We start from the raw sequence: 144,179 nt of genomic DNA, 5'->3' as shown, positions 1-144,179 counted from the left end.
CATGGTAAGGAATCTTCCAGACAACTTCAATGAAGCTAAGTTAATTACTTTCAGCATGTTGATCTTCTGTGCCGTGTGGATAGCCTTCATACCAGCATATATCAGCTCTCCAGGCAAATATGCAGATGTAGTGGAGGTGTTTGCTATTTTAGCATCTAGTTTGGGCATTTTGGTGGCTCTGTTTGGACCAAAGTGTTATCTAATCATTTTGAAACCTGAGAGAAACACTAAGAAGTCCATCATGGGTCATGCCACCAAGACGTAGAATCAGACATTTTTAAATTCACATTATGTGTATTTTTTACAATACGTGTATTGGATATATATATATATATAGCTGATAACCTTTTGTTTTCTACCATATTAAACTACATCTAGTCAGAGATACAAACATCTATTATCTGTGATAAAGGAGAAGTTGATTACCCTCCCTCAAAGACTGTTTGTTGACATTAGAGCTATATTGACAATAAACCATGTGCACCTCTCCATTATCTGTGGGTCAAAATAGAAAATACTATATAGTAAGAGGCAAATTATGTATCGGTAGCATTACTTTGTGAAGGCCTCTGGTTTCAATGGGTTAAAGCTGCTTTGATTAATATTTTCAAAAACCTATTTCAAAACATACAAGAGATATTATTATAATAAAAAAGTAAAGACGGTTTGGACATACACGGTTTCCACCCGGCAGTGTGTATATGTAGAATGTGTTGGTTGTCATGTGGTCTTTAAGGCTCAGTCCTTGTACAGCCGGCCCGCTTTTACCATGCCCCCAGAGTGGCTGGCCAACATTAAAGCCATGCTTACCCTTATGGCCAAAGCTGGAACTTCAGGACGTTCATGGAGGTGGATGGACGTTCAGTGACGTCATGACGCAAAAGTTTAAATCAAATCTCATCAAATCATATCAAACTTTATTTCTAGAGCACATTTACAAAGACCTGAAGGTCAACCGAAGTGCTTTACACGATCATAAAACAGGCATACAATCAACACAAACAGCATAGTAAAACAACATCAAAGCAACAGAAATATTACACAGGTTAATTAGGTCAAACATCATTGAAAGCCAGGGAGAAGAGATGGGTTTTAAGTAAAGACGTAAAGGCCTCTAAGGAGCGGGCAGATTTATAGGGGATTCACTGAGATGGACTCATTGGAACCGTTTCCGAATACGGTTGCCTGGTCCCCGATGGCCATGATTCACATTGCCCGAGATTCAACAGCGCACCTGGGTACACTTGCATAACACACTTAGATCCTCCAGGTGGCGGTGTGCTTGATGGCTGGCGCGCACGGACACTGACCATCAACTCTGTGACATTGTCTGCAATAAATCCCGACACACTGCATTGCATTGCATTGCCTCTTTGGCTCTTTGCCGTTATACTACTTCACTGTCAACCTGGCTGCTATTCACCGTGTCAGTCAGTTCTGTGCTCCAGTGTCGTGTTTGATATTAGTTTGCTATGCTACTTTAGCATTATTATTATTTTGTTTTACTTTGGAAACTATGCCAAGCAAAGCCCAAGAGCCACGTGTAGTCCGCAGAATAAGATCAGCACGCACTGCGGTGCTGCGCTATACGCGTACAGTGCGCTATACGTATACAGTGTAGGCACTCACGCACGCATGCACGCACGCACACACATCCAAATTTGTATTAATTTCCTACTGTAGCCTACTGTGTACTGAGGCTGTACACATATCCGCCACACATCACATCAACTGTTGATAGTCGGTACATGTGTTGTTATGGCCATATATCTGGTCATTGATTTAAATATTTAATACCAAGCATACATTATGCACTGATTTGGAAATTTTTCAACATGGAAACAATTGATGATTATGCAAAGATGATTGTGATTATCTTAAATAATTGCGATTAGGTGATTATTTAATTAATTAATGTGAAGATTGAACATTGATCATAGGTGATTTTTGTTTACGTTTTTCATTAATTTAATTTGTGCTTTGTAATGACATTGACATGACTCACATGCTGATGCCGTTTAGCTATAATGACTTAATAAATCATAGTGTATAGAACAAGTACTTGTCTTGCTTTTTATTGTGTTTATATTCTATTACTTAGCCATTGAGTTCTCACAGATGTGTACCCAGATAGTGTATGCTATTTTATACAAGCTGTAATCCTTGTTGATAATCATGAGCTGTGGGCAGTTCAGAAACCCGTCCACCAGTGACATCATCGATGGGGAATCCAAGCTAATAGAAACTGCAGGCTTTCTAATCGAGAAAAGTTGCAATGTGAAAATGGAAGCCATCGTTCTCACGATAATAATAATCAAAAGTATTGTTTAAAAAAAGAATCTGCCTAACAAAGATGTCAATGGTTCAAAGTTAACTATGGAATTGTGCGTTTTTTGTCTGTCAGTGTACTCAAAATCCCCATACATGGGGAAATCCTCCATATATTCTGCCCAGGTCTCGTGACATCACTATGACATCATCAGGTATGATAGTAAATCAGGATCATATAGTAAATACGACCTGCTGTCGCAAATAAGCCCATATATGGAGATCCCTGATGTCATCAATATTAATATATGGATATATGTCAGAACCTGACATTCAATATGTTGATCCTTGACCATCCGTCCTTCCTCTTCGATGTCTGCCTTTTGACTGATACCTGTCCATTTAAACTCTAGAAGGGCCTGCCCCAAATGAATTAGTGCAGCCGGCAGCCGGTGAAAACTAGAGTTCTAAACAGGTCCAAAAATGAAGTCCCGGCCCTTTAAACTGTCCCTCCCCTCATCAAACCCTGTACCCTGTACACACCTGTACTCCCTCAGGTGTCTTACTGGTACTGTATAGGCCTATTAACACACCTGTACTCCCTCAGGTGTCTTACTGGTACTGTATAGACCTATTAACACACCTGTACGCCCTCAGGTGTCTTTCTGGTACTGTATAGGCCTACTAACACACCTGTACACCCTCAGGTGTCGTACTGGTACTGTATAGGCCTATTAACAATATTTACAATGTGAAGTTACCATTTCAGTGTTCTGTTCTGTCCGTTCTGTTCTCAATTCAAATCAATTCAGGGCTTTATTGGCAGCATGAGAAAACATTGCGAGTCAAAAGGCAACCGAATGAAGTGCGGTGGCGCCACCTAGTGGCTATCTTCTTTTTGAGTGGTTGCCACTCTAACGTTATTGGATAAAATACATATAGTCAATTAGACAAGCCTAAAAAATACAGTATGTCCGTGTCCTTTTTATGGACTTCTCCTCTGCTTTGAATACGGTCCATCCCCGTCTTCTCCTAAAACGCCTGTGTGACCTGAACGTCAGTAGTAATGTCATTCTGTGTGACCTGAACGTCAGTAGTAATGTCATTCTGTGGATTAGGGAGTTTCTGAGAGAGAGACCCCAACGAGTCTGTATTAATAACACTCTGTCTGACTGCCTTACACTGGCGTTCCACAGGAGTGCGTTTTATCACCTCTGTTATTTTCCCTATACACAAATTAGTTGAAATACACCAACAAAGAGTTCTCTATCATAACGTACGCTGATGACATGGCCTTGGTTGGACGTTTCCAGTCCCTCCTACTCCCAGCACACCGACCGTATTGCCACCTGGTTTGACCTTAATGTCCCTAAGACCAAGGAGCTGTGTTTGGGAGGGGGGGCAGGAGCAGAGGGTCCAGGGTCCATCTTTACCTGTCCTATGAGTGGGGAGGAAGTGGAGCAGGTCAGTGACTTTAAATATCTGGGAACGACCATAGACAATAAATTCACCTTTCAGACCAATGCAGATAACATCTACAACTAGATAAAGTGCCCATCGGCAAAGGTCTCCACCAGGGCAGGTCAGGTTGTGGCCTCCTGGTGGCGCTATAATAGGCCAATGTGAAAAGGGTGCCATTTCTTCTTGCCTTGGATGGCAATTGGATGATTTGAGGCTTTTTGTTCAAAACGGGCCAATCCTGCATACGTTTAAAGCCAATGTTAGCCAATTAGGATGGAAAATGATATATCGGACAGATCCGTCTTGAACACATGACTATGAAGATAGTGTGTAAGCCAATCAGTGTAGAATCTGAGAAATCCAACAGACTCGTCTTGATCACATGACTACAGAGATCATGTGGACCGATTTGCGTGAGATTTGGATGAAATCTGTGGGACTAGCAATGTGTTTTACAGAAATCAGCTTCATGGTGGCCCTATAACCGGCAGATGTGGAGGGATGCAGGGACAATGTTTTTCCATGGCCTCTAGGGAGTGCGCATACATAAGTTGTATACAGATCGATGCAGTTATAGCTAAAAACAGGAATAGGCCTGTTATAGCGCCACCGTGAGGCTGATTTGGGGGGGAACATCGTCCTCGGCCTAGTGGAAATGTGCATGTATAATTTCACAGAAATTGCACACTGTGTTTGTGATTTGTGGCATTTTTTCTAAACGGACCAATTGTGTGAGCTTTGGAAGCCAATCTTAGCCAATCAGGATGGAAGATGGGAAATGGTGCCGCTCCGTGTTGATCAAATGACTATGGAGATAGTGTATACCGAATTGTGTGATGTATGGATAAAATGTGTACGAGTAATCTACAGAAATGTGTTTTGCCTAAATTGGCCTCATGGTGGCGCTATAACAGGCCGTTGAGGAGTATTTGGGGCAGAGGTTCGTCGTTGGCATCCAGGGAGTGTGCAAAGTTTGGCATAGATCGGGCCAACGGTGCCGGAGATTAGCTGATAACGGAAGGACGGACGGACGGACGGACGGACGGACGGACGGACGGACGGACGGACGGACGGACGGAAGGACACACACACACGGACCGAGTGCAAAACATACTCTCCCCCCATGCCTTCGGCCTGGTGGAGACAAAAAGGCAAGGCAGCGGCTTTATCTTCTCAGGAAACTGATACGTTTTAATGCTAGTAAACACACGCTGACCATGGTCTATAGATCACTCACTTTTAACATTGTGGTTTGGGAATCTCTCAGTTAGAGATAAAAACAAGCTCACCCAGGTAGTCAACCAAGCAAGTAAGATCATTGGAGACTAACCGTTGCAACTTCAGGACATATACAACCGCTCCATAACCAAATTCAGATTTACAATGACTCTACCCACCCTCTTCACTCTGAATTTGACTTGTCATCATCGGGCAGGCCGGCTTAGGGCCAAATTAGCTAAAAAGAAGGGTTTACAAAACTTTGTTTGTGCAAACTGCTGTGGACATTATAAATAAGAAAATGTTTAAATAGTTCACCTAATCCCCACTGTTGATGATCACTGTTGCTGTGTTTATGTGAATGCATTTTATGTAGTATTATAATGCATCTGTGTAATTTATGTAATGTATGCACACACGCATGCATGCATGCACGCACGCACGCACACACACACACACACACACACACACACACACACACACACACACACACACACACACACACACACACACACACACACACACACACACACTGCAGGTCACATAACCTAGCCTAGTGACTGCACAAACACACACTATAGCCACACAAACACTCTTCATGTCACATCATTGTAGAAAGGGATACTGGACATCAGCATTAAAGGCATTAAACAATAAACGATAAGATCAGCTAACTTGCTAAGGCATTGAACCATGTGATATTTAATTGGTGTTATTGCAATGTTTCAACCTTGTGTTATTAAAATTTGCCTCTAAGGCCTGGGTTAATTAATGTGTGTGTGTGTGTGTGTGTGTGTGTGTGTGTGTGTGTGTGTGTGTGTGTATGTTTGTGTGTGTGTGTGTGTGTGTGTGTGTGTGTGTGTGTGTGTGTGTGTGTGTGTGTGTGTGTGTGTGTGTGTGTGTGCCTGCATGCATGACATCACTCAACTAAGGGACTGTCATTTGGGACACAACTAGTGAGTTGAAGATCCCTTGGGCTTTACTCTTGTTTTCCCTCACACTTTGGTAATCAGGAGTGGCCACCTGAGAAGTGGGGGGAGGACTGACCACTGCTCTGATTAACAACTTCAGAGCTGAACAGTTGTTATGGTGCCCAAATTGTCCAGGTGCCACTGACCGGCAACCTGCCTCTCTCTCTAGGTCTTCCTCAGAGTCAGACGGGCCCTCCATCGTTTCTTCCAGTCAGCCCGGTTTTCCATACATCTGGCCAGCTCGTTGTTGTTGCACATGTTAATGTGGGACGTTGTCGTGACCGGTGCCCGTGTGTTGGTTCCCACAGCACTAGTTTACTGGCTGGCAGCTCTTGGTGTCTTTGGCAGTGTCCTGCTAAAGTCTCATTCTCCTGGATGCTATTTTCTGGCTCACCCTTAGCATTCCATCATACAGATTCTTGTTGGTAACATGTGTGCTCTTACTGATGTTAAATGAGCATTTGCGCCTGTCGTAGACATGCGCAGAGCAAGTTCAGTCAGGGAACCTCAGTCAGCGCACCGGCCGTTAATTGGGCCACCGCAGCATCAGGCTCTCATCCACATGATTCACTCAGCCAATCACACGCTCACCCAATCTCATACCGGCTACTTTAACCGAAGGTTTTCCATTCATCCTCCTGCTTGCTTGCTTGCTTGCTGCTGCTTTATTGTATACTGTGCGCTGCTGTATACAAACCTGCTGCTAATGTCACCAGTCTCGCCACTGCTACAAGTGGCGTCTGGGCGATTATGCACTAAACGTTTCTTTCACGGTTTTCATACAATCCTGGTAAGTCAGTGAGTTTAATTGTTTGGAAGAACGTGCACTGCTTTTGTTCACCGACGGAAATAACCTAGATCAAGTTGAAGCTGCTGCTTAAATGTTCTCTTCTGTTGCCATTTTATCGTTGTGCCTCGATCACACCGAGATCGCATTTGTTAGCCAATGAATTTCACGTCGGGTCCTGTCCTGCTCACAACAATAGTCAAGGAAATAGCTTACCTGCCGTCTGCTCTGCTTTCCGCCGTTCTTCACATGTAAATCCAGGCCAAAGTTTATAATCAGTTTTATGACAGTGGTCACGCTTGGTGCGCATTCTTGTCTTGGCTGCGTAGTAGTAGGCTACTAGTCAATATGTGGACGTAATATAGATTCAAGGCAGCAGGATTAAAAGTATACACTGCGACTAGTTTGTCCACAGTGTAGAGTAGGAGAGTGGTGACACGCTTTGTATAGTTCCAAACATTGTTCCTTTGGCTGGAACTATCCCATTGAGATAGAACGAGCACTTCCGCATTCCATTGTTTCCAAGGGAGTCAACACTAGTGTCGCCACTATTACTAAATTACTCTGAGTATGTCCGCATCGTCTGTCAGGCATGTTGCCACGTCTGCACATTATAAGCGTCTTGGGCTTGTTTTATTTAAGTCACTTGCCGGGTGAACGTTGTTGTTTAAACCCGCGGTTCATTTGAAGCACCCTCAGTTTAATATGATGATAAACTTATTTGACGTTGTTGGATTGTTTTCATAATGATTCAAGATAGATTTTGCGGCTTGTTTTCGCGGACCTGGCTGCTTGTCTCTTCCAATATGGCAACACAAGTTCTCTGATCAGAATGAAACGTCCAATGCAGCATCAGTCAGACGTAAATGGAGTTGACCAGAGCAACTGAGGGAGCAGTGAGGTTGCTCTTGGTTGCATAGGCCCACATGGCACCTGGGTCCCAAGGAATATTTCAGTGTGAATCGTACCGTATCATGCGCCTAGTGTTGGGCAGAGCCATGCTGGATATTTTTTATTTTTATTTTTGGCTGGAGGAATCAATATCATGCCAATTGATTCATGCTAACTATCTATAAACTAATTGATCCTGCTATTTAAGTAAATGATTTACCTGGCTATAAGGTGGATGCTTGCACATTCAGGAATCTCAATAATTATTTTTAATTAGTAGGCCTATTATGAGGTATTCAGGAGGCTAATTGATAGGGAAATTAATTATCTGGAATATGTATTGCAACTATTACCAGTTGTCAAGCACAGTTCAATGTAAGCGTTCTGCAGCTAGAGGATTAAGAAATTCCCAGAAATCACTTTGGCTCAGTTACATTGGGGTCCTCCTTTTCAATTAATCAGATGCAGAAGTGCTCACGATGGTTAGAATGTGCTCGTGCTCATGAATGGAGAAACAGTCTATGGTACGGACGCACGGGATATAGGCCCTATGCGGGCGCGTAAGTTCTTAGAACGATAGTGGGTGCCCCCCGCCCCGCCCCCAGTGCGGGAGCACACTCGTCCATTTGTTTGCATTGCACAGTGCGCTCAGTGCGCTATTTCCGAACGCGCCCATTGTGTCAGTGGGTGCTTCAGGCCTCAAGCTCCCCCGACTCGATGCCTATGCCTATGCTTGGAGAAATGGCGGCATAGGTTACAGCAGAGCCATTTAACACTACGAAGTCTGAAAAAAAATCACTACTACTCAGTCGGCTGAACGGTCAAGGGGACCGTGTTTTTGGTGCGATTTGATTGGCCACTCTCTCCCCCACACGTCCCTCTCCAGCTGGAGAAGACATTGTTCAAGCCTGCATCCCATTTCCAACGAATCAAATCATAATATGTTTCTTAACACATGTTTTCACTCCTAAAATGTATAAAACTAATAATACATGTGAAAAATATATATTTTGCCGTTGCCCGTTAGTACTATATTGCAACATAGCCATGGAAGAGTGTCACGTTGCTGCCTTTTGTTGTTTTGTTTTTCCTTCCAAAAGAGCAAGATCACTTGTCTTTTCTTGTGTGTTATCGATGTAATTAATATATGTGACCCCACGCGATGTACAGACTGCTTGACTAGGCATGTAAACATGACATAATTGTATTAATGTTTAAGTGTAATGATGTTATTGACCGGATTGTCCGTAGTCCTCCAGCCGTTAGCTTACAGTTGCTAATATTATAAGCTAACCGCATTACTAAAGCCAATGTATTGCATTAAATGCGGCCTGTCCGCGGTAAATTACTTATACAAGTGAGTCGCGTTATATTTACCTAAATTACCAGCCAAAGTACATTCCAAATAAACAATTATTAGCCACGTTATGTTGTTATATCAGTTTAATTAATAAAAAAACATCGTTCATAATACGGCCGTTAGCACTGTGAATTCAACATCCGGTGAGGAGAGGATACGGTTCGTGTATGTGTTGTGTATGGAAGTCAGCGCATACAGTGGCTTACCGGATGTAAGCCTTGCACTGAGAGTGCACTGCTTCCCTGAGAGGGAGAGAGAGAGAAAAAGTTTACAGATAAAGAAGGACGGACAGGCTGAACTCTTTTGACTGACAAAGAGCTGGCGATATTGAGCCTATATGCCAGAACAAATTAATCCACAGCAGCATGCCTACATAAGTTCCACGTCGCTTGCAGAAAGAACTGTTCTTTTGACTGACAAAACATTTAGCGGTTCGGGAGGTCTATCTGGTTGGAATTATTCAAACACTTTTTATTTTGTATCGCGCATCGGCAAGCGTTCTCGCTTCATGGAAAGTAAATGTCGGGTCGAGTCTAACCGAGCATTCAATAATAATAATAATAATAATAATAATAACAATGATAATAATCATTGTATTCATATTCCTATTATCTTATCAAAATAATAAACAAATTCCAAGTTAATTAACCAGCCAAACGTATATGATTTAATTCGTTGGACATGGAATGCAGCAACAACAACAACAATGTCTTCTCCAGCTGTCCGTTTGTGTGTTCTTTTTTTTTCTCCACCCCTACCACCATAACCACCATAACTCGCTCATTTTTTGCTCATTCTACGAAACGATATCAAGTGAAAAGGAAATGTCGGGGAATCACCATTAACACCATTATCAAGCAGCGCAAACAAAAGACGAGAGGGGGAGAAAGGGTGACGTCGGTCGATTGGGCCGATTATAGTCAGACTGAGTAAGAGATATATGCCTAAAATCATATTTACAAAATGTTTCAAATGGAAAAAAAAACAGAGATGATTTCAACCGAATATTTAGACAAAGTCATGCAAGGGGAACTTTCTCTGGACTCCATGGGCTAAGAAAATAAACGTTGAAATTTCAAATTCGGTCAGAACGGCTGCTCAGACTTCCTAGTGTTAATAGAAGAGTTACGATGAGCGAGCAGAAACCGAGCACTGTTCATGCAGCCTGAAAGGCGGACAAGTGGAGTTTTGAATACATTGTTTTCAACGAGGGCGGTGGAAATAAGCTATTTAGGCATGTGTGCAACATGACAATGTTTTAAAATTATTCAGGACGACTAAAGTCTCTGTAATGTGTTTGTTGTACGATTACTACAAACAATCTAAAATAAGGGATTTAAGAATACTAAAGCTGGGCTGTTGCCTGGGTCCATGCAGTTCTGCCTACTTCTGTCCTTCTACCCATTTGTAGAAGAAGAGCCGCGCCATTGAACTGGCCCCATGAAGTTAACGGAGTTTTCGTGACTCTGTCTTACTCTATGGGTCTGTTTTACAGGTAAGTACATATGGTGCGCCAGGGAAGTGTTTAACATAAAATAAAACGCACAGTCTGTCTTAAAGACAGGAATTGGCTCATTGCTAACATTTCTGCTATGCTTAGCCCAGGAACAGAGGCGTAGTGTTTTTCCTATGCTCGGCCCAGGAAAAGAGGTATGGCGTTACCGCGTTGCTAACACTGCTGCTAAATGATTGATTTGAATTATATCAGCGTTACGGCTTAGATGACACTACACTCTGTGACTGAAGCTAACTTGCTTTAACGTCAACTTTAGCTATATCCATGTCATTTTAAAGCGATTCATAGCCTGTTCTCATACTGCTTCTGTTTCCATTTCCTGAGCGACAGCCCTTTATACTGATGAGATGAACCTTGGATGCTGGGAAGGTCCTCCCTGTGGGTTGCCGCATACAGTCTTCATCGCAGCTGCAGCCATTATCGGATAGGCTCACATTGGTGGTATACATGGATCTGCTGCTACTGAAACCATGAGGCAGGTCATCAGTTAATCAATCTGCATCTTCACCTAGGCTGCATTGGTTCTATTAATTCTATATTCACATGCAGTCGCTCAGCCACTTAAGTAGTGTTTCGGTTGAAACATCTGTATCCTTGATATGTTGACATGGACGCAGCTCCTTCTACGGTCTTGGGGGAAGAGTACGAAGGGAGATGGGTTGCAGATAAATGGCTGAATTTAATACTTGCCGGCAGATGTAAGTCTTCCGTGTTATTTGAGCTACAGTACCTTATACGCAGCGGTGGCATGCTTTTGGTCGGATAAAACCTGGAATGGGAAACAGATCAGTCATAATGAAGGGATCTGCATCACCCATCAATAAGGACACTCCTCTGTTCTAATTCCAGGTTCGTCAACGTAGAGATGCTTGTCCTGTTTAATTTCATGTTCTAGCTCAGAGGCCATGCTGATAGTTTCAAGCTGCCTGGTAAACTTCAATCAAACCATGGTAAATGATTCCTGCCTTTTCTTAATTGCAGCTGCAAGCTCATGAGGTTACAGTATGTTTGCCAAATCGTCATAAAACCTACGACTCTGCAGGGTCATATTCATCTTTCCAAGTTGCTTTCTGGGTATCCTATCATAGTAGTGCTTTTAGTTAATTGTTTTAAATCTCAAAGGCATTATAACTGGCGTTCAGCTTTACTCCAGATACTTCAGTGAGTAATCTACTGGCAATCCTATAATAGTTTTGTTATTAGTTTTTTTTTTTTTTTTACTTTTTATGTGGTGAATCCTATGCATGATATTTCCACTTCTGACTTTGCTTGGATGCCCACCATTAAATCACTCAAAACAACTAATTTCATTAAGGTCTGTGACAGCAACTAACACTGGTCTTTGTCCTTTCTCTTCCATGCCTCGTTTTCTGCCATGCTGTCCATCCGCAATGTCATGAGCCCCATTCATGATGGATTCCGGGAAGCCATGGCCGGTCCTGCAAAAGCTGCTTCTTCTGTGTCAAGGCTGTGGGCTGCCTCCTAATCGCTACACGTCACACAATTTAGGATCGGCACAGCAGCACCAAAAGTTCCAAATGCTACACTCTACAAGCTTTGGGCTGGTGGTCTTCTGCAGCTGATGAAAGCTATGCTCTGCTAAACTCGAATGCATTTTTCAGGCTCAGAACTAATGAGCTCTGAATTATGTTGGTTACGTTGCTGCTGCTACATGTATATTCATTATTTTGCTCCTTTTGCTGCAGGATATTATTAATACTCTTAAAACTGTTTTTCTGCATGATCTTTCTGTTTCTTAGGCCGGTGGTCCTCTGCTGCTTACGAAAGCTATGCATGCAGTGTTACCGCATCATGATCATGCATGCGATCATGTTGCAAGCTAAAATGTGCAGCTCCAGGTGGTAGACTACGGGGTACTGATTTCAGATATTTATGATAATGATAGAATGTCCCTTTCGGTGATCCTGGTTGGGTTGGGTTATTTATGCAGTGGGTCATGTTGGCTTTGCAGCGCGCAGTGAACCAGGACACCGTTTAGGACTCCTGAATTTCAGGGATCAACAGGCGCTGTACTGTTGAACACATTGACCTAGTCATCACATAATGATAGAACAGGCGCTGTACTGTTGAACAGGCGCTGTACTGTTGAACACATTGACTAGTCATCACATAATGCTAGAACTGGTGCTCTGTTGAACACATGTATAGCTTAGGGTTGGTGATGATCTGCTTTTTGGGATGTTTTGCGCTGTTGGGGGATTCAGAGTCCCTATGGTCGGGACTGATGCGCTTGACCTGAGTACCTAAAAAGCAGATCCAATACATCGCCAAACCATGATAAATATATTGCATTGATTATCTTATATTCAATAAATATATATATTACATCCTCCTTGAGTTGTCTGACTGAAGTACTGCACGCAGCATTCTGGTGTAGCACCCGTCTAGAGACTTCTGCAGAGTTGGCTTCAGGCTTCAGGGTCCAGCACTCACTGCCGTATAGGAGAACAGACTACCGTTGTGTAGAAAAAGCTGAGTTTGGTTTGACACTGACCACCAACCTGCCACTGACCACCAACCTGCCGCTAACCACTACTGACCACCAACCTGTCACTGACCACCAACCTGCCACTGACCACCAACCTGCCACTGACCACCAACCTGCCACTGACCACCAACATTCCACTGACCACCAACCTGCCACTAACCACCACTGAACACCAACCTGCCACTAACCACCAACCTGCCACTAACCACCACTGACCAACCTGCCACTGACCACCAACCTGCCACTAACCACCACTGACCACCAACCTGCCACTGACCACCAACCTGCCACTGACCACCAACCTGCCACTAACCACCACTGACCACCAACCTGCCACTAACCACCAACCTGCCACTAACCACCAACCTGCCACTGACCACCAACCTGCCACTGACCACCAACCTGCCAACCTGCCACTGACCACCACCAACCTGCCACTGACCACCAACCTGCCACTGACCACCAGCTTGCCACTGACCACCAACCTGCCACTAACCACCACTGACCACCAACCTGCCACTGACCACCAACCTGCCACTAACCACCACTGACCACCAACATGCCACTGACCACCAACCTGCCACTGACCACCAACCTGCCACTAACCACCACTGACCACCAACCTGCCACTGACCACCACTGACCACCAACCTGCCACTGGCCACCAACCTGCCACTGACCACCATCCTGCCACTAACCACCACTGACCACCAACCTGCCACTGACCACCAACCTGCCACTGACCACCAACTTGCCACTAACCACCACTGACCACCAACCTGCCACTGACCACCAACCTGCCACTAACCACCACTGACCACCAACCTGACACTGACCACCAACCTGCCACTGACCACCAACCTGGCACTGACCACCAACCTGCCACTGACCACCAGCTTGCCACTGACCACCAACCTGCCACTAACCACCACTGACCACCAACCTGCCACTGACCACCAACCTGCCACTGACCACCAACCTGCCACTGACCACCAACCTGCCACTAACCACCACTGACCACCAACCTGACACTGACCACCAACCTGCCACTGACCACCAACCTGGCACTGACCACCAACCTGGCACTGACCACCAACCTGCCACTGACCACCAGCTTGCCACTGACCACCAACTTGCCACTAACCACCACTGACCACCAACCTGCCACTGACCACCAACCTGCCACTCACCACCACTGACCACCAACCTGACACTGACCACCAACCTGCCACTGACCACCAACCTGGCACTGACCACCAACCTGCCACTGACCACCAGCTTGCCACTGACCACCAACCTGCCACTAACCACCACTGACCACCAACCTGCCACTGACCACCAACCTGCCACTGACCACCAACCTGCCACTAACCACCACTGACCACCAACCTGACACTGACCACCAACCTGGCACTGACCACCAACCTGGCACTGACCACCAACCTGGCACTGACCACCAACCTGCCACTGACCACCAGCTTGCCACTGACCACCAACCTGCCACTGACCACCAACCTGCCACTGACAACCAACCTGCCACTGACCACCAACCTGCCACTGACCACCAACCTGCCACTAACCACCATTGACCACCAACCTGCCACTGACCACCAACCTGCCACTGACCACCAACCTGCCACTAACCACCACTGACCACCAACCTGCCACTAACCACCAACCTGCCACTAACCACCACTGACCAACCTGCCACTGACCACCAACCTGCCACTAACCACCACTGACCACCAACCTGCCACTGACCACCAACCTGCCACTAACCACCACTGACCACCAACCTGCCACTGACCACCAACCTGCCACTGACCACCAACCTGCCACTAACCACCAACCTGCCACTAACCACCAACCTGCCACTGACCACCAACTTGCCACTGACCACCAACCTGCCAACCTGCCACTGACCACCACCAACCTGCCACTGACCACCAACCTGCCACTAACCACCAACCTGCCACTGACCACCAACCTGGCACTGACCACCAACCTGCCACTGACCACCAGCTTGCCACTGACCACCAACCTGGCACTAACCACCAATGACCACCAACCTGCCACTGACCACCAACCTGCCACTGACCACCAACCTGCCACTGACCACCAACCTGCCACTAACCACCACTGACCACCAACCTGCCACTGACCACCAACCTGCCACTGACCACCAACCTGCCACTGACCACCAACCTGCCACTGACAACCAACCTGCCACTGACCACCAACCTGCCACTGACCACCAACCTGCCACTAACCACCACTGACCACCAACCTGCCGCTGACCACCAACCTGCCACTGACCACCAACCTGCCACTGACCACCAACCTGCCACTAACCACCACTGACCACCAACCTGCCACTAACCACCAACCTGCCACTAACCACCAACCTGCCACTGACCACCAACCTGCCACTGACCACCAACCTGCCAACCTGCCACTGACCACCACCAACCTGCCACTGACCACCAACCTGCCACTGACCACCAACCTGCCACTGACCACCACTAACCACCAACCTGCCACTAACCACCAACCTGCCACTGACCACCAACCTGCCACTGACCACCACTGACCACCAACCTGCCACTGGCCACCAACCTGCCACTGACCACCATCCTGCCACTAACCACCACTGACCACCAACCTGCCACTGACCACCAACTTGCCACTAACCACCACTGACCACCAACCTGCCACTGACCACCACTGACCACCAACCTGCCACTGGCCACCAACCTGCCACTGACCACCATCCTGCCACTAACCACCACTGACCACCAACCTGCCACTGACCACCAGCTTGCCACTGACCACCAACCTGCCACTAACCACCACTGACCACCAACCTGCCACTGACCACCAACCTGCCACTGACCACCAACCTGCCACTGACCACCAACCTGCCACTAACCACCACTGACCACCAACCTGACACTGACCACCAACCTGCCACTGACCACCAACCTGCCACTGACCACCAACCTGCCACTGACAACCAACCTGCCACTGACCACCAACCTGCCACTGACCACCAACCTGCCACTAACCACCACTGACCACCAACCTGCCGCTGACCACCAACCTGCCACTGACCACCAACCTGCCACTGACCACCAACCTGCCACTAACCACCACTGACCACCAACCTGCCACTAACCACCAACCTGCCACTAACCACCAACCTGCCACTGACCACCAACCTGCCACTGACCACCAACCTGCCAACCTGCCACTGACCACCACCAACCTGCCACTGACCACCAACCTGCCACTGACCACCAACCTGCCACTAACCACCACTGACCACCAACCTGCCACTGACCACCAACCTGCCACTGACCACCAACCTGCCACTAACCACCACTGACCACCAACCTGCCACTGATCACCACTGACCACCAACCTGCCACTGACCACCACTGACCACCAACCTGCCACTGGCCACCAACCTGCCACTGACCACCATCCTGCCACTAACCACCACTGACCACCAACCTGCCACTGACCACCAACTTGCCACTAACCACCACTGACCACCAACCTGCCACTGACCACCACTGACCACCAACCTGCCACTGGCCACCAACCTGCCACTGACCACCATCCTGCCACTAACCACCACTGACCACCAACCTGCCACTGACCACCAACCTGCCACTGACCACCAACTTGCCACTAACCACCACTGACCACCAACCTGCCACTGACCACCAACCTGCCACTAACCACCACTGACCACCAACCTGACACTGACCACCAACCTGCCACTGACCACCAACCTGGCACTGACCACCAACCTGCCACTGACCACCAGCTTGCCACTGACCACCAACCTGCCACTAACCACCACTGACCACCAACCTGCCACTGACCACCAACCTGCCACTGACCACCAACCTGCCACTAACCACCACTGACCACCAACCTGACACTGACCACCAACCTGCCACTGACCACCAACCTGGCACTGACCACCAACCTGCCACTGACCACCAGCTTGCCACTGACCACCAACTTGCCACTAACCACCACTGACCACCAACCTGCCACTGACCACCAACCTGCCACTAACCACCACTGACCACCAACCTGACACTGACCACCAACCTGCCACTGACCACCAACCTGGCACTGACCACCAACCTGCCACTGACCACCAGCTTGCCACTGACCACCAACCTGCCACTAACCACCACTGACCACCAACCTGCCACTGACCACCAACCTGCCACTGACCACCAACCTGCCACTAACCACCACTGACCACCAACCTGACACTGACCACCAACCTGGCACTGACCACCAACCTGGCACTGACCACCAACCTGGCACTGACCACCAACCTGCCACTGACCACCAGCTTGCCACTGACCACCAACCTGCCACTGACCACCAACCTGCCACTGACCACCAACCTGCCACTGACCACCAACCTGCCACTAACCACCATTGACCACCAACCTGCCACTGACCACCAACCTGCCACTGACCACCAACCTGCCACTAACCACCACTGACCACCAACCTGCCACTAACCACCAACCTGCCACTAACCACCACTGACCAACCTGCCACTGACCACCAACCTGCCACTAACCACCACTGACCACCAACCTGCCACTGACCACCAACCTGCCACTAACCACCACTGACCACCAACCTGCCACTGACCACCAACCTGCCACTGACCACCAACCTGCCACTAACCACCAACCTGCCACTAACCACCAACCTGCCACTGACCACCAACTTGCCACTGACCACCAACCTGCCAACCTGCCACTGACCACCACCAACCTGCCACTGACCACCAACCTGCCACTAACCACCAACCTGCCACTGACCACCAACCTGGCACTGACCACCAACCTGCCACTGACCACCAGCTTGCCACTGACCACCAACCTGGCACTAACCACCAATGACCACCAACCTGCCACTGACCACCAACCTGCCACTGACCACCAACCTGCCACTGACCACCAACCTGCCACTAACCACCACTGACCACCAACCTGCCACTGACCACCAACCTGCCACTGACCACCAACCTGCCACTGACAACCAACCTGCCACTGACCACCAACCTGCCACTGACCACCAACCTGCCACTAACCACCACTGACCACCAACCTGCCGCTGACCACCAACCTGCCACTGACCACCAACCTGCCACTGACCACCAACCTGCCACTAACCACCACTGACCACCAACCTGCCACTAACCACCAACCTGCCACTAACCACCAACCTGCCACTGACCACCAACCTGCCACTGACCACCAACCTGCCAACCTGCCACTGACCACCACCAACCTGCCACTGACCACCAACCTGCCACTGACCACCAACCTGCCACTAACCACCACTGACCACCAACCTGCCACTGACCACCAACCTGCCACTGACCACCAACCTGCCACTAACCACCACTGACCACCAACCTGCCACTGATCACCACTGACCACCAACCTGCCACTGACCACCACTGACCACCAACCTGCCACTGGCCACCAACCTGCCACTGACCACCATCCTGCCACTAACCACCACTGACCACCAACCTGCCACTGACCACCAACTTGCCACTAACCACCACTGACCACCAACCTGCCACTGACCACCACTGACCACCAACCTGCCACTGGCCACCAACCTGCCACTGACCACCATCCTGCCACTAACCACCACTGACCACCAACCTGCCACTGACCACCAGCTTGCCACTGACCACCAACCTGCCACTAACCACCACTGACCACCAACCTGCCACTGACCACCAACCTGCCACTGACCACCAACCTGCCACTGACCACCAACCTGCCACTAACCAACACTGACCACCAACCTGCCACTGACCACCAACCTGCCACTGACAACCAACCTGCCACTGACCACCAACCTGCCACTGACCACCAACCTGCCACTAACCACCATTGACCACCAACCTGCCACTAACCACCAACCTGCCACTAACCACCAACCTGCCACTGACCACCAACCTGCCACTGACCACCAACCTGCCAACCTGCCACTGACCACCACCAACCTGCCACTGACCACCAACCTGCCACTAACCACCACTGACCACCAACCTGCCACTGACCACCAACCTGCCACTGACCACCAACCTGCCACTGACCACCAACCTGCCACTAACCACCACTGACCACCAACCTGCCACTGATCACCACTGACCACCAACCTGCCACTGACCACCACTGACCACCAACCTGCCACTGGCCACCAACCTGCCACTGACCACCATCCTGCCACTAACCACCACTGACCACCAACCTGCCACTGACCACCAACTTGCCACTAACCACCACTGACCACCAACCTGCCACTGACCACCACTGACCACCAACCTGCCACTGGCCACCAACCTGCCACTGACCACCATCCTGCCACTAACCACCACTGACCACCAACCTGCCACTGACCACCAGCTTGCCACTGACCACCAACCTGCCACTAACCACCACTGACCACCAACCTGCCACTGACCACCAACCTGCCACTGACCACCAACCTGCCACTGACCACCAACCTGCCACTAACCACCACTGACCACCAACCTGACACTGACCACCAACCTGCCACTGACCACCAACCTGGCACTGACCACCAACCTGCCACTGACCACCAGCTTGCCACTGACCACCAACCTGCCACTAACCACCACTGACCACCAACCTGCCACTGACCACCAACCTGCCACTGACCACCAACCTGCCACTGACCACCAACCTGCCACTAACCAACACTGACCACCAACCTGCCACTGACAACCAACCTGCCACTGACCACCAACCTGCCACTGACCACCAACCTGTCACTAACCACCATTGACCACCAACCTGCCACTGACCACCAACCTGCCACTGACCACCAACCTGCCACTAACCACCACTGACCACCAACCTGCCACTGATCACCACTGACCACCAACCTGCCACTGACCACCACTGACCACCAACCTGCCACTGGCCACCAACCTGCCACTGACCACCATCCTGCCACTAACCACCACTGACCACCAACCTGCCACTGACCACCAACTTGCCACTAACCACCACTGACCACCAACCTGCCACTGACCACCACTGACCACCAACCTGCCACTGGCCACCAACCTGCCACTGACCACCATCCTGCCACTAACCACCACTGACCACCAACCTGCCACTGACCACCAGCTTGCCACTGACCACCAACCTGCCACTAACCACCACTGACCACCAACCTGCCACTGACCACCAACCTGCCACTGACCACCAACCTGCCACTGACCACCAACCTGCCACTAACCACCACTGACCACCAACCTGACACTGACCACCAACCTGCCACTGACCACCAACCTGGCACTGACCACCAACCTGCCACTGACCACCAGCTTGCCACTGACCACCAACCTGCCACTAACCACCACTGACCACCAACCTGCCACTGACCACCAACCTGCCACTGACCACCAACCTGCCACTGACCACCAACCTGCCACTAACCAACACTGACCACCAACCTGCCACTGACAACCAACCTGCCACTGACCACCAACCTGCCACTGACCACCAACCTGCCACTAACCACCATTGACCACCAACCTGCCACTGACCATCAACCTGCCACTGACCACCAACCTGCCACTAACCACCACTGACCACCAACCTGGCACTGACCACCAACCTGCCACTGACCACCAGCTTGCCACTGACCACCAACCTGCCACTGACCACCACTGACCAACCTGCCACTGACCACCAACCTGCCACTAACCACCACTGACCACCAACCTGCCACTGACCACCAAACTGCCACTGACCACCAACCTGCCACTAACCACCACTGACCACCAACCTGCCACTGACCACCAACCTGCCACTGACCACCAACCTGCCACTAACCACCAACCTGCCACTAACCACCAACCTGCCACTGACCACCAACCTGCCACTGACCACCAACCTGCCAACCTGCCACTGACCACCACCAACCTGCCACTGACCACCAACCTGCCACTGATCACCAACCTGCCACTGACCACCACCAACCTGCCACTGACCACCAACCTGCCACTGATCACCAACCTGCCACTGACCACCAACCTGCCACTGATCACCAACCTGCCACTAACCACCAACCTGCCACTGACCACCAACCTGGCACTGACCACCAACCTGCCACTGACCACCAGCTTGCCACTGACCACCAACCTGCCACTAACCGCCACTGACCACCAACCTGCCACTGACCACCAACCTGCCACTGACCACCACTGACCACCAACCTACCACTGACCACCAACCTGCCACTGACAACCAACCTGCCACTGACCACCAACCTGCCACTGACCACCAACCTGCCACTAACCACCATTGACCACCAACCTGCCACTGACCACCAACCTGCCACTGACCACCAACCTGCCACTGACCACCAACCTGCCACTAACCACCACTGACCACCAACCTGGCACTGACCACCAACCTGCCACTGACCACCAGCTTGCCACTGACCACCAACCTGCCACTGACCACCACTGACCAACCTGCCACTGACCACCAACCTGCCACTAACCACCACTGACCACCAACCTGCCACTGACCACCAAACTGCCACTGACCACCAACCTGCCACTAACCACCACTGACCACCAACCTGCCACTGACCACCAACCTGCCACTGACCACCAACCTGCCACTAACCACCAACCTGCCACTAACCACCAACCTGCTACTGACCACCAACCTGCCACTGACCACCAACCTGCCAACCTGCCACTGACCACCACCAACCTGCCACTGATCACCAACCTGCCACTGACCACCAACCTGCCACTGATCACCAACCTGCCACTAACCACCAACCTGCCACTGACCACCAACCTGGCACTGACCACCAACCTGCCACTGACCACCAGCTTGCCACTGACCACCAACCTGCCACTAACCACCACTGACCACCAACCTGCCACTGACCACCAACCTGCCACTGACCACCACTGACCACCAACCTGCCACTGACCACCAACCTGCCACTGGCCACCAACCTGCCACTGACCACCAACCTGCCACTGACCACCAACCTGCCACTGACCACCAACCTGCCACTGACCACCAACCTGCCACTGACCACCAACCTGCCACTGACCACCAACCTGGCACTGACCACCAACCTGCCACTGACCACCAGCTTGCCACTGACCACCAACCTGCCACTAACCACCACTGACCACCAACCTGCCACTGACCACCAACCTGCCACTGACCACCAACCTGCCACTGACCACCAACCTGCCACTAACCAACACTGACCACCAACCTGCCACTGACAACCAACCTGCCACTGACCACCAACCTGCCACTGACCACCAACCTGCCACTAACCACCATTGACCACCAACCTGCCACTGACCACCAACCTGCCACTGACCACCAACCTGCCACTAACCACCACTGACCACCAACCTGGCACTGACCACCAACCTGCCACTGACCACCAGCTTGCCACTGACCACCAACCTGCCACTGACCACCACTGACCAACCTGCCACTGACCACCAACCTGCCACTAACCACCACTGACCACCAACCTGCCACTGACCACCAAACTGCCACTGACCACCAACCTGCCACTAACCACCACTGACCACCAACCTGCCACTGACCACCAACCTGCCACTGACCACCAACCTGCCACTAACCACCAACCTGCCACTAACCACCAACCTGCCACTGACCACCAACCTGCCACTGACCACCAACCTGCCAACCTGCCACTGACCACCACCAACCTGCCACTGACCACCAACCTGCCACTGATCACCAACCTGCCACTGACCACCACCAACCTGCCACTGACCACCAACCTGCCACTGATCACCAACCTGCCACTGACCACCAACCTGCCACTGATCACCAACCTGCCACTAACCACCAACCTGCCACTGACCACCAACCTGGCACTGACCACCAACCTGCCACTGACCACCAGCTTGCCACTGACCACCAACCTGCCACTAACCGCCACTGACCACCAACCTGCCACTGACCACCAACCTGCCACTGACCACCACTGACCACCAACCTACCACTGACCACCAACCTGCCACTGACAACCAACCTGCCACTGACCACCAACCTGCCACTGACCACCAACCTGCCACTAACCACCATTGACCACCAACCTGCCACTGACCACCAACCTGCCACTGACCACCAACCTGCCACTGACCACCAACCTGCCACTAACCACCACTGACCACCAACCTGGCACTGACCACCAACCTGCCACTGACCACCAGCTTGCCACTGACCACCAACCTGCCACTGACCACCACTGACCAACCTGCCACTGACCACCAACCTGCCACTAACCACCACTGACCACCAACCTGCCACTGACCACCAAACTGCCACTGACCACCAACCTGCCACTAACCACCACTGACCACCAACCTGCCACTGACCACCAACCTGCCACTGACCACCAACCTGCCACTAACCACCAACCTGCCACTAACCACCAACCTGCTACTGACCACCAACCTGCCACTGACCACCAACCTGCCAACCTGCCACTGACCACCACCAACCTGCCACTGATCACCAACCTGCCACTGACCACCAACCTGCCACTGATCACCAACCTGCCACTAACCACCAACCTGCCACTGACCACCAACCTGGCACTGACCACCAACCTGCCACTGACCACCAGCTTGCCACTGACCACCAACCTGCCACTAACCACCACTGACCACCAACCTGCCACTGACCACCAACCTGCCACTGACCACCACTGACCACCAACCTGCCACTGACCACCAACCTGCCACTGGCCACCAACCTGCCACTGACCACCAACCTGCCACTGACCACCAACCTGCCACTGACCACCAACCTGCCACTGACCACCAACCTGCCACTGACCACCAACCTGCCACTGGCCACCAACCTGCCACTGACCACCAACCTGCCACTGACCACCAACCTGCCACTGACCACCAACCTGCCACTGACCACCAACCTGCCACTGACCACCAACATTCCACTGACCACCAACCTGCCACTGACCACCAACCTGCCACTAACCACCACTGAACACCAACCTGCCACTAACCACCAACCTGCCACTAACCACCACTGACCAACCTGCCACTGACCACCAACCTGCCACTAACCACCACTGACCACCAACCTGCCACTGACCACCAACCTGCCACTGACCACCAACCTGCCACTAACCACCACTGACCACCAACCTGCCACTAACCACCAACCTGCCACTAACCACCAACCTGCCACTGACCACCAACCTGCCACTGACCACCAACCTGCCAACCTGCCACTGACCACCACCAACCTGCCACTGACCACCAACCTGCCACTGACCACCAGCTTGCCACTGACCACCAACCTGCCACTAACCACCACTGACCACCAACCTGCCACTGACCACCAACCTGCCACTAACCACCACTGACCACCAACATGCCACTGACCACCAACCTGCCACTGACCACCAACCTGCCACTAACCACCACTGACCACCACTGACCACCAACCTGCCACTGGCCACCAACCTGCCACTGACCACCATCCTGCCACTAACCACCACTGACCACCAACCTGCCACTGACCACCAACCTGCCACTGACCACCAACTTGCCACTAACCACCACTGACCACCAACCTGCCACTGACCACCAACCTGCCACTAACCACCACTGACCACCAACCTGACACTGACCACCAACCTGCCACTGACCACCAACCTGGCACTGACCACCAACCTGCCACTGACCACCAGCTTGCCACTGACCACCAACCTGCCACTAACCACCACTGACCACCAACCTGCCACTGACCACCAACCTGCCACTGACCACCAACCTGCCACTGACCACCAACCTGCCACTAACCACCACTGACCACCAACCTGACACTGACCACCAACCTGCCACTGACCACCAACCTGGCACTGACCACCAACCTGGCACTGACCACCAACCTGCCACTGACCACCAGCTTGCCACTGACCACCAACTTGCCACTGACCACCAACCTGCCACTGACCACCAACCTGCCACTCACCACCACTGACCACCAACCTGACACTGACCACCAACCTGCCACTGACCACCAACCTGGCACTGACCACCAACCTGCCACTGACCACCAGCTTGCCACTGACCACCAACCTGCCACTAACCACCACTGACCACCAACCTGCCACTGACCACCAACCTGCCACTGACCACCAACCTGCCACTAACCACCACTGACCACCAACCTGACACTGACCACCAACCTGGCACTGACCACCAACCTGGCACTGACCACCAACCTGGCACTGACCACCAACCTGCCACTGACCACCAGCTTGCCACTGACCACCAACCTGCCACTGACCACCAACCTGCCACTGACAACCAACCTGCCACTGACCACCAACCTGCCACTGACCACCAACCTGCCACTAACCACCATTGACCACCAACCTGCCACTGACCACCAACCTGCCACTAACCACCACTGACCACCAACCTGCCACTAACCACCAACCTGCCACTAACCACCACTGACCAACCTGCCACTGACCACCAACCTGCCACTAACCACCACTGACCACCAACCTGCCACTGACCACCAACCTGCCACTAACCACCACTGACCACCAACCTGCCACTGACCACCAACCTGCCACTGACCACCAACCTGCCACTAACCACCAACCTGCCACTAACCACCAACCTGCCACTGACCACCAACTTGCCACTGACCACCAACCTGCCAACCTGCCACTGACCACCACCAACCTGCCACTGACCACCAACCTGCCACTAACCACCAACCTGCCACTGACCACCAACCTGGCACTGACCACCAACCTGCCACTGACCACCAGCTTGCCACTGACCACCAACCTGGCACTAACCACCAATGACCACCAACCTGCCACTGACCACCAACCTGCCACTGACCACCAACCTGCCACTAACCACCACTGACCACCAACCTGCCACTGACCACCAACCTGCCACTGACCACCAACCTGCCACTGACCACCAACCTGCCACTGACAACCAACCTGCCACTGACCACCAACCTGCCACTGACCACCAACCTGCCACTAACCACCACTGACCACCAACCTGCCGCTGACCACCAACCTGCCACTGACCACCAACCTGCCACTGACCACCAACCTGCCACTAACCACCACTGACCACCAACCTGCCACTAACCACCAACCTGCCACTAACCACCAACCTGCCACTGACCACCAACCTGCCACTGACCACCAACCTGCCAACCTGCCACTGACCACCACCAACCTGCCACTGACCACCAACCTGCCACTGACCACCAACCTGCCACTAACCACCACTGACCACCAACCTGCCACTGACCACCAACCTGCCACTGACCACCAACCTGCCACTGACCACCAACCTGCCACTAACCACCACTGACCACCAACCTGCCACTGATCACCACTGACCACCAACCTGCCACTGACCACCACTGACCACCAACCTGCCACTGGCCACCAACCTGCCACTGACCACCATCCTGCCACTAACCACCACTGACCACCAACCTGCCACTGACCACCAACTTGCCACTAACCACCACTGACCACCAACCTGCCACTGACCACCACTGACCACCAACCTGCCACTGGCCACCAACCTGCCACTGACCACCATCCTGCCACTAACCACCACTGACCACCAACCTGCCACTGACCACCAGCTTGCCACTGACCACCAACCTGCCACTAACCACCACTGACCACCAACCTGCCACTGACCACCAACCTGCCACTGACCACCAACCTGCCACTGACCACCAACCTGCCACTAACCACCACTGACCACCAACCTGACACTGACCACCAACCTGGCACTGACCACCAACCTGCCACTGACCACCAGCTTGCCACTGACCACCAACCTGCCACTAACCACCACTGACCACCAACCTGCCACTGACCACCAACCTGCCACTGACCACCAACCTGCCACTAACCAACACTGACCACCAACCTGCCACTGACCACCAACCTGCCACTGACAACCAACCTGCCACTGACCACCAACCTGCCACTGACCACCAACCTGCCACTAACCACCATTGACCACCAACCTGCCACTGACCACCAACCTGCCACTGACCACCAACCTGCCACTGACCACCAACCTGCCACAAACCACCACTGACCACCAACCTGGCACTGACCACCAACCTGCCACTGACCACCAGCTTGCCACTGACCACCAACCTGCCACTGACCACCACTGACCAACCTGCCACTGACCACCAACCTGCCACTAACCACCACTGACCACCAACCTGCCACTGACCACCAAACTGCCACTGACCACCAACCTGCCACTAACCACCACTGACCACCAACCTGCCACTGACCACCAACCTGCCACTGACCACCAACCTGCCACTAACCACCAACCTGCCACTAACCACCAACCTGCCACTGACCACCAACCTGCCACTGACCACCAACCTGCCAACCTGCCACTGACCACCACCAACCTGCCACTGACCACCAACCTGCCACTGATCACCAACCTGCCACTGACCACCACCAACCTGCCACTGACCACCAACCTGCCACTGATCACCAACCTGCCACTGACCACCAACCTGCCACTGACCACCAACCTGCCACTAACCACCAACCTGCCACTGACCACCAACCTGGCACTGACCACCAACCTGCCACTGACCACCAGCTTGCCACTGACCACCAACCTGCCACTAACCACCACTGACCACCAACCTGCCACTGACCACCAACCTGCCACTGACCACCAACCTGCCACTAACCACCACTGACCACCAACGTGCCACTGACCACCAACCTGCCACTGACCACCAACCTGCCACTAACCACCACTGACGACCAACCTGCCACTGACCACCACTGACCACCAACCTGCCACTGGCCACCAACCTGCCACTGACCACCATCCTGCCACTAACCACCACTGACCACCAACCTGCCACTGACCACCAACCTGCCACTGACCACCAACTTGCCACTAACCACCACTGACCACCAACCTGCCACTGACCACCAACCTGCCACTAACCACCACTGACCACCAACCTGACACTGACCACCAACCTGCCACTGACCACCAACCTGGCACTGACCACCAACCTGCCACTGACCACCAGCTTGCCACTGACCACCAACCTGCCACTAACCACCACTGACCACCAACCTGCCACTGACCACCAACCTGCCACTGACCACCAACCTGCCACTAACCACCACTGACCACCAACCTGACACTGACCACCAACCTGCCACTGACCACCAACCTGGCACTGACCACCAACCTGGCACTGACCACCAACCTGCCACTGACCACCAGCTTGCCACTGACCACCAACTTGCCACTAACCACCACTGACCACCAACCTGCCACTGACCACCAACCTGCCACTAACCACCACTGACCACCAACCTGACACTGACCACCAACCTGCCACTGACCACCAACCTGGCACTGACCACCAACCTGCCACTGACCACCAGCTTGCCACTGACCACCAACCTGCCACTAACCACCACTGACCACCAACCTGCCACTGACCACCAACCTGCCACTGACCACCAACCTGCCACTAACCACCACTGACCACCAACCTGACACTGACCACCAACCTGGCACTGACCACCAACCTGGCACTGACAACCAACCTGGCACTGACCACCAACCTGCCACTGACCACCAGCTTGCCACTGACCACCAACCTGCCACTGACCACCAACCTGCCACTGACCACCAACCTGCCACTGACCACCAACCTGCCACTGACCACCAACCTGCCACTAACCACCATTGACCACCAACCTGCCACTGACCACCAACCTGCCACTGACCACCAACCTGCCACTAACCACCACTGACCACCAACCTGCCACTAACCACCAACCTGCCACTAACCACCACTGACCAACCTGCCACTGACCACCAACCTGCCACTAACCACCACTGACCACCAACCTGCCACTGACCACCAACCTGCCACTAACCACCACTGACCACCAACCTGCCACTGACCACCAACCTGCCACTGACCACCAACCTGCCACTAACCACCAACCTGCCACTAACCACCAACCTGCCACTGACCACCAACTTGCCACTGACCACCAACCTGCCAACCTGCCACTGACCACCACCAACCTGCCACTGACCACCAACCTGCCACTAACCACCAACCTGCCACTGACCACCAACCTGGCACTGACCACCAACCTGCCACTGACCACCAGCTTGCCACTGACCACCAACCTGGCACTAACCACCAATGACCACCAACCTGCCACTGACCACCAACCTGCCACTGACCACCAACCTGCCACTGACCACCAACCTGCCACTAACCACCACTGACCACCAACCTGCCACTGACCACCAACCTGCCACTGACCACCAACCTGCCACTGACAACCAACCTGCCACTGACCACCAACCTGCCACTGACCACCAACCTGCCACTAACCACCACTGACCACCAACCTGCCGCTGACCACCAACCTGCCACTGACCACCAACCTGCCACTGACCACCAACCTGCCACTAACCACCACTGACCACCAACCTGCCACTAACCACCAACCTGCCACTAACCACCAACCTGCCACTGACCACCAACCTGCCACTGACCACCAACCTGCCAACCTGCCACTGACCACCACCAACCTGCCACTGACCACCAACCTGCCACTGACCACCAACCTGCCACTAACCACCACTGACCACCAACCTGCCACTGACCACCAACCTGCCACTGACCACCAACCTGCCACTGACCACCAACCTGCCACTAACCACCACTGACCACCAACCTGCCACTGATCACCACTGACCAACAACCTGCCACTGACCACCACTGACCACCAACCTGCCACTGGCCACCAACCTGCCACTGACCACCATCCTGCCACTAACCACCACTGACCACCAACCTGCCACTGACCACCAACTTGCCACTAACCACCACTGACCACCAACCTGCCACTGACCACCACTGACCACCAACCTGCCACTGGCCACCAACCTGCCACTGACCACCATCCTGCCACTAACCACCACTGACCACCAACCTGCCACTGACCACCAGCTTGCCACTGACCACCAACCTGCCACTAACCACCACTGACCACCAACCTGCCACTGACCACCAACCTGCCACTGACCACCAACCTGCCACTGACCACCAACCTGCCACTAACCAACACTGACCACCAACCTGCCACTGACCACCAACCTGCCACTGACAACCAACCTGCCACTGACCACCAACCTGCCACTAACCACCATTGACCACCAACCTGCCACTAACCACCAACCTGCCACTAACCACCAACCTGCCACTGACCACCAACCTGCCACTGACCACCAACCTGCCAACCTGCCACTGACCACCACCAACCTGCCACTGACCACCAACCTGCCACTGACCACCAACCTGCCACTAACCACCACTGACCACCAACCTGCCACTGACCACCAACCTGCCACTGACCACCAACCTGCCACTGACCACCAACCTGCCACTAACCACCACTGACCACCAACCTGCCACTGATCACCACTGACCACCAACCTGCCACTGACCACCACTGACCACCAACCTGCCACTGGCCACCAACCTGCCACTGACCACCATCCTGCCACTAACCACCACTGACCACCAACCTGCCACTGACCACCAACTTGCCACTAACCACCACTGACCACCAACCTGCCACTGACCACCACTGACCACCAACCTGCCACTGGCCACCAACCTGCCACTGACCACCATCCTGCCACTAACCACCACTGACCACCAACCTGCCACTGACCACCAGCTTGCCACTGACCACCAACCTGCCACTAACCACCACTGACCACCAACCTGCCACTGACCACCAACCTGCCACTGACCACCAACCTGCCACTAACCACCACTGACCACCAACCTGCCACTGACCACCAACCTGCCACTGACCACCAACCTGGCACTGACCACCAACCTGCCACTGACCACCAGCTTGCCACTGACCACCAACCTGCCACTAACCACCACTGACCACCAACCTGCCACTGACCACCAACCTGCCACTGACCACCAACCTGCCACTGACCACCAACCTGCCACTAACCAACACTGACCACCAACCTGCCACTGACAACCAACCTGCCACTGACCACCAACCTGCCACTGACCACCAACCTGCCACTAACCACCATTGACCACCAACCTGCCACTGACCACCAACCTGCCACTGACCACCAACCTGCCACTAACCACCACTGACCACCAACCTGGCACTGACCACCAACCTGCCACTGACCACCAGCTTGCCACTGACCACCAACCTGCCACTGACCACCACTGACCAACCTGCCACTGACCACCAACCTGCCACTAACCACCACTGACCACCAACCTGCCACTGACCACCAAACTGCCACTGACCACCAACCTGCCACTAACCACCACTGACCACCAACCTGCCACTGACCACCAACCTGCCACTGACCACCAATCTGCCACTAACCACCAACCTGCCACTAACCACCAACCTGCCACTGACCACCAACCTGCCACTGACCACCAACCTGCCAACCTGCCACTGACCACCACCAACCTGCCACTGACCACCAACCTGCCACTGATCACCAACCTGCCACTGACCACCACCAACCTGCCACTGACCACCAACCTGCCACTGATCACCAACCTGCCACTGACCACCAACCTGCCACTGATCACCAACCTGCCACTAACCACCAACCTGCCACTGACCACCAACCTGGCACTGACCACCAACCTGCCACTGACCACCAGCTTGCCACTGACCACCAACCTGCCACTAACCACCACTGACCACCAACCTGCCACTGACCACCAACCTGCCACTGACCACCAACCTGCCACTAACCACCACTGACCACCAACGTGCCACTGACCACCAACCTGCCACTGACCACCAACCTGCCACTAACCACCACTGACGACCAACCTGCCACTGACCACCACTGACCACCAACCTGCCACTGGCCACCAACCTGCCACTGACCACCATCCTGCCACTAACCACCACTGACCACCAACCTGCCACTGACCACCAACCTGCCACTGACCACCAACTTGCCACTAACCACCACTGACCACCAACCTGCCACTGACCACCAACCTGCCACTAACCACCACTGACCACCAACCTGACACTGACCACCAACCTGCCACTGACCACCAACCTGGCACTGACCACCAACCTGCCACTGACCACCAGCTTGCCACTGACCACCAACCTGCCACTAACCACCACTGACCACCAACCTGCCACTGACCACCAACCTGCCACTGACCACCAACCTGCCACTAACCACCACTGACCACCAACCTGACACTGACCACCAACCTGCCACTGACCACCAACCTGGCACTGACCACCAACCTGGCACTGACCACCAACCTGCCACTGACCACCAGCTTGCCACTGACCACCAACTTGCCACTAACCACCACTGACCACCAACCTGCCACTGACCACCAACCTGCCACTAACCACCACTGACCACCAACCTGACACTGACCACCAACCTGCCACTGACCACCAACCTGGCACTGACCACCAACCTGCCACTGACCACCAGCTTGCCACTGACCACCAACCTGCCACTAACCACCACTGACCACCAACCTGCCACTGACCACCAACCTGCCACTGACCACCAACCTGCCACTAACCACCACTGACCACCAACCTGACACTGACCACCAACCTGGCACTGACCACCAACCTGGCACTGACCACCAACCTGGCACTGACCACCAACCTGCCACTGACCACCAGCTTGCCACTGACCACCAACCTGCCACTGACCACCAACCTGCCACTGACCACCAACCTGCCACTGACCACCAACCTGCCACTGACCACCAACCTGCCACTAACCACCATTGACCACCAACCTGCCACTGACCACCAACCTGCCACTGACCACCAACCTGCCACTAACCACCACTGACCACCAACCTGCCACTAACCACCAACCTGCCACTAACCACCACTGACCAACCTGCCACTGACCACCAACCTGCCACTAACCACCACTGACCACCAACCTGCCACTGACCACCAACCTGCCACTAACCACCACTGACCACCAACCTGCCACTGACCACCAACCTGCCACTGACCACCAACCTGCCACTAACCACCAACCTGCCACTAACCACCAACCTGCCACTGACCACCAACTTGCCACTGACCACCAACCTGCCAACCTGCCACTGACCACCACCAACCTGCCACTGACCACCAACCTGCCACTAACCACCAACCTGCCACTGACCACCAACCTGGCACTGACCACCAACCTGCCACTGACCACCAGCTTGCCACTGACCACCAACCTGGCACTAACCACCAATGACCACCAACCTGCCACTGACCACCAACCTGCCACTGACCACCAACCTGCCACTGACCACCAACCTGCCACTGACCACCAACCTGCCACTAATCACCACTGACCACCAACCTGCCACTGACCACCAACCTGCCACTGACCACCAACCTGCCACTGACAACCAACCTGCCACTGACCACCAACCTGCCACTGACCACCAACCTGCCACTAACCACCACTGACCACCAACCTGCCGCTGACCACCAACCTGCCACTGACCACCAACCTGCCACTGACCACCAACCTGCCACTAACCACCACTGACCACCAACCTGCCACTAACCACCAACCTGCCACTAACCACCAACCTGCCACTGACCACCAACCTGCCACTGACCACCAACCTGCCAACCTGCCACTGACCACCACCAACCTGCCACTGACCACCAACCTGCCACTGACCACCAACCTGCCACTAACCACCACTGACCACCAACCTGCCACTGACCACCAACCTGCCACTGACCACCAACCTGCCACTGACCACCAACCTGCCACTAACCACCACTGACCACCAACCTGCCACTGATCACCACTGACCAACAACCTGCCACTGACCACCACTGACCACCAACCTGCCACTGGCCACCAACCTGCCACTGACCACCATCCTGCCACTAACCACCACTGACCACCAACCTGCCACTGACCACCAACTTGCCACTAACCACCACTGACCACCAACCTGCCACTGACCACCACTGACCACCAACCTGCCACTGGCCACCAACCTGCCACTGACCACCATCCTGCCACTAACCACCACTGACCACCAACCTGCCACTGACCACCAGCTTGCCACTGACCACCAACCTGCCACTAACCACCACTGACCACCAACCTGCCACTGACCACCAACCTGCCACTGACCACCAACCTGCCACTGACCACCAACCTGCCACTAACCAACACTGACCACCAACCTGCCACTGACCACCAACCTGCCACTGACAACCAACCTGCCACTGACCACCAACCTGCCACTGACCACCAACCTGCCACTAACCACCATTGACCACCAACCTGCCACTAACCACCAACCTGCCACTAACCACCAACCTGCCACTGACCACCAACCTGCCACTGACCACCAACCTGCCAACCTGCCACTGACCACCACCAACCTGCCACTGACCACCAACCTGCCACTGACCACCAACCTGCCACTAACCACCACTGACCACCAACCTGCCACTGACCACCAACCTGCCACTGACCACCAACCTGCCACTGACCACCAACCTGCCACTAACCACCACTGACCACCAACCTGCCACTGATCACCACTGACCACCAACCTGCCACTGACCACCACTGACCACCAACCTGCCACTGGCCACCAACCTGCCACTGACCACCATCCTGCCACTAACCACCACTGACCACCAACCTGCCACTGACCACCAACTTGCCACTAACCACCACTGACCACCAACCTGCCACTGACCACCACTGACCACCAACCTGCCACTGGCCACCAACCTGCCACTGACCACCATCCTGCCACTAACCACCACTGACCACCAACCTGCCACTGACCACCAGCTTGCCACTGACCACCAACCTGCCACTAACCACCACTGACCACCAACCTGCCACTGACCACCAACCTGCCACTGACCACCAACCTGCCACTGACCACCAACCTGCCACTAACCACCACTGACCACCAACCTGACACTGACCACCAACCTGCCACTGACCACCAACCTGGCACTGACCACCAACCTGCCACTGACCACCAGCTTGCCACTGACCACCAACCTGCCACTAACCACCACTGACCACCAACCTGCCACTGACCACCAACCTGCCACTGACCACCAACCTGCCACTGACCACCAACCTGCCACTAACCAACACTGACCACCAACCTGCCACTGACAACCAACCTGCCACTGACCACCAACCTGCCACTGACCACCAACCTGCCACTAACCACCATTGACCACCAACCTGCCACTGACCACCAACCTGCCACTGACCACCAACCTGCCACTAACCACCACTGACCACCAACCTGGCACTGACCACCAACCTGCCACTGACCACCAGCTTGCCACTGACCACCAACCTGCCACTGACCACCACTGACCAACCTGCCACTGACCACCAACCTGCCACTAACCACCACTGACCACCAACCTGCCACTGACCACCAAACTGCCACTGACCACCAACCTGCCACTAACCACCACTGACCACCAACCTGCCACTGACCACCAACCTGCCACTGACCACCAACCTGCCACTAACCACCAACCTGCCACTAACCACCAACCTGCCACTGACCACCAACCTGCCACTGACCACCAACCTGCCAACCTGCCACTGACCACCACCAACCTGCCACTGACCACCAACCTGCCACTGATCACCAACCTGCCACTGACCACCACCAACCTGCCACTGACCACCAACCTGCCACTGATCACCAACCTGCCACTGACCACCAACCTGCCACTGATCACCAACCTGCCACTAACCACCAACCTGCCACTGACCACCAACCTGGCACTGACCACCAACCTGCCACTGACCACCAGCTTGCCACTGACCACCAACCTGCCACTAACCGCCACTGACCACCAACCTGCCACTGACCACCAACCTGCCACTGACCACCACTGACCACCACTGACCACCAACCTACCACTGACCACCAACCTGCCACTGACAACCAACCTGCCACTGACCACCAACCTGCCACTGACCACCAACCTGCCACTAACCACCATTGACCACCAACCTGCCACTGACCACCAACCTGCCACTGACCACCAACCTGCCACTAACCACCAACCTGCCACTGACAACCAACCTGCCACTGACCACCAACCTGCCACTGACCACCAACCTGCCACTAACCACCATTGACCACCAACCTGCCACTAACCACCAACCTGCCACTAACCACCAACCTGCCACTGACCACCAACCTGCCACTGACCACCAACCTGCCAACCTGCCACTGACCACCACCAACCTGCCACTGACCACCAACCTGCCACTGACCACCAACCTGCCACTAACCACCACTGACCACCAACCTGCCACTGACCACCAACCTGCCACTGACCACCAACCTGCCACTGACCACCAACCTGCCACTAACCACCACTGACCACCAACCTGCCACTGACCACCAACTTGCCACTAACCACCACTGACCACCAACCTGCCACTGACCACCACTGACCACCAACCTGCCACTGGCCACCAACCTGCCACTGACCACCATCCTGCCACTAACCACCACTGACCACCAACCTGCCACTGACCACCAGCTTGCCACTGACCACCAACCTGCCACTAACCACCACTGACCACCAACCTGCCACTGACCACCAACCTGCCACTGACCACCAACCTGCCACTGACCACCAACCTGCCACTAACCACCACTGACCACCAACCTGACACTGACCACCAACCTGCCACTGACCACCAACCTGGCACTGACCACCAACCTGCCACTGACCACCAGCTTGCCACTGACCACCAACCTGCCACTAACCACCACTGACCACCAACCTGCCACTGACCACCAACCTGCCACTGACCACCAACCTGCCACTAACCAACACTGACCACCAACCTGCCACTGACAACCAACCTGCCACTGACCACCAACCTGCCACTGACCACCAACCTGCCACTAACCACCATTGACCACCAACCTGCCACTGACCACCAACCTGCCACTGACCACCAACCTGCCACTAACCACCACTGACCACCAACCTGGCACTGACCACCAACCTGCCACTGACCACCAGCTTGCCACTGACCACCAACCTGCCACTGACCACCACTGACCAACCTGCCACTGACCACCAACCTGCCACTAACCACCACTGACCACCAACCTGCCACTGACCACCAAACTGCCACTGACCACCAACCTGCCACTAACCACCACTGACCACCAACCTGCCACTGACCACCAACCTGCCACTGACCACCAACCTGCCACTAACCACCAACCTGCCACTAACCACCAACCTGCCACTGACCACCAACCTGCCACTGACCACCAACCTGCCAACCTGCCACTGACCACCACCAACCTGCCACTGACCACCAACCTGCCACTGATCACCAACCTGCCACTGACCACCACCAACCTGCCACTGACCACCAACCTGCCACTGATCACCAACCTGCCACTGACCACCAACCTGCCACTGATCACCAACCTGCCACTAACCACCAACCTGCCACTGACCACCAACCTGGCACTGACCACCAACCTGCCACTGACCACCAGCTTGCCACTGACCACCAACCTGCCACTAACCGCCACTGACCACCAACCTGCCACTGACCACCAACCTGCCACTGACCACCACTGACCACCACTGACCACCAACCTACCACTGACCACCAACCTGCCACTGACAACCAACCTGCCACTGACCACCAACCTGCCACTGACCACCAACCTGCCACTAACCACCATTGACCACCAACCTGCCACTGACCACCAACCTGCCACTGACCACCAACCTGCCACTAACCACCACTGACCACCAACCTGGCACTGACCACCAACCTGCCACTGACCACCAGCTTGCCACTGACCACCAACCTGCCACTGACCACCACTGACCAACCTGCCACTGACCACCAACCTGCCACTAACCACCACTGACCACCAACCTGCCACTGACCACCAAACTGCCACTGACCACCAACCTGCCACTAACCACCACTGACCACCAACCTGCCACTGACCACCAACCTGCCACTGACCACCAACCTGCCACTAACCACCAACCTGCCACTAACCACCAACCTGCTACTGACCACCAACCTGCCACTGACCACCAACCTGCCAACCTGCCACTGACCACCACCAACCTGCCACTGATCACCAACCTGCCACTGACCACCAACCTGCCACTGATCACCAACCTGCCACTAACCACCAACCTGCCACTGACCACCAACCTGGCACTGACCACCAACCTGCCACTGACCACCAGCTTGCCACTGACCACCAACCTGCCACTAACCACCACTGACCACCAACCTGCCACTGACCACCAACCTGCCACTGACCACCACTGACCACCAACCTGCCACTGACCACCAACCTGCCACCGACCACCAACCTGCCACTGGCCACCAACCTGCCACTGACCACCAACCTGCCACTGACCACCAACCTGCCACTGACCACCAACCTGCCACTGACCACCAACCTGCCACTGACCACCAACCTGCCACTAACCACCACTGACCACCAACCTGACACTGACCACCAACCTGCCACTGACCACCAACCTGGCACTGACCACCAACCTGCCACTGACCACCAGCTTGCCACTGACCACCAACCTGCCACTAACCACCACTGACCACCAACCTGCCACTGACCACCAACCTGCCACTGACCACCAACCTGCCACTGACCACCAACCTGCCACTAACCAACACTGACCACCAACCTGCCACTGACAACCAACCTGCCACTGACCACCAACCTGCCACTGACCACCAACCTGCCACTAACCACCATTGACCACCAACCTGCCACTGACCACCAACCTGCCACTGACCACCAACCTGCCACTAACCACCACTGACCACCAACCTGGCACTGACCACCAACCTGCCACTGACCACCAGCTTGCCACTGACCACCAACCTGCCACTGACCACCACTGACCAACCTGCCACTGACCACCAACCTGCCACTAACCACCACTGACCACCAACCTGCCACTGACCACCAAACTGCCACTGACCACCAACCTGCCACTAACCACCACTGACCACCAACCTGCCACTGACCACCAACCTGCCACTGACCACCAACCTGCCACTAACCACCAACCTGCCACTAACCACCAACCTGCCACTGACCACCAACCTGCCACTGACCACCAACCTGCCAACCTGCCACTGACCACCACCAACCTGCCACTGACCACCAACCTGCCACTGATCACCAACCTGCCACTGACCACCACCAACCTGCCACTGACCACCAACCTGCCACTGATCACCAACCTGCCACTGACCACCAACCTGCCACTGATCACCAACCTGCCACTAACCACCAACCTGCCACTGACCACCAACCTGGCACTGACCACCAACCTGCCACTGACCACCAGCTTGCCACTGACCACCAACCTGCCACTAACCGCCACTGACCACCAACCTGCCACTGACCACCAACCTGCCACTGACCACCACTGACCACCAACCTACCACTGACCACCAACCTGCCACTGACAACCAACCTGCCACTGACCACCAACCTGCCACTGACCACCAACCTGCCACTAACCACCATTGACCACCAACCTGCCACTGACCACCAACCTGCCACTGACCACCAACCTGCCACTAACCACCACTGACCACCAACCTGGCACTGACCACCAACCTGCCACTGACCACCAGCTTGCCACTGACCACCAACCTCCCACTGACCACCACTGACCAACCTGCCACTGACCACCAACCTGCCACTAACCACCACTGACCACCAACCTGCCACTGACCACCAAACTGCCACTGACCACCAACCTGCCACTAACCACCACTGACCACCAACCTGCCACTGACCACCAACCTGCCACTGACCACCAACCTGCCACTAACCACCAACCTGCCACTAACCACCAACCTGCTACTGACCACCAACCTGCCACTGACCACCAACCTGCCAACCTGCCACTGACCACCACCAACCTGCCACTGATCACCAACCTGCCACTGACCACCAACCTGCCACTGATCACCAACCTGCCACTAACCACCAACCTGCCACTGACCACCAACCTGGCACTGACCACCAACCTGCCACTGACCACCAGCTTGCCACTGACCACCAACCTGCCACTAACCACCACTGACCACCAACCTGCCACTGACCACCAACCTGCCACTGACCACCACTGACCACCAACCTGCCACTGACCACCAACCTGCCACCGACCACCAACCTGCCACTGGCCACCAACCTGCCACTGACCACCAACCTGCCACTGACCACCAACCTGCCACTGACCACCAACCTGCCACTGACCACCAACCTGCCACTGACCACCAACCTGCCACTGGCCACCAACCTGCCACTGACCATCCTGCCACTAACCACCACTGGCCACCAACCTGCCACTGACCACCAACTTGCCACTAACCACGACTGACCACCAACCTGCCACTGACCACCAACCTGCCACTAACCACCACTGACCACCAACCTGACACTGACCACCAACCTGTCACTGACCACCACTGACCACCAACCTGCCACTAACCACCACTGACCACCAACCTGCCACTGACCACCAACCTGCCACTGACCACCAACCTGCCACTAACCCCCACTGACCACCAACCTGACACTGACCACCAACCTGCCACTGACCACCACTGACCACCAACCTGCCACTGACCACCAACCTGCCACTAACCACCAACCTGCCACTAACCACCACTGACCACCAACCTGACACTGACCACCAACCTGACACTGACCACCACTGACCACCAACCTGACACTGACCACCAACCTGCCACTGACCACCACTGACCACCAACCTGACACTGACCACCAACCTGACACTGACCACCACTGACCACTAACCTGACACTGACCACCAACCTGACACTGACCACCACTGACCACCAACCTGACACTGACCACCAACCTGACACTGACCACCACTGACCACCAACCTGACACTGACCACCAACCTGACACTGACCACCACTGACCACTAACCTGCCACGACATGTTGCGAACCGATTTGCAAGTTTATTGCGAATCTCATTGTCTCTCGTAACGTACAAAAGTATTGGCATCAAAATTTACTTAATGTACCAAAAGTATAAGTAGCCTACTCATTAAATGTACCAAAAGTATAAGTAGCCTACTCATTATATAGAATGTGGCCCATTTCAAATGTCTAAAAAATCTTTTGAAAATAGCTGATCTACAAGCTCACAATGCGTCGCAATCGGCTATTTTCAAATGGCCGGAATTTATATAAGGCTGTGTATGTTTTGTAATAATAATCAAAATCTACAAAGTAACTAAAGTTTCCAAATAAATGTAGAGGAGTAAAAGTACAATATTGGGATTTGGGATGTAGTGGAGTAGAAGTAAAAGCATTGGAAATGACAAATACAAATACCTCAAAATTGAACTTAAGTACAGTACTTCAGTAACTCTAGTTTGTTACTTCCCACCACTGATACCTATGTATGTTAAGCCCTGCCTCTGTGTGTGCCTAAAGGCCCAGATCGGTGTTGTGAAAGATTACGTAATGTCGTCATCTGGCACAGGGGACGGCACTGCATGGGTATAAAACCTAACAACTGGACACTGGATGGAGAAGGTGGGAGGGGTTGTTAGACAGAGGAGGACAGTCATGAGGGCTTCTTTAGACATACAACTGTTTTCATACTTGATGATGTTCGCTTCCTTCTCTCCTTTGTCTTCATCCTCTTCCTCTTCTTGTGAGTTCCAGGCACCGTTAAAACATGGCGGAATGTACAAGGCTGGAGATGTGCTTCTGGGTGGTTTGTTTCCATTCCACGTCTCCTCTGTGTTCCCTGAGCTGACGTTCACACAGTCCAAGGAACAGAATCCCTCCTGCAGTCGGTGAGTATCACGAAGACAACACCAACCTTGTTTTGATGTATAGAAACATGATTAGTTGATGTGTATATTTCTACAAAGATATAGGCTGTCGGGTGGAAACCTTCTCAGAACATGTGTTTGGATGGATCTAGGGTAGTTATTATTTAGTCACAAGCACTTTCACCTAAATATTTTCTTCAAAAATAGCAAAAAATAATTTGTCACACTGTAGTATGACAAAGTAACTAATTTATTAAACAAAAACAGAACGTTTAAATATGGAGATACAAGGTTTCTGCCTGACAGCAATGATATTCAAGGCTACAGTGTAATTGTGTGTGTTAGTTTTCACATGTCGGTGTTCAATGGTGCACAGACCATGGCTTTTGCCATCACTGAGATCAACAGAGACCCCAGCCTGCTCCCCAATGTGACTCTGGGATACCGTTGCTATGACACCTGTTTAACGCTTGGAGTTGCAGTCCCTGCAGCGTTGTCACTGATCAGTGGGAGAGAGGAGCAGTTTACACTGGATCAGAGCTGTGTTGGGTCTCCTCCAGTACTTGGAATTGTGGGTCCTAGTACCTCAAAAAGTTCTATTACACTCTCTAGAATATTAGGTGTATACAGAGTGCCCATGGTAAGTTTCCTATCCCCTTTCACAATAGCCTATTTTATTTAATTTTGATTACTTGGCTATTTCCAAATCTATAATATGATAAATATAAAATGTTGTCTTTTTGGAGTTTGAAAGACATAATCGTTGCTGTCGAGAAGAAACCTTGTGTCTCCATATTTCAACTTGTAATGCTTTTTGAATGCCCTATGAATGCCACAGACGAAAAACAATCTTAAGTCCACACTATTGATCCATAATGTATAAATGATTGATAAGGGTTCAGGACAACGAGGCCTTTTTGTGGAGGGGTCAGAATGAAATTTGGACTTAGACTGTTTTTCGTCTGTGGTACTCATTTCTTCATTATGCTAATGTTAGACAAAAGTATCAAACACAGCTGATCAACAAGGTCACAGTGTGACATGTTTTCCCCCTTTTTTGTTTTAAGTGAAAGTGGTAAGTAACTGCACTTAGCCTGTGTTTTACAGGTATGTTGGTTCATGGTACAGCATCAATCACCTCTGTACAATTAGAGCCTGTCCTTAAAGAAAAGGCAGGTAAACTAAATAGACCTACAGATGTGCCATTCCAACTCTTCACACTTTACTGATCTTTTCTTGAACGTTTCTGAAAATGCATGTTTTCCCTGCAGGTTTAATTCACTGATTAGCCTAATGTTAATGCTACTGCTTTGCTACTGAAAAGAAGTGTCCAGCAGAGGAACAATATCTATTCAGGATCATTTAAATATAACACATTGACATATGCCCCCTTACTGAACTGTTCTGTTTCTGACAATGCACTGACAATCTACTGAACTGTTCTGTTTCTGACAATGCACTGCATTCTACTGAATTGCCAATGGCAGCACATCCAAATCTCTCTGGCCAGCATCCTCTCCATAGTATTGGAAATAATCATGTTTGTACGTCTGGAAATGTTTGTCTTTACTGCAGATAACCAGTTCAGATTAAAAAATAAATCTGGCACAGTGCAATTTTTGCAATTAAGGAAATGATTGCCAGCTACAGTATTTCCACTATCTTCTTATGCTAAATTGAAACTTCTTGAGCTTTTGACAGGATAAACCAAACTGTTTCAGAAGCTGGTTGTGGCACATCTAAGCACATTGTGCAGAGAACAGGGTAAGATGAACCACTTTTTGCCTACGTTGTCCTGGAAGCAAGGCAAAATGAGATGGCAGTAAAATCTAATGATCTACCCATATTTCAGGATGTCTTCTATCAATTGAAATGATGAGTAAGCATCTATGACAAAGGGCCATGAAAATATGACCTTTTTAAAAAAAGTGGTCTTGTGGCTCAACTTGCCCCAGGTAAGGGGTAAGTAGATCCAAGTTGAGGGGCAAGTCGAACCACATGATATTTTAATGTTAAAAGCTTAAACTTGAACAGATAATGTATTCACTTATCAATAATAATATAATAACAGTTTTCCCTTTAGCAAATAGTCTTATTTACCGTATATTACCAAATAGTAGCCCAGGCTGTAATATGCAAAATCGATTCGGACCCCGGGCGTTTATAAGGAGCCGGGCCGTTATTTGCCATAGGCTGTTATTTATTTTTGCACCGGCCTGCACAAGGCCATTATTTGGTTTCAGTATATACAGTAACATGAAGTGCAAATAATAATAATAAAAAAACAAACTACAGTACATATAGTAAAGCGTTTACAAGTATACTGTACAAAACAACATATAATAATACTGTACAAGTGTACAGGGTTCCTACCGCCATGAAATTCAGTGAATTTTAATTTTAAAATACAGGCCTAGAAAAGCTAATTTGGAATTAAAATGTTTGGATATCATTTCATAAATAGCAACCTAACAACATAGTGTTAGTTACTTTTTTACATCTGTTCGTTTTTCCATCTTGTGTTGCATGGGATGCATTACTGTACTCAGCATGTACAGTAATAATCCACATATTTTTCTTAATCCAGAGCGATTTACATTAAGCAAGAACAAAAAGCATCGCAATACATCACATACATAAAAAGTAGTTATCATGAATCATGCGTAAACTAAGAACGTAACAGTGGAATATCTATATAATGGGACTATGCATGTATACTCTATAGTGCTATGTCTACATGAACATGCTATAAGTCTACATAAAATGCTATCTATAGTCTACATAAAAAATGTCGGGGCTAGGGCAAGTGCTAAGTGCCATGATGGAGTCTGAAGAGATGGATTTTCAGACCACGGCGGAAGATTGGGAGTGCGGCTGCAGTTCTGATTGTAATGGGAAGTGCATTACATAGTTTTGGAGTTTAGAGTTAGAGTTAGAGTTTGGAACGTGTGGAGCGTTGTCCGTTTTTAGTGAAGGTACTTCCAGCTTCCCTGCGTTGGCTGATCTGAGCGCTCGGGAGGGTTTGTAGGGTTCTATCGGACTTGCAAGATATGGGGGTGCCATACCTTTGGTTGCTTTAAATGCTAGCATCAGAGTCAATGGAGGGAGCGGAGAAGGTGGGAGTAGTGGGATAATTTTGGCTGGTTGAAGACCAAAATGAGGCTTCATTCACAACATGTGAAGAGAACATATAACGAACAGATTATCACAGGTAATAAAGTAAGTGGTTAATACTAAGTTGTCAGGCCATACAACATACAATAACTACAATCTTGTTCAAAACAATGAAAATAACTAATATTATACTTTAATTATTGGCCGCAGATACATTAATCAGGGGCAGCGGGTTGAGTAGCACTGCCCTGAGGGTACCAGACGCACTGTTGAATACCTACAGTCCAGTTCTATTGGTCTGTTCCTCGCTGACATCTACATCTAGGTACCTTTCAAAGATCTAGTACATTACAGAATAGATCTTTTGTATTTGTTTTTATTCTGTTTTTCCAGATAAGTTACTATGCTGGTTGTTCCTGTCTGAGCGACCGGACTCAGTTCCCATCCTTCTTCAGAACAATGCCAAGTTTTGTCTTCCAGGTGAACTTCTATAACAATAGATGTGTTGGTATCTAATAGTTCATGTTTCAGAAACTGGAATACTCGAACCCATGGGGTGGGCAACTTTGATGTAGGAGAGGGCCACTATATTTCTACACTCACTCCAGAGGGCCACTATATTTCTACACTCACTCCAGAGGGACACTATATTTCTACACTCACTCCAGAGGGCCGCTATATTTCTACACTCACTCCAGAGAGCCACTATAGTTCCACACTCACTCCAGAGGGCCGCTATATTTTTACACTCACTCCAGAGGGCCACTATAGTTCCACACTCACTCCAGAGGGCCGCTATAGTTCCACACTCACTCCAGAGAGCCACTATAGTTCCACACTCACTCCAGAGGGCCACTATAGTTCCACACTCACTCCAGAGGGCCACTATAATTCTACACTCACTCCAGAAGGCCACTATTACACTCACTCCAGAGGGCCACTATATTTCTACACTCACTCCAGAAGGCCACTATATATTTCTACACTCACTCCACAGGGCCAATATATTTCTACACTCACTCCAGAGGGCCACTGTATTTCCACACTAACTCCAGAGGGCCACTATATTTCTACAGACTCCTGAATTATTATTTGCTATTTTTGCTAAGGATTTGAGTATTTCAGGATTTGCTAATCCTGAAAATTAGGTCTAACTTTTTTATTTAATTTCATATTACATTTATTTATACTTATGTTAACTTAAAACAAACATACTTAAATTCAAATGCATTGGACATAAAAAGACAATTTAAATTGTTTTTTTTTAATTCATAGCTTTTTATTGTTCATACTAGTAGCAGTTGGTCACAACATACAATATCTCGCCTATGGGAGAAAATAAAAATTAGGGGGTACATTTTTTTTTAGTTTGTTCCCTAGAGGACAACCTCCTACCTCCCACCCACCCCCCGCCCGACAATGACACAATTTAAATTGTAATTATGCTACTAATATTGACCATTATAGATATAATTAAAGCGGGTCATGTTTGCATGTTTGGAATTGTAACAGCTGAAATCAATAATATAATGGTATTCCAATATTAACCTGCAGGCCACATAAGTGAACACGGGGGCCGCATGTGGCCCCTGGGCCGCCGTTTGCTCATGTACTGTATGATCTAACCTAAGTACATTTCCGTCCATTTCTCATCCACTCAGGTGCGAGCTATGCTCCATACTATGAGGTGGTTCGAGTGGACCTGGGTAGGACTGTTGTTCAGTGATGATGATGCTGGCCGTGACGCCGCCCGATTGTTCCAGTCTGGCCTGGACCAGTCTGGTCTGGGTTGTGTGGCTTATTCAGAGGCTCTGCCCTTCCACAATGACCTGGATAAACTCCAGAGGATTGTCACTGTGATGAAGACGTCCACAGCTCGGGTGGTCATTATGTTTGGATACGGGCCCTATATGCATAATGTCTTGGATGAGGTTTGTGTTACGATACATCTGTGGAGGATGTTAATTTAGGGATTCGTAATTAGAAGAATCTAAAATGAGAATGTATTGAAAGAAAGACATGTCTTTCATTTCTTTCAAAACGATTAACAGGTGGTTAAGCAGAATGTGACAGGTCTGCTATGGATCTTACCTGCCACTTCAGCTTGGTGGGGAGATTATCATCTCCAGTCTCCTCACCTCCTGCCATACCTCAGAGGCACCCTGGGTTTTGCCATCCGTCGTGGAGAAATACCAGGTTTCAAAGACGTTTTGTTAAAAATACGTCCTGACAATGACCAGGATAATATAGTAAGTATTTTTGTTTAATTTGATTGTATATTTATTTAATTGTATGTCTTTAAATGTCTCAATTAATTGAATACACACCACAATGGACACAAGTCCTTAGGACATTTTGTGTTATCCTTTTTGCACCATTGTATAATTGTACCACTGTATTATCTGCAAACTTAGTCTGTGCATGAAGTGAATACCGTATATTACCAAATAGTAGCCCGGGCTGGTAATATGCAAAATCGGACCCCGGGCGTTTATAAGGACCTAGGCCGTTATTTGCCATAGGCTGTGATTTATTTTTACACCGGCCTGCACAAGGCCATTATTTGGTTTCAGTATATACATACAGTAACATGTAGTGCAAATATTGTCTGGAACTGGTATTACCGTAATAATAAACAAAAACAAAGCTACAGTACATACAGTAAAGCGTTTACAAGTATACTGTACAAAACAACATGTGATAATACTGTACAAGTGTACAGGGTTCCTACCGCCAATTCAGTGAATTATTTTAATACAGGCCTAGAAAAGCTCATTTGGAATTAAAATGTTTGGATATCATTTCATAAATAGCAACCTAACAACATAGTGTTAGTTACTTTTTTACATCTGTTCTTTTTTCCATGTTGTGTTGCTTGGGGGGATTGCATGGGATGCATTACTGTACTCAGCAGCATGTACAGTAATAATCCACACGATAAAAAAGAAAATCGTAAAACAATAATCCACGGACACGATCATTTTTCATGGCCCCATCCGACCTCATCCTACGTTATAAAGAGTAAAATCCACATAGGAATCGTTGTAGAACCACTATAGTTTGTCATAAAAACAACACAGGCGGGCGCCGCCATCTTGCTCAGAGACGAGCGCTGAGTGGTGAGCGGAGCGCAGCCTGGAGACCAGAGACGTTTAGAGAGAGAGAGAGAGTGACGACAACATATACTGTTCAGTGACTCATCAACACGTATCAACACACAGGTGTACTACATGTTCTGATTGAGCAAGGGGAAGCAATGATTTCATTATAAACTGTAGGCCTACGTACCGGTAGATTGCAATTGAATAAAACCATAATTTATAGGCCTACACTACACATAGCCTACTGTAGTACTGTGTGTAGTCAAGTGGCTAAACCCCACAGTTTACCGATAGAAAATGTAATGTCAAGCAGAGCCATGCAGTGCACGTGAACTGCATATGCCGATGTTAGCAGCTCACTCCATATAATTTAATAAAAGCATATAAAAAACATGAATTATACACCCAATGAAAATTTACACTTCACGGATTATAGGCCATTTGGAATTAGAACAATCGGTTGAAGATTGTCCGAGTATTGCATGATTCAAATATCAACTTTTCTTTTTGCGGCGAGTAAGTTTTTTATAGTACTATACTTGTGAGGACCTGGCTGGCGCACGCCACGCACCGAAAATGGATCATCTGCAAGCTCACAAAGCGCTGTCATGCAACACTTGGAGCTTGTAGATACACGGATGACAATAAACATTACACAGAATATATACCACTTTACATTAAAACAATTGGTTGTGCATAGGAGGCACTTGTGAAACTATAGCCTAGATTTATTTTATGGATGTGGAGGACTGGTGTTGCGCTGTTGTGAGGTGATCGAGTGGCGTGCGGAGATTTGCAAACAACACGGTGAACAAGCATATAATACTATAAATGAGGGCTGAGGCTGATTAAGTTTGCAAATAACGGCCAATGGGCACTTATATGGACCGAGGGCGGTTATTTGAAGGAGGCGGTTATTACACAAAATGGTGTCAGAACCTGGGCCGTTATTAGGTGCTATTTGAGCATGCATGGGCTGTTATTTGGTAATATACGGTAATCAATAAATTAATCAATTCATTGTATTTACCGTTTTACTTATGAATGAATTGTGTTCTTTCAGGTGATGCAGTTTTGGGAACACACATTCCGGTGTAAATTTTCACCCCTTCCACCAGAGTGGGTGGACGCTGGTGGAAGGGTGTGTACTGGACAAGAGGACCTGGGAACAGCAGAAACTACACTGTTGGATGTGTCTGACCTCAGGGGAGAGTATAATGTGTACAAGGCTGTGTATGCTCTGGCCCACGCCCTCCATGACATGCTGCAGTGTGTGCCAGGAAGAGGGCCTTTCCCTGGGCACAGCTGTGCCAGTTTGCAGACAATACAGCCATGGCAGGTGGGATATTAATTCAGTTAACCTGTAGGATTATTTTTATTTATTGTTTATTTGCACATTTAAAAACAACACATTTGAAAAACAATATTATTGGGTTGTGCAGGTGAGACAGGTGACATTCACACCAGAAAGCTTCACTGCGATTAAAACAAATCCTGCTGCTTATTGTCAGAAAGTTCGCTTCGTTTGGCAGGTGTGAAGCATCATTCGAATCCTAATGCGCATCAAATAATCGCATTCTACTTCGACCAAAAATGGGGGTTTCGATTCGTTTCCAATCGCACTTGAATACCATTCGGTGCAGGTGTAAATGCAATCCGCAGCAAATAAAGGAAACGAAGCAAACAATGTGGCGGGTGAGGAGTTAAACACAGTTGGAGACGGAGAAGGCATATTTTACGCAGCACAAAGATGTCCCGTTACCGTGGATAGACACGGTCGAATGAGAAGACCGAAGCCCTGGTTGAAATGATGACGAGTACATTAATCAATTGCTTAAGGAAACACATAAAAACACTGAGGTGTAGCCTACATAATATTCTGCCCAAAGGAACAATGCGTGCGGAGGGAGAGAGAGAGAGAGAGAGAGAGAGAGAGAGAGAGAGAGAGCGAGAGAGGTCCATTCCCAGACGGCACGAAACATGCACGTTGAGTAGAATTTTAACACCATAGATTTAACTGTGTAGGCTATAGTTTATGAATTGAACACATTGATAAAATTCCCTGCTGCGTTTCCTTGCTGCGCTTGACACAGCCAGTGTGAAGGCAAACCGCAGCAAATTAAATATGCAAGAATCGCAACTTCTCCGCCCATTCGCATCAATTTACAATTACAATTTACAATTTAGGCATTTAGCAGACGCTCTTAATCCAGAGCGACTTGCATTAAGCAATAACAAAAACTAAGAATGTAACAGTGGAGTATCTATGTAAACTATACATACTATACTATATTATATATTATGCATGTGTACTATAAAGTGCTATGCTGGCTATGTACTATAAAGTGCACACTACACTTTGTCCTTTTTATCATTCATTCATTTTTTAAGAGCGGGCCAGGGACTACAGATGGAATTTTCGGCTAACTCTGGCCCATTTACATTGATGTGAAAACTGACATGTTGATTAATGAGCTTTGTCCCTGTCAAATAAATAAATAAATAAAATAAAATGCAATTCTAATGCTGTCTACGTAACAAGCTATTAGTCTGTTTAAAATACTATCCAAGTCTACATAAAGTGCTATCTAAGGGGCTAGGGTAGGGCAAGTGCTACGGGCCATGGTGGAGTCTGAAGAGGTGGGTTTTCAGACTACGGCGGAAGATTGGGAGTGAGGCTGCAGTTCTGACAGTGATGGGAAGTGCATTCCATAGTTTTGGAGCCAGAAGGGAGAAGAGTTTGGGACGTGTGGAGCTTTGTCCCGGCGTTTTTAGTGAAGGTACCTCCAACTTCCCTGCATTGGCTGATCTGTGTGTGCGGGAGGGTTTGTAGGGTACGATCATACTTGTGAGATATGGGGGAGCCATGCCTTTGGTTGCTTTGAATGCCAGCATCAGAGTTTTGTATTCTGTGCGGGCAGCGACCGGGAGCCAATGGAGGGAGCGGAGAAGGGGGGGACGTTTGATAATTTTGTCTGGTTGAAGACCAAGCGAGCTGCGGCATTTTGGATCAGTTGGAGGGGCATAAGTGCACATGCCGGTAGGCCAGTAAGGAGGGAGTCAAGTTTTGACAAGACTGTTGTCTCGATTAGGAGCTGGGCTGACTCCTGGGTGAGGAACGGTCTAATTCGTTGTATGTTATAGAGTGTAAACCTACCGGATCGAGTGACAGGCAGCTGTGATGTGTGTTTTGAACGAGAGCTGACTGTCCAGGACAACACCAAGGTTCCTGGCTGTCGGGACAGACTTTACCAGGGCGCTGTCTATGGAGATAGTTAGCTTCCGCATAGGGCAGGACTTAGCTGGGAAGAACAGAAGCTCAGTCTTGTCTGGGTTCAGCTTGAGGTGGTTGGAAGACATCCACTGTGAGATGTCAGCCAGGCATGCAGTTCATGCAGAGGGGGGAAGGATATAAACAGTTGTGTGTCATCGGCATAGCAGTGATAGGATATATTGTGAGCAGAGATGATAGTGCGAAGGGATTTAGTGTACAGTGAGAAGAGGAAGGGACCAAGTACAAATCCCTGTGGGACCCTAGTTTGGAGGGTACGGGGGGATGATAGCAAAACTTTCCAAGAAACCTGGTAGGTCCGGTCAGAGAGGTAGGAGGAGAACCGAACAGATCAGATCAGCTAGGGTGTCTAAGAGCAGCTGGTGGTTCACTGTGTCAAATGCCGCCGATAGGTCTAGGATAATCAGGACTGCAGAGTGGGAAGCAGCCTGGGCAGCATGTAGTGCTTCTGTGACTGCGAGGAGTGCAGTTTCCGTGGAGTGTGCCTTCTTGAATCCTGACTGGTTGGGATCCAGCAGGTTGTTCTGTGAGAGATGGAGAGAAAGCAGATTAGAGACAACACATTCAAGGGTTTTGGAAAGAAAGGAAAGGAGTGATACCGGTCTGTAGTTCTTGACATCTGAGGGGTCAATAGTTGTTTTTTTGAGGAGTGGTGATACCCTGGCTGACTTGAAGGCACATGGGACGCAGCCTGAGGTTACTGAGGTGTTGATGATGGTGGTGATGAAGGGGAGCAGGTCAGGTGCGATGGTCTGGAAGATTGGAGACGGGACGGGGTCGAGAGGACAGGTCTAGTGGATGTGACTAGTTTCAGGACCTCGTCTGGGGACAGAGGAGAGAAGGAGAACATGCATGGTATGTTATGGTTAGCATTGGTTGAGTCGAGTGCTTCTTTATGGGGGAGGGGGGTAAAGGACCTACTGATATCATCAACCTTCTTTTCGAACTAAGTGGCAAAGGCCTCCGCGGTGAGGGATGAGGGTTGAGTGGGGGGAGGGGGTTTAAGGAGGGAGGAGAAAGAGTTGGGTTAGAAGTGCAGGTTTGGAAGAAGGAGGTTTTAGCAGTGGTTAGTGAGAGGGAGAAGGCAGAGAGGAGTAAGTGAAAGTGGGAGAGATCATCTGGTAGCTTTTCTTGTGCCACTTCCTTTCAGCTGCCCTGAGAGGTGTTCGTTCAGATCTGAGGGTTTCAGATAACCAGAGGGCCGGTGGGGATGAGCAAGCTGGCCTGGTCGAGAGAGGGCAGTGTTGGTCAAATGCAGATGAGATAAAGGAGAGGAAGGATGTGGTTGCGGAGTCGGGTGAGAGGGAGGGGAAGGACTCCAGGGAGGGTAGAGAGGAGAGAATAGAGGATGAGAGGGAGGAGGGGTTTAGGGACTTGAGATTGCGTCGAGTGGTGGTGGTCGGAGGGAGAGTAGGTTTAGGTGGGAGAGTAGAGAGAGAGAGGGAGAAGGTTATGAAGTGGTGGTCAGACCTAATTAAGGGGGTAACAGAGAGTGTGGAGAGGGAGCAGGCTCTGCAGAACACGAGGTCCAAAAGATTACCAGCCTTGTGAGTGGGAGGGGAGGGAGATAGGGAGAGGTCAAATGAGGATAGGAGGGACGTAACAGGAAGATACTTCTCTGCCTTAGGTAGGTTAAAGTTACCCAGTAGAATCAGGGGGGTGCCACCCTCCGGAAACGAGCTGATCAGAGTCTAGTTCTTCCAGGAAGTTCCCAAGGGTTCCTGGGGGGCGATAGAGCACAATGAGGGTGACTGGTTGTGATATTGAGATAGCATGAAATTCACATGTGGAGAGAGAAAGGTGAGAGAGATTTAAGACACGGAAATTCCATTTCGGGGACATGAGTATCCCTGTACCACCCCCCCATACCTGTTGAGCGAGGGGTGTGTGTAAATTTGTGTGAAACAGAGAGGGCGGCGGGGGTAGCAGTGTTATCAGGGGTAATCCAGGTTTGGGTTAGAGCAAGGAAATGCAGAGACTTGAGGGTGGTGTGGTCTGAGATAAATTCAGGCATTTCCTTTTTGGCAGTTCCAAAGGCCTCCCTCCACCACAATGTGGTGACTGGGTGAGTGAGCTGGGCATATGAGATTTGAGGGATTACTGTGGTGGGGGGAAGTAGTGTCTGGGGCGACATGAAAAGGTCAGGATAGGGATGGTGGGAAAACACATAGTACACAAATAAATTAAAATATATATAATATATATATATATATATATATATATATAATAAGAATAAGAAGAAGATAAAAATGATATAGAGAGATGGAACCCTCTTTATATATCTTTGTGGGGAAAAGCTAATGTCCTTAAGATGAATGTTGTTCCTAAATTTAATTATCTCTTACAAGCCCTTCCAATTAATATCCCGCTGAAATACTTCAAACAATTTGATAAATTATGTAATCAATTTTTATGGAATAACAAACGCCCTAGGCTTGGATTGAAGAAGCTGCAGTGGCCGGTGGACCAGGGAGGTCTGGGAATCCCAAATATTCTGCTCTACCATTATGCTTTCAGCCTGAGACATCTAGCTCACTGGTATCTCCCTCCTGAACGAGCCCCACCGTGGTCTCAGATAGAGAACCACTTCTCTGATAGCCTACCTTTGGTATATTTTACCACTGCTCAACTACCTGAGGTTGTTAGTGACCATCCCATTTTTCTCCACTTACGTTGGGTGTGGAAGAGAATGTCGCTTTTTTTCAAATTTAACTTATACCTTAACCCATCTTCCAGTATTTGGCTGAATCCCAAACTCCTTATTGATAGAAGACCATTCATTTGGAATCTATGGGTAGAAAGAGGTATTTTGGCTCTGAAAGATTTGTATGAGGGAGATGCATTTAAAAGTTTCACAGAACTTGCTGATCAATATGGTCTTCCACGTAATCACTTCTGGAAATATCTTCAAATTCGGCATTTACTATTGACAAATGTAAGAGCTCACCCCAATATGCAGACAGAGTTTGACCTTTTGAAAACAGTGTTAGCAATATTTGGAACTGGGCATGAGGCGTCAACATACTATTCAATTATGATAGCACACCAAGGTCAGCCCTCAAGCGTAAAGAGTGTTTGGGAGGTCGATTTAAATCAATCCTTTACTGACGGTGAATGGAAGATGATTCTACGGAACTCAAAGAAGATGTCCCGTGAACTTAGAACCAGATTAGTTCAATTTAAAATAATGAATAGAGTCTACTGGACTCCGAGAAGATTGTTCAAGGCTAAGCTCAGAGATAGTCCGGTTTGCTGGAGGTGTGATGAGGACCTCGGTACACTTATTCATGTATTATGGGAGTGCCCTAGGGTACAGACGCTATGGTGTGCTATTCATGAGAATATAATGCAAATCACAAACCAGGATATTCCTTATACACCGGCTCTCTTTATTCTGGGTGATCCATCGCCACTAAAACACCTCCCTGCACCTCTAGCTGACTGGATTCAAACAGCATTAATGGTGGGCAGGAAGATCATTGTTAAGGAATGGAAGTCTGAGGTTTTACCTCCAGCACATGTATGGTTCACTCAGCTCGGTACTGTGGCTGCTTTGGAGAGGTTATCCTTTAAGATGAATAATCAGTTGGATAAATATGATCTGAAGTGGGACGTGTTCCTCAGTCATGTTGCAGGTCCCTTGATGTGATCCATGGTCAGGCAATGCCCTCTTGATTGTTTATTGTATTACTACACATTATGATACGGTTGATGATGCTGCGTTTGGTCGTGTAAATAATGTAAACTATTTTCACATTTTAATTTGATTTTTCCTTTTTTTTTTCTCCTTTATTTTAATTTGTATTTGTTTATCTTATCTATCTTAATTGTCTATCCATGAATACGTACTCTGCTGTTGTTGCTTGTGTTTGTATTGTAGGTCTTATGGTTTATGTGTTTGTAAAAAATCAAAATAAAGTACTGATCATAAAAAAAAAGAATAAGAAGAAGATTGATACAAAACCCTGGGAGGCTGCCTCCTTCGTTAGATGTGTCTGGATGTCCGGGTCTTTGGGTTGGGCACCAGGCTAAAGTGGTCGTTGGTCAGCCGGTGTGCGCTATGGATCAAGGTTCATTCACGTGTGTACTAACAGGGCAGTATGTATAGAAGACAGGGAGGAAGTAAAAGAACCAAGAGCAGAGATGGTTGAAGAGTAGAGGGGTAGCTTTAATGGATAGTTTATAGGGGTTAGAATAGTATAAGTGCAAAAGGAACGGAGTGTGTTTCTCTACCTGTGTGTGTATGCAGAGTGTCAAAGTTTAAACAGCTGTGGAGCTGTTTATCACCTTGTCTCTGCGACCGTGAGTGAGTGAGTCAGTGATCTGAGAGCAGTTACTGTATATACTGCCTGAGGCTTTAATTAAAGCCTTGATCTAGCCAGCAGGGGGATTCAAGTAGAGTCTATTTGTTCTGCCTGATGGCTGATTAAAAATTCAGATCAAAAGAGTCACTCCCACCAGGTCTTAAAAGTACCTACAGAGTAAGAAAGACAAACAGAGAAAATACAAGATGACAGAATATTAGCAGAGAGGGTATAAAAAACAATGCAGACAAACAGCTACAACAAGCTATAACAAAAAAACACAGAAAGGCAGAGTGGTAAAAAGGAGTGAGAATGAAAGAGATAGTTTTTAAGGGGTCAGAATAGTATCAGTGCTAAAGAACAGTGTGTTTCTCTACCTGTGTGTGTATGCAGAGTGTCAACGTTTAACACTAGCATGTCTGAAATAAAATCACTACTAATAAGGGTCAAGATGACCGTGTTTTTCGTGCAATTCCATTGGCTACTCTCTCCCTGCATTTACAAAACGTTTTCGAATATTTAGACAAAGTCATGCAAGGGGAACTTTCTCAGGACTTCATGGGCAAAGAAAATCAACTTCAAAATGTCACTGTAGTAGAAGAGATGCGCCTGGTGAGGGTTTAAACCCCGCCGCTACATCAAGTCCGTCTACAGGAAATACGTAATCTGAGACCCGTTTCTGAATTCGTCTATAGGGGGCAGGTGGTAATCACATGTTCTTCTGAAGGTGGTCTGTATAGGGGGCAGGTGGTAATTACATATACATTACAATTACAATACACGTTTACCGTTGTGTCTTCTTGTCTAGAAATGCGGTCATGCTTCTCTTCATTATGCAAAAATCACACAAAATGCAGAAGTCTTCCTCACTCCTAATTCTCAACAAATGTGGGTAACATTATCGTTTTGTTCAAAGGCAATGCATAATGTATGTAAGGGGTAGAGCACATGATTTAGTAATGAGGCTGGTGGTGGCAACTCAGCAACAGGAACACCCCTTGCACAGTGCTTAAATCCCCATAGTGTGTAGCGTGACTTGGGCACATAATAGGACCCTATAAGTATGTTTCTAAAGTATCTTGCTCTTCATGATTTTGCTAATCACCATTTCTAGCTTCTCTATTACCTGGAAAAGGTCAACTTCACCACATCTGGTGGTGATCGTGTATACTTTGATGAGAATGGTGATGCTTTACCAATCTTCGATATATTGAACTGGGCGTGGCTCCCTGATGGAAGCACAAATATTCACAACGTAGGTGTGGTCAAGATGACAGCCTCCGGAGATGAAGAATTCACCCTCGATGAAGACAGAATCTTCTGGAACTTTCAATCCGCAAAAGTAATTTCAGCTTTCTAAAATGTTTAATTGAGCTCATGATGTGAATGAAATGTATAGTTAAACTAATCATTGTCACGTTCCTCTGCAGCCTCCTCGGTCGGTGTGCAGTGAGAGCTGTTCTCCTGGAACCCGTGTGGCCAGAAGGAAAGGAGAACCTGTCTGCTGCTACGACTGCATTGCTTGTTCTGAGGGAGAGTTCAGCAATGAGACAGGTAGGATTACATAATGTAGCTACAGTATATGTACAGAAGGTTATAAGAAGATACGTGAGTGTCCCTCATCCTATTTGTTAGACTCTACAGAGTGCACCGTGTGTCCAGAGGACTTCTGGTCCAGTCCCCAGCATGACCACTGTGTCCCTAAGAGCATTGAGTTCCTGTCCTACGATGAGTCCCTGGGGATCTCCTTAACAACCATCTCATTGCTAGGAACATTTGCCTGTGCTATTGTCCTGGGGATCTTTGTTTATCATAAAGAGACGCCCATGGTCCGCGCCAACAACTCAGAACTCAGCTTCCAACTCTTGTTTTCACTCAAACTATGTTTCTTGTGCTCACTCTTGTTTATTGGTCGTCCCAGACTCTGGACTTGTCAGCTGAGGCATGCAATATTTGGGATCAGCTTTGTGCTGTGTGTCTCCTGCATCCTGGTAAAGACTATGGTGGTGCTGGCTGTGTTCAAGGCCTCCAAGCCTGGTGGTGCAGACATCATTAAGTGGTTTGGTCCTATGCAGCAGAGAGGAACAGTTCTGATTCTTACTTCAATCCAGGCAATAATCTGCACAGTCTGGCTAGTGTCTGCCTCACCAACTCCTCATAAAAACACACAATACTATTCTGAAAAGATAGTCTATGAGTGCAATGTTGGATCAACAGTTGGTTTTGCGGTGTTACTAGGTTATATTGGCTTACTAGCACTCCTCAGTTTCCTCCTAGCATTCATGGTAAGGAATCTTCCAGACAACTTCAATGAAGCTAAGTTAATTACTTTCAGCATGTTGATCTTCTGTGCCGTGTGGATAGCCTTCATACCAGCATATATCAGCTCTCCAGGCAAATATGCAGATGTAGTGGAGGTGTTTGCTATTTTAGCATCTAGTTTGGGCATTTTGGTGGCTCTGTTTGGACCAAAGTGTTATCTAATCATTTTGAAACCTGAGAGAAACACTAAGAAGTCCATCATGGGTCATGCCACCAAGACGTAGAATCAGACATTTTTAAATTCACATTATGTGTATTTTTTACAATACGTGTATTGGATATATATATATATATAGCTGATAACCTTTTGTTTTCTACCATATTAAACTACATCTAGTCAGAGATACAAACATCTATTATCTGTGATAAAGGAGAAGTTGATTACCCTCCCTCAAAGACTGTTTGTTGACATTAGAGCTATATTGACAATAAACCATGTGCACCTCTCCATTATCTGTGGGTCAAAATAGAAAATACTATATAGTAAGAGGCAAATTATGTATCGGTAGCATTACTTTGTGAAGGCCTCTGGTTTCAATGGGTTAAAGCTGCTTTGATTAATATTTTCAAAAACCTATTTCAAAACATACAAGAGATATTATTATAATAAAAAAGTAAAGACGGTTTGGACATACACGGTTTCCACCCGGCAGTGTGTATATGTAGAATGTGTTGGTTGTCATGTGGTCTTTAAGGCTCAGTCCTTGTACAGCCGGCCCGCTTTTACCACGCCCCCAGAGTGGCTGGCCAACATTAAAGCCATGCTTACCCTTATGGCCAAAGCTGGAACTTCAGGACGTTCATGGAGGTGGATGGACGTTCAGTGACGTCATGACGCAAAAGTTTAAATCAAATCTCATCAAATCATATCAAACTTTATTTCTAGAGCACATTTACAAAGACCTGAAGGTCAACCGAAGTGCTTTACACGATCATAAAACAGGCATACAATCAACACAAACAGCATAGTAAAACAACATCAAAGCAACAGAAATATTACACAGGTTAATTAGGTCAAACATCATTGAAAGCCAGGGAGAAGAGATGGGTTTTAAGTAAAGACGTAAAGGCCTCTAAGGAGCGGGCAGATTTATAGGGGATTCACTGAGAGGGACTCATTGGAACCGTTTCCGAATACGGTTGCCTGGTCCCCGATGGCCATGATTCACATTGCCCGAGATTCAACAGCGCACCTGGGTAGACTTGCATAACACACTTAGATCCTCCAGGTGGCGGTGTGCTTGATGGCTGGCGCGCACGGACACTGACCATCAACTCTGTGACATTGTCTCCAATAAATCCCGACACACTGCATTGCATTGCATTGCCTCTTTGGCTCTTTGCCGTTATACTACTTCACTGTCAACCTGGCTGCTATTCACCGTGTCAGTCAGTTCTGTGCTCCAGTGTCGTGTTTGATATTAGTTTGCTATGCTACTTTAGCATTATTATTATTTTGTTTTACTTTGGAAACTATGCCAAGCAAAGCCCAAGAGCCACGTGTAGTCCGCAGAATAAGATCAGCACGCACTGCGGTGCTGCGCTATACGCGTACAGTGCGCTATACGTATACAGTGTAGGCACTCACGCACGCATGCACGCACGCACACACATCCAAATTTGTATTAATTTCCTACTGTAGCCTACTGTGTACTGAGGCTGTACACATATCCGCCACACATCACATCAACTGTTGATAGTCGGTACATGTGTTGTTATGGCCATATATCTGGTCATTGATTTAAATATTTAATACCAAGCATACATTATGCACTGATTTGGAAATTTTTCAACATGGAAACAATTGATGATTATGCAAAGATGATTGTGATTATCTTAAATAATTGCGATTAGGTGATTATTTAATTAATTAATGTGAAGATTGAACATTGATCATAGGTGATTTTTGTTTACGTTTTTCATTAATTTAATTTGTGCTTTGTAATGACATTGACATGACTCACATGCTGATGCCGTTTAGCTATAATGACTTAATAAATCATAGTGTATAGAACAAGTACTTGTCTTGCTTTTTATTGTGTTTATATTCTATTACTTAGCCATTGAGTTCTCACAGATGTGTACCCAGATAGTGTATGCTATTTTATACAAGCTGTAATCCTTGTTGATAATCATGAGCTGTGGGCAGTTCAGAAACCCGTCCACCAGTGACATCATCGATGGGGAATCCAAGCTAATAGAAACTGCAGGCTTTCTAATCGAGAAAAGTTGCAATGTGAAAATGGAAGCCATCGTTCTCACGATAATAATAATCAAAAGTATTGTTTAAAAAAAGAATCTGCCTAACAAAGATGTCAATGGTTCAAAGTTAACTATGGAATTGTGCGTTTTTTGTCTGTCAGTGTACTCAAAATCCCCATACATGGGGAAATCCTCCATATATTCTGCCCAGGTCTCGTGACATCACTATGACATCATCAGGTATGATAGTAAATCAGGATCATATAGTAAATACGACCTGCTGTCGCAAATAAGCCCATATATGGAGATCCCTGATGTCATCAATATTAATATATGGATATATGTCAGAACCTGACATTCAATATGTTGATCCTTGACCATCCGTCCTTCCTCTTCGATGTCTGCCTTTTGACTGATACCTGTCCATTTAAACTCTAGAAGGGCCTGCCCCAAATGAATTAGTGCAGCCGGCAGCCGGTGAAAACTAGAGTTCTAAACAGGTCCAAAAATGAAGTCCCGGCCCTTTAAACTGTCCCTCCCCTCATCAAACCCTGTACCCTGTACACACCTGTACTCCCTCAGGTGTCTTACTGGTACTGTATAGGCCTATTAACACACCTGTACTCCCTCAGGTGTCTTACTGGTACTGTATAGACCTATTAACACACCTGTACGCCCTCAGGTGTCTTTCTGGTACTGTATAGGCCTACTAACACACCTGTACACCCTCAGGTGTCGTACTGGTACTGTATAGGCCTATTAACAATATTTACAATGTGAAGTTACCATTTCAGTGTTCTGTTCTGTCCGTTCTGTTCTCAATTCAAATCAATTCAGGGCTTTATTGGCAGCATGAGAAAACATTGCGAGTCAAAAGGCAACCGAATGAAGTGCGGTGGCGCCACCTAGTGGCTATCTTCTTTTTGAGTGGTTGCCACTCTAACTTTATTGGATAAAATACATATAGTCAATTAGACAAGCCTAAAAAATACAGTATGTCCGTGTCCTTTTTATGGACTTCTCCTCTGCTTTGAATACGGTCCATCCCCGTCTTCTCCTAAAACGCCTGTGTGACCTGAACGTCAGTAGTAATGTCATTCTGTGTGACCTGAACGTCAGTAGTAATGTCATTCTGTGGATTAGGGAGTTTCTGAGAGAGAGACCCCAACGAGTCTGTATTAATAACACTCTGTCTGACTGCCTTACACTGGCGTTCCACAGGAGTGCGTTTTATCACCTCTGTTATTTTCCCTATACACAAATTAGTTGAAATACACCAACAAAGAGTTCTCTATCATAACGTACGCTGATGACATGGCCTTGGTTGGACGTTTCCAGTCCCTCCTACTCCCAGCACACCGACCGTATTGCCACCTGGTTTGACCTTAATGTCCCTAAGACCAAGGAGCTGTGTTTGGGAGGGGGGGCAGGAGCAGAGGGTCCAGGGTCCATCTTTACCTGTCCTATGAGTGGGGAGGAAGTGGAGCAGGTCAGTGACTTTAAATATCTGGGAACGACCATAGACAATAAATTCACCTTTCAGACCAATGCAGATAACATCTACAACTAGATAAAGTGCCCATCGGCAAAGGTCTCCACCAGGGCAGGTCAGGTTGTGGCCTCCTGGTGGCGCTATAATAGGCCAATGTGAAAAGGGTGCCATTTCTTCTTGCCTTGGATGGCAATTGGATGATTTGAGGCTTTTTGTTCAAAACGGGCCAATCCTGCATACGTTTAAAGCCAATGTTAGCCAATTAGGATGGAAAATGATATATCGGACAGATCCGTCTTGAACACATGACTATGAAGATAGTGTGTAAGCCAATCAGTGTAGAATCTGAGAAATCCAACAGACTCGTCTTGATCACATGACTACAGAGATCATGTGGACCGATTTGCGTGAGATTTGGATGAAATCTGTGGGACTAGCAATGTGTTTTACAGAAATCAGCTTCATGGTGGCCCTATAACCGGCAGATGTGGAGGGATGCAGGGACAATGTTTTTCCATGGCCTCTAGGGAGTGCGCATACATAAGTTGTATACAGATCGATGCAGTTATAGCTAAAAACAGGAATAGGCCTGTTATAGCGCCACCGTGAGGCTGATTTGGGGGGGAACATCGTCCTCGGCCTAGTGGAAATGTGCATGTATAATTTCACAGAAATTGCACACTGTGTTTGTGATTTGTGGCATTTTTTCTAAACGGACCAATTGTGTGAGCTTTGGAAGCCAATCTTAGCCAATCAGGATGGAAGATGGGAAATGGTGCCGCTCCGTGTTGATCAAATGACTATGGAGATAGTGTATACCGAATTGTGTGATGTATGGATAAAATGTGTACGAGTAATCTACAGAAATGTGTTTTGCCTAAATTGGCCTCATGGTGGCGCTATAACAGGCCGTTGAGGAGTATTTGGGGCAGAGGTTCGTCGTTGGCATCCAGGGAGTGTGCAAAGTTTGGCATAGATCGGGCCAACGGTGCCGGAGATTAGCTGATAACGGAAGGACGGACGGACGGACGGACGGACGGACGGACGGACGGACGGAAGGACACACACACACGGACCGAGTGCAAAACATACTCTCCCCCCATGCCTTCGGCCTGGTGGAGACAAAAAGGCAAGGCAGCGGCTTTATCTTCTCAGGAAACTGATACGTTTTAATGCTAGTAAACACACGCTGACCATGGTCTATAGATCACTCACTTTTAACATTGTGGTTTGGGAATCTCTCAGTTAGAGATAAAAACAAGCTCACCCAGGTAGTCAACCAAGCAAGTAAGATCATTGGAGACTAACCGTTGCAACTTCAGGACATATACAACCGCTCCATAACCAAATTCAGATTTACAATGACTCTACCCACCCTCTTCACTCTGAATTTGACTTGTCATCATCGGGCAGGCCGGCTTAGGGCCAAATTAGCTAAAAAGAAGGGTTTACAAAACTTTGTTTGTGCAAACTGCTGTGGACATTATAAATAAGAAAATGTTTAAATAGTTCACCTAATCCCCACTGTTGATGATCACTGTTGCTGTGTTTATGTGAATGCATTTTATGTAGTATTATAATGCATCTGTGTAATTTATGTAATGTATGCACACACGCATGCATGCATGCACGCACGCACGCACACACACACACACACACACACACACACACACACACACACACACACACACACACACACACACACACACACACACACACACACACTGCAGGTCACATAACCTAGCCTAGTGACTGCACAAACACACACTATAGCCACACAAACACTCTTCATGTCACATCATTGTAGAAAGGGATACTGGACATCAGCATTAAAGGCATTAAACAATAAACGATAAGATCAGCTAACTTGCTAAGGCATTGAACCATGTGATATTTAATTGGTGTTATTGCAATGTTTCAACCTTGTGTTATTAAAATTTGCCTCTAAGGCCTGGGTTAATTAATGTGTGTGTGTGTGTGTGTGTGTGTGTGTGTGTGTGTGTGTGTGTGTGTGTGTGTGTGTGTGTGTGTGTGTGTATGTTTGTGTGTGTGTGTGTGTGTGTGTGTGTGTGTGTGTGTGTGTGTGTGTGTGTGTGTGTGTGTGTGTGTGTGTGTGTGTGTGTGTGTGTGTGCGTGTGTGCGTGCCTGCATGCATGACATCACTCAACTAAGGGACTGTCATTTGGGACACAACTAGTGAGTTGAAGATCCCTTGGGCTTTACTCTTGTTTTCCCTCACATTTTGGTAATCAGGAGTGGCCACCTGAGAAGTGGGGGGAGGACTGACCACTGCTCTGATTAACAACTTCAGAGCTGAACAGTTGTTATGGTGCCCAAATTGTCCAGGTGCCACTGACCGGCAACCTGCCTCTCTCTCTAGGTCTTCCTCAGAGTCAGACGGGCCCTCCATCGTTTCTTCCAGTCAGCCCGGTTTTCCATACATCTGGCCAGCTCGTTGTTGTTGCACATGTTAATGTGGGACGTTGTCGTGACCGGTGCCCGTGTGTTGGTTCCCACAGCACTAGTTTACTGGCTGGCAGCTCTTGGTGTCTTTGGCAGTGTCCTGCTAAAGTCTCATTCTCCTGGATGCTATTTTCTGGCTCACCCTTAGCATTCCATCATACAGATTCTTGTTGGTAACATGTGTGCTCTTACTGATGTTAAATGAGCATTTGCGCCTGTCGTAGACATGCGCAGAGCAAGTTCAGTCAGGGAACCTCAGTCAGCGCACCGGCCGTTAATTGGGCCACCGCAGCATCAGGCTCTCATCCACATGATTCACTCAGCCAATCACACGCTCACCCAATCTCATACCGGCTACTTTAACCGAAGGTTTTCCATTCATCCTCCTGCTTGCTTGCTTGCTTGCTGCTGCTTTATTGTATACTGTGCGCTGCTGTATACAAACCTGCTGCTAATGTCACCAGTCTCGCCACTGCTACAAGTGGCGTCTGGGCGATTATGCACTAAACGTTTCTTTCACGGTTTTCATACAATCCTGGTAAGTCAGTGAGTTTAATTGTTTGGAAGAACGTGCACTGCTTTTGTTCACCGACGGAAATAACCTAGATCAAGTTGAAGCTGCTGCTTAAATGTTCTCTTCTGTTGCCATTTTATCGTTGTGCCTCGATCACACCGAGATCGCATTTGTTAGCCAATGAATTTCACGTCGGGTCCTGTCCTGCTCACAACAATAGTCAAGGAAGCAGCTTACCTGCCGTCTGCTCTGCTTTCCGCCGTTCTTCACATGTAAATCCAGGCCAAAGTTTATAATCAGTTTTATGACAGTGGTCACGCTTGGTGCGCATTCTTGTCTTGGCTGCGTAGTAGTAGGCTACTAGTCAATATGTGGACGTAATATAGATTCAAGGCAGCAGGATTAAAAGTATACACTGCGACTAGTTTGTCCACAGTGTAGAGTAGGAGAGTGGTGACACGCTTTGTATAGTTCCAAACATTGTTCCTTTGGCTGGAACTATCCCATTGAGATAGAACGAGCACTTCCGCATTCCATTGTTTCCAAGGGAGTCAACACTAGTGTCGCCACTATTACTAAATTACTCTGAGTATGTCCGCATCGTCTGTCAGGCATGTTGCCACGTCTGCACATTATAAGCGTCTTGGGCTTGTTTTATTTAAGTCACTTGCCGGGTGAACGTTGTTGTTTAAACCCGCGGTTCATTTGAAGCACCCTCAGTTTAATATGATGATAAACTTATTTGACGTTGTTGGATTGTTTTCATAATGATTCAAGATAGATTTTGCGGCTTGTTTTCGCGGACCTGGCTGCTTGTCTCTTCCAATATGGCAACACAAGTTCTCTGATCAGAATGAAACGTCCAATGCAGCATCAGTCAGACGTAAATGGAGTTGACCAGAGCAACTGAGGGAGCAGTGAGGTTGCTCTTGGTTGCATAGGCCCACATGGCACCTGGGTCCCAAGGAATATTTCAGTGTGAATCGTACCGTATCATGCGCCTAGTGTTGGGCAGAGCCATGCTGGATATTTTTTATTTTTATTTTTGGCTGGAGGAATCAATATCATGCCAATTGATTCATGCTAACTATCTATAAACTAATTGATCCTGCTATTTAAGTAAATGATTTACCTGGCTATAAGGTGGATGCTTGCACATTCAGGAATCTCAATAATTATTTTTAATTAGTAGGCCTATTATGAGGTATTCAGGAGGCTAATTGATAGGGAAATTAATTATCTGGAATATGTATTGCAACTATTACCAGTTGTCAAGCACAGTTCAATGTAAGCGTTCTGCAGCTAGAGGATTAAGAAATTCCCAGAAATCACTTTGGCTCAGTTACATTGGGGTCCTCCTTTTCAATTAATCAGATGCAGAAGTGCTCACGATGGTTAGAATGTGCTCGTGCTCATGAATGGAGAAACAGTCTATGGTACGGACGCACGGGATATAGGCCCTATGCGGGCGCGTAAGTTCTTAGAACGATAGTGGGTGCCCCCCGCCCCGCCCCCAGTGCGGGAGCGCACTCGTCCATTTGTTTGCATTGCACAGTGCGCTCAGTGCGCTATTTCCGAACGCGCCCATTGTGTCAGTGGGTGCTTCAGGCCTCAAGCTCCCCCGACTCGATGCCTATGCCTATGCTTGGAGAAATGGCGGCATAGGTTACAGCAGAGCCATTTAACACTACGAAGTCTGAAAAAAAATCACTACTACTCAGTCGGCTGAACGGTCAAGGGGACCGTGTTTTTGGTGCGATTTGATTGGCCACTCTCTCCCCCACACGTCCCTCTCCAGCTGGAGAAGACATTGTTCAAGCCTGCATCCCATTTCCAACGAATCAAATCATAATATGTTTCTTAACACATGTTTTCACTCCTAAAATGTATAAAACTAATAATACATATTATTAGTATATATTTTGCCGTTGCCCGTTAGTACTATATTGCAACATAGCCATGGAAGAGTGTCACGTTGCTGCCTTTTGTTGTTTTTTTTTTCCTTCCAAAAGAGCAAGATCACTTGTCTTTTCTTGTGTGTTATCGATGTAATTAATATATGTGACCCCACGCGATGTACAGACTGCTTGACTAGGCATGTAAACATGACATAATTGTATTAATGTTTAAGTGTAATGATGTTATTGACCGGATTGTCCGTAGTCCTCCAGCCGTTAGCTTACAGTTGCTAATATTATAAGCTAACCGCATTACTAAAGCCAATGTATTGCATTAAATGCGGCCTGTCCGCGGTAAATTACTTATACAAGTGAGTCGCGTTATATTTACCTAAATTACCAGCCAAAGTACATTCCAAATAAACAATTATTAGCCACGTTATGTTGTTATATCAGTTTAATTAATAAAAAAACATCGTTCATAATACGGCCGTTAGCACTGTGAATTCAACATCCGGTGAGGAGAGGATACGGTTCGTGTATGTGTTGTGTATGGAAGTCAGCGCATACAGTGGCTTACCGGATGTAAGCCTTGCACTGAGAGTGCACTGCTTCCCTGAGAGGGAGAGAGAGAGAAAAAGTTTACAGATAAAGAAGGACGGACAGGCTGAACTCTTTTGACTGACAAAGAGCTGGCGATATTGAGCCTATATGCCAGAACAAATTAATCCACAGCAGCATGCCTACATAAGTTCCACGTCGCTTGCAGAAAGAACTGTTCTTTTGACTGACAAAACATTTAGCGGTTCGGGAGGTCTATCTGGTTGGAATTATTCAAACACTTTTTATTTTGTATCGCGCATCGGCAAGCGTTCTCGCTTCATGGAAAGTAAATGTCGGGTCGAGTCTAACCGAGCATTCAATAATAATAATAATAATAATAATAATAACAATGATAATAATCATTGTATTCATATTCCTATTATCTTATCAAAATAATAAACAAATTCCAAGTTAATTAACCAGCCAAACGTATATGATTTAATTCGTTGGACATGGAATGCAGCAACAACAACAACAATGTCTTCTCCAGCTGTCCGTTTGTGTGTTCTTTTTTTTTCTCCACCCCTACCACCATAACCACCATAACTCGCTCATTTTTTGCTCATTTAAAAAAAATCAAAATACCATGTAAACTATGGAATTGGGGCTTTCATTTGGTATATAAATCGGTTGTGTAGGCGCTCTCTACGAAACGATATCAAGTGAAAAGGAAATGTCGGGGAATCACCATTAACACCATTATCAAGCAGCGCAAACAAAAGACGAGAGGGGGAGAAAGGGTGACGGCGGTCGATTGGGCCGATTATAGTCAGACTGAGTAAGAGATATATGCCTAAAATCATATTTACAAAATGTTTCAAATGGAAAAAAAAACAGAGATGATTTCAACCGAATATTTAGACAAAGTCATGCAAGGGGAACTTTCTCTGGACTCCATGGGCTAAGAAAATAAACGTTGAAATTTCAAATTCGGTCAGAACGGCTGCTCAGACTTCCTAGTGTTAATAGAAGAGTTACGATGAGCGAGCAGAAACCGAGCACTGTTCATGCAGCCTGAAAGGCGGACAAGTGGAGTTTTGAATACATTGTTTTCAACGAGGGCGGTGGAAATAAGCTATTTAGGCATGTGTGCAACATGACAATGTTTTAAAATTATTCAGGACGACTAAAGTCTCTGTAATGTGTTTGTTGTACGATTACTACAAACAATCTAAAATAAGGGATTTAAGAATACTAAAGCTGGGCTGTTGCCTGGGTCCATGCAGTTCTGCCTACTTCTGTCCTTCTACCCATTTGTAGAAGAAGAGCCGCGCCATTGAACTGGCCCCATGAAGTTAACGGAGTTTTCGTGACTCTGTCTTACTCTATGGGTCTGTTTTACAGGTAAGTACATATGGTGCGCCAGGGAAGTGTTTAACATAAAATAAAACGCACAGTCTGTCTTAAAGACAGGAATTGGCTCATTGCTAACATTTCTGCTATGCTTAGCCCAGGAACAGAGGCGTAGTGTTTTTCCTATGCTCGGCCCAGGAAAAGAGGTATGGCGTTACCGCGTTGCTAACACTGCTGCTAAATGATTGATTTGAATTATATCAGCGTTACGGCTTAGATGACACTACACTCTGTGACTGAAGCTAACTTGCTTTAACGTCAACTTTAGCTATATCCATGTCATTTTAAAGCGATTCATAGCCTGTTCTCATACTGCTTCTGTTTCCATTTCCTGAGCGACAGCCCTTTATACTGATGAGATGAACCTTGGATGCTGGGAAGGTCCTCCCTGTGGGTTGCCGCATACAGTCTTCATCGCAGCTGCAGCCATTATCGGATAGGCTCACATTGGTGGTATACATGGATCTGCTGCTACTGAAACCATGAGGCAGGTCATCAGTTAATCAATCTGCATCTTCACCTAGGCTGCATTGGTTCTATTAATTCTATATTCACATGCAGTCGCTCAGCCACTTAAGTAGTGTTTCGGTTGAAACATCTGTATCCTTGATATGTTGACATGGACGCAGCTCCTTCTACGGTCTTGGGGGAAGAGTACGAAGGGAGATGGGTTGCAGATAAATGGCTGAATTTAATACTTGCCGGCAGATGTAAGTCTTCCGTGTTATTTGAGCTACAGTACCTTATACGCAGCGGTGGCATGCTTTTGGTCGGATAAAACCTGGAATGGGAAACAGATCAGTCATAATGAAGGGATCTGCATCACCCATCAATAAGGACACTCCTCTGTTCTAATTCCAGGTTCGTCAACGTAGAGATGCTTGTCCTGTTTAATTTCATGTTCTAGCTCAGAGGCCATGCTGATAGTTTCAAGCTGCCTGGTAAACTTCAATCAAACCATGGTAAATGATTCCTGCCTTTTCTTAATTGCAGCTGCAAGCTCATGAGGTTACAGTATGTTTGCCAAATCGTCATAAAACCTACGACTCTGCAGGGTCATATTCATCTTTCCAAGTTGCTTTCTGGGTATCCTATCATAGTAGTGCTTTTAGTTAATTGTTTTAAATCTCAAAGGCATTATAACTGGCGTTCAGCTTTACTCCAGATACTTCAGTGAGTAATCTACTGGCAATCCTATAATAGTTTTGTTATTAGTTTTTTTTTTTTTTTTTACTTTTTATGTGGTGAATCCTATGCATGATATTTCCACTTCTGACTTTGCTTGGATGCCCACCATTAAATCACTCAAAACAACTAATTTCATTAAGGTATATCTGTGACAGCAACTAACACTGGTCTTTGTCCTTTCTCTTCCATGCCTCGTTTTCTGCCATGCTGTCCATCCGCAATGTCATGAGCCCCATTCATGATGGATTCCGGGAAGCCATGGCCGGTCCTGCAAAAGCTGCTTCTTCTGTGTCAAGGCTGTGGGCTGCCTCCTAATCGCTACACGTCACACAATTTAGGATCGGCACAGCAGCACCAAAAGTTCCAAATGCTACACTCTACAAGCTTTGGGCTGGTGGTCTTCTGCAGCTGATGAAAGCTATGCTCTGCTAAACTCGAATGCATTTTTCAGGCTCAGAACTAATGAGCTCTGAATTATGTTGGTTACGTTGCTGCTGCTACATGTATATTCATTATTTTGCTCCTTTTGCTGCAGGATATTATTAATACTCTTAAAACTGTTTTTCTGCATGATCTTTCTGTTTCTTAGGCCGGTGGTCCTCTGCTGCTTACGAAAGCTATGCATGCAGTGTTACCGCATCATGATCATGCATGCGATCATGTTGCAAGCTAAAATGTGCAGCTCCAGGTGGTAGACTACGGGGTACTGATTTCAGATATTTATGATAATGATAGAATGTCCCTTTCGGTGATCCTGGTTGGGTTGGGTTATTTATGCAGTGGGTCATGTTGGCTTTGCAGCGCGCAGTGAACCAGGACACCGTTTAGGACTCCTGAATTTCAGGGATCAACAGGCGCTGTACTGTTGAACACATTGACCTAGTCATCACATAATGATAGAACAGGCGCTGTACTGTTGAACAGGCGCTGTACTGTTGAACACATTGACTAGTCATCACATAATGCTAGAACTGGTGCTCTGTTGAACACATGTATAGCTTAGGGTTGGTGATGATCTGCTTTTTGGGATGTTTTGCGCTGTTGGGGGATTCAGAGTCCCTATGGTCGGGACTGATGCGCTTGACCTGAGTACCTAAAAAGCAGATCCAATACATCGCCAAACCATAATAAATATATTGCATTGATTATCTTATATTCAATAAATATATATATTACATCCTCCTTGAGTTGTCTGACTGAAGTACTGCACGCAGCATTCTGGTGTAGCACCCGTCTAGAGACTTCTGCAGAGTTGGCTTCAGGCTTCAGGGTCCAGCACTCACTGCCGTATAGGAGAACAGACTACCGTTGTGTAGAAAAAGCTGAGTTTGGTTTGACACTGACCACCAACCTGCCACTGACCACCAACCTGCCGCTAACCACTACTGACCACCAACCTGTCACTGACCACCAACCTGCCACTGACCACCAACCTGCCACTGACCACCAACCTGCCACTGACCACCAACATTCCACTGACCACCAACCTGCCACTGACCACCAACCTGCCACTAACCACCACTGAACACCAACCTGCCACTAACCACCAACCTGCCACTAACCACCACTGACCAACCTGCCACTGACCACCAACCTGCCACTAACCACCACTGACCACCAACCTGCCACTGACCACCAACCTGCCACTGACCACCAACCTGCCACTAACCACCACTGACCACCAACCTGCCACTAACCACCAACCTGCCACTAACCACCAACCTGCCACTGACCACCAACCTGCCACTGACCACCAACCTGCCAACCTGCCACTGACCACCACCAACCTGCCACTGACCACCAACCTGCCACTGACCACCAGCTTGCCACTGACCACCAACCTGCCACTAACCACCACTGACCACCAACCTGCCACTGACCACCAACCTGCCACTAACCACCACTGACCACCAACATGCCACTGACCACCAACCTGCCACTGACCACCAACCTGCCACTAACCACCACTGACCACCAACCTGCCACTGACCACCACTGACCACCAACCTGCCACTGGCCACCAACCTGCCACTGACCACCATCCTGCCACTAACCACCACTGACCACCAACCTGCCACTGACCACCAACCTGCCACTGACCACCAACTTGCCACTAACCACCACTGACCACCAACCTGCCACTGACCACCAACCTGCCACTAACCACCACTGACCACCAACCTGACACTGACCACCAACCTGCCACTGACCACCAACCTGGCACTGACCACCAACCTGCCACTGACCACCAGCTTGCCACTGACCACCAACCTGCCACTAACCACAACTGACCACCAACCTGCCACTGACCACCAACCTGCCACTGACCACCAACCTGCCACTGACCACCAACCTGCCACTAACCACCACTGACCACCAACCTGACACTGACCACCAACCTGCCACTGACCACCAACCTGGCACTGACCACCAACCTGGCACTGACCACCAACCTGCCACTGACCACCAGCTTGCCACTGACCACCAACTTGCCACTAACCACCACTGACCACCAACCTGCCACTGACCACCAACCTGCCACTCACCACCACTGACCACCAACCTGACACTGACCACCAACCTGCCACTGACCACCAACCTGGCACTGACCACCAACCTGCCACTGACCACCAGCTTGCCACTGACCACCAACCTGCCACTAACCACCACTGACCACCAACCTGCCACTGACCACCAACCTGCCACTGACCACCAACCTGCCACTAACCACCACTGACCACCAACCTGACACTGACCACCAACCTGGCACTGACCACCAACCTGGCACTGACCACCAACCTGGCACTGACCACCAACCTGCCACTGACCACCAGCTTGCCACTGACCACCAACCTGCCACTGACCACCAACCTGCCACTGACAACCAACCTGCCACTGACCACCAACCTGCCACTGACCACCAACCTGCCACTAACCACCATTGACCACCAAACTGCCACTGACCACCAACCTGCCACTGACCACCAACCTGCCACTAACCACCACTGACCACCAACCTGCCACTAACCACCAACCTGCCACTAACCACCACTGACCAACCTGCCACTGACCACCAACCTGCCACTAACCACCACTGACCACCAACCTGCCACTGACCACCAACCTGCCACTAACCACCACTGACCACCAACCTGCCACTGACCACCAACCTGCCACTGACCACCAACCTGCCACTAACCACCAACCTGCCACTAACCACCAACCTGCCACTGACCACCAACTTGCCACTGACCACCAACCTGCCAACCTGCCACTGACCACCACCAACCTGCCACTGACCACCAACCTGCCACTAACCACCAACCTGCCACTGACCACCAACCTGGCACTGACCACCAACCTGCCACTGACCACCAGCTTGCCACTGACCACCAACCTGGCACTAACCACCAATGACCACCAACCTGCCACTGACCACCAACCTGCCACTGACCACCAACCTGCCACTGACCACCAACCTGCCACTAACCACCACTGACCACCAACCTGCCACTGACCACCAACCTGCCACTGACCACCAACCTGCCACTGACCACCAACCTGCCACTGACAACCAACCTGCCACTGACCACCAACCTGCCACTGACCACCAACCTGCCACTAACCACCACTGACCACCAACCTGCCGCTGACCACCAACCTGCCACTGACCACCAACCTGCCACTGACCACCAACCTGCCACTAACCACCACTGACCACCAACCTGCCACTAACCACCAACCTGCCACTAACCACCAACCTGCCACTAACCACCAACCTGCCACTGACCACCAACCTGCCACTGACCACCAACCTGCCAACCTGCCACTGACCACCACCAACCTGCCACTGACCACCAACCTGCCACTGACCACCAACCTGCCACTAACCACCACTGACCACCAACCTGCCACTGACCACCAACCTGCCACTGACCACCAACCTGCCACTGACCACCAACCTGCCACTAACCACCACTGACCACCAACCTGCCACTGATCACCACTGACCACCAACCTGCCACTGACCACCACTGACCACCAACCTGCCACTGGCCACCAACCTGCCACTGACCACCATCCTGCCACTAACCACCACTGACCACCAACCTGCCACTGACCACCAACTTGCCACTAACCACCACTGACCACCAACCTGCCACTGACCACCACTGACCACCAACCTGCCACTGGCCACCAACCTGCCACTGACCACCATCCTGCCACTAACCACCACTGACCACCAACCTGCCACTGACCACCAGCTTGCCACTGACCACCAACCTGCCACTAACCACCACTGACCACCAACCTGCCACTGACCACCAACCTGCCACTGACCACCAACCTGCCACTGACCACCAACCTGCCACTAACCACCACTGACCACCAACCTGACACTGACCACCAACCTGCCACTGACCACCAACCTGCCACTGACCACCAACCTGCCACTGACAACCAACCTGCCACTGACCACCAACCTGCCACTGACCACCAACCTGCCACTAACCACCACTGACCACCAACCTGCCGCTGACCACCAACCTGCCACTGACCACCAACCTGCCACTGACCACCAACCTGCCACTAACCACCACTGACCACCAACCTGCCACTAACCACCAACCTGCCACTAACCACCAACCTGCCACTGACCACCAACCTGCCACTGACCACCAACCTGCCAACCTGCCACTGACCACCACCAACCTGCCACTGACCACCAACCTGCCACTGACCACCAACCTGCCACTAACCACCACTGACCACCAACCTGCCACTGACCACCAACCTGCCACTGACCACCAACCTGCCACTAACCACCACTGACCACCAACCTGCCACTGATCACCACTGACCACCAACCTGCCACTGACCACCACTGACCACCAACCTGCCACTGGCCACCAACCTGCCACTGACCACCATCCTGCCACTAACCACCACTGACCACCAACCTGCCACTGACCACCAACTTGCCACTAACCACCACTGACCACCAACCTGCCACTGACCACCACTGACCACCAACCTGCCACTGGCCACCAACCTGCCACTGACCACCATCCTGCCACTAACCACCACTGACCACCAACCTGCCACTGACCACCAGCTTGCCACTGACCACCAACCTGCCACTAACCACCACTGACCACCAACCTGCCACTGACCACCAACCTGCCACTGACCACCAACCTGCCACTGACCACCAACCTGCCACTAACCACCACTGACCACCAACCTGACACTGACCACCAACCTGGCACTGACCACCAACCTGCCACTGACCACCAGCTTGCCACTGACCACCAACCTGCCACTAACCACCACTGACCACCAACCTGCCACTGACCACCAACCTGCCACTGACCACCAACCTGCCACTAACCAACACTGACCACCAACCTGCCACTGACCACCAACCTGCCACTGACAACCAACCTGCCACTGACCACCAACCTGCCACTGACCACCAACCTGCCACTAACCACCATTGACCACCAACCTGCCACTGACCACCAACCTGCCACTGACCACCAACCTGCCACTGACCACCAACCTGCCACAAACCACCACTGACCACCAACCTGGCACTGACCACCAACCTGCCACTGACCACCAGCTTGCCACTGACCACCAACCTGCCACTGACCACCACTGACCAACCTGCCACTGACCACCAACCTGCCACTAACCACCACTGACCACCAACCTGCCACTGACCACCAAACTGCCACTGACCACCAACCTGCCACTAACCACCACTGACCACCAACCTGCCACTGACCACCAACCTGCCACTGACCACCAACCTGCCACTAACCACCAACCTGCCACTAACCACCAACCTGCCACTGACCACCAACCTGCCAACCTGCCACTGACCACCACCAACCTGCCACTGACCACCAACCTGCCACTGATCACCAACCTGCCACTGACCACCACCAACCTGCCACTGACCACCAACCTGCCACTGATCACCAACCTGCCACTGACCACCAACCTGCCACTGATCACCAACCTGCCACTAACCACCAACCTGCCACTGACCACCAACCTGGCACTGACCACCAACCTCCCACTGACCACCAGCTTGCCACTGACCACCAACCTGCCACTAACCACCACTGACCACCAACCTGCCACTGACCACCAACCTGCCACTGACCACCAACCTGCCACTAACCACCACTGACCACCAACGTGCCACTGACCACCAACCTGCCACTGACCACCAACCTGCCACTAACCACCACTGACGACCAACCTGCCACTGACCACCACTGACCACCAACCTGCCACTGGCCACCAACCTGCCACTGACCACCATCCTGCCACTAACCACCACTGACCACCAACCTGCCACTGACCACCAACCTGCCACTGACCACCAACTTGCCACTAACCACCACTGACCACCAACCTGCCACTGACCACCAACCTGCCACTAACCACCACTGACCACCAACCTGACACTGACCACCAACCTGCCACTGACCACCAACCTGGCACTGACCACCAACCTGCCACTGACCACCAGCTTGCCACTGACCACCAACCTGCCACTAACCACCACTGACCACCAACCTGCCACTGACCACCAACCTGCCACTGACCACCAACCTGCCACTGACCACCAACCTGCCACTAACCACCACTGACCACCAACCTGACACTGACCACCAACCTGCCACTGACCACCAACCTGGCACTGACCACCAACCTGGCACTGACCACCAACCTGCCACTGACCACCAGCCTGCCACTGACCACCAACTTGCCACTAACCACCACTGACCACCAACCTGCCACTGACCACCAACCTGCCACTAACCACCACTGACCACCAACCTGACACTGACCACCAACCTGCCACTGACCACCAACCTGGCACTGACCACCAACCTGCCACTGACCACCAGCTTGCCACTGACCACCAACCTGCCACTAACCACCACTGACCACCAACCTGCCACTGACCACCAACCTGCCACTGACCACCAACCTGCCACTAACCACCACTGACCACCAACCTGACACTGACCACCAACCTGCCACTGACCACCAACCTGGCACTGACCACCAACCTGCCACTGACCACCAGCTTGCCACTGACCACCAACCTGTCACTAACCACCACTGACCACCAACCTGCCACTGACCACCAACCTGCCACTGACCACCATCCTGCCACTAACCACCACTGACCACCAACCTGCCACTGACCACCAACCTGCCACTGACCACCAACTTGCCACTAACCACCACTGACCACCAACCTGCCACTGACCACCAACCTGCCACTAACCACCACTGACCACCAACCTGACACTGACCACCAACCTGCCACTGACCACCAACCTGGCACTGACCACCAACCTGCCACTGACCACCAGCTTGCCACTGACCACCAACCTGCCACTAACCACCACTGACCACCAACCTGCCACTGACCACCAACCTGCCACTGACCACCAACCTGCCACTGACCACCAACCTGCCACTAACCACCACTGACCACCAACCTGACACTGACCACCAACCTGCCACTGACCACCAACCTGGCACTGACCACCAACCTGGCACTGACCACCAACCTGCCACTGACCACCAGCCTGCCACTGACCACCAACTTGCCACTAACCACCACTGACCACCAACCTGCCACTGACCACCAACCTGCCACTAACCACCACTGACCACCAACCTGACACTGACCACCAACCTGCCACTGACCACCAACCTGGCACTGACCACCAACCTGCCACTGACCACCAGCTTGCCACTGACCACCAACCTGTCACTAACCACCACTGACCACCAACCTGCCACTGACCACCAACCTGCCACTGACCACCAACCTGCCACTAACCACCACTGACCACCAACCTGACACTGACCACCAACCTGGCACTGACCACCAACCTGGCACTGACCACCAACCTGGCACTGACCACCAACCTGCCACTGACCACCAGCTTGCCACTGACCACCAACCTGCCACTGACCACCAACCTGCCACTGACCACCAACCTGCCACTGACCACCAACCTGCCACTAACCACCATTGACCACCAACCTGCCACTGACCACCAACCTGCCACTGACCACCAACCTGCCACTAACCACCACTGACCACCAACCTGCCACTAACCACCAACCTGCCACTAACCACCACTGACCAACCTGCCACTGACCACCAACCTGCCACTAACCACCACTGACCACCAACCTGCCACTGACCACCAACCTGCCACTAACCACCACTGACCACCAACCTGCCACTGACCACCAACCTGCCACTGACCACCAACCTGCCACTAACCACCAACCTGCCACTAACCACCAACCTGCCACTGACCACCAACTTGCCACTGACCACCAACCTGCCAACCTGCCACTGACCACCACCAACCTGCCACTGACCACCAACCTGCCACTAACCACCAACCTGCCACTGACCACCAACCTGGCACTGACCACCAACCTGCCACTGACCACCAGCTTGCCACTGACCACCAACCTGGCACTAACCACCAATGACCACCAACCTGCCACTGACCACCAACCTGCCACTGACCACCAACCTGCCACTGACCACCAACCTGCCACTAACCACCACTGACCACCAACCTGCCACTGACCACCAACCTGCCACTGACCACCAACCTGCCACTGACAACCAACCTGCCACTGACCACCAACCTGCCACTGACCACCAACCTGCCACTAACCACCACTGACCACCAACCTGCCGCTGACCACCAACCTGCCACTGACCACCAACCTGCCACTGACCACCAACCTGCCACTAACCACCACTGACCACCAACCTGCCACTAACCACCAACCTGCCACTAACCACCAACCTGCCACTGACCACCAACCTGCCACTGACCACCAACCTGCCAACCTGCCACTGACCACCACCAACCTGCCACTGACCACCAACCTGCCACTGACCACCAACCTGCCACTAACCACCACTGACCACCAACCTGCCACTGACCACCAACCTGCCACTGACCACCAACCTGCCACTAACCACCACTGACCACCAACCTGCCACTGATCACCACTGACCACCAACCTGCCACTGACCACCACTGACCACCAACCTGCCACTGGCCACCAACCTGCCACTGACCACCATCCTGCCACTAACCACCACTGACCACCAACCTGCCACTGACCACCAACTTGCCACTAACCACCACTGACCACCAACCTGCCACTGACCACCACTGACCACCAACCTGCCACTGGCCACCAACCTGCCACTGACCACCATCCTGCCACTAACCACCACTGACCACCAACCTGCCACTGACCACCAGCTTGCCACTGACCACCAACCTGCCACTAACCACCACTGACCACCAACCTGCCACTGACCACCAACCTGCCACTGACCACCAACCTGCCACTGACCACCAACCTGCCACTAACCAACACTGACCACCAACCTGCCACTGACCACCAACCTGCCACTGACAACCAACCTGCCACTGACCACCAACCTGCCACTGACCACCAACCTGCCACTAACCACCATTGACCACCAACCTGCCACTAACCACCAACCTGCCACTAACCACCAACCTGCCACTGACCACCAACCTGCCACTGACCACCAACCTGCCAACCTGCCACTGACCACCACCAACCTGCCACTGACCACCAACCTGCCACTGACCACCAACCTGCCACTAACCACCACTGACCACCAACCTGCCACTGACCACCAACCTGCCACTGACCACCAACCTGCCACTGACCACCAACCTGCCACTAACCACCACTGACCACCAACCTGCCACTGATCACCACTGACCACCAACCTGCCACTGACCACCACTGACCACCAACCTGCCACTGGCCACCAACCTGCCACTGACCACCATCCTGCCACTAACCACCACTGACCACCAACCTGCCACTGACCACCAACTTGCCACTAACCACCACTGACCACCAACCTGCCACTGACCACCACTGACCACCAACCTGCCACTGGCCACCAACCTGCCACTGACCACCACTGACCACCAACCTGCCACTGACCACCAGCTTGCCACTGACCACCAACCTGCCACTAACCACCACTGACCACCAACCTGCCACTGACCACCAACCTGCCACTGACCACCAACCTGCCACTGACCACCAACCTGCCACTAACCACCACTGACCACCAACCTGACACTGACCACCAACCTGCCACTGACCACCAACCTGGCACTGACCACCAACCTGCCACTGACCACCAGCTTGCCACTGACCACCAACCTGCCACTAACCACCACTGACCACCAACCTGCCACTGACCACCAACCTGCCACTGACCACCAACCTGCCACTGACCACCAACCTGCCACTAACCAACACTGACCACCAACCTGCCACTGACAACCAACCTGCCACTGACCACCAACCTGCCACTAACCACCACTGACCACCAACCTGCCACTGATCACCACTGACCACCAACCTGCCACTGACCACCACTGACCACCAACCTGCCACTGGCCACCAACCTGCCACTGACCACCATCCTGCCACTAACCACCACTGACCACCAACCTGCCACTGACCACCAACTTGCCACTAACCACCACTGACCACCAACCTGCCACTGACCACCACTGACCACCAACCTGCCACTGGCCACCAACCTGCCACTGACCACCATCCTGCCACTAACCACCACTGACCACCAACCTGCCACTGACCACCAGCTTGCCACTGACCACCAACCTGCCACTAACCACCACTGACCACCAACCTGCCACTGACCACCAACCTGCCACTGACCACCAACCTGCCACTGACCACCAACCTGCCACTAACCACCACTGACCACCAACCTGACACTGACCACCAACCTGCCACTGACCACCAACCTGGCACTGACCACCAACCTGCCACTGACCACCAGCTTGCCACTGACCACCAACCTGCCACTAACCACCACTGACCACCAACCTGCCACTGACCACCAACCTGCCACTGACCACCAACCTGCCACTGACCACCAACCTGCCACTAACCAACACTGACCACCAACCTGCCACTGACAACCAACCTGCCACTGACCACCAACCTGCCACTGACCACCAACCTGCCACTAACCACCATTGACCACCAACCTGCCACTGACCACCAACCTGCCACTGACCACCAACCTGCCACTAACCACCACTGACCACCAACCTGGCACTGACCACCAACCTGCCACTGACCACCAGCTTGCCACTGACCACCAACCTGCCACTGACCACCACTGACCAACCTGCCACTGACCACCAACCTGCCACTAACCACCACTGACCACCAACCTGCCACTGACCACCAAACTGCCACTGACCACCAACCTGCCACTAACCACCACTGACCACCAACCTGCCACTGACCACCAACCTGCCACTGACCACCAACCTGCCACTAACCACCAACCTGCCACTAACCACCAACCTGCCACTGACCACCAACCTGCCACTGACCACCAACCTGCCAACCTGCCACTGACCACCACCAACCTGCCACTGACCACCAACCTGCCACTGATCACCAACCTGCCACTGACCACCACCAACCTGCCACTGACCACCAACCTGCCACTGATCACCAACCTGCCACTGACCACCAACCTGCCACTGATCACCAACCTGCCACTAACCACCAACCTGCCACTGACCACCAACCTGGCACTGACCACCAACCTGCCACTGACCACCAGCTTGCCACTGACCACCAACCTGCCACTAACCGCCACTGACCACCAACCTGCCACTGACCACCAACCTGCCACTGACCACCACTGACCACCACTGACCACCAACCTACCACTGACCACCAACCTGCCACTGACAACCAACCTGCCACTGACCACCAACCTGCCACTGACCACCAACCTGCCACTAACCACCATTGACCACCAACCTGCCACTGACCACCAACCTGCCACTGACCACCAACCTGCCACTGACCACCAACCTGCCACTAACCACCACTGACCACCAACCTGGCACTGACCACCAACCTGCCACTGACCACCAGCTTGCCACTGACCACCAACCTGCCACTGACCACCACTGACCAACCTGCCACTGACCACCAACCTGCCACTAACCACCACTGACCACCAACCTGCCACTGACCACCAAACTGCCACTGACCACCAACCTGCCACTAACCACCACTGACCACCAACCTGCCACTGACCACCAACCTGCCACTGACCACCAACCTGCCACTAACCACCAACCTGCCACTAACCACCAACCTGCTACTGACCACCAACCTGCCACTGACCACCAACCTGCCAACCTGCCACTGACCACCACCAACCTGCCACTGATCACCAACCTGCCACTGACCACCAACCTGCCACTGATCACCAACCTGCCACTAACCACCAACCTGCCACTGACCACCAACCTGGCACTGACCACCAACCTGCCACTGACCACCAGCTTGCCACTGACCACCAACCTGCCACTAACCACCACTGACCACCAACCTGCCACTGACCACCAACCTGCCACTGACCACCACTGACCACCAACCTGCCACTGACCACCAACCTGCCACTGACCACCAACCTGCCACTGGCCACCAACCTGCCACTGACCACCAACCTGCCACTGACCACCAACCTGCCACTGACCACCAACCTGCCACTGACCACCAACCTGCCACTGACCACCAACCTGCCACTGGCCACCAACCTGCCACTGACCACCAACCTGCCACTGACCACCAACCTGCCACTGACCACCAACCTGCCACTGACCACCAACCTGCCACTGACCACCAACATTCCACTGACCACCAACCTGCCACTGACCACCAACCTGCCACTAACCACCACTGAACACCAACCTGCCACTAACCACCAACCTGCCACTAACCACCACTGACCAACCTGCCACTGACCACCAACCTGCCACTAACCACCACTGACCACCAACCTGCCACTGACCACCAACCTGCCACTGACCACCAACCTGACACTAACCACCACTGACCACCAACCTGCCACTAACCACCAACCTGCCACTAACCACCAACCTGCCACTGACCACCAACCTGCCACTGACCACCAACCTGCCAACCTGCCACTGACCACCACCAACCTGCCACTGACCACCAACCTGCCACTGACCACCAGCTTGCCACTGACCACCAACCTGCCACTAACCACCACTGACCACCAACCTGCCACTGACCACCAACCTGCCACTAACCACCACTGACCACCAACATGCCACTGACCACCAACCTGCCACTGACCACCAACCTGCCACTAACCACCACTGACCACCAACCTGCCACTGACCACCACTGACCACCAACCTGCCACTGGCCACCAACCTGCCACTGACCACCATCCTGCCACTAACCACCACTGACCACCAACCTGCCACTGACCACCAACCTGCCACTGACCACCAACTTGCCACTAACCACCACTGACCACCAACCTGCCACTGACCACCAACCTGCCACTAACCACCACTGACCACCAACCTGACACTGACCACCAACCTGCCACTGACCACCAACCTGGCACTGACCACCAACCTGCCACTGACCACCAGCTTGCCACTGACCACCAACCTGCCACTAACCACCACTGACCACCAACCTGCCACTGACCACCAACCTGCCACTGACCACCAACCTGCCACTGACCACCAACCTGCCACTAACCACCACTGACCACCAACCTGACACTGACCACCAACCTGCCACTGACCACCAACCTGGCACTGACCACCAACCTGGCACTGACCACCAACCTGCCACTGACCACCAGCTTGCCACTGACCACCAACTTGCCACTAACCACCACTGACCACCAACCTGCCACTGACCACCAACCTGCCACTCACCACCACTGACCACCAACCTGACACTGACCACCAACCTGCCACTGACCACCAACCTGGCACTGACCACCAACCTGCCACTGACCACCAGCTTGCCACTGACCACCAACCTGCCACTAACCACCACTGACCACCAACCTGCCACTGACCACCAACCTGCCACTGACCACCAACCTGCCACTAACCACCACTGACCACCAACCTGACACTGACCACCAACCTGGCACTGACCACCAACCTGGCACTGACCACCAACCTGGCACTGACCACCAACCTGCCACTGACCACCAGCTTGCCACTGACCACCAACCTGCCACTGACCACCAACCTGCCACTGACAACCAACCTGCCACTGACCACCAACCTGCCACTGACCACCAACCTGCCACTAACCACCATTGACCACCAACCTGCCACTAACCGCCACTGACCACCAACCTGCCACTGACCACCACTGACCACCACTGACCACCAACCTACCACTGACCACCAACCTGCCACTGACAACCAACCTGCCACTGACCACCAACCTGCCACTGACCACCAACCTGCCACTAACCACCATTGACCACCAACCTGCCACTGACCACCAACCTGCCACTGACCACCAACCTGCCACTGACCACCAACCTGCCACTAACCACCACTGACCACCAACCTGGCACTGACCACCAACCTGCCACTGACCACCAGCTTGCCACTGACCACCAACCTGCCACTGACCACCACTGACCAACCTGCCACTGACCACCAACCTGCCACTAACCACCACTGACCACCAACCTGCCACTGACCACCAAACTGCCACTGACCACCAACCTGCCACTAACCACCACTGACCACCAACCTGCCACTGACCACCAACCTGCCACTGACCACCAACCTGCCACTAACCACCAACCTGCCACTAACCACCAACCTGCTACTGACCACCAACCTGCCACTGACCACCAACCTGCCAACCTGCCACTGACCACCACCAACCTGCCACTGATCACCAACCTGCCACTGACCACCAACCTGCCACTGATCACCAACCTGCCACTAACCACCAACCTGCCACTGACCACCAACCTGGCACTGACCACCAACCTGCCACTGACCACCAGCTTGCCACTGACCACCAACCTGCCACTAACCACCACTGACCACCAACCTGCCACTGACCACCAACCTGCCACTGACCACCACTGACCACCAACCTGCCACTGACCACCAACCTGCCACTGACCACCAACATTCCACTGACCACCAACCTGCCACTGACCACCAACCTGCCACTAACCACCACTGAACACCAACCTGCCACTAACCACCAACCTGCCACTAACCACCACTGACCAACCTGCCACTGACCACCAACCTGCCACTAACCACCACTGACCACCAACCTGCCACTGACCACCAACCTGCCACTGACCACCAACCTGACACTAACCACCACTGACCACCAACCTGCCACTAACCACCAACCTGCCACTAACCACCAACCTGCCACTGACCACCAACCTGCCACTGACCACCAACCTGCCAACCTGCCACTGACCACCACCAACCTGCCACTGACCACCAACCTGCCACTGACCACCAGCTTGCCACTGACCACCAACCTGCCACTAACCACCACTGACCACCAACCTGCCACTGACCACCAACCTGCCACTAACCACCACTGACCACCAACATGCCACTGACCACCAACCTGCCACTGACCACCAACCTGCCACTAACCACCACTGACCACCAACCTGCCACTGACCACCACTGACCACCAACCTGCCACTGGCCACCAACCTGCCACTGACCACCATCCTGCCACTAACCACCACTGACCACCAACCTGCCACTGACCACCAACCTGCCACTGACCACCAACTTGCCACTAACCACCACTGACCACCAACCTGCCACTGACCACCAACCTGCCACTAACCACCACTGACCACCAACCTGACACTGACCACCAACCTGCCACTGACCACCAACCTGGCACTGACCACCAACCTGCCACTGACCACCAGCTTGCCACTGACCACCAACCTGCCACTAACCACCACTGACCACCAACCTGCCACTGACCACCAACCTGCCACTGACCACCAACCTGCCACTGACCACCAACCTGCCACTAACCACCACTGACCACCAACCTGACACTGACCACCAACCTGCCACTGACCACCAACCTGGCACTGACCACCAACCTGGCACTGACCACCAACCTGCCACTGACCACCAGCTTGCCACTGACCACCAACTTGCCACTAACCACCACTGACCACCAACCTGCCACTCACCACCACTGACCACCAACCTGACACTGACCACCAACCTGCCACTGACCACCAACCTGGCACTGACCACCAACCTGCCACTGACCACCAGCTTGCCACTGACCACCAACCTGCCACTAACCACCACTGACCACCAACCTGCCACTGACCACCAACCTGCCACTGACCACCAACCTGCCACTAACCACCACTGACCACCAACCTGACACTGACCACCAACCTGGCACTGACCACCAACCTGGCACTGACCACCAACCTGGCACTGACCACCAACCTGCCACTGACCACCAGCTTGCCACTGACCACCAACCTGCCACTGACCACCAACCTGCCACTGACAACCAACCTGCCACTGACCACCAACCTGCCACTGACCACCAACCTGCCACTAACCACCATTGACCACCAACCTGCCACTGACCACCAACCTGCCACTGACCACCAACCTGCCACTAACCACCACTGACCACCAACCTGCCACTAACCACCAACCTGCCACTAACCACCACTGACCAACCTGCCACTGACCACCAACCTGCCACTAACCACCACTGACCACCAACCTGCCACTGACCACCAACCTGCCACTAACCACCACTGACCACCAACCTGCCACTGACCACCAACCTGCCACTGACCACCAACCTGCCACTAACCACCAACCTGCCACTAACCACCAACCTGCCACTGACCACCAACTTGCCACTGACCACCAACCTGCCAACCTGCCACTGACCACCACCAACCTGCCACTGACCACCAACCTGCCACTAACCACCAACCTGCCACTGACCACCAACCTGGCACTGACCACCAACCTGCCACTGACCACCAGCTTGCCGCTGACCACCAACCTGGCACTAACCACCAATGACCACCAACCTGCCACTGACCACCAACCTGCCACTGACCACCAACCTGCCACTGACCACCAACCTGCCACTAACCACCACTGACCACCAACCTGCCACTGACCACCAACCTGCCACTGACCACCAACCTGCCACTGACCACCAACCTGCCACTGACAACCAACCTGCCACTGACCACCAACCTGCCACTGACCACCAACCTGCCACTAACCACCACTGACCACCAACCTGCCGCTGACCACCAACCTGCCACTGACCACCAACCTGCCACTGACCACCAACCTGCCACTAACCACCACTGACCACCAACCTGCCACTAACCACCAACCTGCCACTAACCACCAACCTGCCACTGACCACCAACCTGCCACTGACCACCAACCTGCCAACCTGCCACTGACCACCACCAACCTGCCACTGACCACCAACCTGCCACTGACCACCAACCTGCCACTAACCACCACTGACCACCAACCTGCCACTGACCACCAACCTGCCACTGACCACCAACCTGCCACTGACCACCAACCTGCCACTAACCACCACTGACCACCAACCTGCCACTGATCACCACTGACCACCAACCTGCCACTGACCACCACTGACCACCAACCTGCCACTGGCCACCAACCTGCCACTGACCACCATCCTGCCACTAACCACCACTGACCACCAACCTGCCACTGACCACCAACTTGCCACTAACCACCACTGACCACCAACCTGCCACTGACCACCACTGACCACCAACCTGCCACTGGCCACCAACCTGCCACTGACCACCATCCTGCCACTAACCACCACTGACCACCAACCTGCCACTGACCACCAGCTTGCCACTGACCACCAACCTGCCACTAACCACCACTGACCACCAACCTGCCACTGACCACCAACCTGCCACTGACCACCAACCTGCCACTGACCACCAACCTGCCACTAACCACCACTGACCACCAACCTGACACTGACCACCAACCTGGCACTGACCACCAACCTGGCACTGACCACCAACCTGGCACTGACCACCAACCTGCCACTGACCACCAGCTTGCCACTGACCACCAACCTGCCACTGACCACCAACCTGCCACTGACCACCAACCTGCCACTGACCACCAACCTGCCACTAACCACCATTGACCACCAACCTGCCACTGACCACCAACCTGCCACTGACCACCAACCTGCCACTAACCACCACTGACCACCAACCTGCCACTAACCACCAACCTGCCACTAACCACCACTGACCAACCTGCCACTGACCACCAACCTGCCACTAACCACCACTGACCACCAACCTGCCACTGACCACCAACCTGCCACTAACCACCACTGACCACCAACCTGCCACTGACCACCAACCTGCCACTGACCACCAACCTGCCACTAACCACCAACCTGCCACTAACCACCAACCTGCCACTGACCACCAACTTGCCACTGACCACCAACCTGCCAACCTGCCACTGACCACCACCAACCTGCCACTGACCACCAACCTGCCACTAACCACCAACCTGCCACTGACCACCAACCTGGCACTGACCACCAACCTGCCACTGACCACCAGCTTGCCACTGACCACCAACCTGGCACTAACCACCAATGACCACCAACCTGCCACTGACCACCAACCTGCCACTGACCACCAACCTGCCACTGACCACCAACCTGCCACTAACCACCACTGACCACCAACCTGCCACTGACCACCAACCTGCCACTGACCACCAACCTGCCACTGACAACCAACCTGCCACTGACCACCAACCTGCCACTGACCACCAACCTGCCACTAACCACCACTGACCACCAACCTGCCGCTGACCACCAACCTGCCACTGACCACCAACCTGCCACTGACCACCAACCTGCCACTAACCACCACTGACCACCAACCTGCCACTAACCACCAACCTGCCACTAACCACCAACCTGCCACTGACCACCAACCTGCCACTGACCACCAACCTGCCAACCTGCCACTGACCACCACCAACCTGCCACTGACCACCAACCTGCCACTGACCACCAACCTGCCACTAACCACCACTGACCACCAACCTGCCACTGACCACCAACCTGCCACTGACCACCAACCTGCCACTGACCACCAACCTGCCACTAACCACCACTGACCACCAACCTGCCACTGATCACCACTGACCACCAACCTGCCACTGACCACCACTGACCACCAACCTGCCACTGGCCACCAACCTGCCACTGACCACCATCCTGCCACTAACCACCACTGACCACCAACCTGCCACTGACCACCAACTTGCCACTAACCACCACTGACCACCAACCTGCCACTGACCACCACTGACCACCAACCTGCCACTGGCCACCAACCTGCCACTGACCACCATCCTGCCACTAACCACCACTGACCACCAACCTGCCACTGACCACCAGCTTGCCACTGACCACCAACCTGCCACTAACCACCACTGACCACCAACCTGCCACTGACCACCAACCTGCCACTGACCACCAACCTGCCACTGACCACCAACCTGCCACTAACCAACACTGACCACCAACCTGCCACTGACCACCAACCTGCCACTGACAACCAACCTGCCACTGACCACCAACCTGCCACTGACCACCAACCTGCCACTAACCACCATTGACCACCAACCTGCCACTAACCACCAACCTGCCACTAACCACCAACCTGCCACTGACCACCAACCTGCCACTGACCACCAACCTGCCAACCTGCCACTGACCACCACCAACCTGCCACTGACCACCAACCTGCCACTGACCACCAACCTGCCACTAACCACCACTGACCACCAACCTGCCACTGACCACCAACCTGCCACTGACCACCAACCTGCCACTGACCACCAACCTGCCACTAACCACCACTGACCACCAACCTGCCACTGATCACCACTGACCACCAACCTGCCACTGACCACCACTGACCACCAACCTGCCACTGGCCACCAACCTGCCACTGACCACCATCCTGCCACTAACCACCACTGACCACCAACCTGCCACTGACCACCAACTTGCCACTAACCACCACTGACCACCAACCTGCCACTGACCACCACTGACCACCAACCTGCCACTGGCCACCAACCTGCCACTGACCACCATCCTGCCACTAACCACCACTGACCACCAACCTGCCACTGACCACCAGCTTGCCACTGACCACCAACCTGCCACTAACCACCACTGACCACCAACCTGCCACTGACCACCAACCTGCCACTGACCACCAACCTGCCACTGACCACCAACCTGCCACTAACCACCACTGACCACCAACCTGACACTGACCACCAACCTGCCACTGACCACCAACCTGGCACTGACCACCAACCTGCCACTGACCACCAGCTTGCCACTGACCACCAACCTGCCACTAACCACCACTGACCACCAACCTGCCACTGACCACCAACCTGCCACTGACCACCAACCTGCCACTGACCACCAACCTGCCACTAACCAACACTGACCACCAACCTGCCACTGACAACCAACCTGCCACTGACCACCAACCTGCCACTGACCACCAACCTGTCACTAACCACCATTGACCACCAACCTGCCACTGACCACCAACCTGCCACTGACCACCAACCTGCCACTAACCACCACTGACCACCAACCTGCCACTGATCACCACTGACCACCAACCTGCCACTGACCACCACTGACCACCAACCTGCCACTGGCCACCAACCTGCCACTGACCACCATCCTGCCACTAACCACCACTGACCACCAACCTGCCACTGACCACCAACTTGCCACTAACCACCACTGACCACCAACCTGCCACTGACCACCACTGACCACCAACCTGCCACTGGCCACCAACCTGCCACTGACCACCATCCTGCCACTAACCACCACTGACCACCAACCTGCCACTGACCACCAGCTTGCCACTGACCACCAACCTGCCACTAACCACCACTGACCACCAACCTGCCACTGACCACCAACCTGCCACTGACCACCAACCTGCCACTGACCACCAACCTGCCACTAACCACCACTGACCACCAACCTGACACTGACCACCAACCTGCCACTGACCACCAACCTGGCACTGACCACCAACCTGCCACTGACCACCAGCTTGCCACTGACCACCAACCTGCCACTAACCACCACTGACCACCAACCTGCCACTGACCACCAACCTGCCACTGACCACCAACCTGCCACTGACCACCAACCTGCCACTAACCAACACTGACCACCAACCTGCCACTGACAACCAACCTGCCACTGACCACCAACCTGCCACTGACCACCAACCTGCCACTAACCACCATTGACCACCAACCTGCCACTGACCACCAACCTGCCACTGACCACCAACCTGCCACTAACCACCACTGACCACCAACCTGGCACTGACCACCAACCTGCCACTGACCACCAGCTTGCCACTGACCACCAACCTGCCACTGACCACCACTGACCAACCTGCCACTGACCACCAACCTGCCACTAACCACCACTGACCACCAACCTGCCACTGACAACCAAACTGCCACTGACCACCAACCTGCCACTAACCACCACTGACCACCAACCTGCCACTGACCACCAACCTGCCACTGACCACCAACCTGCCACTAACCACCAACCTGCCACTAACCACCAACCTGCCACTGACCACCAACCTGCCACTGACCACCAACCTGCCAACCTGCCACTGACCACCACCAACCTGCCACTGACCACCAACCTGCCACTGATCACCAACCTGCCACTGACCACCACCAACCTGCCACTGACCACCAACCTGCCACTGATCACCAACCTGCCACTGACCACCAACCTGCCACTGATCACCAACCTGCCACTAACCACCAACCTGCCACTGACCACCAACCTGGCACTGACCACCAACCTGCCACTGACCACCAGCTTGCCACTGACCACCAACCTGCCACTAACCGCCACTGACCACCAACCTGCCACTGACCACCAACCTGCCACTGACCACCACTGACCACCACTGACCACCAACCTACCACTGACCACCAACCTGCCACTGACAACCAACCTGCCACTGACCACCAACCTGCCACTGACCACCAACCTGCCACTAACCACCACTGACCACCAACCTGACACTGACCACCAACCTGCCACTGACCACCAACCTGGCACTGACCACCAACCTGCCACTAACCACCACTGACCACCAACCTGGCACTGACCACCAACCTGCCACTGACCACCAGCTTGCCACTGACCACCAACCTGCCACTGACCACCACTGACCAACCTGCCACTGACCACCAACCTGCCACTAACCACCACTGACCACCAACCTGCCACTGACCACCAAACTGCCACTGACCACCAACCTGCCACTAACCACCACTGACCACCAACCTGCCACTGACCACCAACCTGCCACTGACCACCAACCTGCCACTAACCACCAACCTGCCACTAACCACCAACCTGCTACTGACCACCAACCTGCCACTGACCACCAACCTGCCAACCTGCCACTGACCACCACCAACCTGCCACTGATCACCAACCTGCCACTGACCACCAACCTGCCACTGATCACCAACCTGCCACTAACCACCAACCTGCCACTGACCACCAACCTGGCACTGACCACCAACCTGCCACTGACCACCAGCTTGCCACTGACCACCAACCTGCCACTAACCACCACTGACCACCAACCTGCCACTGACCACCAACCTGCCACTGACCACCACTGACCACCAACCTGCCACTGACCACCAACCTGCCACTGACCACCAACCTGCCACTGGCCACCAACCTGCCACTGACCACCAACCTGCCACTGACCACCAACCTGCCACTGACCACCAACCTGCCACTGACCACCAACCTGCCACTGACCACCAACCTGCCACTGGCCACCAACCTGCCACTGACCACCAACCTGCCACTGACCACCAACCTGCCACTGACCACCAACCTGCCACTGACCACCAACCTGCCACTGACCACCAACATTCCACTGACCACCAACCTGCCACTGACCACCAACCTGCCACTAACCACCACTGAACACCAACCTGCCACTAACCACCAACCTGCCACTAACCACCACTGACCAACCTGCCACTGACCACCAACCTGCCACTAACCACCACTGACCACCAACCTGCCACTGACCACCAACCTGCCACTGACCACCAACCTGACACTAACCACCACTGACCACCAACCTGCCACTAACCACCAACCTGCCACTAACCACCAACCTGCCACTGACCACCAACCTGCCACTGACCACCAACCTGCCAACCTGCCACTGACCACCACCAACCTGCCACTGACCACCAACCTGCCACTGACCACCAGCTTGCCACTGACCACCAACCTGCCACTAACCACCACTGACCACCAACCTGCCACTGACCACCAACCTGCCACTAACCACCACTGACCACCAACATGCCACTGACCACCAACCTGCCACTGACCACCAACCTGCCACTAACCACCACTGACCACCAACCTGCCACTGACCACCACTGACCACCAACCTGCCACTGGCCACCAACCTGCCACTGACCACCATCCTGCCACTAACCACCACTGACCACCAACCTGCCACTGACCACCAACCTGCCACTGACCACCAACTTGCCACTAACCACCACTGACCACCAACCTGCCACTGACCACCAACCTGCCACTAACCACCACTGACCACCAACCTGACACTGACCACCAACCTGCCACTGACCACCAACCTGGCACTGACCACCAACCTGCCACTGACCACCAGCTTGCCACTGACCACCAACCTGCCACTAACCACCACTGACCACCAACCTGCCACTGACCACCAACCTGCCACTGACCACCAACCTGCCACTGACCACCAACCTGCCACTAACCACCACTGACCACCAACCTGACACTGACCACCAACCTGCCACTGACCACCAACCTGGCACTGACCACCAACCTGGCACTGACCACCAACCTGCCACTGACCACCAGCTTGCCACTGACCACCAACTTGCCACTAACCACCACTGACCACCAACCTGCCACTGACCACCAACCTGCCACTCACCACCACTGACCACCAACCTGACACTGACCACCAACCTGCCACTGACCACCAACCTGGCACTGACCACCAACCTGCCACTGACCACCAGCTTGCCACTGACCACCAACCTGCCACTAACCACCACTGACCACCAACCTGCCACTGACCACCAACCTGCCACTGACCACCAACCTGCCACTAACCACCACTGACCACCAACCTGACACTGACCACCAACCTGGCACTGACCACCAACCTGGCACTGACCACCAACCTGGCACTGACCACCAACCTGCCACTGACCACCAGCTTGCCACTGACCACCAACCTGCCACTGACCACCAACCTGCCACTGACAACCAACCTGCCACTGACCACCAACCTGCCACTGACCACCAACCTGCCACTAACCACCATTGACCACCAACCTGCCACTAACCGCCACTGACCACCAACCTGCCACTGACCACCACTGACCACCACTGACCACCAACCTACCACTGACCACCAACCTGCCACTGACAACCAACCTGCCACTGACCACCAACCTGCCACTGACCACCAACCTGCCACTAACCACCATTGACCACCAACCTGCCACTGACCACCAACCTGCCACTGACCACCAACCTGCCACTGACCACCAACCTGCCACTAACCACCACTGACCACCAACCTGGCACTGACCACCAACCTGCCACTGACCACCAGCTTGCCACTGACCACCAACCTGCCACTGACCACCACTGACCAACCTGCCACTGACCACCAACCTGCCACTAACCACCACTGACCACCAACCTGCCACTGACCACCAAACTGCCACTGACCACCAACCTGCCACTAACCACCACTGACCACCAACCTGCCACTGACCACCAACCTGCCACTGACCACCAACCTGCCACTAACCACCAACCTGCCACTAACCACCAACCTGCTACTGACCACCAACCTGCCACTGACCACCAACCTGCCAACCTGCCACTGACCACCACCAACCTGCCACTGATCACCAACCTGCCACTGACCACCAACCTGCCACTGATCACCAACCTGCCACTAACCACCAACCTGCCACTGACCACCAACCTGGCACTGACCACCAACCTGCCACTGACCACCAGCTTGCCACTGACCACCAACCTGCCACTAACCACCACTGACCACCAACCTGCCACTGACCACCAACCTGCCACTGACCACCACTGACCACCAACCTGCCACTGACCACCAACCTGCCACTGACCACCAACCTGCCACTGGCCACCAACCTGCCACTGACCACCAACCTGCCACTGACCACCAACCTGCCACTGACCACCAACCTGCCACTGACCACCAACCTGCCACTGACCACCAACCTGCCACTGGCCACCAACCTGCCACTGACCACCAACCTGCCACTGACCACCAACCTGCCACTGACCACCAACCTGCCACTGACCACCAACCTGCCACTGACCACCAACATTCCACTGACCACCAACCTGCCACTGACCACCAACCTGCCACTAACCACCACTGAACACCAACCTGCCACTAACCACCAACCTGCCACTAACCACCACTGACCAACCTGCCACTGACCACCAACCTGCCACTAACCACCACTGACCACCAACCTGCCACTGACCACCAACCTGCCACTGACCACCAACCTGACACTAACCACCACTGACCACCAACCTGCCACTAACCACCAACCTGCCACTAACCACCAACCTGCCACTGACCACCAACCTGCCACTGACCACCAACCTGCCAACCTGCCACTGACCACCACCAACCTGCCACTGACCACCAACCTGCCACTGACCACCAGCTTGCCACTGACCACCAACCTGCCACTAACCACCACTGACCACCAACCTGCCACTGACCACCAACCTGCCACTAACCACCACTGACCACCAACATGCCACTGACCACCAACCTGCCACTGACCACCAACCTGCCACTAACCACCACTGACCACCAACCTGCCACTGACCACCACTGACCACCAACCTGCCACTGGCCACCAACCTGCCACTGACCACCATCCTGCCACTAACCACCACTGACCACCAACCTGCCACTGACCACCAACCTGCCACTGACCACCAACTTGCCACTAACCACCACTGACCACCAACCTGCCACTGACCACCAACCTGCCACTAACCACCACTGACCACCAACCTGACACTGACCACCAACCTGCCACTGACCACCAACCTGGCACTGACCACCAACCTGCCACTGACCACCAGCTTGCCACTGACCACCAACCTGCCACTAACCACCACTGACCACCAACCTGCCACTGACCACCAACCTGCCACTGACCACCAACCTGCCACTGACCACCAACCTGCCACTAACCACCACTGACCACCAACCTGACACTGACCACCAACCTGCCACTGACCACCAACCTGGCACTGACCACCAACCTGGCACTGACCACCAACCTGCCACTGACCACCAGCTTGCCACTGACCACCAACTTGCCACTAACCACCACTGACCACCAACCTGCCACTGACCACCAACCTGCCACTCACCACCACTGACCACCAACCTGACACTGACCACCAACCTGCCACTGACCACCAACCTGGCACTGACCACCAACCTGCCACTGACCACCAGCTTGCCACTGACCACCAACCTGCCACTAACCACCACTGACCACCAACCTGCCACTGACCACCAACCTGCCACTGACCACCAACCTGCCACTAACCACCACTGACCACCAACCTGACACTGACCACCAACCTGGCACTGACCACCAACCTGGCACTGACCACCAACCTGGCACTGACCACCAACCTGCCACTGACCACCAGCTTGCCACTGACCACCAACCTGCCACTGACCACCAACCTGCCACTGACAACCAACCTGCCACTGACCACCAACCTGCCACTGACCACCAACCTGCCACTAACCACCATTGACCACCAACCTGCCACTGACCACCAACCTGCCACTGACCACCAACCTGCCACTAACCACCACTGACCACCAACCTGCCACTAACCACCAACCTGCCACTAACCACCACTGACCAACCTGCCACTGACCACCAACCTGCCACTAACCACCACTGACCACCAACCTGCCACTGACCACCAACCTGCCACTAACCACCACTGACCACCAACCTGCCACTGACCACCAACCTGCCACTGACCACCAACCTGCCACTAACCACCAACCTGCCACTAACCACCAACCTGCCACTGACCACCAACTTGCCACTGACCACCAACCTGCCAACCTGCCACTGACCACCACCAACCTGCCACTGACCACCAACCTGCCACTAACCACCAACCTGCCACTGACCACCAACCTGGCACTGACCACCAACCTGCCACTGACCACCAGCTTGCCGCTGACCACCAACCTGGCACTAACCACCAATGACCACCAACCTGCCACTGACCACCAACCTGCCACTGACCACCAACCTGCCACTGACCACCAACCTGCCACTAACCACCACTGACCACCAACCTGCCACTGACCACCAACCTGCCACTGACCACCAACCTGCCACTGACCACCAACCTGCCACTGACAACCAACCTGCCACTGACCACCAACCTGCCACTGACCACCAACCTGCCACTAACCACCACTGACCACCAACCTGCCGCTGACCACCAACCTGCCACTGACCACCAACCTGCCACTGACCACCAACCTGCCACTAACCACCACTGACCACCAACCTGCCACTAACCACCAACCTGCCACTAACCACCAACCTGCCACTGACCACCAACCTGCCACTGACCACCAACCTGCCAACCTGCCACTGACCACCACCAACCTGCCACTGACCACCAACCTGCCACTGACCACCAACCTGCCACTAACCACCACTGACCACCAACCTGCCACTGACCACCAACCTGCCACTGACCACCAACCTGCCACTGACCACCAACCTGCCACTAACCACCACTGACCACCAACCTGCCACTGATCACCACTGACCACCAACCTGCCACTGACCACCACTGACCACCAACCTGCCACTGGCCACCAACCTGCCACTGACCACCATCCTGCCACTAACCACCACTGACCACCAACCTGCCACTGACCACCAACTTGCCACTAACCACCACTGACCACCAACCTGCCACTGACCACCACTGACCACCAACCTGCCACTGGCCACCAACCTGCCACTGACCACCATCCTGCCACTAACCACCACTGACCACCAACCTGCCACTGACCACCAGCTTGCCACTGACCACCAACCTGCCACTAACCACCACTGACCACCAACCTGCCACTGACCACCAACCTGCCACTGACCACCAACCTGCCACTGACCACCAACCTGCCACTAACCACCACTGACCACCAACCTGACACTGACCACCAACCTGGCACTGACCACCAACCTGCCACTGACCACCAGCTTGCCACTGACCACCAACCTGCCACTAACCACCACTGACCACCAACCTGCCACTGACCACCAACCTGCCACTGACCACCAACCTGCCACTAACCAACACTGACCACCAACCTGCCACTGACCACCAACCTGCCACTGACAACCAACCTGCCACTGACCACCAACCTGCCACTGACCACCAACCTGCCACTAACCACCATTGACCACCAACCTGCCACTGACCACCAACCTGCCACTGACCACCAACCTGCCACAAACCACCACTGACCACCAACCTGGCACTGACCACCAACCTGCCACTGACCACCAGCTTGCCACTGACCACCAACCTGCCACTGACCACCACTGACCAACCTGCCACTGACCACCAACCTGCCACTAACCACCACTGACCACCAACCTGCCACTGACCACCAAACTGCCACTGACCACCAACCTGCCACTAACCACCACTGACCACCAACCTGCCACTGACCACCAACCTGCCACTGACCACCAACCTGCCACTAACCACCAACCTGCCACTAACCACCAACCTGCCACTGACCACCAACCTGCCACTGACCACCAACCTGCCAACCTGCCACTGACCACCACCAACCTGCCACTGACCACCAACCTGCCACTGATCACCAACCTGCCACTGACCACCACCAACCTGCCACTGACCACCAACCTGCCACTGATCACCAACCTGCCACTGACCACCAACCTGCCACTGATCACCAACCTGCCACTAACCACCAACCTGCCACTGACCACCAACCTGGCACTGACCACCAACCTGCCACTGACCACCAGCTTGCCACTGACCACCAACCTGCCACTAACCACCACTGACCACCAACCTGCCACTGACCACCAACCTGCCACTGACCACCAACCTGCCACTAACCACCACTGACCACCAACGTGCCACTGACCACCAACCTGCCACTGACCACCAACCTGCCACTAACCACCACTGACGACCAACCTGCCACTGACCACCACTGACCACCAACCTGCCACTGGCCACCAACCTGCCACTGACCACCATCCTGCCACTAACCACCACTGACCACCAACCTGCCACTGACCACCAACCTGCCACTGACCACCAACTTGCCACTAACCACCACTGACCACCAACCTGCCACTGACCACCAACCTGCCACTAACCACCACTGACCACCAACCTGACACTGACCACCAACCTGCCACTGACCACCAACCTGGCACTGACCACCAACCTGCCACTGACCACCAGCTTGCCACTGACCACCAACCTGCCACTAACCACCACTGACCACCAACCTGCCACTGACCACCAACCTGCCACTGACCACCAACCTGCCACTGACCACCAACCTGCCACTAACCACCACTGACCACCAACCTGACACTGACCACCAACCTGCCACTGACCACCAACCTGGCACTGACCACCAACCTGGCACTGACCACCAACCTGCCACTGACCACCAGCTTGCCACTGACCACCAACTTGCCACTAACCACCACTGACCACCAACCTGCCACTGACCACCAACCTGCCACTAACCACCACTGACCACCAACCTGACACTGACCACCAACCTGCCACTGACCACCAACCTGGCACTGACCACCAACCTGCCACTGACCACCAGCTTGCCACTGACCACCAACCTGCCACTAACCACCACTGACCACCAACCTGCCACTGACCACCAACCTGCCACTGACCACCAACCTGCCACTAACCACCACTGACCACCAACCTGACACTGACCACCAACCTGGCACTGACCACCAACCTGGCACTGACCACCAACCTGGCACTGACCACCAACCTGGCACTGACCACCAACCTGCCACTGACCACCAGCTTGCCACTGACCACCAACCTGCCACTGACCACCAACCTGCCACTGACCACCAACCTGCCACTGACCACCAACCTGCCACTGACCACCAACCTGCCACTAACCACCATTGACCACCAACCTGCCACTGACCACCAACCTGCCACTGACCACCAACCTGCCACTAACCACCACTGACCACCAACCTGCCACTAACCACCAACCTGCCACTAACCACCACTGACCAACCTGCCACTGACCACCAACCTGCCACTAACCACCACTGACCACCAACCTGCCACTGACCACCAACCTGCCACTAACCACCACTGACCACCAACCTGCCACTGACCACCAACCTGCCACTGACCACCAACCTGCCACTAACCACCAACCTGCCACTAACCACCAACCTGCCACTGACCACCAACTTGCCACTGACCACCAACCTGCCAACCTGCCACTGACCACCACCAACCTGCCACTGACCACCAACCTGCCACTAACCACCAACCTGCCACTGACCACCAACCTGGCACTGACCACCAACCTGCCACTGACCACCAGCTTGCCACTGACCACCAACCTGGCACTAACCACCAATGACCACCAACCTGCCACTGACCACCAACCTGCCACTGACCACCAACCTGCCACTGACCACCAACCTGCCACTAACCACCACTGACCACCAACCTGCCACTGACCACCAACCTGCCACTGACCACCAACCTGCCACTGACAACCAACCTGCCACTGACCACCAACCTGCCACTGACCACCAACCTGCCACTAACCACCACTGACCACCAACCTGCCGCTGACCACCAACCTGCCACTGACCACCAACCTGCCACTGACCACCAACCTGCCACTAACCACCACTGACCACCAACCTGCCACTAACCACCAACCTGCCACTAACCACCAACCTGCCACTGACCACCAACCTGCCACTGACCACCAACCTGCCAACCTGCCACTGACCACCACCAACCTGCCACTGACCACCAACCTGCCACTGACCACCAACCTGCCACTAACCACCACTGACCACCAACCTGCCACTGACCACCAACCTGCCACTGACCACCAACCTGCCACTGACCACCAACCTGCCACTAACCACCACTGACCACCAACCTGCCACTGATCACCACTGACCAACAACCTGCCACTGACCACCACTGACCACCAACCTGCCACTGGCCACCAACCTGCCACTGACCACCATCCTGCCACTAACCACCACTGACCACCAACCTGCCACTGACCACCAACTTGCCACTAACCACCACTGACCACCAACCTGCCACTGACCACCACTGACCACCAACCTGCCACTGGCCACCAACCTGCCACTGACCACCATCCTGCCACTAACCACCACTGACCACCAACCTGCCACTGACCACCAGCTTGCCACTGACCACCAACCTGCCACTAACCACCACTGACCACCAACCTGCCACTGACCACCAACCTGCCACTGACCACCAACCTGCCACTGACCACCAACCTGCCACTAACCAACACTGACCACCAACCTGCCACTGACCACCAACCTGCCACTGACAACCAACCTGCCACTGACCACCAACCTGCCACTGACCACCAACCTGCCACTAACCACCATTGACCACCAACCTGCCACTAACCACCAACCTGCCACTAACCACCAACCTGCCACTGACCACCAACCTGCCACTGACCACCAACCTGCCAACCTGCCACTGACCACCACCAACCTGCCACTGACCACCAACCTGCCACTGACCACCAACCTGCCACTAACCACCACTGACCACCAACCTGCCACTGACCACCAACCTGCCACTGACCACCAACCTGCCACTGACCACCAACCTGCCACTAACCACCACTGACCACCAACCTGCCACTGATCACCACTGACCACCAACCTGCCACTGACCACCACTGACCACCAACCTGCCACTGGCCACCAACCTGCCACTGACCACCATCCTGCCACTAACCACCACTGACCACCAACCTGCCACTGACCACCAACTTGCCACTAACCACCACTGACCACCAACCTGCCACTGACCACCACTGACCACCAACCTGCCACTGGCCACCAACCTGCCACTGACCACCATCCTGCCACTAACCACCACTGACCACCAACCTGCCACTGACCACCAGCTTGCCACTGACCACCAACCTGCCACTAACCACCACTGACCACCAACCTGCCACTGACCACCAACCTGCCACTGACCACCAACCTGCCACTGACCACCAACCTGCCACTAACCACCACTGACCACCAACCTGACACTGACCACCAACCTGCCACTGACCACCAACCTGGCACTGACCACCAACCTGCCACTGACCACCAGCTTGCCACTGACCACCAACCTGCCACTAACCACCACTGACCACCAACCTGCCACTGACCACCAACCTGCCACTGACCACCAACCTGCCACTGACCACCAACCTGCCACTAACCAACACTGACCACCAACCTGCCACTGACAACCAACCTGCCACTGACCACCAACCTGCCACTGACCACCAACCTGCCACTAACCACCATTGACCACCAACCTGCCACTGACCACCAACCTGCCACTAACCACCACTGACCACCAACCTGGCACTGACCACCAACCTGCCACTGACCACCAGCTTGCCACTGACCACCAACCTGCCACTGACCACCACTGACCAACCTGCCACTGACCACCAACCTGCCACTAACCACCACTGACCACCAACCTGCCACTGACCACCAAACTGCCACTGACCACCAACCTGCCACTAACCACCACTGACCACCAACCTGCCACTGACCACCAACCTGCCACTGACCACCAACCTGCCACTAACCACCAACCTGCCACTAACCACCAACCTGCCACTGACCACCAACCTGCCACTGACCACCAACCTGCCAACCTGCCACTGACCACCACCAACCTGCCACTGACCACCAACCTGCCACTGATCACCAACCTGCCACTGACCACCACCAACCTGCCACTGACCACCAACCTGCCACTGATCACCAACCTGCCACTGACCACCAACCTGCCACTGATCACCAACCTGCCACTAACCACCAACCTGCCACTGACCACCAACCTGGCACTGACCACCAACCTGCCACTGACCACCAGCTTGCCACTGACCACCAACCTGCCACTAACCGCCACTGACCACCAACCTGCCACTGACCACCAACCTGCCACTGACCACCACTGACCACCACTGACCACCAACCTACCACTGACCACCAACCTGCCACTGACAACCAACCTGCCACTGACCACCAACCTGCCACTAACCACCATTGACCACCAACCTGCCACTGACCACCAACCTGCCACTGACCACCAACCTGCCACTAACCACCAACCTGCCACTGACAACCAACCTGCCACTGACCACCAACCTGCCACTGACCACCAACCTGCCACTAACCACCATTGACCACCAACCTGCCACTAACCACCAACCTGCCACTAACCACCAACCTGCCACTGACCACCAACCTGCCACTGACCACCAACCTGCCAACCTGCCACTGACCACCACCAACCTGCCACTGACCACCAACCTGCCACTGACCACCAACCTGCCACTAACCACCACTGACCACCAACCTGCCACTGACCACCAACCTGCCACTGACCACCAACCTGCCACTGACCACCAACCTGCCACTAACCACCACTGACCACCAACCTGCCACTGACCACCAACTTGCCACTAACCACCACTGACCACCAACCTGCCACTGACCACCACTGACCACCAACCTGCCACTGGCCACCAACCTGCCACTGACCACCATCCTGCCACTAACCACCACTGACCACCAACCTGCCACTGACCACCAGCTTGCCACTGACCACCAACCTGCCACTAACCACCACTGACCACCAACCTGCCACTGACCACCAACCTGCCACTGACCACCAACCTGCCACTGACCACCAACCTGCCACTGACCACCACTGACCACCAACCTGACACTGACCACCAACCTGCCACTGACCACCAACCTGGCACTGACCACCAACCTGCCACTGACCACCAGCTTGCCACTGACCACCAACCTGCCACTAACCACCACTGACCACCAACCTGCCACTGACCACCAACCTGCCACTGACCACCAACCTGCCACTGACCACCAACCTGCCACTAACCAACACTGACCACCAACCTGCCACTGACAACCAACCTGCCACTGACCACCAACCTGCCACTGACCACCAACCTGCCACTAACCACCATTGACCACCAACCTGCCACTGACCACCAACCTGCCACTGACCACCAACCTGCCACTAACCACCACTGACCACCAACCTGGCACTGACCACCAACCTGCCACTGACCACCAGCTTGCCACTGACCACCAACCTGCCACTGACCACCACTGACCAACCTGCCACTGACCACCAACCTGCCACTAACCACCACTGACCACCAACCTGCCACTGACCACCAAACTGCCACTGACCACCAACCTGCCACTAACCACCACTGACCACCAACCTGCCACTGACCACCAACCTGCCACTGACCACCAACCTGCCACTAACCACCAACCTGCCACTAACCACCAACCTGCCACTGACCACCAACCTGCCACTGACCACCAACCTGCCAACCTGCCACTGACCACCACCAACCTGCCACTGACCACCAACCTGCCACTGATCACCAACCTGCCACTGACCACCACCAACCTGCCACTGACCACCAACCTGCCACTGATCACCAACCTGCCACTGACCACCAACCTGCCACTGATCACCAACCTGCCACTAACCACCAACCTGCCACTGACCACCAACCTGGCACTGACCACCAACCTGCCACTGACCACCAGCTTGCCACTGACCACCAACCTGCCACTAACCGCCACTGACCACCAACCTGCCACTGACCACCAACCTGCCACTGACCACCACTGACCACCACTGACCACCAACCTACCACTGACCACCAACCTGCCACTGACAACCAACCTGCCACTGACCACCAACCTGCCACTGACCACCAACCTGCCACTAACCACCATTGACCACCAACCTGCCACTGACCACCAACCTGCCACTGACCACCAACCTGCCACTAACCACCACTGACCACTAACCTGGCACTGACCACCAACCTGCCACTGACCACCAGCTTGCCACTGACCACCAACCTGCCACTGACCACCACTGACCAACCTGCCACTGACCACCAACCTGCCACTAACCACCACTGACCACCAACCTGCCACTGACCACCAAACTGCCACTGACCACCAACCTGCCACTAACCACCACTGACCACCAACCTGCCACTGACCACCAACCTGCCACTGACCACCAACCTGCCACTAACCACCAACCTGCCACTAACCACCAACCTGCTACTGACCACCAACCTGCCACTGACCACCAACCTGCCAACCTGCCACTGACCACCACCAACCTGCCACTGATCACCAACCTGCCACTGACCACCAACCTGCCACTGATCACCAACCTGCCACTAACCACCAACCTGCCACTGACCACCAACCTGGCACTGACCACCAACCTGCCACTGACCACCAGCTTGCCACTGACCACCAACCTGCCACTAACCACCACTGACCACCAACCTGCCACTGACCACCAACCTGCCACTGACCACCAACATTCCACTGACCACCAACCTGCCACTGACCACCAACCTGCCACTAACCACCACTGAACACCAACCTGCCACTAACCACCAACCTGCCACTAACCACCACTGACCAACCTGCCACTGACCACCAACCTGCCTCTAACCACCACTGACCACCAACCTGCCACTGACCACCAACCTGCCACTGACCACCAACCTGACACTAACCACCACTGACCACCAACCTGCCACTAACCACCAACCTGCCACTAACCACCAACCTGCCACTGACCACCAACCTGCCACTGACCACCAACCTGCCAACCTGCCACTGACCACCACCAACCTGCCACTGACCACCAACCTGCCACTGACCACCAGCTTGCCACTGACCACCAACCTGCCACTAACCACCACTGACCACCAACCTGCCACTGACCACCAACCTGCCACTAACCACCACTGACCACCAACATGCCACTGACCACCAACCTGCCACTGACCACCAACCTGCCACTAACCACCACTGACCACCAACCTGCCACTGACCACCACTGACCACCAACCTGCCACTGGCCACCAACCTGCCACTGACCACCATCCTGCCACTAACCACCACTGACCACCAACCTGCCACTGACCACCAACCTGCCACTGACCACCAACTTGCCACTAACCACCACTGACCACCAACCTGCCACTGACCACCAACCTGCCACTAACCACCACTGACCACCAACCTGACACTGACCACCAACCTGCCACTGACCACCAACCTGGCACTGACCACCAACCTGCCACTGACCACCAGCTTGCCACTGACCACCAACCTGCCACTAACCACCACTGACCACCAACCTGCCACTGACCACCAACCTGCCACTGACCACCAACCTGCCACTGACCACCAACCTGCCACTAACCACCACTGACCACCAACCTGACACTGACCACCAACCTGCCACTGACCACCAACCTGGCACTGACCACCAACCTGGCACTGACCACCAACCTGCCACTGACCACCAGCTTGCCACTGACCACCAACTTGCCACTAACCACCACTGACCACCAACCTGCCACTGACCACCAACCTGCCACTCACCACCACTGACCACCAACCTGACACTGACCACCAACCTGCCACTGACCACCAACCTGGCACTGACCACCAACCTGCCACTGACCACCAGCTTGCCACTGACCACCAACCTGCCACTAACCACCACTGACCACCAACCTGCCACTGACCACCAACCTGCCACTGACCACCAACCTGCCACTAACCACCACTGACCACCAACCTGACACTGACCACCAACCTGGCACTGACCACCAACCTGGCACTGACCACCAACCTGGCACTGACCACCAACCTGCCACTGACCACCAGCTTGCCACTGACCACCAACCTGCCACTGACCACCAACCTGCCACTGACAACCAACCTGCCACTGACCACCAACCTGCCACTGACCACCAACCTGCCACTAACCACCATTGACCACCAACCTGCCACTGACCACCAACCTGCCACTGACCACCAACCTGCCACTAACCACCACTGACCACCAACCTGCCACTAACCACCAACCTGCCACTAACCACCACTGACCAACCTGCCACTGACCACCAACCTGCCACTAACCACCACTGACCACCAACCTGCCACTGACCACCAACCTGCCACTAACCACCACTGACCACCAACCTGCCACTGACCACCAACCTGCCACTGACCACCAACCTGCCACTAACCACCAACCTGCCACTAACCACCAACCTGCCACTGACCACCAACTTGCCACTGACCACCAACCTGCCAACCTGCCACTGACCACCACCAACCTGCCACTGACCACCAACCTGCCACTAACCACCAACCTGCCACTGACCACCAACCTGGCACTGACCACCAACCTGCCACTGACCACCAGCTTGCCGCTGACCACCAACCTGGCACTAACCACCAATGACCACCAACCTGCCACTGACCACCAACCTGCCACTGACCACCAACCTGCCACTGACCACCAACCTGCCACTAACCACCACTGACCACCAACCTGCCACTGACCACCAACCTGCCACTGACCACCAACCTGCCACTGACCACCAACCTGCCACTGACAACCAACCTGCCACTGACCACCAACCTGCCACTGACCACCAACCTGCCACTAACCACCACTGACCACCAACCTGCCGCTGACCACCAACCTGCCACTGACCACCAACCTGCCACTGACCACCAACCTGCCACTAACCACCACTGACCACCAACCTGCCACTAACCACCAACCTGCCACTAACCACCAACCTGCCACTGACCACCAACCTGCCACTGACCACCAACCTGCCAACCTGCCACTGACCACCACCAACCTGCCACTGACCACCAACCTGCCACTGACCACCAACCTGCCACTAACCACCACTGACCACCAACCTGCCACTGACCACCAACCTGCCACTGACCACCAACCTGCCACTGACCACCAACCTGCCACTAACCACCACTGACCACCAACCTGCCACTGATCACCACTGACCACCAACCTGCCACTGACCACCACTGACCACCAACCTGCCACTGGCCACCAACCTGCCACTGACCACCATCCTGCCACTAACCACCACTGACCACCAACCTGCCACTGACCACCAACTTGCCACTAACCACCACTGACCACCAACCTGCCACTGACCACCACTGACCACCAACCTGCCACTGGCCACCAACCTGCCACTGACCACCATCCTGCCACTAACCACCACTGACCACCAACCTGCCACTGACCACCAGCTTGCCACTGACCACCAACCTGCCACTAACCACCACTGACCACCAACCTGCCACTGACCACCAACCTGCCACTGACCACCAACCTGCCACTGACCACCAACCTGCCACTAACCACCACTGACCACCAACCTGACACTGACCACCAACCTGGCACTGACCACCAACCTGCCACTGACCACCAGCTTGCCACTGACCACCAACCTGCCACTAACCACCACTGACCACCAACCTGCCACTGACCACCAACCTGCCACTGACCACCAACCTGCCACTAACCAACACTGACCACCAACCTGCCACTGACCACCAACCTGCCACTGACAACCAACCTGCCACTGACCACCAACCTGCCACTGACCACCAACCTGCCACTAACCACCATTGACCACCAACCTGCCACTGACCACCAACCTGCCACTGACCACCAACCTGCCACAAACCACCACTGACCACCAACCTGGCACTGACCACCAACCTGCCACTGACCACCAGCTTGCCACTGACCACCAACCTGCCACTGACCACCACTGACCAACCTGCCACTGACCACCAACCTGCCACTAACCACCACTGACCACCAACCTGCCACTGACCACCAAACTGCCACTGACCACCAACCTGCCACTAACCACCACTGACCACCAACCTGCCACTGACCACCAACCTGCCACTGACCACCAACCTGCCACTAACCACCAACCTGCCACTAACCACCAACCTGCCACTGACCACCAACCTGCCACTGACCACCAACCTGCCAACCTGCCACTGACCACCACCAACCTGCCACTGACCACCAACCTGCCACTGATCACCAACCTGCCACTGACCACCACCAACCTGCCACTGACCACCAACCTGCCACTGATCACCAACCTGCCACTGACCACCAACCTGCCACTGATCACCAACCTGCCACTAACCACCAACCTGCCACTGACCACCAACCTGGCACTGACCACCAACCTGCCACTGACCACCAGCTTGCCACTGACCACCAACCTGCCACTAACCACCACTGACCACCAACCTGCCACTGACCACCAACCTGCCACTGACCACCAACCTGCCACTAACCACCACTGACCACCAACGTGCCACTGACCACCAACCTGCCACTGACCACCAACCTGCCACTAACCACCACTGACGACCAACCTGCCACTGACCACCACTGACCACCAACCTGCCACTGGCCACCAACCTGCCACTGACCACCATCCTGCCACTAACCACCACTGACCACCAACCTGCCACTGACCACCAACCTGCCACTGACCACCAACTTGCCACTAACCACCACTGACCACCAACCTGCCACTAACCACCACTGACCACCAACCTGACACTGACCACCAACCTGCCACTGACCACCAACCTGCCACTGACCACCAACCTGCCACTAACCACCACTGACCACCAACCTGCCACTGACCACCAACCTGCCACTGACCACCAACCTGCCACTGACCACCAACCTGCCACTGACAACCAACCTGCCACTGACCACCAACCTGCCACTGACCACCAACCTGCCACTAACCACCACTGACCACCAACCTGCCGCTGACCACCAACCTGCCACTGACCACCAACCTGCCACTGACCACCAACCTGCCACTAACCACCACTGACCACCAACCTGCCACTAACCACCAACCTGCCACTAACCACCAACCTGCCACTGACCACCAACCTGCCACTGACCACCAACCTGCCAACCTGCCACTGACCACCCCCAACCTGCCACTGACCACCAACCTGCCACTGACCACCAACCTGCCACTAACCACCACTGACCACCAACCTGCCACTGACCACCAACCTGCCACTGACCACCAACCTGCCACTGACCACCAACCTGCCACTAACCACCACTGACCACCAACCTGCCACTGATCACCACTGACCACCAACCTGCCACTGACCACCACTGACCACCAACCTGCCACTGGCCACCAACCTGCCACTGACCACCATCCTGCCACTAACCACCACTGACCACCAACCTGCCACTGACCACCAACTTGCCACTAACCACCACTGACCACCAACCTGCCACTGACCACCACTGACCACCAACCTGCCACTGGCCACCAACCTGCCACTGACCACCATCCTGCCACTAACCACCACTGACCACCAACCTGCCACTGACCACCAGCTTGCCACTGACCACCAACCTGCCACTAACCACCACTGACCACCAACCTGCCACTGACCACCAACCTGCCACTGACCACCAACCTGCCACTGACCACCAACCTGCCACTAACCACCACTGACCACCAACCTGACACTGACCACCAACCTGGCACTGACCACCAACCTGCCACTGACCACCAGCTTGCCACTGACCACCAACCTGCCACTAACCACCACTGACCACCAACCTGCCACTGACCACCAACCTGCCACTGACCACCAACCTGCCACTAACCAACACTGACCACCAACCTGCCACTGACCACCAACCTGCCACTGACAACCAACCTGCCACTGACCACCAACCTGCCACTGACCACCAACCTGCCACTAACCACCATTGACCACCAACCTGCCACTGACCACCAACCTGCCACTGACCACCAACCTGCCACAAACCACCACTGACCACCAACCTGGCACTGACCACCAACCTGCCACTGACCACCAGCTTGCCACTGACCACCAACCTGCCACTGACCACCACTGACCAACCTGCCACTGACCACCAACCTGCCACTAACCACCACTGACCACCAACCTGCCACTGACCACCAAACTGCCACTGACCACCAACCTGCCACTAACCACCACTGACCACCAACCTGCCACTGACCACCAACCTGCCACTGACCACCAACCTGCCACTAACCACCAACCTGCCACTAACCACCAACCTGCCACTGACCACCAACCTGCCACTGACCACCAACCTGCCAACCTGCCACTGACCACCACCAACCTGCCACTGACCACCAACCTGCCACTGATCACCAACCTGCCACTGACCACCACCAACCTGCCACTGACCACCAACCTGCCACTGATCACCAACCTGCCACTGACCACCAACCTGCCACTGATCACCAACCTGCCACTAACCACCAACCTGCCACTGACCACCAACCTGGCACTGACCACCAACCTGCCACTGACCACCAGCTTGCCACTGACCACCAACCTGCCACTAACCACCACTGACCACCAACCTGCCACTGACCACCAACCTGCCACTGACCACCAACCTGCCACTAACCACCACTGACCACCAACGTGCCACTGACCACCAACCTGCCACTGACCACCAACCTGCCACTAACCACCACTGACGACCAACCTGCCACTGACCACCACTGACCACCAACCTGCCACTGGCCACCAACCTGCCACTGACCACCATCCTGCCACTAACCACCACTGACCACCAACCTGCCACTGACCACCAACCTGCCACTGACCACCAACTTGCCACTAACCACCACTGACCACCAACCTGCCACTGACCACCAACCTGCCACTAACCACCACTGACCACCAACCTGACACTGACCACCAACCTGCCACTGACCACCAACCTGGCACTGACCACCAACCTGCCACTGACCACCAGCTTGCCACTGACCACCAACCTGCCACTAACCACCACTGACCACCAACCTGCCACTGACCACCAACCTGCCACTGACCACCAACCTGCCACTGACCACCAACCTGCCACTAACCACCACTGACCACCAACCTGACACTGACCACCAACCTGCCACTGACCACCAACCTGGCACTGACCACCAACCTGGCACTGACCACCAACCTGCCACTGACCACCAGCTTGCCACTGACCACCAACTTGCCACTAACCACCACTGACCACCAACCTGCCACTGACCACCAACCTGCCACTAACCACCACTGACCACCAACCTGACACTGACCACCAACCTGCCACTGACCACCAACCTGGCACTGACCACCAACCTGCCACTGACCACCAGCTTGCCACTGACCACCAACCTGCCACTAACCACCACTGACCACCAACCTGCCACTGACCACCAACCTGCCACTGACCACCAACCTGCCACTAACCACCACTGACCACCAACCTGACACTGACCACCAACCTGGCACTGACCACCAACCTGGCACTGACCACCAACCTGGCACTGACCACCAACCTGGCACTGACCACCAACCTGCCACTGACCACCAGCTTGCCACTGACCACCAACCTGCCACTGACCACCAACCTGCCACTGACCACCAACCTGCCACTGACCACCAACCTGCCACTGACCACCAACCTGCCACTAACCACCATTGACCACCAACCTGCCACTGACCACCAACCTGCCACTGACCACCAACCTGCCACTAACCACCACTGACCACCAACCTGCCACTAACCACCAACCTGCCACTAACCACCACTGACCAACCTGCCACTGACCACCAACCTGCCACTAACCACCACTGACCACCAACCTGCCACTGACCACCAACCTGCCACTAACCACCACTGACCACCAACCTGCCACTAACCACCAACCTGCCACTAACCACCAACCTGCCACTGACCACCAACTTGCCACTGACCACCAACCTGCCAACCTGCCACTGACCACCACCAACCTGCCACTGACCACCAACCTGCCACTAACCACCAACCTGCCACTGACCACCAACCTGGCACTGACCACCAACCTGCCACTGACCACCAGCTTGCCACTGACCACCAACCTGGCACTAACCACCAATGACCACCAACCTGCCACTGACCACCAACCTGCCACTGACCACCAACCTGCCACTGACCACCAACCTGCCACTAACCACCACTGACCACCAACCTGCCACTGACCACCAACCTGCCACTGACAACCAACCTGCCACTGACCACCAACCTGCCACTGACCACCAACCTGCCACTAACCACCACTGACCACCAACCTGCCGCTGACCACCAACCTGCCACTGACCACCAACCTGCCACTGACCACCAACCTGCCACTAACCACCACTGACCACCAACCTGCCACTAACCACCAACCTGCCACTAACCACCAACCTGCCACTGACCACCAACCTGCCACTGACCACCAACCTGCCAACCTGCCACTGACCACCACCAACCTGCCACTGACCACCAGCTTGCCACTGACCACCAACCTGGCACTAACCACCAATGACCACCAACCTGCCACTGACCACCAACCTGCCACTGACCACCAACCTGCCACTGACCACCAACCTGCCACTAACCACCACTGACCACCAACCTGCCACTGACCACCAACCTGCCACTGACCACCAACCTGCCACTGACAACCAACCTGCCACTGACCACCAACCTGCCACTGACCACCAACCTGCCACTAACCACCACTGACCACCAACCTGCCGCTGACCACCAACCTGCCACTGACCACCAACCTGCCACTGACCACCAACCTGCCACTAACCACCACTGACCACCAACCTGCCACTAACCACCAACCTGCCACTAACCACCAACCTGCCACTAACCACCAACCTGCCACTGACCACCAACCTGGCACTGACCACCAACCTGCCACTGACCACCAGCTTGCCACTGACCACCAACCTGCCACTAACCGCCACTGACCACCAACCTGCCACTGACCACCAACCTGCCACTGACCACCACTGACCACCACTGACCACCAACCTACCACTGACCACCAACCTGCCACTGACAACCAACCTGCCACTGACCACCAACCTGCCACTGACCACCAACCTGCCACTAACCACCATTGACCACCAACCTGCCACTGACCACCAACCTGCCACTGACCACCAACCTGCCACTAACCACCACTGACCACTAACCTGGCACTGACCACCAACCTGCCACTGACCACCAGCTTGCCACTGACCACCAACCTGCCACTGACCACCACTGACCAACCTGCCACTGACCACCAACCTGCCACTAACCACCACTGACCACCAACCTGCCACTGACCACCAAACTGCCACTGACCACCAACCTGCCACTAACCACCACTGACCACCAACCTGCCACTGACCACCAACCTGCCACTGACCACCAACCTGCCACTAACCACCAACCTGCCACTAACCACCAACCTGCTACTGACCACCAACCTGCCACTGACCACCAACCTGCCAACCTGCCACTGACCACCACCAACCTGCCACTGATCACCAACCTGCCACTGACCACCAACCTGCCACTGATCACCAACCTGCCACTAACCACCAACCTGCCACTGACCACCAACCTGGCACTGACCACCAACCTGCCACTGACCACCAGCTTGCCACTGACCACCAACCTGCCACTAACCACCACTGACCACCAACCTGCCACTGACCACCAACCTGCCACTGACCACCACTGACCACCAACCTGCCACTGACCACCAACCTGCCACCGACCACCAACCTGCCACTGGCCACCAACCTGCCACTGACCACCAACCTGCCACTGACCACCAACCTGCCACTGACCACCAACCTGCCACTGACCACCAACCTGCCACTGACCACCAACCTGCCACTGGCCACCAACCTGCCACTGACCATCCTGCCACTAACCACCACTGGCCACCAACCTGCCACTGACCACCAACTTGCCACTAACCACGACTGACCACCAACCTGCCACTGACCACCAACCTGCCACTAACCACCACTGACCACCAACCTGACACTGACCACCAACCTGTCACTGACCACCACTGACCACCAACCTGCCACTAACCACCACTGACCACCAACCTGCCACTGACCACCAACCTGCCACTGACCACCAACCTGCCACTAACCCCCACTGACCACCAACCTGACACTGACCACCAACCTGCCACTGACCACCACTGACCACCAACCTGCCACTGACCACCAACCTGCCACTAACCACCAACCTGCCACTAACCACCACTGACCACCAACCTGACACTGACCACCACTGACCACCAACCTGACACTGACCACCAACCTGCCACTGACCACCACTGACCACCAACCTGACACTGACCACCAACCTGACACTGACCACCACTGACCACTAACCTGACACTGACCACCAACCTGACACTGACCACCACTGACCACCAACCTGACACTGACCACCAACCTGACACTGACCACCACTGACCACCAACCTGACACTGACCACCAACCTGACACTGACCACCACTGACCACTAACCTGCCACGACATGTTGCGAACCGATTTGCAAGTTTATTGCGAATCTCATTGTCTCTCGTAACGTACAAAAGTATTGGCATCAAAATTTACTTAATGTACCAAAAGTATAAGTAGCCTACTCATTAAATGTACCAAAAGTATAAGTAGCCTACTCATTATATAGAATGTGGCCCATTTCAAATGTCTAAAAAATCTTTTGAAAATAGCTGATCTACAAGCTCACAATGCGTCGCAATCGGCTATTTTCAAATGGCCGGAATTTATATAAGGCTGAAGTGGTTAATGTATGTTTTGTAATAATAATCAAAATCTACAAAGTAACTAAAGTTTCCAAATAAATGTAGAGGAGTAAAAGTACAATATTGGGATTTGGGATGTAGTGGAGTAGAAGTAAAAGCATTGGAAATGACAAATACAAATACCTCAAAATTGAACTTAAGTACAGTACTTCAGTAACTCTAGTTTGTTACTTCCCACCACTGATACCTATGTATGTTAAGCCCTGCCTCTGTGTGTGCCTAAAGGCCCAGATCGGTGTTGTGAAAGATTACGTAATGTCGTCATCTGGCACAGGGGACGGCACTGCATGGGTATAAAACCTAACAACTGGACACTGGATGGAGAAGGTGGGAGGGGTTGTTAGACAGAGGAGGACAGTCATGAGGGCTTCTTTAGACATACAACTGTTTTCATACTTGATGATGTTCGCTTCCTTCTCTCCTTTGTCTTCATCCTCTTCCTCTTCTTGTGAGTTCCAGGCACCGTTAAAACATGGCGGAATGTACAAGGCTGGAGATGTGCTTCTGGGTGGTTTGTTTCCATTCCACGTCTCCTCTGTGTTCCCTGAGCTGACGTTCACACAGTCCAAGGAACAGAATCCCTCCTGCAGTCGGTGAGTATCACGAAGACAACACCAACCTTGTTTTGATGTATAGAAACATGATTAGTTGATGTGTATATTTCTACAAAGATATAGGCTGTCGGGTGGAAACCTTCTCAGAACATGTGTTTGGATGGATCTAGGGTAGTTATTATTTAGTCACAAGCACTTTCACCTAAATATTTTCTTCAAAAATAGCAAAAAATAATTTGTCACACTGTAGTATGACAAAGTAACTAATTTATTAAACAAAAACAGAACGTTTAAATATGGAGATACAAGGTTTCTGCCTGACAGCAATGATATTCAAGGCTACAGTGTAATTGTGTGTGTTAGTTTTCACATGTCGGTGTTCAATGGTGCACAGACCATGGCTTTTGCCATCACTGAGATCAACAGAGACCCCAGCCTGCTCCCCAATGTGACTCTGGGATACCGTTGCTATGACACCTGTTTAACGCTTGGAGTTGCAGTCCCTGCAGCGTTGTCACTGATCAGTGGGAGAGAGGAGCAGTTTACACTGGATCAGAGCTGTGTTGGGTCTCCTCCAGTACTTGGAATTGTGGGTCCTAGTACCTCAAAAAGTTCTATTACACTCTCTAGAATATTAGGTGTATACAGAGTGCCCATGGTAAGTTTCCTATCCCCTTTCACAATAGCCTATTTTATTTAATTTTGATTACTTGGCTATTTCCAAATCTATAATATGATAAATATAAAATGTTGTCTTTTTGGAGTTTGAAAGACATAATCGTTGCTGTCGAGAAGAAACCTTGTGTCTCCATATTTCAACTTGTAATGCTTTTTGAATGCCCTATGAATGCCACAGACGAAAAACAATCTTAAGTCCACACTATTGATCCATAATGTATAAATGATTGATAAGGGTTCAGGACAACGAGGCCTTTTGTGGAGGGGTCAGAATGAAATTTGGACTTAGACTGTTTTTCGTCTGTGGTACTCATTTCTTCATTATGCTAATGTTAGACAAAAGTATCAAACACAGCTGATCAACAAGGTCACAGTGTGACATGTTCTGAGCTTGTAGTCTGCAATTTTTCTTTCTTGTTCTGTCTTTTTTCCCCCTTTTTTGTTTTAAGTGAAAGTGGTAAGTAACTGCACTTAGCCTGTGTTTTACAGGTCTGTTGGTTCATGGTACAGCATCAATCACCTCTGTACAATTAGAGCCTGTCCTTAAAGAAAAGGCAGGTAAACTAAATAGACCTACAGATGTGCCATTCCAACTCTTCACACTTTACTGATCTTTTCTTGAACGTTTCTGAAAATGCATGTTTTCCCTGCAGGTTTAATTCACTGATTAGCCTAATGTTAATGCTACTGCTTTGCTACTGAAAAGAAGTGTCCAGCAGAGGAACAATATCTATTCAGGATCATTTAAATATAACATATTGACATATGCCCCCTTACTGAACTGTTCTGTTTCTGACAATGCACTGACAATCTACTGAACTGTTCTGTTTCTGACAATGCACTGCATTCAACTGAATTCCCAATGGCAGGACATGTAAAGTTCTCAAACAGCACATCCAAATCTCTCTGGCCAGCATCCTCTCCATAGTATTGGAAATAATCATGTTTGTACGTCTGGAAATGTTTGTCTTTACTGCAGATAACCAGTTCAGATTAAAAAATAAATCCGGCACAGTGCAATTTTTGCAATTAAGGAAATGATTGCCAGATACAGTATTTCCACTATCTTCTTATGCTAAATTGAAACTTCTTGAGCTTTTGACAGGATAAACCAAACTGTTTCAGAAGCTGGTTGTGGCACATCTAAGCACATTGTGCAGATAACAGGGTAAGATGAACCACTTTTTGCTTAAGTTGTCCTGGAAGCAAGGCAAAATTAGATGGCAGTAAAATCTAATGATCTACCCATATTTCAGGATGTCTTCTATCAATTGAAATGATGAGTAAGCATCTATGACAAAGGGCCATGAAAATATGACCATTTTAAAAAAAGTGGTCATGTGGCTCAACTTGCCCCAGGTAAGGGGTAAGTTGATCCAAGTCGAGGGGCAAGTCGAACCACATGATATTTTAATGTTAAAAGCTTAAACTTGAACAGATAATGTATTCAACTTATAATAATATAATAACAGTTTTCCCTTTAGCAAATAGTCTTATTTACCGTATATTACCAAATAGTAGCCCAGGCTGTAATATGCAACATCGATTCGGACCCCGGGCGTTTATAAGGAGCCGGGCCGTTATTTGCCATAGGCTGTTATTTATTTTTGCACCGGCCTGCACAAGGCCATTATTTGGTTTCAGTATATACATACAGTAACATGAAGTGCAAATAATAATAATAAAAAAACAAAGCTACAGTACATACAGTAAAGCGTTTACAAGTATACTGTACAAAACAACATATAATAATACTGTACAATTGTACAGGGTTCCTACCGCCATGATATTCAGTGAATTATTTTTCATTTTAAAATACAGGCCTAGAAAAGCTAATTTGGAATTAAAATGTTTGGATATCATTTCATAAATAGCAACCTAACAACATAGTGTTAGTTACTTTTTTACATCTGTTCGTTTTTCCATCTTGTGTTGCATGGGATGCATTACTGTACTCAGCATGTACAGTAATAATCCACATATTTTTCTTAATCCAGAGCGATTTACATTAAGCAAGAACAAAAAGCATCGCAATACATCACATACATAAAAAGTAGTTATCATGAATCATGCGTAAACTAAGAACGTAACAGTGGAATATCTATATAATGGGACTATGCATGTATACTCTATAGTGCTATGTCTACATGAACATGCTATAAGTCTACATAAAATGCTATCTATAGTCTACATAAAAAATGTCGGGGCTAGGGCAAGTGCTAAGTGCCATGATGGAGTCTGAAGAGATGGATTTTCAGACCACGGCGGAAGATTGGGAGTGCGGCTGCAGTTCTGATTGTAATGGGAAGTGCATTACATAGTTTTGGAGCCAGAAGAGTTTGGAACGTGTGGAGTGTTGTCCCGGCGTTTTTAGTGAAGGTACTTCCAGCTTCCCTGCGTTGGCTGATCTGAGCGCTCGGGAGGGTTTGTAGGGTTCTATCGGACTTGCAAGATATGGGGGTGCCATACCTTTGGTTGCTTTAAATGCTAGCATCAGAGTCAATGGAGGCAGCGGGGAAGGTGGGAGTAGTGGGATAATTTTGGCTGGTTGAAGACCAAAATGAGGCTTCATTCACATGTGAAGAGAACATATAACGAACAGATTATCACAGGTAATAAAGTAAGTGGTTAATACTAAGTTGTCAGGCCATACAACATACAATAACTAAAATCTTGTTCAAAACAATGAAAATAACTAATATTATACTTTAATTCTTGGCCGCAGATACATTAATCAGGGGCAGCGGGTTGAGTAGCACTGCCCTGAGGGTACCAGACGCACTGTTGAATACCTACAGTCCAGTTCTATTGGTCTGTTCCTCGCTGACATCTATAGGTACCTTTCAAAGATCTAGTACATTACAGAATAGATATTTTGTATTTGTTTTTATTCTGTTTTTCCAGATAAGTTACTATGCTGGTTGTTCCTGTCTGAGCGACCGGACTCAGTTCCCATCCTTCTTCAGAACAATTCCAAGTTTTGTCTTCCAGGTGAACTTCTATAACAATAGATGTGTTGGTATCTAATAGTTCATGTTTCAGAAACTGGAATACTCGAACCCATGGGGTGGGCAACTTTGATGTAGGAGACGGCCACTATATTTCTACACTCAATCCAGAGGGCCGCTATATTTCTACACTCACTCCAGAGAGCCACTATAGTTCCACACTCACTCCAGAGGGCCGCTATATTTTTACACTCACTCCAGAGGGCCACTATAGTTCCACACTCACTCCAGAGGGCCACGATATTTCTACACTCACTCCAGAGGGCCGCTATATTTCTACACTCACTCCAGAGAGCCACTATAGTTCCACACTCACTCCAGAGGGCCGCTATATTTTTACACTCACTCCAGAGGGCCACTATAGTTCCACACTCACTCCAGAGGGCCACTATAATTCTACACTCACTCCAGAAGGCCACTATTACACTCACTCCAGAGGGCCACTATATTTCTACACTCACTCCAGAAGGCCACTATATATTTCTACACTCACTCCACAGGGCCAATATATTTCTACACTCACTCCAGAGGGCCACTGTATTTCCACACTAACTCCAGAGGGCCACTATATTTCTACAGACTCCTGAATTATTATTTGCTATTTTTGCTAAGGATTTGAGTATTTCAGGATTTGCTAATCCTGAAAATTAGGTCTAACTTTTTTATTTAATTTCATATTACATTTATTTATACTTATGTTAACTTAAAACAAACATACTTAAATTCAAATGCATTGGATATAAAAAGACAATTTAAATTGTTTTTTTTAAATTCATAGCTTTTTATTGTTCATACTAGTAGCAGTTGGTCACAACATACAATATCTCGCCTATGGGAGAAAATAAAAATTATGGGGTACAATCTTTTTTAGTTTGTTCCCTAGAGGACAACCTCCTACCTCCCACCCACCCCCCGCCCGACAATGACACAATTTAAATTGTAATTATGCTACTAATATTGACCATTATAGATATAATTAAAGCGGGTCATGTTTGCATGTTTGGAATTGTAACAGCTGAAATCAATAATATAATGGTATTCCAATATTAACCTGCAGGCCACATAAGTGAACACGGGGGCCGCATGTGGCCCCTGGGCCGCCGTTTGCTCATGTACTGTATGATCTAACCTAAGTACATTTCCGTCCATTTCTCATCCACTCAGGTGCGAGCTATGCTCCATACTATGAGGTGGTTCGAGTGGACCTGGGTAGGACTGTTGTTCAGTGATGATGATGCTGGCCGTGACGCCGCCCGATTGTTCCAGTCTGGCCTGGACCAGTCTGGTCTGGGTTGTGTGGCTTATTCAGAGGCTCTGCCCTTCCACAATGACCTGGATAAACTCCAGAGGATCGTCACTGTGATGAAGACGTCCACAGCTCGGGTGGTCATTATGTTTGGATACGGGCCCTATATGCATAATGTCTTGGATGAGGTTTGTGTTACGATACATCTGTGGAGTATGTTAATTTAGGGATTCGTAATTAGAAGAATCTAAAATGAGAATGTATGTATGTTCTTTCAAAACGATTAACAGGTGGTTAAGCAGAATGTGATAGGTCTGCTATGGATCTTACCTGCCACTTCAGGTTGGTGGGCAGATTCCAGTCATCTCCAGTCTCCTCACTACCTGCCATACCTCAGAGGCACCCTGGGTTTTGCCATCCGTCGTGGAGAGATACCAGGTTTGAAGGACTTCTTGTTAAAAATACGTCCTGACAATGACCATGAGGATAACATAGTAAGTATTTGTTTAATTGTATGTCTATAGTTACATGTCTCATTGAATTGAATAATGAGACACAGGACCACAATGGACACAATTAAGCCCTTAGGTCATTTTGTGTTATCCTTTTTGCACCACTGTAGTATTTGCAAACTGTGAATGAAGTGAATAATCAATAGGCTTACATTAATCAATTAATTGTATTTAAAGGTATTCTTATGAATTAATTGTGTTCTTTCAGGTGAGGCAGTTTTGGGAACGCACATTTCAGTGTAAATTTCCACCCCTTCCACCAGAGTGGGTGGACGCTGGTGGAAGGGTGTGTACTGGACAAGAGGACCTGGGAACGGCAGAAACTACATTTTTGGATGTGTCTGACCTCAGGGCAGAGTATAATATATACAAGGCTGTGTATGCTCTGGCCCACGCCCTCCATGACATGCTGCAGTGTGTGCCAGGAAGAGGGCCTTTCCCTGGGCACAGCTGTGCCAGTTTGCAGACAATACAGCCATGGCAGGTGGGATATTAATTCAGTTAACCTGTAGGATTATTTTTATTTATTGATTATTTGCACATTTAAAAACACATTTGAAACAACAACATATTATTGGGTTGTGCAGGTGAGACTTAGAAAACAGTATAGTTTATAACAGTTTATAACGTTAATCTCACCATATTTAAAATAAATCATAACAATCAAAACAATCAAATGTGAATTATTTTGCAACATTCATAATATAACAATGGGTAGATGCACAGTATAAATGAAAAACAAAATACATATTAGTAGAAAATAATGTATGTGTAGTGTGTAGGTGCCACGGTGTGAATCAAGAGGGTTAGGACTCAAACGCAGGACAAAGGCAGAGAGGCAGAGCAGTCGAAATTGCAGGCGGTTTATGCACCAAAATCCATACACGAGGAGAACACAAGGAGTAACAAGAACACTGGGAGTCAAAGTACTAGGAGTTCACTAGGAGCAGAACACTAGTGACGTACAACAATGATCTGACAAAGAACTGAAAAAACAGGGGAGTATAAATACACAGGGAAAACAGGGCACAGGTGAACATTAATGCTCAACAAATGTGGGTGACATTATGGATATGGTTTTGTTGAAAGGCAATGCATAATGTAAAGGGTAGAGCACATGTTTTAGTAATGAGGCTGGTGGCGGAAGATAGCAACTCAGCAACAGGAACACCCCTTGCACATTGCTTAAATCCCCAAATAGTGTGTAGCGTGACTTGGGCACATAATAGGACCCTTAAGTATGTTTTTAACTTCTCTTGCTCTTCATGATTCTGCTCATCACCATTTCTAGCTTCTCTATTACCTGGAAAAGGTCAACTTCACCACATCTGGTGGTGATCGTGTATACTTTGATGAGAATGGTGATGCTTTACCAATCTTTGATGTATTGAACTGGGCGTGGCTCCCTGATGGAAGCACAAATATTCACAACGTAGGTGTGGTCAAGATGACAGCCTCCGGAGATGAAGAACTCACCCTCGATGAAGACAGAATCTTCTGGAACTTTCAATCCGCAAAAGTAATTTCAGCTTTCTAAAATGTTTAATTGAGCTCATGATGTGAATGAAATGTATAGTTAATAGGGCCGGGACTAATTGCGATTAATTACGATTAATTAACTACAGAAAAATGTATGCACTAAAAAAATTAACGCATTTTAATCGCACTATTTTTTTCACCGCCGAACGTTGTCACTGGACAGTTTTCAGACGGACCTGCGCACCAAGTGTCCGTGTCCTCTTCAGACAATAACACCACCAGAAACCGCAGACAGTTCACCAGACTGGGGGAAGCCGCTGAGATCACTTTGCTTGTCCCCGTGGATTGGAAATAGGATTTAAAAGGCTATCCGATGGTAGCGTGGATTACAGCACAGTTGTGTGCAATTATTCAATAAAGAATTATTACCCCTATTACTACAAAAACAATGTTTTATTGCTTAAACTTATGTATTCACTATTCATTGATTCACTAGTATACCAAAATCCATTTGAAAAAATTGCTTTCTCACTGTTCTCGGGTCAAATAATGATATGCGATTAAAATGCGATTAATCTAGATTAATTAATCGCAAAGCCTCTGATTAATTAGATTAATTTTTTTAATCGAGTCCCAGCTCTAATAGTTAAACTAATCATTGTCACGTTCCTCTGCAGCCTCCTCGGTCGGTGTGCAGTGAGAGCTGTTCTCCTGGAACCCGTGTGGCCAGAAGGAAAGGAAAACCTGTCTGCTGCTACGACTGCATTGCTTGTTCTGAGGGAGAGTTCAGCGATGAGACAGGTAGGATTACATAATGTAGCTACAGTATATGTACAGAAGGTTATAAGAAGATACGTGAGTGTCCTTTTAATCTTGTCCTATTTGTTAGACTCTACAGAGTGCACCGTGTGTCCAGAGGACTTCTGGTCCAGTCCCCAGCGTGACCACTGTGTCCCTAAGAGCATTGAGTTCCTGTCCTACGATGAGTCCCTGGGGATCTCCTTAACAACCATCTCATTGCTAGGAACATTTGCCTGTGCTATTGTCCTGGGGATCTTTGTTTATCATAAAGAGACGCCAATGGTCCGCGCCAACAACTCAGAACTCAGCTTCCAACTCTTGCTTTCACTCAAACTATGTTTCTTGTGCTCACTCTTGTTCATTGGTCGTCCCAGACTCTGGACTTGTCAGCTGAGGCATGCAATATTTGGGATCAGCTTTGTGCTGTGTGTCTCCTGCATCCTGGTAAAGACTATGGTGGTGCTGGCTGTGTTCAAGGCCTCCAAGCCTGGTGGTGCAGACATCATTAAGTGGTTTGGTGCCAAGCAGCAGAGAGGAACAGTTCTGATTCTTACTTCAATCCAGGCAATAATTTGTACAGTCTGGCTTGTGTCTGCCTCACCAACTCCTCATAAAAACACACAATACTATTCTGAAAAGATAGTCTATGAGTGCAATGTTGGATCAACAGTTGGTTTTGCGGTGTTACTAGGTTATATTGGCTTACTAGCACTCCTCAGTTTCCTCCTAGCATTCATGGTAAGGAATCTTCCAGACAACTTCAATGAAGCTAAGTTAATTACTTTCAGCATGTTGATCTTCTGTGCCGTGTGGATAGCCTTCATACCAGCATATATCAGCTCTCCAGGCAAATATGCAGATGTAGTGGAGGTGTTTGCTATTTTAGCATCTAGTTTGGGCATTTTGGTGGCTCTGTTTGGACCAAAGTGTTATATAATCATTTTGAAACCTGAGAGAAACACTAAGAAATCCATCATGGGTCATGGCACCAAGACGTAGAAGCAGACATTTTTAACCAATTAACTGCTTGTGACGGAACGTTCCGCCAGTTGGAATCCAACCGGCAACTGCTATTGGCCTAACGTTCCGTCTGATAAGCTTTATTGTTGATACCAAACCGGATCGCTGATTTCTTCTTTTTTGCTTGGCCTTTCCTTCTTTACATTTTACGATTTAGGTATTTAGCAGACGCTCTTAATCCAGAGTGATTTACATTAAAGACGGTAAGAAGAGCCTTATTGGCACACTCACAGAGGAGACTTTGGGCTCTGTTTTCCTCCATGCTATTGAAGCCATTTTGACCTGTGGGAACCATTCTGCAAATGTCTTCTACATCCTGACTGTTTTCTTGAAAAAGCTGTTTTTCTATGTCAGTCGTTCTCAAACACATTCATGTCACTTTTCACGATTCTTCAAAAATAGCAGACCTACAAGCTCGTAGATCTGCTATTTTTCAATAGCTAAAGCATTACATAAAGCAACAACGAAAGGGGTTCCCGCCCAAAATGGGTTAAAGCCCTTATCCTTAAACTACTTTTTTTCTTTTACTATTTTTGAAAAACATTCATGAATAGCTTAAGAAGAATGTATAGTTGGTTGAACCGTGAATGATTTCACATAAATTACACAATGCGTTCATGATTTTAGGGGTTTTTTTTTGTTCAAAACAGGGACAATTCTGCAAACTTGTTAAACAATTAGGCTGGAATATGAAATATAGGTTGACTATAGATGACTATAGAGATAAGATGTAGCGATATGCGGGGAGTAATATAAAATGTGTTTTACCAAAGTCAGCCCTTTAGGTTAGGATGAAAAGTTGGAGGCTGCACTATGGTGTCCCGTCCCCTCCGTCAAATCTACCCCCATATGTAAATTTACACATACACTTTGAGCACTTTGATATTATAACTTTGTGATTTATCCTTCATGTTGTCTTAATGTTTTGTCTTAATGTATGTCTTGTATTATTGTTGGTATGTTGTGTTGTATTTTGTGAATTTTGCATGGTTCATGGTGTCTTAATGTTTTGTTTTAATGTATGACTTGTATTATTTTGGTATGTGGTGGTGTGTTTTGTGAATTTTGCATGCTTCATGTTGTCTTAATGTTATGTCTTAATGTATGTCTTGTATTATTTTTGGTATGTTGTGTTGTATTTTGTGAATTTTGCATGTTTCATGGTGTCTTAATGTTTTGTTTTAACGTATGTCCTGTATTATTTTGGTATGTGGTGTTGTGTTTTGTGAATTTTGCATGCTTCATGTTGTCTTAATGTTTTGTTTTATTGTATGACTTGTATTATTTTGGTATGTGGTGGTGTGCTTTGTGAATTTTGAATGCTTCATGGTGTCTTAATGTTTTGTTTTTATGTATGACTTGTATTATTTTGGTGTGTTGTGTTGTGCTTTGTGAATTTTGGAGAGACAGCGAAATCCATTCACGGCGGACGACCTAGGTTGTGACTGAATCATTTTGCGTCGCGGCTTATAATTTTCCGTTGTTGGCTATATTCGAGTACGTCATGGCGTAAATATCAATTCGTCCCAACGTTTTATTAATTCGCCCCAACGTCGGGGCTATAAAATAATTCGCCACGACTTAATAATAATTCGTCGCAGCGTTAAGAATCCGTTGTGGCGTGAGCACTCGTCGCGGCATATAACGGGACTCGTCGCGGCTATATCTACCCGTTTGCGACGTAATAGGTTGACTTTGGTATATTTGCGGTGGTATAGAATCCGTTGTGGCGTGAGCACTCGTCGCGGCATATAACGGGACTCGTCGCGGCTATATCTACCCGTTTGCGGCGTAATAGGTTGACTTTGGTATATTTGCGGTGGTATTGCCTTTTTCCGCGCATCGTGCCCGGGGCCCGGCACGTGCGCCTCGCCGGTCCGATTCCGTGGAGCTCTCCGCCGTCTCCAGGCGAGCCTGAGTGGTTCTCTGGGGTTCCAGCAGGCCTTTTTCCGTGCGCATCGTGCCCGGGGAACGGCCCACGCGCCCGGGCCTGGCACCACTGCGTGCACCTTGCCGGTCCGGTTCCGTGGAGCCCTTCGCCGTCCCCAGGCGACCCTGCGTTCCAGAGCTGTCACCTCTTTTGCCCACCGAAAATAGCAGATCTACCAGCTCCCCGGGCGGCCTTCCTACATACGGGATGGCCCGACCCGCGTCTGTGGACCCCTGGGGGGGTCCCCGTGGACCCTTGGGGATCACGGTAGGTAGTCCACGGGGGTCCGTCTGTGTGTGTGTGTGTGTGCGCGCAACGCCGTTTCTATATGTCAGAAAGGCCGCAAGGCGTTTATAAGAGAGAGAGAGAGAGAGAGAGAGAGAGAGACAGAGAGATTGAGGGGGGGGGGGGGGGTGAGTGACCGGCTGCCGCCACCGCGCAATCAATCAATCAATCAATCAATCAATCAATCACTCACTCACTCCACACCACACCGATCAGCAACCCCTCTCACTTCCCCCCTCTCTACCCCTGTATCTCTCTCTCTCTCGTTATGTTTAATAGTTAATAGTGCGCATTGTATTATATATTATATAGCCTACTATTATATATATAGTAGGCTAGTATATGTTTTTCGTTAATAATAATACATGCTAATTATTATTGAACCATTTCAAATATTTATATTTCACTATAGAATTTATGCTCCATTTTACCGATCTAGTCTGTCTGTCTGTCTGTCGGCATCTGATCTACAAGCTCACGCATCGCAGCGGACAGCGGTTGATTATCGCTGGGCCGCAGCGGGTCTATATCCCCTAATGTATCATACAGCGAATGAAAGCAAACGTGTGTGTGTGTGTGTCCTAGCTATGTTCAAAATAATATATCTTAGAACATTTAAAATGATTCTAAAAAACATAGCTAGACCATGGGAAGTATATATATATATATGAAGCATATACTTCAATGCAGCCAGATAGCAGATTATGTCACTCAGTCTTTATGACTGACTGACATCCCCCCCCCCCTCTCCTAAAAAGAAAACATTTAAATAAATATTGATTCTGAACTTGGCGATTGGCATGATTAAAAATCACAATATATCCCTGAATCCATTTTTGTTTCCGACCCCTAATTCGGTGGGCTAACTTAACAAAGATCAGAACTAATTTATAGTTTCATAACACTTATTCATTTTCCAGCTAATGAGAAGTCTCTTCAGAAGACTATGAACGAGATGGAGAGACGAGAGAGACAGGGCAGTGGACATGGACAGGGCAGTAAACGGGCCCCCAAGCCTAACATGAAATATGTAGAGGAGGAGGGGGGGATGGATCTTTCTAAGAAAAAGGTAAGTGTGGTCTTTTGTGTGTTTATTATGTACATACTACCACAAAGTAATCCAAGATTCTAATTAAAGCAGTATCTAATTCTAAATGACACGTCATTAATGCGCTCAGATATCTTTCGTCATCTGTCTCCTAATTGCCCTTTTGGAAGTACAGTACAGTCAGATTTTTCCATTGGTAAATGGTGCATTTATATAGCGCCTTGGATTCAAGGCGCTTTACATAGATTGTGCATTATATTCACCCATTCACACACACACATTCATACACCAATTGCAGCAGAAACCATGCAAGGCACCAATCAGCACATCAGGAGCAATTAGGGGTTCAGTGTCTTGCTCAAGGACATTTGACACTCTGGGGAGCCCGGGTTCGAACTGGCAACCTTGCGGTTACCATCCAGCCACTCTACACCTGAGCCAATGGCACCCCCATGCTTTGATGTGCAATAGTAGGCCGGTCCACTGCATGGCAGCAGAATATTAGAAGGCTTTCTTACCCAATTCAGAATTGACCTCTGGGACATAAAAAAATTAAATGCTACCCCTGGAGTTACACCTGTCCCTCTAATTCACACTCTCCAAGAGTCATTGGACAGGTATGTGGGTATACAATTTACAATTTAGGCATTTAGCAGACGCTCTTAATCCAGAGCGATTTACATTAATCAAGAACAAAAAGCATGGGAATACATCACATAAAAGCATTTATCATGAAACATGCGTAGCTAAGAAAGTAACAGTGGAATATCTATATAATGAAACTATACATATATACTAGAATTGTAAACGAATAATATATACTACTATGCTATACATATGTACTATGGCGTGCTATGACTATATACAATGCAATTATAGTGCTGTCTACATAACATGCTATAAGTCTGTATCAAATGCTATCTAAGTCTACGGAAGTGCTATCTATAGGACGGGTTATGCTGAGGCTTGGCACATGGTAAGCTGATGAACTCTGCTCTCTACCATATAGCCATCCAACTGTCCTGTGACTCCTCTGGTTGAAGATGAGGAAATCCCCGGCCCTCCAAAGAAAAAGGTAACTTCAACTGTGTAGATTGTTCTTGTAACATTACAATAACTTCAAACTGATTTTTTTTTAAAGGTTAGTCTTAACACTTTTCTTTTCCTTTTAATGAAATCCTGTCTGTCTGTCTGTCTATCTATCTGAGAAGATTCAGAAAAGGTCAGCTGATCTGGAGATGGAGTCAGGTGAAGGGCTTTCAAAGAAAAAGGTATTATCATGTGTGTTGGAAAGCCTTGTACACTACTATAAGTTCAACATGATGTTATATTTATTTAACTGCACCAAGTAGGGGTATAGATTTTAGATTACAAATGAAACAATTTAAATCAACCCAGGTATTACTTGCCATGTTATTGCCTCATGAATGTAATTTAAAAAAATGTAATACTCCCAAAGGCACTTGAACAAAGAAGAGAGGCTGATGTGCATCTGTGGCAGAATAGGAAGCTTGCCCAGTTTCAGACGACCATCCAGGAACTGTGGGATGAGAACGCTAAACTGAATGCTGAAGTTTCTCGCCTCCAACACATTATCACCACACGTATGTTATATTTCCATTATTCTATTGCTATTAGGTGTCAGTCAGCCCAAGTCTATTTAAGTAATATTACATGAGAAAATGTGTATTGCAGAGGTTATTCCACGAAAGTGATGCGGTCAAGTCATAATCATCACTGCAATTATGCAACAGTTACCATAAATATGTGTAATCAATCATATTATGGGGAGATTTTCTGTGGGGGGGGGGCTTTGCAAATTATCTCGTTTCCCTGTAAATAGAACAGATGATCTCAGACAGTAGTTGCGGTTGATTTATCCAGCTCATGATTGAGATAGGTCTGGCGAGCAAACATATCCCGGACCCAAAATTAATCGATACTAGTACTACACATTATGAAATACAACATGACTCCATAGCTCCTGTGTTGTTGTAACAAATATCTCCAGGTAAAATAATTACTGACCTGATGAAGATTGTGTGGAAAAAATGGTCTTCTTCTCAATACAGTAATTCTTTTACCTGGAGAACGGTGTGCAGGCACTCCCTCTTTCCATGATTGCCTTATTGGCCCTGCACCCACTGTCGAGGTGCGTGCACAAATACAAACGGGTATGCTATGTAACAAAGACATCGTCTAAAATGTATATTGTATTCAGTGACAGAATCAGCCATTGCTGTATTCTTAAACTGTCAACAAGGCTATGTCTCTTCCCACTTTGACATCTGAGCGCAGCCACTCAGATGTCAAAGTGGGAAGAGCCCGAACCGCAGTGACATTATGGGCCGTTGTGTGATGGTGTTGCACACTGAAAATACCTACAGCTCTGTGAGCTTGTAGATAAGCCATTTTAGGCATGCCATCACAAAGTGCACATCATAGGATGTGCAATGTTTTATTGTTATTACCTTACTATCAAGGGTAACCTTAACAAAGGTTATTATAATTAGCCTTAGTACTAAGGTTAACTATACTTATTACTTACTGTCTGTTGATCTGATCATCGTGATTGATCCTTTCCTATTCATCCCTACACTAGATATACCTCAAATTAAAGAAGACATCGCCGTTCTGGCTGGTAGAGTAAGTTCTTATTTTGTATTTTTTTTATTGTAGGCCTACTTGTTTTTTTCACCATAGATAAGTTTGTATGATGTTGGTCTCATTTGTAGGGTAATTAACTTGCTGCATTTGTGTTTATAATTGTTTAAGAATCGACCAATTAGAGACACAGAAACAACAGCACAACCATTGCAGGTGAGTAATATATTAGACAGAAGGATTGTGATTTACTTATATTTCACTAGAGGAGGCAAATTGGTTTGTTAAGGGCTGATCTCACAAAATGCTCAATGTATTTGCACTGCCAGCAGGTATGGATGTTAACAATTGATCAACAATTGATTTTTTTTTAATTTAATTTTGAAAATTAGAATTTTGAACTATCCTCAACTTTGCTGCTCTGCTTTTGGACCTCCTGGAGCAATTGGTTAATTATCTGTAGACAATGCATTGACCCTCATTACTTTCTCAGATCATGGCAGCAAAATAATATTGCTGGTGTAAATGTGAAGGCAGCATTATGCAGCCTGCTATGTTTTTGTCCCACAACCAAAAAAGTCCAAATAATGCGGCTGCAGTTTTTTTCAGTTTTTAAAAACCTCCATATAGCCTACTGTGGTTGTTCAGGAAGCAGTTTATAAAAACGTAACCTCGCATCACCAGGCTTTCCACCTCGGAGGATAGGCTGGTCTGTGTTACAAAAGTGCTGTGTGGACCCAAAAAGGAATGCTGGCCAGGCTAATAAAAACAGCAGCAAAGTAACTGTAGTTTGACAGTAGTAGAGTGCTGTGCTGCCCACTACTGTAAAAGTTAACACTTTTGTCATGTCACTGTTTAATTTTAAGAGCCAGTCATCTACCCCGGGCCGTGTTGTGGAGGCAACAGCTCCAGCAGAGAGCTCCAGACCTCCCTGTCCCGAGCAACACCGGCCTAATGGACCTGAAGGTCCCCCGAAAGTAAGTACATTATGTCATTGTCTCCACCAGGCCGTAGGCATAGGGAGAGAGTATGTTTTGCACGTCCGTCCGTCCGTCCGCCCGTCCGTCCGTCTGTGAATAGCTAATCTCTGGCACCGCTGGCTTGATCGCAGCCATACTCTGCACACACACACTCCCTGAATGCCAGAGCTGAACCTCTGCCCCAAAGCTTTCACATTGGACTGTTATAGCGCCACCAGGAGGCCGCTTTGTGCAAAAAAAATGTTTTGACAGTACACCTACAGATTTTGTCCAAACATTGCGCAAATTGGTAGCCTACAATGCAGTCTCTCTAGAGCAATTCAACGATGGCTTTCAGATTTTTCAGACTCCATCCTGATTGGCTAAGATTGGCTTCCAAAGTTACAAAATGTACAAAATGCTGCAAATCATGAACACATTGTGTGATTTCCGTGACATTTTGCACGCACAATACCACTAGGCAGAGGAAGAAATGGCACTTGAATATTTTCAACTCAGCCTCATGGTGGCGCAGTGAAGTATAAACAAGGCTTTAGGATTTATACGTCGTTTTTAGAATCCTCCTCCTCAGGAGGAGGACTTAAATAACTTAAATGTGATATTTTGTTTTTTCAGATAGAAATTGTGAAAGGATCAGGTGTCCTTTGCAACAGGGCAACCTGGACTTCCGCCGCCACCACTCCAACACAAATGGTGCGGTTGCTCCTGATGGGCGTCTTCCCCATGAAGGAACTCCTGGAGAGCAACCTCAGCGGTATTTTTTTCCCCAAAATCTCTTAAAGTCGATCCATTAACTAATGCAGAATTAAGATTTGAACTTGCTTGGGATAATGTATTTCCGTTTGTACCTCCATAACATAAATCTGAGATATAAGTGAAACATCATGTAGTTGAGGGATTTCCCACGTTTCATTTAAAAAATAATGTTTAAAATATCTTATTTAGGTGGGATGTCAAAGCGTGGCAGTGGCGGGGAACATCTGAAGGCCCTGGACCCTGAGAAGAAGAACGCCATACTTGGTGAGTACATCAAATTAATTCAAGAAGTAAAAGAACAGTTCATAGATATGCATTGAGTTGACTACTTTAACCATCCCTATTTTCACTATTTATTAGCCATCAGTGGTAGTTAACCATCCCTATTTTCACTATTTATTAGCCATCAGTGGTAGTTTATCACTGGAGTCAGAGATCAGGTAAGTGATGACACCCATTGCAGAAATCTGCACGGCGTAGCACCTGGTAATTATAAAAGCCTAACTTAATTTGCTCACTTCATTGCAGCTCACTATATTTATTCTGGGCTAGTGTGCTTCCACTGAGATAATTAAGTGTGGTCCTCTGGGTTGTAGAACATGTAGTTGGTTAGTCAATAACAATTGTTGTCCTACAGCAGTGGTTCCCAACTGGTGGGCCGCAAGGGGATTTCAAGTGGGCCCCCAAATCATTGGACAAAACACTAGAATGTTATTAAAATATAACATTCATATTTAAAGACGTCTTTAAAAAGTATATTTTATGGTGTTTCTTAGACTGGAATAAGTATACTATGTTCCATTGATCTAAGCCAGAACACAAGTTGATTGATCATTAAATAAACATCAAATAAACATCTTAAGAAAATGCATGTGGCCCACCTATCGACTTGTCTACTGCCAGGTTATGTGATCAGATAGGCGGGCCGTGAAAACAATTGAAGATTTTCATGTTGATTCTGCCACAAGAAAAGATTGGGAAAAACTGCTCTACATCTAAGAGTGCATGTGTTTGGTCCGACGGAGCATTGGTCCAATGCATTGGTGTGATCGACAACCTACCTCAAACCCTCACCCTAACCCTAACCTCCCCGGGGGCAGCACACCTAACCCCAACCCCAACCCTCTCCCGACCCCCAGCGCAGACCCTCACCCTAACCCTAACCTCCCCCGGGGCGCAGCACACCTAAACCTAACCTCGGACCAATGCACGTCGGATCATTGCTCCGTCGGATCATAGTATGCCTCCCTACATCTACTGCACCCTTCTTCACCCATAACCCATTTAGACTTGAGGCCAATTCAAAACGCAGTTTATTTTTTATTTTTAGAATATTGTTAACATTCAATGAACATATAACTATATATACTCACTCTACAAATAATTCAGGGCCTGTGATATTTTTCCATTAACACCCAGCCCTGTATAATGTAGTAACGTCCAAAATGACTCCCAGATTGAATTGCACATTGACATGAAGGGTATTTCAGGTCTAAATGGGTTCATCATTAATCATGCCATTTCATGCTTTTAGTTAATTTTCTTGATTTGCATGTCTTATCACTAAATAACCTGTGCTGATGAGTGCTGTCACGTCGCCAATACTAATTAAAGTGACATTTGTGAGAAAACCTTGTTTAAATCTATTCATTCCATATACCATCTTTTTGGTTAAAGGTCAACAATCGTCAACAATAGGTTTGTGTACACACTAACAGATGGACTGCTTGAATTCTAGTTGACTTCAAGCATGTATTTTTTTGTATTGCCATGTTTTGTTCTTGCTTAAATGTAAATCGCTCTGGATTAAGAGCGATTTACATTGCTAAATGCCTAAATTATAAATCGGGTCCACTGTCTTCTCATTATTGCCTTTTCCTTGATTCTATGTAGAAGCCACATTAAAGAAGTTTCCCCAAGCCACCAAAGGCATGCTGGGAACAGCAGTGAATGGGAAGCTGACGGAGCTGCGGCGGTCCCATAAGAAGTAGACAAACAAGTAATGATATTATTAAAATGAAATAAAGCTGTTGATACAGCCCCTCCTATATCCAGCTTTACTGTCTGTCCACTACACAAACATTACATTCAGATTGACAATGAATGGAGAATGATACATCATAGTGTATTGTACGTCATGATGACATGACTCAAATTGTGATGTGCATTTTGTAGCTTGCTTCTGAACTAATGACTCTTTTATCAAATCAGATTCGGGGATGACATGGGAGTGGTACGTGCCCAAGAAAAGCCGGTGACCTGGAGCCCCCACCCCTCCAATGTATATTTTATTATTTTTATGGCCAAATTATTATTCTTTATGATTTATTGCCGTAAATAAATGTTTATTCTCCCAAGAAACATCTCTGAGGTCTTCTTTTCTGACACATATTTGGATGTTTTTTTATTCAGAAAGATAAAGATATAGATTATGTAATTTACATATAATAGGCTACATCACTGGTTCCCAAACCACATACACAATTTCTGTGTATGTGTAAATAGAATTGTTGCTATTATATTATTATTATTGTATTATTTATAATTGTATTATTATTATTATATTGTACATTTTATGTTATATTATATTGTTATTTATGTACATATATGCACATATATGTACATGTGCATATAAGTGCATATAAGCAGTGCATATAAGCAGACAAATCACAGCGATGGTTTCAAACAGCTTAGATCATCTCCAATTTGCTTATAAAAGTCAGAGAGGAACTGATGATGCAACTATCAGCCTGCTTAACCCCCTGTCAAAGCATCTCCAAGTCCCCTCCCACTTTGCCAGGGTCCTTTTTATTGATTTTACCTCTGCTTTCAACAGCATGCAGATACATACCCTTCTGCAGAGACTCATTGACATAGGGGTAAATGGAGGTATTGTCCATCTGGTCAGAGACTTCCTCTCTGACCGTCCTCAACAGGTCCGTGTTAATGATACTCTGTCCGACATCACTGTGCTTAACACCGGTGCTCCACAGGGGACTATCTTATCCCCCTTACTTTTCTCCTTATATACAAATTAATTCCAGTTAGACCAGGATATGTTTCATTTGTTCAAATATGCGGATGATATGGCCCTGGTTGCCTTACTGAAGAAGGGGGACACAGTGGGGGAGGAAGCATACAGAGCACATGTGTTCTCTTCAGAACTGGTGCGATAAAAGCTCCTTAGGGATCAATGTGACAAAAACAAAATAACTTGTCATTCATGAAAAGGAACCTGTGCAGTCCATTACAATTGGTGGACAAATAGTGGAGGTAGTAGACACTTTTAAATACTTAGGCACATATAATTGGTGGACAAATAGTGGAGGTAGTAGACACTTTTAAATACTTAGGCACATATATTGACAGCAAACTCAATTTCAGTGAAAATACTGACCAGATTTTTAAAACTTGTAACCAACGCCTCCACCTACTACGCAAGCTCAACTCCTTTAGAGTGAGCAAGCATATCATGGAAACAGTCTATAAAAACCTGATAGAGGGAATCTTGACTTTTAACATGGCAATGTGGTTTGGCAATCTAAATGTCAAAGGAAGAAGCAAGCTGCAGCGAATAGTAAATCTAGCCTCAAAAATAATTGGGAAGAGACAGCAACAATTAGGCTGTATCTACAAGGAGGTACTTCGTAAAAAAGCTATCAAGATAGCAAACGACCCCTCTCATCCACTCTGCAGCGAGTTCCAACTACTTCCCTCTGGTAGACGGTACAAAGTACCAAGAGCTAACCGTAACATTTTTAAATTTTCTTTCATACCAAATGCCATTAAGGCACTAAATGATACCATGTCTCGCTAGATTAGTTTTCTTTTCCAATGTATCTGCCACTGTTGTCCTGCACTTTTTGCCATGAGAAAATAATTGTGTTAAGTGTTGTTGCTGTTGTTGTAACCGTTTGTTTTTTACTGTTTGAGACCGAAGACGAATTTCCACACGTGGACAATAAATGAAACTAACTAACTAACTAACTATATGCACATATATGTTCAGGGGGTCCAATTTCATATATGTCTAACATATATGTTACATATATGTTAGACATATATATGTTCAGGGGGTCCAATTTCATATATGTTACATATATGTCTAACATATATGTAACATATAAGTCCTTTCCGTGTGGGTAGTATAGAGCATAGTATAGATCATAGTATAGAGTATAGTATAGAGCATAGTATAGACTAGAAGAGCATAGATTATAGAGAGAGTAGATATGGACCCAGTGAAATATCACATCATGGAGTATAAACTCCATGATATCATCCCACCTGCCAGTGCCATAACCCTGCAGGGGAAATTTAATTTCAAGAGGACGGCTGAGCACTATATGCTTAAGGGTATGTATTCTGTTACACTATCAATTCTACATAATATATTTGACTTATAAAATTAGAAATGTAATGATTAGAATATCAAATATATAAATACAGAATTGATCAACTCTAAAACTGGTGTTCACATAGATGATCAAATGTCTTAAAGTATCTTGGAAAGCTCTGCTTTACATTTCTCATTCATCTGTACTAGATGGAGTCCTTCATTATCTGTGCCAACGCCGCAAGAACGTGGAGAACCACTACGCAAAGGTAAATGTGTTTCATGGTTACTTTTAGTGCTCAAACAATTTAATTGATCAAAAGAGGAAACTTAAAGGACCACTAAACCACTTTTAAACCTGTCTTCATATAGTGAGGATGAATGCAATTAGGCTATATATAAATCATATGAAGATGGGTTGAAAAGTGGTGAAGTGGTCCTTTCAGTATCTGTCAATCTCATCTCTATATGCTATTTACCTATGTAGGTGGTGTCATCGGCTGCTGAGGCCTCTAACATCTTTAGGGAATTCCATGCCAGTGATATCGGTGGTCACTGCGGTGTGGAGAAGACCCATGACACAGTGATCCGCCGATATTACTGGCCTGGCATGCAAAATGACATCCGCAAATTGGTAAGTTTGGAAGGGTCAAGTTTCATCCAAATTAATATTCTTTGTACATGCTGGCCAATTTAGGAAAACAATGTCAAATTGAAGCATCAATTTAAATTCATGTGCTTGTAGATCACCTTCACTTACTGTTTGTGCTTGACCAATTAATATACATTAATGTTCATATAATTTGATTTAAGATCAAGGAGTGTCCTGAGTGCCAGGTGAAGAGGGGGCACCTTAAGGAGAAGGTCCAATACCAGCCAATCTCTGTGAGTGTTCAACTGAATATAGCATGCATCTACATTTGCTGAGATGGGCTACCAACATATGTCTAATTTCTTTATTTTTCAGGTTAAGGAGCCATTTGAGCTGGTCGGTATGGACCTAATTAAATTAAAGACCACAACCTCTGGCAACACCTATATATGCGTCATGGTGGATTATTTTACGAAGTGGTCGGAGGCATATCCACTGCCAAACAAAAAGGCAGAGGTAAAATAAATCATTTTTTTTCTTTCCCCAAGTGTATCTGCTTCTGTATGTCTTTAAATTTCCTGATGAATTTCACCCATTCTACAATAAAAATAAAAATAAAATAAAAAAATCTACAAACTGTTAATCCAATTTTCTATCAATCAGGTGGTGACAGACTGCGTACTGGACTGGGTCTACAAATTTGGGGGCCCCCAGCGTCTGTTGACAGACCAGGGGACCGAGTTCCGGAACCAGGTACAACACTCAAAGCATTAAAGCAATTTAGCACAAACAATAGATATACATTTAGGTATGTGCCACATTTGGCACATTACGCTATTAGGGCTATTGCACTTATTCCACTATTTCACTATTCCACTATTACAGTTTCTATTATTGTGATGGCATCCTAGTGCCTGTGTAAAATCCATTGCTCGCTGTCTGAATACTAAAAATAAAATGGCATCAAAATGTTTATAGCTACTTTACACAGAAAAAAATGATAGTTTACCAATACAAATGTATAGTTGGGGAGGGACTCAAACCGTTGATCGGAATGTTGTTAATTGTAGTGTTATGTATTTAAATGTGTCAAATGTTATGAATCCCCACAGGGCCGTAGGAACCACGGGGGTCCCCGGGGACACGTCCCCGGCGGGCCGCGGAGCGGCCCACTCGGGGCCGCGAACCGTTTTGGGCCGCCGGCCACGGGGAATAAAAAAGCCTCAAATTGGGCAGGCACTTGGACCATGCGGCCGCCGCTGACTCGCTGTCAGTGTTGTGCGAGTGCGTGTGATTCTGCTATAGTGGAGATTTCAATGTATTTCTATGGGGGAACTTGGATAGGATTCAGGAAGTTGTTTATATGTTATGCCCAGTGCTGGTTAAAGCCGTGTATGTCTCGGGCAGGCTCATCAAAAAGGTAAGATTTGCACTAGGCTATTTCTGCTGTGCAGACCCGTTTTTACCCGAAAATAGGATTCAGGAAGTTGTTTATATGTTATGCCCAGTGCTGGTTAAAGCCGTGTATGTCTCGGGCAGGCTCATCAAAAAGGTAAGATTTGCACTAGGCTATTTCTGCTGTGCAGACCCGTTTTTACCCGAAAATAACGACTTTATAACCGCAAATACCCGATTTTTTTCCGCACGGGCGCTTCGCGCCCGTGCGAATCGCCCCACATGCACGGGCGCTTCGCGCCCGTGCATGTGGGCCGGTTCGGATTCGTCCCCCCCATCTGTGAAGTGCCGGATACGGCGCTGAATCCCCATTTATTCTTACTGGAAAATGTAATTTAAGGTGAATTATGGGCTGTGCCAAGCACTTGGGATAAAGCGGAGCTTTTCCGCCCCTTACCACCCCCAAACCAATAGGCTGGTAGAGAAGATGAATGGCACCATCCAGAGGTACGTTGCATACTGTCAACTTGTCAGATACACCTCTACAACATGACTGGTGTACATTAAAAGCGTCTGAATGTCTGCTCTTATGTTATGTGGCTATTTTCAGGTCTCTTACAGCACTGTGCAACAAGCACCCCACACTGTGGGACAAACACCTCCAACCAATAATGTTCGCCCTGAGGACAAAAAAACAGCTCACAACCAAATTCAGCCCATACTACCTCATGTTTGGCAGGGAGGCCAGGTATCCCTCTGAGGTCCTGGAGGACTATAATGCAAGTGGCTCAATTGCACCAACTCAGTTTAACCTCCTTTATACAAATGGACAATCTACAGTCTCTCAACCCATTGTGAAATGGTGTTCTGAGAGGTCAATGCCAGTTGCATATTGATTTTCAGGGGTGGGCAACTTTGACAATGGAGCGGGCCACTATATTTCCACAAGCTTTAAGCTTATAGATCAGCTATTTCCTGAATTATTGTTTTGCTATTTAATTAGAATCCTAAACTTATTTTATTTCAAACGCATTTAGTTATACTTGACTTTATGAACTTAAATGAAAATATGTTGAACATATACTGTCAATAACCCCACCTGGTGTTTTTGTACTATAGGTGAGTCCAGAAGAAGTGGAGGGCCTCATGATGAGAGAGGAGGTCTCGGAGGGGCTGAAAAAGCAACCTGCCATTTATGAGGCTGTGCAGAGCAATGTCCAAGTGCAACAGGACAAGGTCAGGAAGAGGAAGCTCGCGCAGGGCTGGGATGATGTCATGGCAGTTGGGGATAGGGTCCTCAAAAAGAACATCAGGGAGGATCAGAGGAAGGGTGGGAAAATGGCCCCAGAGATGCTGGGGCCATACACCATCACTGAGATAAAGGGGAAAGTGGTGTACTTGGTTGGGAACAAAGGAGAGAAGCAATTTGCTAATTTGGACCAGCTTTCACGCTACATAGAGCCAGAGGAGAGGATTCCAGCAAAGCTTCTAAAGCCAGCTAGAACCTTTCCTCTGGCTCGCCCCCCTCCACCACTTTGTCCTTTATCTCCTCCTCCTGGTCCTCACCCTCCCCAACTGTCACCCAGTCCCTCCAGCCCTCTTCCTGACCTGGGCCCTGCACAGCCTTCATTCAGCCCCTCTGGGCCTCCTCCTGCCCTCCACCACCCACCATCCGCAGGCCCCTCCACTGACTCCCCTCCTTCAACATATGATGGTAAATCCCATTTAATAATGCAACATCAAGAATAATGATGCCCAATGTACAACTTTGAATGACTGAAATGTTCTATATTTCCAGTTCTCACAGCGATATGGACAGGGACGACAAAGGGCCAGATACTGTGGGCAAAGTTCTCGAATTTCAAGGTCCTTACTTTGGATCTCCACAGCCTGGCACCCGGAGAGAGATTACACAGTGAAGTAAGTCTTGTTTTGCAAAGTGCTCTCTTTGATATTAAAGTAATATTAAAGTGATTGTTTGTTTTTTGTAGATTCTGAACGCTTATTTGGTGTGGGTGGCCCGAATGGCCAACAGGCAAATAAAGGTCCCATCAGTGGAGGAGACCACAAAGATGTGGAAGAGTTCCACCAAGGGGGTGAAAAAAGTAAGGATAAATGGTTGCTTTTAAAAGTGTTGCTTACAATCACACCATGTTAACAAATTCAATGATCACTTGCAGATTGATGCCCTGGAATGGGAGCTGATTCTGGGGGTAGTGTGAGAGCAAGGCCACTATACACTGCTAGTAAGTGACCTTTAATTAATCAATTCAAATTAAAACTTCAAAGGCTTAGTTGTAAATATAGTTGCATAAAGTATCCTATCTGCTGAAGGTCCTGTATCCCAAAGAGGACCGCGTGGTCTTCATTGACCCAATGGGTGCCCAAGAAGAAGGGCTTAAACAGGCTGCAAACGCAACAAGGCAAGTAAATCAAGATTCATTGTAATGTTCAATGTTTTCTGATATGCAAGTAACAAACCTTTTCTTCTTCAGAGCTTATATGCGCCGGATGCGCGGGGGAACGATTTCACGGCGGTGGCGATGTGAAACCATCCCCCATCCCCGCCAAAGGGATCCCACATCCTGTGGGGTGTTTGTGTGCAAAGTAAGATTATATCTCCTAACAATGTAATACATTGTTAAAGAACACGGCTAACACTAACTTTATTATTATTTAAGCTTGCAGATATGTTGGTGTTGGGCACCAGGGTGGAGGAGGACCTGCTGCAGGACATCGATGCAGTCAGATGCAGCATGGGGGTCATTCTCATGGAGAATTCTGGTAGGGTTAAATCAAATGTATTTCATCTTCATCAAACCAAAATATTTTACTTCAATTAACTGAATGTGCAATTTAAATATTTTTGAATAGATGATCTGACACATCTGTGTCGTTTTTGTGGGGAAGTCCACACAGGGACAGCATCTATAGATAATTGGGTAGGAAACCATTACAGTTCTTTACATGGAGAGCACATTTCTTTACATGGAGAGCACATGCTTTCTTTAACCAAAACAATGACAATATATCCATCTTCTTTCAGATTCAATGCGATACATGTGCATTGTGGTTCCACTGGGTGTATGTAGGAATTACAACCACAAGTGACCACTTGTGGTTGTGCCCAGCCTGCACATAACCCAGTGGAATCACAATGCACATGTTGCTTCTCTCTTCTCCCTTCTGGCTCCAACTGTGGAATGCACTTCCCATTGCAGTCAGAACTGCAGCATCACTCCCAATCTTCCGCCGTAGTCTGAAAACCCACCTTTTCAGACTCCATCATGGCCCATAGCACTTACCCTACCCCCTTAGATAGCAATTATGTAGACTTAGATAGCATCTGATAGTGATACAGACTTATAGCATGTTATGTAGACAGCACTATAATTGCATTGTATATAGTCATAGCACGCCATAGTACATATGTATAGCATAGTAGTATATAGTTTATATGTATAGTCTCATAATCTAGATATTCCACTGTTACTTTCTTAGCTTACGCATGTTTTATGATAAATGCTTTTTTGTGATGTATTCCCATGCTTTTTGTTCTTGCTTAATGTAAATCGCTCTGGATTAAGAGCGTCTGCTAAATGCCTAAATTGCAAATTGCTTCTGACTGGTGCACAGATGCTGACAGTTCAAAACTTCACAGTGTGCGTGTGCGCTGTATGGACCTAATCTCACAAACCGCTGGACCAATCAGTACCACCAAAAGGCCAGCGGCGGAACTACCGGGGGTGTAGGGGGGGTGGTCACACCCCGGCCCGGACCTCCTGAGGGCCCGGGCTGTCAGCTGACCGATTGACGATTTTTTACACAGTCACTCGTCACGACTGATAAAACCAGCGGGCCCCGCGAATCCCGCAATTAACCAGATACAGAGCTTATATAGCCTATATAATAGCCTACACTTTAGCAAAATATCATGTCTGATGAGAATGTACTGCGCTGGACTGTACAAGCACCGTGGAGTCTGTCTCAAGCCCACCACACACCGGCTGCGTCCGCCGCGCGGCGCGGACACAGCCGCCTCCATTATTTTCAATGAACCTAACGCACACCGGCTCCGTCCACCGCGTCGCGCCGCGGCGCCTGGCGCGCCGATAGAACCCAGTTCTATTTTCCAGGCGGCGCCGCGCCGCAGACGGTCGCAGACGGTGTGTGTCGGGCTTCACACTCTCTCCAACAGACATCCTCAGCCACGCTCCAAAAGTGCAGCACCTGTCACTCATTAGTAGGCTAATCACTCTGTGAGGATTTAGGAGTGCATATGTGTGGATAACTTCCTTTTCTCCACAACGGACTGTTTAGATTCTAAACCCCTTCTTGTTTCTTTTCCCTGTGTGCGATCACTCAGAAGGTGAAACAGAACACAAAGATGAGTAGTAAGTAGACTATTTATTTTTTAACACACTGACGCACGCACCTCTCTCTACGTCTCTCTCTCTCTCTCTCTCTCTCTACGTCTCTCTCTCTGTCTCTACGTGTCTCTCTCTCTACGTCTCTCTCTCTCTCTCTCTCTCTCTCTCTACGTCTCTCTCTCTCGTGTGTGCACTGCTGCGCAATGTCACAGACACAGGCGCGATCAATAATATATAGCATAAATAATAGGCAAAATATAGCACTTTCCCTCTATCTGTGA

At 50.7% G+C, this 144,179-nt stretch overlaps 3 protein-coding genes across 3 annotated transcripts in view; all 3 read left to right on the top strand.

The window, feature by feature from the left end:
• Positions 1-265, top strand: part of LOC310867491 (extracellular calcium-sensing receptor-like) — a gene marked incomplete at both ends in the record, with an annotated part of 34,746 nt that extends 34,481 nt beyond the window's left edge. Inside the window, one exon of the mRNA XM_083777606.1 lies at positions 1-265. This exon is cut by the window's left edge and continues 646 nt beyond it. Within this exon, the coding sequence (XP_083633732.1) occupies positions 1-265 (265 nt within the window).
• A 56,947-nt stretch (positions 266-57,212) lies between these two features.
• LOC310867489 (extracellular calcium-sensing receptor-like) lies at positions 57,213-58,488 on the top strand (the record flags this gene model as incomplete). The annotated part of the gene is made up of 3 exons (XM_083777604.1): positions 57,213-57,284; positions 57,373-57,496; positions 57,578-58,488. The coding sequence occupies 3 exons, from the start codon at positions 57,213-57,215 to the stop codon at positions 58,486-58,488; spliced, it is 1,107 nt and encodes a 368-aa protein (XP_083633730.1).
• A 3,287-nt stretch (positions 58,489-61,775) lies between these two features.
• Positions 61,776-125,581, top strand: LOC310867488 (extracellular calcium-sensing receptor-like; the record flags this gene model as incomplete). The annotated part of the gene is made up of 7 exons (XM_083777603.1): positions 61,776-61,955; positions 121,709-121,978; positions 122,162-122,284; positions 122,511-122,786; positions 123,594-123,821; positions 124,459-124,582; positions 124,671-125,581. 7 exons carry the CDS (start codon positions 61,776-61,778, stop codon positions 125,579-125,581), a joined length of 2,112 nt encoding a protein of 703 aa, XP_083633729.1.
• Between the last annotated feature and the right edge of the window lie 18,598 nt (positions 125,582-144,179).

This window comes from Protomyctophum parallelum, assembly GCF_964188405.1.
Source record: "Protomyctophum parallelum genome assembly, chromosome: 12".
In the NCBI taxonomy this organism is placed as follows: domain Eukaryota; kingdom Metazoa; phylum Chordata; class Actinopteri; order Myctophiformes; family Myctophidae; genus Protomyctophum; species Protomyctophum parallelum.
This window is presented reverse-complemented; position numbering and strand designations above follow the sequence as displayed.